This window comes from Geotrypetes seraphini, chromosome 10, assembly GCF_902459505.1.
Source record: "Geotrypetes seraphini chromosome 10, aGeoSer1.1, whole genome shotgun sequence".
NCBI lineage: Eukaryota > Metazoa > Chordata > Amphibia > Gymnophiona > Dermophiidae > Geotrypetes > Geotrypetes seraphini.
The window spans coordinates 124,579,769-124,723,947 of NC_047093.1; the positions used below are offsets into that span (position 1 = coordinate 124,579,769).

The 144,179-nt window shown below is 40.8% G+C and overlaps 1 long non-coding RNA gene across 1 annotated transcript; it reads right to left on the reverse strand.

Moving 5' to 3' along the window:
• Positions 1–459: 459 nt before the first annotated feature.
• Positions 460–91,006, reverse strand: LOC117368509. The gene is made up of 3 exons (XR_004540964.1): positions 90,793–91,006; positions 37,944–38,061; positions 460–533 (listed from the first exon to the last, which is right to left on the reverse strand). It is a non-coding gene; the product is annotated as an uncharacterized LOC117368509 (long non-coding RNA).
• Between the last annotated feature and the right edge of the window lie 53,173 nt (positions 91,007–144,179).

Below are 144,179 nucleotides of genomic sequence, written 5' to 3' on the forward strand. Positions count from 1 at the left end.
AAAATGATTTTGAAATTGGACATGTCTTCGCCATTGAATTTGGACATCTTGAGTGAAACATCCAAAGTCGGACTTAGACGTCCTATCAAAAATAGCCCTCCAGAGGAATAGAACAGGCAGCTTGGAATTTAGGGTCTGATTCTGTAAACAACACTTAAAACGGCAGTGCCAAAAATGTCACTGGTCACCTGTCAATCACACTTTGGTGCCGTTTAAAGAAACTCGGCTAACACCACCTAACAGAAAACTTGGCGCCTGCAACGGAGGCCAGGGTTTTACTGGCCTACATTTCAGATGCTTAAGTTCTTTTGAGAATTGTGCCTAAAATCAACTCTACCCCTGCCCATGCCTACTTTAACCGTTTACAGAATCTGGCCCTTCGTGTGTGCTGCTTGGCAGTGCAGCTTTGCAAAAGGACATGCATATATTGAATCCAGGGACAACATTTAACCCATCCTACCTTTTCAACGGCAAATGGCAAGCGTTCTGGGAAATGTATCCTCTGTATATGATTTCCAGAATTCAAAGCAGTGCTATAAAAAAAAACGAAGACAGGCCCTGAATCAATAAACATTTTGTTTTCCATAGGCACAAAATGGAATAACATTCCAAATGAATCAGGCCCTGGCTCCATGATGGATTGCTATTCATTGAAGGGTTGGCTTGTGTTCCATCTGTAGGAACATGAACTTTTTTTGTTGCTGTTAAACAGAGTTCATTTGCCTCTTTCCCTTATGGTTATTACATACCCTGATGGCTCAATTTCATTTCTCTTATAAAGTACTGCGGTAAATTGCTATAAATAAATGGCTCATCTCTGTATAATTCGGGATACACTTTTCTATTATGGAAGTAAATTAAATTAGCAAAACAACTAGAACAGCATTCTAATGCTTCATGTTATACAAACATCATTTTCTTAAATGGACTGTTGATGATACTTAGAATAACCTTCATTGATTATGACTTGAAAATGGAATTCTCTGAATTGAATGGTTTACGGTGGAGCATATATCATGCAATTAAGTCGTTCCTAGTAGATCATGGACAATAGTGTGTTTTGTAAGAGTTAAAAGATGTAAACCATCACCCCGGGAGCCCACTATATATATATATTTTTTTCTTTTCGAGAAGCGCTGATCCAGTGTTTTAACTAAAAACTTTATTTAGAAAAGTCAGCATGCAAAGCAATTTTCCTGACATTCGACAAAATTGCCCAATCTCTAATCAATGAGGATATGACTCGCCGTAATTTTACTTGTAATGATTTTGTTTTTATGTGTGCATATAAAAAAAAAAGTCAATGATTCTTCTAAAACAAATTGCAGCAATGTTATAAAAAAAGCTGCAAGCATATTTTGGTAGGATATAGACATATGGCATGCAGCAAATTGGAATAAGAACATTGTAAACATGTATTAGGTGCTCAAAGAATTTGATTTACTGTGCATTTTCCATTCTCTGCGACCCATTACTGATTTCCTTCCAATTTTCTTATGGCAGCTAATCACCTAGGTGGAATCGTGACATTGCTGAATTACCCTCACCCTCAACTAGGTACTAATATTTTACATGCATTATGCGGGCAAGTGTTACTCCTGGTGGAATTCTGCCCCCCCAAAAAAAAAAATCAAAATTCTGTGCGCAAACCCCCTCTTTTACGAATGCATTGCATGGGTTTTAGCGCCGACAGCGGCGGTGACTGCTCCGACGCTCATATGAGCGTCAGAGCAGTTCCCGCCGCTGCCAGTGCTAAAACCCGCGCTATGCGTTCGTAAAAGAGGAGGGAAAATTAGCCAATCCTGGAAAATTCTAAAAGTTTGACAACATGTAAACAATATTTTGCTAATTATTATCCAGAATTTCAGTACGATTCAGCATTTTCATTAAATTAGACTAGAGAAAGCAAAGGGCCTTCAAGTTTTTCATCTAGAAGCCCACCTTTGTAAAAGCCCACCCTAGTGAAGTTTGGTTGGCTTGTTTTCAAAGTACTTCACTTTGCCTTTATGTGGTTGAAAAACATTTCTGAAAGCCGACATACACTATTTTAATACATTTAGAAAAAAAAAAAAACAACCCACCTTGTTTCTATCTTTTGTTGTCTGAGCAGTTTATTTTTCCATTCACTTAGGTCCAAGAGTCCCTTTTCTGCTTTTGTTTTGTAATTGCCTTCCCAGGATCACCTGTCCAGTTTACATTTTGTCCCTATCTGTCCTGTCCAGCATCTGTCCCCCAAACTTCTCTCCCGCATCCATCATCTATCTGTCAGAATCACCCCTTTTCAAGCTGTGTGTAACAGTCCTTCTATGCCGCTGTCTTAATGCTCTCTCCCCATCAAGCATTCTTCTCCATGTCTGTCCTTCTCCGTGCTCAGCATTACTTCAGTGTCCCTGTCTCAATGCTCAGTCCCCATCTAGGATCTCTTCTCTCTGTTTGTGTGCCTCTTGGTATGCAGTATATTCCACCCTTGAGCCAGCCTCAATCTCCTACCCCCTCAAGTCTGCATCTCACACTAATCCCTCTCCCTCTCCCTCTGCCCTATCCTCCCAAACCAGAATCTCTCTCTTCTCCCCCAATACCCCCAGCCAGCATCTCACGCTATCCCCCTGAGCCAGCATTTCTCTCCTCAGCCAGCATCTCTCACCTTCTCTCATCCTGCCTCCTAAACCAGCATCGCTCTCCCCATTTGTCCTTAGCCAGCACTCTGTCTTCTTCCTGTCTCCCTAAGTCAACATCTCTCACCCCTGTATTCGCCCTAGTCAGCATCTCTCTTACCCTTGTGCAACCCTAGCTTGCATATCTCTTACCCCTGTACTCCTCCGCCAGTATCTCTCTCACCCCTATATCCCCCAGCCACATTTCTTACCTCTATACCCCTCCGCCAACATCTCTCTCAATCTTGTACCCCCAAACCAGCATCTCTCTCAATCCTGTACCCCCAAGCCAGCATCTTTCCCCTCCAGTCAGCATATTCCTTACCCCTGCCCCCATCCATTCATCATCTCTTTCACCCATGTACCCCCCAGTCAGCATATATTTAACCTCTATGCCCCTCCACCACTCCCTCACCCCTCTCCCTCCAGCCTGCACTTCTCACTTTCTCCCCCATCCCCCCTATCCTTCTTGAACCAGCATTTATCACCTCATCCCTCCCCAGCCAGCATCTCCTACCCTCTCCACTGTGACCAATGACACCGATTCCGCTGGCAACCTGCCGCCAGCTCTGCAGGCTTCCCTCTACAATTGTCCCGCCTGAAGAAAGAGGAAGTGACATCACCGAGGGTGGGAATGCAGTAGAGGGAAGTCTACAGAGCCTGTGCAGGCTTCCCGAAGAGACTGAGAGATTGCTGATTCTGCGTAGAAACAAGTAATTCTATGTGCTTGGGGAATTCTGCACAAATTCTGTATTGCACAGTTGTTCATAATTCTGCCAGGAGTAAAGTCCTTAGAATACTAGAATAAGCACAGGTGTGAGTGTACTTATGTGCATATAACCTAAATGGCTGCCTATGCAGTATTCTGCAAATACTTGTTTAACTTCCATAGTGCATGTTTGCAAGGAGGCATGCTTAAGAGCAAGGTATAGGCTCCCGCTTATACATGTGACTTACAGAATACTGTACCTTATGTATTCTTATTGCATTTAAGTGCTTGCACTTACAGGCCCTGATTCTGCAAAGTGTGCCTAAAGTTAGGCATGGTTTGGGCATCCTTGGTAGATGTAGTTTACAGAATCACGCTGAGCAGCGCTCAGCACTAGTTAGACGTCCTTTACAGAATCGGATTTTGGTGGAAGTTAGACGTCCAACCAATGTATTTAATATTATAATTCTGGCGTTATTAGAATGGCGACTTTATGCTGTTTTTCATTATAATTGTGATATCCTGCTGGCATACTATTTTTCTTTTATATGTTTAATTCTTCTGTCAGAGTGAGTGGGGTTCAAACCAGCAACGTCAGGGTAAAAGGCTCTAGGTTTAACCAGTGTGCTCCAGAGTAAGCTACCAAACTGCATAGTAAATGTAAAACTAGGTCTCATAGGCATTGGAAGGTGGTCTACTTTTGAGCGTGGTTTGGGCGAGTTCTGGGGACAGGGCATAGGCATGCTTTGGACGTTTCCAATGCGATAGGTTTCTGGGTTTTTATTTTTGCTTTATTAAGTTCAAAAGGGGTCAGTGACCCCTTGAAGAATGTGGGGAACTCATGCCTTCATGTCTCCAATGGTCATCTCGTCAACTTGGGCACCTTTTGCTCCTTATTCATTTCTAAAACAGGTCGAGCCTTAAATTTCTAAACGGTGCCCTGGGCATGTGAAATGTTAATTATCGCTGTAAATCATCCAAGTCTTAGGCCTGCCCTGTTCCTGCCTCAAACATGCCCTCTTGAGATTTAGATGAAGAGCCTAGATAAAGATTTCAAAAATGGCAATGTAGACGTTTTGGCAACCCATACGTTCAAACGCCACTTTATGCCATTCTTGGAACGTCTCTGTGTTTTGAAAATGAGCCCTATAGTCACAGGGAAAATTCAGCTCATTTTTTGGGATTTTTCCCTCTCCCTCCCCCCTCCCTATTCCACCTGAACTTACAGCACTGTTATAAATATAATCTGTTATCTTCATCTTATCGTAACTTTACGTTGTTATTTATCCCCAACAGGTCCTGTCGGACATTACCTACTAAAATGTACATATTACATTTTCGCTCAGAAATTCTATTTCTATACTATTGCCTCCTGAGGTCTCTGATCTCTGTATTTCCTCTGAATATCTACTTATTGTATTTCGCTGAATGTCCAGCACTCTTGATTGTAAACCGCCTAGAAGTCGCAAGATTGTGGCGGTATAGAAGAATAAAGTTATTATTATTATTATTATTTCCCAGTTCATTTCAGATCTTATTTATATTAATTAATAGGTTTAAGCACATACTAAATATTTTAGGCTCACTATCAAATGCACAGTAGCTCATGGAAGTAGATAAACCCCATAATCCTTAAAGCTTGTTTTTCATGTCTATTTCTTATTTATATTGGAACTAGTATACACAGAGCCTTTAACCTCATAATGAAAACAGTTTTCTTTCCTCAAACATTAATAATAAACCAATTAGCATGTCTAATTAAATAATCTGTATGTTGCTAAGGTTTCCAAATTGCTAAGTCTGCCTGAGTCTTACAACACTATGCGCAAATGCTTCCATCAAGGTACCTGATGCAAATGAGAAAACCTAGCATGATTCAAACTGGTCCTTAAATACATGGAGTTAACAAGTAGCTTTCTTAAGGGGGCAATTCTATACCTGGGCACCCCCATTTAGGTGTCCCAAGGGTATGTGGTTGAAACTTACCCCCACATTCTGTATATAGCACCATAAGTTGTATGCGCAAATTGGTGTGCATAGCTGATTTGCATGTGCAACTTAATTGTTTAACAAGTCAATCACTACTGCTATCTGGCAATTAACACCTCCTAATTGATGCTAATTGGCATTAATTAGAAGTTACACACACACAAGGCGCCTGCAAATAGTCTCATGGTATTTCCATTAGCAGTACTTGATTCCAGCACAAAGGCTAAGCTCCTGAAACTGGGCACAGTTGAGCTGGACAACTAGGCTGCATCTAGCGCCATGGTTGGACCTGAAAAGGGTCGATTTGAAGAACGCTGCAAACATCTACGGAATTAACCGGAGATAAGTACTGAGAAACTCGCTGCTTTTGAGCAGTAATTCAGACTACACTTCCCCCTCCGCATTCTCAGAGGTTAGGGGCAGAGCCGGCCCGCGAATATGGAAAAAACGGAAATAATATTTGGGCCGGTTCTGCCCTTATCCCCCACTTCCCCCGGCTATTTTTAGCCCTGTGAGCCCCCCCCCCCCTTAACCCTGGTGGTCCAGCGGGTTTTCAGGCAGGAGCGATCTTCCCATGCTCCTGCCCCATGCAGATCGCTCACAGGAAATGGCTCCCTTGAGCTCCCGTAGTCTCTCGAGCCATTTCCTGTGAGCGATCTGCATGGGACAAGAGCGTGGGAAGATAGCTCCTGCCTGAAAACCCACTAGACCACCAGGTAAGGCTTAAGGTGGGGGGAGGGTTAAAGGGCTAAAAAAAAAAAAAAAAAATTAAAATTTATTTTTTGGTCAAAAATTACAAATAACCAAATCTGTAGATATGGAATTTGCGAATATGGAGGGGGAAGTGTAGTTGATAGCATTCCATCTTTGTTTGTGAATACACATTTTTGTAAATTTCATTGTATATGGATTTCACTATATTATTGCATTGCAATTGCACTTATGTACGCCTGTGATGGTGCACCGTGGGGCTTTAGAAATAGCTCCATACAGCCACCAGACCAATTCCCAGCCTGATGTAGAAATGCTGGATGTGAGTGAGCCTGGAGAACCAGTTACCCCAGAGTTGGCTGACCAGGAGGAACCTATGGAGGTGGGTGATATACTTCCTTATGAAGGAGAGCTAGTAGAAGCTATGGAGCTGGCTTAAACGGCTGGGCTTAGTGCGCATATAGTTTCCTTTTGTGTGAATTGCTGCTTAAAGCTGCCCTAACATAAAGCCAAACTGACGAGAGTCATTGGCATAAAGTGATTGCCTACATCACCTTTGTGAACAAGAGTTTTGTTTGGGGATATTTTCTGTTTTTGAACCTTGGGACTAATTAAGTTGTCTGTGCCAGGAGGAACTGTTTTGCTGCTGTTAAGACATAGGATCTGTGATCCTGTGCATGTGTGTGTCCCAGAAGAACTGCTACAACCTGGACTTGGATTCTATGGGATGATTGTTTTTTTTTCTTTTTCCTTTCTGACTAGTTTTGCTCCAAAGCAGGGGTGTCAAAGTCCCTCCTCGCAATCCAGTCGGGTTTTCAGGATTTCCCCAATGAATATGCATGAGATCTATTAGAATACAATGAAAGCAGTGCATGCAAATAGATCTCATGCATATTCATTGGGGAACTCCTGAAAACCCGACTGGATTGCGGCCCTCGAGGAGGGACTTTGACACCCCTGCTCTAAAAGAAAATTTCCAGCTGAGCCATTTTTCTGAATTGAAGTGTATGAAATACTTAACTGTTTTGGACAGGAACTATTAATAGATACATATCAAGTCTGCTAAGAAATGCACTTAAGTATTTATTGATTTTTTGCCTTTTTCTTGTTTTGAGAGAAAGCCTGATACCTACTGCAATCTGGAAACCGGGTGTGGCCCCCTGTACAAACTTCCAAATTACAGCGGCCATCTTGGAGCCCTGCAGCCTCTGAGGACTCTCTCTCCCCATTGAAGAGTTCATCCTTTCCAGCTGCCATCTGAAATTACTGCTGCACATTATTGTTTGTGGTTTTCTCAAACTGACTTATTTCTTGCAAATTGTTTTGCATGCAAAGACTTGTACAATAAATCCTTTTGTTACTTGGAATACAAACCACTTTTCTGTTTTATATTTTTTTGCGTGCTTTTAAAGTGTCTGAGTTGTTTGTGAAGTGGAGTGCTCTTTGGTCCAGACCGGCACCCCCTGTAGGGCTTCAGCCTTATTGCAGAAGTCTGTCATAGGGGAAAACACCCTCCAGGGATTCAAGACAAAGTTAGACAGGTTCCTGCTGAACAAGGACACATGCTGGTAGGGCTAGTCTCAGTTAGGGCGCTGGTCTTTGACTAAAGGGCCGTTGTGTGAGCGGACTGCTGGGCATGATGGACCACTGGTCTGACCCAGGCCAGCAGCGGCAATTCTTATGTTCTTATGTCTATGGTTTTTGTAGTGCCACCTGGTGGAGGGCTGCTGTAAGGTCAGAGCAGACCCTGGCCGGTGACAAGCTGTAAAAATATTCTTAACATAGGAACATGGAACGTATGGAGCATGAATCAAGGAAAATTGGAACTTGTTAAAGATCAAACGGGAAAAAACCCAAACAAAATTGTTTTAATAGGGATCAGCGAACTCAAATGGACAGGACAAGGTCATTTTCAATCAAATGAGCATTGGATCTGCTGCTCTGGTCATGAAACACACAGGAAAAATGGTGCGGCATTCATCTTCAATAATAAGCTTTCAAAGACAGCACTAAAGTACAATATTATCAGTAATAGAGTCATGTCAATCCGTCTACAGGGAAAGATGATCAATGTTACTTTGACCCAAGTATATGCTCGAACGACAGACGAGGAAGATGAGGATTTTTTTTATTGCATATTTACGATGGTTTTATTAGGATATGTTTTTTTTAATTGTACCTTTTAACTGATGTTGTATTTATGTATAGTAGCAGTGTGTTTTGAAATAGTATTTTTACTGAAATGTTTCAGTTAAGAACATAAGAATTGCCGCTGCTGAGTCAGACCAGTGGTCATTCGTGCCCAGCAGTTCGCTCACGCGGCGGCCCTTAGGTCAAAGACCAGTGCCCTAACTGAGACTAGCCCTACCTGCGTATGTTCCAGTTCATCAGGAACTTATCTAACTTTGTCTTGAATCCCTGGAGGGTGTTTCCCCTTATGAAAGACTTCAGAAGAGCGTTCCAGTTTTCCACCACTCTCTGGGTGAAGAAGAACTTCTTTACATTCGTACAGGAATCTATCCCCTTTCAATTTTAGAGTATGCCCTCTCATTCTCCCCACCTTGGAGAGGGTGAACAACCTGTCCTTATCTACTAAGTCTATTCCCCTCAGTACCTTGAATGTTTCAATCATGTCCCCTCTCAATCTCCTCTGCTCGAGGGAGAAGAGGCCCAGTTTCTCTAATCTTTCGCTGTTCGGCAGCTCCTCCAGCCCCTTAACCATCTTAGTCGCTCTTCTCTGGACCCTTTCGAGTAGTACCGTGTCCATCTTCACGTACAGTGACCAGTGCTGGACGCAGTACTCCAGGTGAGGGCGCATCATGGCCCGGTACAGCGGCATGATAACCTTCTCTGATCTGTTGTGAACCGCCTATAACTGTTGGTGGGGCGGTATACATGAAAATAAATTATTATTATTATTAATTCATTGGGATGTAGAGAAGCCCCATCTGCTCTTGGTCATATCTGCTACTGCCTAGGCTGGAAAGTGTTTCAATCTCAAAGAAGTTCAAAAAATCCTTGAGTTGTCTGTTTCATTACTAGGGTGGATGCTGAAGCCAAGGGGTGCTCCTTCATGTCCCCTCTCCTCTTACTCTTTGTACAATAAGCAGAAGTCCAATGCTGTTATACAACCCACTAAGGTAAGAGTGACAAGTGTGTCCATTCAGCACGATGCCATTTTGGAGCCTCTCAACCACTCCCGATTTCCTGTTATTTCATTTCTTATATTTGTTTTATTTTACTATGTAAACTGCTGTGACCTGTTCCCATACTTAACACTACTGCAAACATGAATAAATGATAAATAATAGACAATTCTGATCACTTGCCAAACTGGTGGGAAAAGGAAATGAATCTGTAACCAGGGCCAAAGTGAATTCTAAAATTTAAAAATGTTTAGGGATACCCTAGAAAAACTGAAATTAAATGAATTGAAAAAAAAAAAATGAATAAGAGCATTCTGATCTGATGGATCCATATAATTTCCACATAAATTATAGGGAAGACCTGGCTGGAGGCATCAAATTCAAATGTGTGATGGCTTCAAGGTGGTGGAACTCCCTTCCGAAGGAATTAAAGCTAGAAAAGGACACCGAAAAGTTCAAGAAAGGGATAAAGACCATCCTCTTCACAGAGTACCCTAACTAATAAAGCAACATAGAGGAGATAAATGGCCAGTCCCCATTAGGAACACAACATAGAACATGATACAAGTATTATGTGCGCAAGTAAGTAGGATTAGTATGACAATAGTACATGATACTAGTATTATATGTGTATATACATAGGATGATTGACTATTGTATAAATGTGTCTATATTGAAAACCATCTCAGAAAACACTGTATTGTAACACCTTAACAGAAGCTCATTATTGTAACACCATTACAGAAGCTCATATAAACCGCTCTGAATTGACTCCCCAGTCATTACTAGCGGTGTAGAAGCTTTCAATAAACATGAAGTTATAGGCAAGAACCCATAAGTTCAGTATGAGTAATAGAAATATGTATCTTTAAAAAAAACCTGTTGGTGACCAAAATACTGGAGATGCAAAGATAGGAAAAAGGTTCTTCCTCCGACGGGTTGTTAGTATAAACCATTTGTTGGATACTATTTTTTATCACTTAAAAAAAAAAATTGAGTTCAAGTGAACAACACCGCAGAAAACACGGTGTTCTAGGAGAACACTTCATAATTAGAAGCTTGCATGAGGAATGAACAAAGATGAAGCAATTGAATAATGAACTCAACTGTGTAATATGCAGAGGTAAAAGAGAATTCATTACCTCTGCTTTTGTTTTTTGCATGCTAATTGTACTATTATCATATTGGGTGTACTGAAAGTGCTAATAAAAATAACAACCTACTAGGAGTAATAGAGAAATAAAAGAACAGAATCAATCAAGCTTAGTTGCGAGATTTTATTTAGTGTACCCAAGGCTTTGCTTGACAGACATTAACATTCCAACAGAAAAATCAAGTTGATCCATCTGTATTAGGCAGTGGTCAGTAATCATGAAAGGCAGAAGGCACCATTTGAACCAAATAATTAGGTAGGAAGAGAACTACTTACACCAAATTCACATCACCTAGAGATAGCTGTATTTCTATAACAGAAAAGCAACAGCAAGGCATGGTATCTAAGACTATGACCCAGTTAAGAGAGGCTGGTCGTGTAGTCAGGAAAGCAAAGATGCAAATGGAAGAAGAAAAAATAGCTGACAAGGTAAAACAGGAAGACATGACATTTTTTAGATATATTAGTGATAAGAAGAAGTGCAAAAGTGGCATTGTGAGACTCAAAAGTGACGGGGAGGAATATGTAGAAGCTGATAAAGAAAAGGCCGAATTGCTTAACAAATATTTCTGTTCGGTGTTCACGGCTGAAGCGCCGGGAGCGGGACCACAAAAGACAAACATGAATAGGGATGGAGGAGTAATAGACCCTGATCGATTTTCAGAGGGTTGTATTCCTGAGGAGCTAGCTAAAATAAAGGTACACAAATTGATAGGGACGGATGGTGTACACCCGCGGGTGCTGAAGGAACTTAGGGAAGTTCTGGTAGCTCCACTGACTGACCTTTTCAATGAGTCTCTAGAATCAGGAGTGGTACCGGAGGACTGGAGAAGAGCAGATGTGGACCCTCTCCACAAAAGTGGAAGTAAGGAAGAAGTAGGGAGTTACAAGCCGGTAAGACTAACTCCTGTGGTAAGCAAATTAATGGAAACATTTTTAAAACAGAGAATGGTCAAGTTTCTGGAATCCTGTGGATTACAAGACCAGAAGCAACATGGATTCACTAGAGCAGTAGTCTCAAACCCGTGGCCCAGGGACCACATGAGGCCCACCAGGTACTATTTTGAGGCCCTCGGTATGTTTATCATAATCACAAAAGTAAAATAAATGTTTCTTGATCATATGTTTCTTTAGCTATTATTTTTAAGACTTAGCCAAAAGGAAAGATTTATAAACTATAAAGAGTTTTACCTCATGAAAAATTGTCATTTCTTTAATAAGACATTACCTGTTTTTTTCTGAGGCCTTCCAAGTACCTACAAATCCAGAACGTGGCCCTGCAAAGGATTTGAGTTTGAGCCCACTGCACTAGAGGTAGGTCTTGTCAGACAAATCTGATCAATTTCTTTAACTGGGTGACCAGAGAATTGAATAGAGGATGTGCGCTAGATGTGGTGTATTTAGATTTTAGCAAAGCCTTTGACAGTGTTCCACACAGACATCTAATAAATAAACGGAGTGCCCTCAGGATGGGTCCCAAAGTGGTAGGCTGGATCAAGAACTGGTTGAGTGGAAGGCGACAGAGGGTAGTGATCAATGGAGATCGCTTTGAGGAACGGGATGTTACCAGTGCTATGCCTCGAGGTTCTGTTCTTGGGCCTGTTCTTTTTAACATTTTTATAAATGATATTGCTGAAGTGTTGTCGGGTAAGATTTGCCTCTTTGCAGATGATACCAAAATCTGCAATAGAGTAGACACACCGGATGGTGTGAATAACATAAAGAAAGACCTGGCGAAGCTTGAAGGTCTGAAATTTGGCAGCTAAAATTTAATGCTAAGAAATGCAAGGTCATGCATTTGGCCTGCAAAAACCAGAGGGAACAATACAGTTTAGGAGGTGAAGAACTTATGTGCACGATGGAAGAGCGGAATGGGTGTGATTGTCTGTGATGATCTTAAAGTGGCCAAACAGGTTGAAAAGGTGACGGCGAAAGCTAGAAGGATGCTAGGTTGCATAGGGAAAGGTATGGCCAGTAGGAAAAAGGAGGTTTTGATGCCCCTCTATAAGACTCTGGTGAGGCCTCATTTAGAATATTGTGTGCAATTCTGGAGGCCAAACCTTCAAAAAGATATAAAAAGGATGGAGTCGGTCCAGAGGAAGGCTACTAAAATGGTGCATGGCCTTCGTCATAAGGCATATGGGGACAGACTTAAAGATCTCAATATGTATACGTTAGAGGAAAGGCGGGAGAGGGGAACTATAATAATAATAATAACTTTATTCTTCTATACCGCCATAATTTTGCGACTTCTAGGCGGTTTATGATAGACATTTAAATACCTACATGGCATAAATGCGCAGGAGTCTCTTTCATTTGAAAGGAAGCTCTGGAATGAGAGGGCATAAGATGAAGTTAAGAGGTGATAGGCTCCAGAGTAATCTAAGGAAATACTTTTTTACAGAAAGGGTGGAAGATTCGTGGAACAGTCTCTTGGAAGAAGTGGTGGAGACAGAGACTGTGTCTGAATTCAAGAAGGCCTGGGAAAGGCACTTGGGATTTCTTAAAGAGAGCAAAAGATAATGGTTACTGTGGATTTGCAGACTAGATGGGCCATTTGGCCTTTATCTGCCATCATGTATCTATGTTTCTATCAATTTAACATTAATATACATTCGAGCTTTGTAATTCAACATTCTTTCCCGAAAATAATATAAAGCCCAATAAAGTTACAAACTGATCTAATATTAACACAAATATTGGTTAAATAACCATGGAAGGGATAACTTTGTATATCTTGGTGTGGAAATATACATCTACTGTAAGTCCAACAATTTAAAACTATGCACACATTTTATTGAAAGCTTACAAGGGGGTGCTGAAAAGTTCTCAGCCCAACCAAGAGGAGAATGACATGGATATGGTTCAATCAATGATCTCAAACAATTAGAGACATAATAAAAACTTGAAAACATCCCCAAAAATGCTCAAGTTGGCACTTGAACGTCCAAATGACAATTTTTAAAACTGGTTTTTTTTTTTCTGGATGTTTAGCAGGACTACTTACACCTGGATATCTTTTTTCTCAAAGTACCTATGGCAACAGGAGGACATCCATTGAAACTCAAGGATGGGAAATTTCATGGTGACACCAGGAAGTACTTCTTCACCGAGAGGGTGGTTGATCATAGGAATAGTCTTCCACTGCAGGTAATTCAGGCCAGCAGCACGCTGGGCTTCAAGAGAAAATGGGATAAGCATGTGGGATCACTTCAGGGAAGAATTTAGGGGGTGTGTCATTAGAGTGGGCAGACTTGTTGGGCCGTGGCCCTTTTCTGCCATCATCTTCTATATTTCTATGTTTCTTAGCTACTGTGTGTCCAAAGTTTAATGGGACATGTTAGGAGGCCTGCTAGGGGGGGAGGGGGGGGGCTTAGGGGTGGCTTAAACTTGCAGTGATAATCAAAGTATTCATAGAAGTCCTAGATAGAAATTAGACATTTTCAGCTAGACCTGTTTTAGAAGTATCTAAATGCCACAAAGGTCCCCAAACTTACCAGATGACCACTGGAGGTAAGTCCCTCTAACCACTACATTTATGGTAGAAATTATGAGACTACCAAAACCCTACTCTACTGCCATCTGCAGCCATAAGGGCTATTGGGGTGGTAGACAGGGGGGTATTGTTTATATTTTTTTTTTTGGGGGGGGGGCTCACCCTAAATTATAAGGGGATTATGATGAGATGTACTTGTGACATCTTTTTTGTGAAGTTCACAGCAATGACCACTGGTCTGTTGGGATGTCTATGTGGCCAGTTCATTACAATGCTAGTCCCTCTTACCTCTAAGTGGTGCCTATTTGGATGTTTCTAACTTGGGTGATTTTTTGGTCAAAAATCTGGTATTAATTTAGGTGTCCTGGTGGCCTACACATCCCGGCAATCTAGACATCCAAGTAGACAATTTAAAAAAAAAAAATTATGGATGTATAACTTTCAAAAATGGACATTTTTCTGCTTCCGACTTTGGACGTTTTTCAGGAAACACCCAAAATGGAATTAGACGTCCTTTTCGAAAATGGCCTTCCATGTCAAAAACATAGAATTTAATTTTTGAAAATTGGCACTTAACAAAACAAGAGAACACACTTTTCAGCAACAATATATAGTATAGTGCTCCCTGGAAATTCATTACAATTGATGGCTAGATTGGTAATTGTCAACCCAATTCTTGAGACAGGCCTAGCCTATCAGGTTTCCCAGTATATCCATGATTAATATACATGAGATTCATTTACACGCAATAGGAGCAGCTCATCTGCTTGAGTGTTTTTTTTCTTATTACCTTATCATGCTCCTAAGTTATATGTACTTGCACCCTCACCATTCATATACGGTCTACTACTTAATTTCTGTTAACTGCCTCAAACTTCACAGTGTATCGCGGTATACAAATAAAATTTTGTGCAATGTTATTCAAATCAATCTTATTGTATATTCGTTGCGGATTTTCTTAAAACCTGACCAGCTTGCAAGGACTGGACTAAGCTCTGGTATTCTAAGGCAAGCTTTTATCGTTTGATTAAAACTTACAGCCTTCTTACTTCTATATGTCCTTTAAACATGCTTCCCCATTCACCAAAGTTATAAGAAAAACATGATCTGTGCTGTACATTATGAGAATTCATACACTAACAACGACAGCTCAAAATTAAAGCCCCTTGAGTCGGACTTCCTATTATGACTTTTTTGCTCTGAACCACTGGTCACTATGTTTAAAGCTGGTGATCACATTAATTACTGCTCATCAGCATTAATCATCATGACAGCTCCTGTTAGCCTTGCCTTTTATCTTGTGTCACCTTTTCAGCCCTGTTGTCAAGTGGAGTCTTTTATTGTTCTCTAGGGAGCAATCTTTCCCTATGACCAGATGCAGGAGAAACATGTTTCTCCTCTAATGACTTGAAATCAGGTTTCTTTTTGCATGCTGAATAAAAGGACATTAAAAAGTGCAATTAATATTCTTATTTTAACTGTTTAGATTTGCTTAAAGAGCCCAGCACAGAAATTCTAAACTTCCCGGTTCAGCTACAAATTTGACTTGAATGCAAGCAATATTTGGGTCAATGGCAGGATGGAGCGATTTATAAATTGGTAATTCCAAGTGTTTATATATTTAAATTTATTAGACTCTCAGTATACCACCTTGCACTAATGCCATGTGCTGAGCACCAATTCTGCAATGGTATCTGAGCCGCCATAAGAACTAACACATTGATTCTGGAAGAGATCAAACTGGCTATGTCACTAGAAGTCCAAATAACAAAGTTACGACTGTCTTATTTTGGTCATACAGTCAGAAGAGAAAGATCACTGGAGAAGGACATCATATTTGGAAAGATGGAAGGAACCAGGCAAAGAGGGTGAACTACAATCAGATGGCTGGACTAGCACAAATCTGATTTATTTTTCGATCTGTAGTTCATCAAGAAGCCATTATTGAATTCTAGCATAAACAAACTGGCACACCAAAATGTAGGCATGACCATTTACAGCATGTCAATGGTGCATCTAACCACATGCATCGAGTTATAGAATTGTCTTGAATATGTAATTTTTGAATACCAGAAAATGCGTATTCAGCACTGCTGTACCAATACCAATAGGCAGCTGATCTCAGCATATGTAGAAAGCACTCATCATTGGTACCTATGCTCTTCTAGGAAGGGCAACTAGAAAAGTAATAGTGCTCCTAATGTTCAGCACCCAATACACTCATATATTCTATAAGGGGAATGACCCATGCCACTTCCATTTTGAAATATGCGGGAGACCCACCCACACACATATACCCAACCAAAAAAAAACCCCTTCCCCCCCCTGAGATTACTCCCCGCTCCCTGCAATTACCCAAAGGCCTCTTCCCTAGCAACACAGGTACTTTTATCCCCCCTAACTCTCCTCTCTCCAGTGACATACACTGTCACTCATTTACCATAACTGTAAAATTTATAACTATACTGTAAACTGACGTGGAGGGACATTTCCAACAGCACATCTAAGTCTGAATTTGGATGTTTTATGAAAGACGTCCAGAAAGCCTAGAGAAATGGAAGATTAAGTTTATACCTTCAACAATTTTCTTTCTGTTAGTCCCTGGAGGATAAGTAAACACCAGAAAGTCCAACAGGACAGAGAACCCACAGGTATAAAACAGTACAAAAGGAAGTGGGAACGGGCAATGAACACTCCACTGAAGATCACTGATGTAAAACCAACTTGTCTATTTCATAAAAGGACACAAGCAGAAGCTGTGTACCCGACATAGCACTGTGTTTCGGCGTCTGAGGAACGCCTGCATCAGGGGTCACTGTGGCGTATATGTTCACAGATGAGAGGTCTGGGATAAAACAAAGCTCGGTCCAACTAACATACCAGAGTAACCAAAATCACTGGCCTATTAAGAACAATGCATTTAAACAAACTTTTTCCTTTTGAAAAGCACACTCTCTAGCTCTGGCTGAAGCTCTGTTGGGTAGAGCTGAATTCCTTAACAGGCTGGGAGGAGATAGGCCCGTATACCACAGGCGTTGCTGCCCTCACCCCCAAAGCACAACTCAGAGTAGTACACAAGCTGCTCCAAAACCCCAAAACAAACAAAAAGGCAGCTTCTGCTTTACAGTTCCTTAGGATGGCTGGACACGCCCCACAATGTCCCCAGCACCAACACTCGGGCAGCTTTGAGAAAAAACAAACAAACCACACATCCAAAATGAAAACTCCAGTGAAAATCAACTGCTTGGCTTAACAGCCTACTCACAGTCCATCTGTTGCTCACTAAAGTCAGGCAAAGCATAGTCCTCTTGACTCTCCATAGCATAATCCTCTGGCTGGGCTTCTGTGACTGGCTTAGTGTGACTTTCAGCAAGTTCCTCCATTTCCCAGTCAGCAGGGTCCACGGGGGAACTGCCTTGTACTGGCTCCGGTTCAGCTGGAAGGACTGGCCTCCTTCCCAGTCTACGTTCAGCTGCTTGTTCCAGCTGTTTCCCCTCCTCTCTGTCTGACAAGCTCAGGAAATGGAAGCCTCATCCAGCCATTCCCCCTCCTAGCAGGACAGGCAAGATCTTAAAGGGCCCTGCACTCTGAATGTCAGCCTAAGCTCTGGGCATTCTAAATCTGTGCACCGGCTTTCTAAACTCTTCAGGATGTTTCCTAGACCTGATCACAGGGCTTTTACTGGGGCTTAAAGGATCTTCCTCCCTGTTTCTAGTAGGGCTAGCAGGATTCCTGTCACAGGCCCTCACTACATTTGGCAACTTCGTTGCAGCCGCGGATCATTTTTGAGTTGTGCAGCCCTGACCTAGCGTATGGAATCCGGAAGAGACATAACAGAAATGTGTATTCTCAAAACAGCAAGACATCTATTCTATTTTATTTTTTTTTTAATTACCTATGTAGACATTTTAGTCCTTAGTATATCTATCTTTTTTGGCCATTCTTGAATACATCTACATGAAAACGCACAAAAGCACATTTTTGTATAGGCATTCTTAGCAAACTGTTCAGACAACTAAGCATAGCAGAGGGTCTCTTCTAAGAAGTGCTGTAGTGAATTTCACATTAAAAGTATTGTATTGTGAGCCTTCCAAAACCTACCCAAAACTTATGTACCCACCTGTATACAACACTAGCCCTTATATCTGCACGTGTCATCTTAATGTAGGTACAGTAGGTTTTGGAGCCCTCATCGTACAATAGATGCAAGTTAAAGTGACATCTGTACCTGGGACTTTACTTCTTAGAAGAGCCTCTTTGCTTTCTGGGCTCAAATGTCTGCGTTAACATCTGAAGCTGCTTTGGCTGAGAACTTTTCAACACCCCCTCATAATACAGGCTAGAATTTACTGTTTTTCTAACATCATTTAGATGCTTTTAAAAGAGGTCTAGCTCCAAACATCTAAAAAAAAAAAAAAAAGCCCAGGACCTTTTGTTAAAGGTTTAATTGTGCCTGACGATCGTCCATGTCCTAAGCCTGCCCTAAGCCCATCCAAAACATGGCTCTAACATGCCCCCTTAAGATTTGGAGGCAATGGAGACAAGACAACCAGAAAGATGTCTAGAAAGTTTGTTCTGAGAATGCCCACTTGGACGTTTTGACTAGTAAGATCTCCAAGAGCTGGTTTATGCTGTCTTTTGGACATCTATCTTTTTTGAAAATTAGCCCTTTGGTTAATAAGTCCACCAATGGGGTTTATCAAACACCAGTCCCCCCCTCTCCTAGCAGGTCTGAGCCTTATCAGACTTAGTAATCCCGAATCTATCCCAATCTCTGTGTCCCCATTCCCCAGGGGGGATTACATATACATTTTTCTCATGGATTTTCTTCTTGGATATCTTCAGGGTTTGATAACTTAACCAGTAACAATGAAAAGTTCTTACTTATGCTTGTTTAGTTGGCGATTCATTCCAGGGCAAATGGTGTGCCAATGGTATTTGCTCTGATTCATTAAATTCTAATTATTATCATGCTAAGCACCACTATCCAAGCAGACTCATACCTTAATGCATTGGTATGTCCTTTGAATAAATATATATATAAATTAAATTCATTTCAGGAGATATATATATATATATGTTTCCTGAAATGAATTTCATTAGAGCACTGAAATGAAAATTTATTTATGTGTGAGGGGAGGCTTTCTAATCATTTCCTAAACCTGTATTTTAACTAGAAAATATCATTTTCTCATAGAGACATGGGATGTTGTCAGTTTTATTTTGCGGAAGATAATCCGAAGTGTAATTTAATTTAATATTTTTGGAGAGCGGGAAGGAGTCATTTTTTGTTCATTTGTACTGAAGCCTGGATTTTCCATTTGCTTACCCCAATTCTAGACTTCATTCCTTTCATCTAGCCTGGAATAAATAACCTGAGTTTGTCCGCCAAGCCCCCTTCCTTATCTTGTTTGAAAGCAGACTGAAAACCCACCTTTATGATATAGTCTCCAATCTATAACCCTACTCCCCACTGCCCAACCCAGCCAGCAGATTCACTGTTCTTTTAACTGTATCCATGACATCCTGTTTGTCTGGCTTGTTTGTTTAGATTGTAAGCTCTTTGGAGCAGGTACTGTATTCTTTGCGACTCTGTACAGTGCTGCATAGGTCTGGTAGTGCTATAGAAACCATAGTAGTAGAATTGGCGGCTCAGCATTTAGCTAGCACTGCTCGGCAGCAGTTTGATAAAGGGGAGGGGGTAATTTGTTTTACAGCTCAGTTGAAACTAGTCTCTATAGAGAGTCTCAGGCATGAACCTTTATTCATTTTGAAAAGTCCTAGTGACTCCCCTACGGCAAATGCACCGAAGCCCATTCAATTCCTAGAGGCTTCGGTGCATTTGGCGTGGGAGAATCACTCCTGCGGCTTTGTAACAGGAGCTCTTAGATTTTTACTTATACAGCAGGAAAACATTGGTTCTCCCTGTACTACCTCAGGATCTCACAAGCAGAGCAGTGCTAAAAAGTAGCCTGCACCATCTCCAGCAGGGCTGTGGAGTCGGAGTCGAGGAGTCGGAGTCGGAGGAAATTTCGGGTACCTGGAGTCGGAGTCAGAAGTACAAAAAACTGAGGAGTCGGAGTGGGAACATTTATCTACCGACTCCATTTTTGAACTTGGCATACCAATCACGAGCGATTCTTTCAGCTATAGCACCCACTATATACACAGCACAAATGTTGCGAGCAGCTTCTGCGGCCTTAGAACCTTGATTAAAAGCAAAAAGAAGGTGGTGTCGAAAATGCTCATTTCTCTCAACTTGACATTCCATTTTAACGATCTAAAAAATTAACCAGTGCTGTGGAGTCGGAGTCGGAGTCAGAAGTACAAAAAACTGAGGAGTCGGAGTTGGAACATTTATCTACCGACTCCATTTTTGAACTTAGCAAACCAATCACGAGCGATTCTTTCAGCTATAGAACCCACTATATACACAGCACAAATGTTGCGAGCAGCTTCTGCGGCCTTAGAACCTTGATTAAAAGCAAAAAGAAGGTGGTGTCGAAAATGCTCATTTCTCTCAACTTGACATTCCATTTTAATGATCTGAAAATTAACCAGTGCTGAGGAGTCGGAGGAAATTTTGGGTACCTGGAGTCGGAGTCGGAGTCTGAAGTACAAAAAACTGAGGAGTCGGAGTCAGAACATGTATCTACCGACTCCACAGCCCTGATCTCCAGTGTGGGCTTTTCCTGCCATAGGATCTGAACTTGAGTCCTCCAGTTCCAAGTCTGTTTCTCTAACCATTAGACTGCTTCTCTGCTCTAATTTAAATTTAAAATTTACTCATGCATACTGCACACTATCTAATTTTATTATAGTTCTAAAATATACATTTTAATATCTTAATCCTGACCCAGTGATTTTTCTTCATACGTTCACATTTTTCAAATGCATTCACTTGATTTTTTTTTTTTAATTATTTAATTCAGGATTCTGCTATACAGAAATTAAATCAGTATTTTTCAACCCAGAAGGCACAGTGGTTTGCTAATGTATGCAAACGTGACTATGCATATTCATTAAGGATATATTGTTTAGCTGTGCATCCAGGTTTGTGAAACCCTGTATTAGAATACCCAGGATCATTGCTAGATGAAACAACGTCCCAAGCAAGATTTGGAACGCACAACACCAGGAAGTTGAACATTTACCCTCTGTGAAGGAAAAGGGGAGTTAGGGAAGGGGTAAAACGCGGACCGTCATGGACCTCGCGGATCTAAAACCGCTTATCCTTAGAAATCTGAGGTCCGTGCAATGAAGTCGCTGACGGATCCTAATGCTTTTTCCTCCCTCCCAATCCATCATTGAAATGCAAGCAAGCTGGGTCGCGGGTTTTAAAACCTCCCTGTAATTTGCTAAAGGAGTTTTTGTTGTTGTTCTTTTCTATGGCCTCTCTCCCCATATACATTTGGGTGTCAGGTCAAAAGCGCGCCGGGACAAAGGCGCGCCCAGACAATTGAGCGCAGCGCGCCGTTCTAAATTACTGTTTTTAGCGCTCCGACGGGGGGTTTTGTTGGGGAACCCCCCACTTTACTTAATAGACATTGCGCTGCGTTGTGGGGGCGGTGTGGGGGGTTGTAACCCCCCACATTTTACTGAAAACTTCACTTTTTCCCTGTTTTTACGGAAAAAGTTCAATTTACAGTAAAATGTGGAGGGCTACAACCCCCCAAGCCCCCCATAACGCCGGCGCGATGTCTATTAAGTAAACTGGGGGGGGTTCCCCAACAAAAACCCCCGTCGGAGCCCCTAAAAACTGTAATTTAGAGCGGCACGGCCGCACGCGCTGCGCTCAATTGTCGGCGCGCACTTTTGTCTTTCGCGCCGTTGTCTATGAACCATACATTTAATAGTCCTTCACACCTCAACTACCCGAAGCTGTGCACGGCCCTCATCAGCTCGTCCTATTAAGCAAGGATAACACTAAATTTCATGCAAGTTTAATGGAGTATTTCCCCCACCTTCAGTATGGAGTCTTTATGTAAGTGTTCAGCGCTAAGGGAAAGTACTTCTATGACATTTTAGCTCTGACGGATCTTAATGCTTTTCCCTCCCTATGCGGAGACTAAAAGTGGCACAGATCTCAAGGCAAATGTTTTGCCGCTAGTCTCAGCATAGGGAGGGAAAAGCATTAGGATCCATCAGAGCTAAATTGTCATCGAGGTCTGTCAGAGCCAGAAACGACAAGTGGCACGGACCTCAGATTTTTAAGGACATGCGGTTTTAGATCCGTGAGGTCCGCGTTTTACCCCTTCCCGGGGAGTTACTGATAAATGGTTCGACCACACTACTGTTTGCCGAGTCTACTGGTTTTGCCCTTTCCTGTGTAGTAGTGTGTATTCTGTGGCCTCCCCCGTTTTGGAGCAGGGTGGGCCACTATTGGCATCTTGACACACTCTACTACTACTAATCACTTAAGTTGTGCTGAAAAGCGTACACAGTGCTGTACATTTTGATATTTATAGCCGTCCCTGTTCAGAAGAGCTTACAATCTAACTTGGACAGGCAGACATGACGTGACCTATAGAGTTGGGCGATGCAGAACCCAAGGTGAGAGGACTTAGGAATTGAAAGCACTCTCGAAGAGGTGAACTATTAACTGGGCCTTGAACACTGCCAGAGATGGAGCCCGCCGTAGGGATTTGGGCAGCTTGTTTCAAGGCAGAAGGGACAGAGTCTGGAGTTGGCAGTTGAAGAGAAGGGCGCAGATAGGAGGGACTTACCAGCTGAGTGGAGCACACAGAGGGAGGGGAATAGGGGGAGACAAATGTAGAGAGATAGTGAGGGGCAGCTGAGTGAGTGAATTTGTAGGTCAGTAAGAGTAGAAAGACTACAGAAAATTAAAAAGAATACAAATATTTCCCTACTCTGAAACATGACGGCATATAATAGCCAAATGGCCCATCCAGTCTGCCATCTGCAGGATTCACTGTCCTCTCTCCCTAAGAGATCCTCTTTTGCTTCTGTTGGTTATTTGAATCTTCTCCCATTTTGCCCACTCTGGAGTACCCCTTTGCCCGTCAGGTTTTGCATAAACTACTATGCAAATTTCTTTCATGCATATTCATTCTGGATATCCTGAAAACCTGACGGGCAAGGAGGTACTCCAGGACCAAGTTGAGAAACACTATCTTAGCCAATAAACTGGCCCCGCCTACTCTTCCCAAAAATATTTTAGGTTCTCAGGTTCCTTAAGCCTTTACCTCATGTTCAAGAATTCATTGTTATCCACCAGGAATTCTTAGTCCTTGCCTTGTTCCACACACTTTTATTCTAGTCTCCTACTTCCATTCCTTTGTCTCATTATCGTGTTGCTATTGATGGGGGTAAATGGCAGTAGAGCTCCCCCACTTCTCAGTAAAACTTCTCAATATACAACAAGGGCATTATAAGAAGTTTCTGGATATTTGGGAGCCATTGACAAAATTTTGCAAAGAGTAATTTTTGAATCTGGCCCTTGATCATGTACATCCAGTGTGGGTGGGAGGGGGGGGGGGAAGGCTGGAAAATATTTTTAATTTGAGTGCAATTTTTGAATATGAAGATGGGGGGGTGATATATGTATTTGTCATGGATTACAATTTTGATTGAATTTAGGTGCTTTTATAGTGTAACATGATTGTATAATATTGTTGCACTTATTTTTGGCTTCAAAATAAATAAATATATATTTTTAAAAAAAGTAAAACTCATTGTAACACTAAATTCAAAATAATCAGTTTCTCCAGTTTTGACTTTTCTTATCCTTTATTAACATCAAGCTCACTCTAAATAGTTCCGAGGTTCAAATTAAGCCCCCACCCCCCACTCCACCCATTGTATAACATTATATTTGCGACTTGCCACTGACCTTGCTGAAAATAATTTGTCAGAATGCCAAACGTTCAAGTTGTTTTGTTTCATGTTCTGGTCTCCATTTTGTTTCTCATGTTTTTGGCCTTAATTGTATAAAACAAGAATATTTTTAAAGGTAACTGCTAAACCAGTGCTTGTACAGTATAGTCTCGATTATCCGACCTTTGCTAATCAAACCATCCAGCATATCCAACAGATACCTCCACCTTACCCCCAGTGACTTCATTGCATCACCATTAAGAAATGCACAAGCTTTCTTCCTGGTTTCTGGATTCACCGTGCTGCAAGGAGATGCTTTTCCAGCATGTGCAACAATTTTTGTACCTGGGTTCCTGTTTTAGAGTGAGGGAATCATATTTCCTATGCATTTTTAAGGAGTTACCGTTGTTTTCCATAGTAACTGACATTTTGCTTATCCAACAACAGGTCAGTCCCATTTACGTTGGATAATCGATTCTGCAGTCTCAGTTTTTGATGTGAAATAATCAGCAGATCTACATGTGAAATTAAAATTTCTAATTTAGAAGACAGGGGCATATGAAGTTCAACATGGATAAGTGTAAAGTGATGCGTGTCAGTGACAAAAATCTCATGCACGAATACAGGATGTCTGGGGCGGTACTTCGAGAGACCTCCCAGGAAAGAGACTTGAGAGTTCTGATCGACAAGTCGATGAAGCCGTCCGCACAATGTGCAGTGGCGGCGAGAAGGGCAAACAGAATGCTAGGAATGATAAAGAAGGAGATCACGAACAGATCGGAGAAGGTTATCATGCCGCTGTACCGAGCCTTGGTGCACCCTCACCTGGAGTACTGCATCCAGCACTGGTCGCCGTACTTGAAGGAGAACACGGTACTATGCAAAAGGGTAAAGAGAAGAGTGACTAAAATGGTTTAGGGGCTGGAGGAGTTGCCGTACAGTGAGAGATTGGAGAAACTGGGCCTCTTCTCCCTTGAAAAGAGGAGACAGAGGGGACATGATCGAAATGTTCAAGATACTGAAGGGAATAGACTTAGTAGACAAAGACAGATTGTTCACCCTCTCCAAGGTAGAAAGAACGAGAGGGGATTCTCTAAAGCTGAAAGGGGATAGATTCTGTACAAACGTAAGGAAGTTCTTCTTCACCCAGAGAGTGGTTGACAACTGGAACGCTCTTACAGAATCTGTTATAAGGGAAAACACCCTCCAGGGATTCAAGACAAAGTTGGACAGGTTCCTGCTAAACTGGAACATACGCAGGTGAGGCTGGACTCATTTAGAGCACTGGCCTTTGACCTGAAGGCCACCACGTGAGCGGACTGCTGGGCAGGATGGACCACTGGTCTGACCCAGCAGTGGCAATTCTTATGTTCTTAGGAATCTCTCAGCTTCTCAAAATCATCCATATGTAGAATTGTTCCATTACATAAATTGTTTGCTCTATACTGTCTAGGTAAGATTGAAAATGTTGAAACTATTCAAGGCAGAAATGTTCATATTTTATATTAGAATGTATTTAGTTTTGCTGTGTGAGAGGTTATAATTGACATTTTTGATATGACATCCAAATCTATCTTTTTGTTTTAGAAAGGGCCATTTCTCAGATGTGCTTGTCCTCAGTGCATCTATCTTTTTGACACAAAAAAAAAACCCAAAAAGGGAGACCCAATGATCCACAGTAAAAGCAATCCAAAGATAAAAAGAACAGACTGTGGATATGGATGTTCTGAAAGATGATTTTTATTCGCTCTTCACAATAAAAATACAAAGAAAAGTCTGAATTAGTAATACACGTATGATTGTCCTGACGGACCCTCCACGGTCCGCGTTTTGGCGAGACCGCCTTCCTCAGGGGTCCGGATGATGTAGGGTACAAAGATAATAATATGAGCAAAACAATGTACGCGTCTTTGAGCATAAAACCTAAAAATGACGATTTTATGCGCCGCTCTGCTTGTTTCAAGCCATTTCAGGTTTTATGCTCAAAGGCACGTACTTTGATGATACTTAGCAGGAAGTAACCCATTAAAATAGCTCCTCAATAAGTTATCTTCTGCTGACCACATGATCCCCAGATTTTAAGCAGTACATAACTGCACAGTGTAGCTGAAAATCCAGTGAGACCACTGCAGCACTGCTTCGTCAGGGCACGGTCAGAGTTTATTTGGTTAGCGGTATGTCCTAATTTTATCTGGGCACTAGTCTGAATACTGGATAACTTTTGGAAGCCATGCAAGCCCCAGGTACTCAATGCTGGTGGCTGGATTAGGCCTGGCATTGAATATCCAGATCATGTTCTTCCTTTGGCTTTCAGCACTGTGACAACTGCTGACTGCGATGGGCTGAATATCTGCCCATACCTATCAATAATCCAGAAAGAAAATCACAACCATTTCTTTGTTTCCCTTTCCAAGGATTTTGCTTGTTGTGACAGATGATCACAGCATGTTTTTAAACAGCTTTACCTAATCAAACATAAATTAGCTCTATCAAGATCATTTTCAAAGCCATTTATGTAGGTAAATAATTGATTAATGCTTGCACTTTTCCGTTTGAAAATTGTTGTTATCTCTCTATAAGAGAGTCATTTCAGTCTTTCATAGGACTTGTTCCACGAGAATTCCTAGGAATAATAAAGCTGAGTGTAGACCAGGAGTAACCAAAGTGGTATAAGAACATAACATAAGAACATAAGAAATGCCTTCACCGACTCAGACCTTAGGTCCATCTAGTCCGGCGACCCGCACACGCGGGAGCCAAGCTAGGTGCTCCCTGATGAAGACCCTGCTTTACCCGTATCCCTCAACGTGATTTGCAAGAAGGTGTGCGTCCAACTTGCCCTTGACTCCCAGAATGGTGGTCTCCGTCACAACCTCCTCCGGGAGAGCATTCCAAGCGTCCACCACTCGTTGTGTGAAACAGAACTTCCTGACATTTGTCCTGGACCTGTTGCCCCTCAATTTCAGTCCATGACCTCTTGTCCGAGTCACATTTCACAACGTGAATAACAGCGTTTCTTGCTCTATTTTGTCGAATCCTTTTATTATTTTAAAAGTCTCTACCATATCCCCATATATTACTCACTGTGCCTATGAGGAGTTTTGGCGAGTCTTGAGGAGATGAGCCTGGAAGAAACTGGTGGAGGGGAGATCATTTATCAGTTTCTGGATTTGCTAAACCACCTATTCCGACACCCGGGACTAAGTGTACAATCTAAAAGCATAAGACGGAAAAGAATGGAATGCCAGAGATCAGACAGAAATGATAATTTCATGCGCAAAAAGGCTGCATGCTCAGACTGCTTCCGGGGTGGCAAACCCCCACTCACACAATGTTCTCCATAGGCTTTCTTAAATAATTAAGTTTTCAGTAGTATCATAAATTTTGAGAACAAGAGAGCTCTTCACAAAGAAAAAGTGGGATACTATTCCACTGACCTGTAACTTATCAAGCCTAATGACTACTGTCTGATGTTGCACATCCAAGTTGGCACAAACAAAACTGCTAGGTACCCCTTCAAAAATATCAAAATTGATTTCATGGCTTTTGAAGGGAAGTTAAAGCAGAGAAGTGTGCAGGCAGTGCTCTCATTAATCCTTCATGTCATCCTTCACAGCCTGGAGATGAGTACACTTCTCCCTCCATATTCGCGGTTTCAGCATTCACGGTTTCGATTATTCACGGTTTTTAGCTTGCTGGCTCCTCCCCCCCAAATTACATCAGCTTGCATAAGGAAATCGCTAATTCCAAGCACTTACAGAGAAAATCGCCGATTCCCAGCACTTTCTTCACCGTGTTTTGCCTTTCCTTCAGGAACAGGCCTGGTCTCCCACCATGTTATTCGCGGTTTCACCATATTTACGATGGTTTTCAATAGACAGTTGAAAAACTATACAGCAACTTAAGTACAGAAGAGTGCAGAAAGGAGGGGAAATATAAGGGGGTCAAGGGGTAGTTTGCAGTTAGAGTTTCAGTTGAAGAATATTTATTGGTTGGCCAGCTAAAAACAGATCGATTATTTATGTGGGTCCATCTGGCCTCTCAACATAGCCAGTCAGACAATGAATATTGGCTCTAACTGGTGATGGAACTAGCCGCTAAGCGCTAATATACAGTGGCCATCTCGCATTGAATATTAGCATTTAACCGGTCAGGAACTATTTCTGTCCAATTAAGTAGCACCAACTATTGAGCAGATAGGCCCGAATTCTATATATGGTGCCAATATCAGTGGCCACCTAAAAAGCAGTCACTGATCGCATGTCAATCACGCGACGGAGCTGTATCGAGAACCATGCCTCCATGAAAGATAGGCGCTGGAAATGTAGGCCAGAGTTTTCCAGGCCTACATTTCCAGTACCTATCTTTGCCGTGGATTGCGCCTAATGCCACTTCCGGTGATAGCGATGCCCATAGTGGCATCAGGAACCAGTAGGTGTCTCTGGAGGCGTGATTATGGTGTCTAAGTTTGGTTGCCGTTTATAGAATTTCACCCATAGTGACTAAGGCCCAAATTCTTTAACCAGCGCCTAATGGTAGGCACCTATTTTGGAGGCGCCCAGCTAAATTGAACAAGCCCAATTAAGCTTTCTAATCAGCACTAATTGAAACTTAGGCGCCTATCAAGAAAGAGCGATTCTGTAACAAGGCGCCTCTACAAATTTAGGCAGCCTTAAAAAGATAGGCGCTATGCATGTTAGGCGTGGGCGTGGCTTTGTGTTAGGCGCCTTGTTATAGAATCGCTGCTCTTAAGTGTGCTTAGGCGCTAAAAGGGGCGCTGCCATTTTAGTCGTGCCTAGAGCTGGCTCTATTTATTGGGCTCCTCCAAAATAAGTGCTGCTCCGCCCGATTCACTAAACAGCGCCCAACTGTGCTTGAATTGTGCTGAACGGTGCCTATTATCGAAACATTCAAGGTACTGAAGGGGATAGACTTAGTAGATAAGGACAGGTTGTTCACCCTCTCCAAGGTAGGGAGAACAAGAGAGCACTCTTTAAAGTTGAAAGGGGGATAGATTCCGTACGAACGTAAGGAAGTTCTTCTTCACCCAGAGAGTGGTAGAAATCTGGAACGCTCTTCCGGTGGCTGTTATAGGGGAAACACCCTCCAGGGGCAGATAAAGACAGATTGTTCACCCTCTCCAAGGTAGAGAGAACAAGAGGACACTCTCTAAAGTTGAAAGGGGGATAGATTCCGTACAAGCATAAGGAAGTTCTTCACCCAGAGAGTGGTAGAGAGCTGGAACGCTCTTCCAGAGGCTGTTACAGGGGAAACACCCTCCAGGGGCAGATAAAGACAGATTGTTCACCCTCTCCAAGGTAGGGAGAACGAGAGGGCATGCTTTAAAGTTGAAAGGGGATAGATTCCGTATGAACGTAAGGAAGTTCTTCTTCACCCAGAGAGTGGTAGAAAACTGGAACACTCTTCCGGAGTCTGTCATAGGGGAAAACACCCTTCAGGGATTCAAGACAAAGTTAGACAAGTTTCTGCTGAACAAGAACGTGCGCTGGTAGGGCTAGTCTCAGGGTGCTGGTCTTAGACCAGAGGGCCACCGTGTGAGCGGACTGCTGGGCATGATGGACCACTGTTCTGACCCCGCAGTGGCAATTCTTATGCCTAACTTTTGCCCCTAAATATCACTGCAATATGTATCGCTTCAGGGCATGACTGCATTCTATGTATCTATTCCTAAAGCAGATGCTTCTTAAATGCATTGGAGAGTGATTAAAACTTGCGATCATCAGCACTGCTAAATATTATTGCATGTATTTTTAGAGATAACTGTGAATTGCTCTCATATTTCCTAATAATTTGTAGGTTTACTATTTAGCATGCATAATGTATTCAGATGTAGATGTCTGCACTATTTCATCTTTTTTCTCACCTTATTAGGCTTAAGTGACAATTTAGACTACAAGTGTGTCATCTAAATCAATGATCACATAATTACCATTGCAGTAACTAACCCCGGTTTCCCCTTTCGATGGTTATCCTTGATTTACTGCGCCGTTACATGATATTCAGGAAGAAAGACAAATGATAAAATCTATAGAGGGACAGTGCTATAATGTCCGTCCCAATTTATTCAGGCATCAATTTTCTTTTCAATATACCAATAGTTCTTTCAGTGACAGCTCTGTTGAGTTTATGCCTTTTATTACAAATTGACTCTGCTAGAGAATGAACATTAGGAATTGGAGCCATTAACCAATTTTTTTTTTTTTTCCAACGAAGGGAAAAAAAAATCTTTAATTAAATAAGGTAATACATTCAGTGCTTCATGTGAATAAAATTTCATATATTCTGCATTGTTTTTCCAATAGCATATATTTAACAAAAGTGTGTATGTGGATGTTATCAATATGGGTTGCTGTTATGATATGTTAATTTGACCACAAATCATGCTATTTTAGCAAAGGATTTCATTTCTTAAAATGGGACCCTAGGCTAAAGTAGCATGACTTCTGATAAAACAACCTATCTTAATGGTGACCCAAACTGATAACTTCCCCTCAAAATCTAAAGTGTAGATCTTATATTAGTAACATAGTTGATGACTGCAGATAAAGACCCGAATGGCCCATCTAGTCTGCCCAACCTGATTCAATCTAAAAATTTATTGGGCTTTCTTTTTTTCTTCTTCTTATCTATTTCTGGGCAAGAATCTAAAGCTCTGCCCAGTACTGTTCTTAGGTTCCAGCTACTGAAGTCTCCGTCAGAGCTCACTCCAGTCCATCTACACCCTCCCAGCCATTGAAGCCCTCCCCAGGCCATCCTCCCCCAACGGCCATATACAGACACAGACCGTGCAAGTCTGCCCAGTACTGGCCTTAGTTCTTCAATATTTACTATTATTTTCTGATTCTAGATTCTCTGTGTTCATCCCACGCTTTTTTGAACTCCATCACCGTTTTCCTCTCTTGGGAGCGCATTCCAGGCATCCACCACCCTTTCTGTAAAGAAGAATTTCCTTACATTGCTCTTGAGTCTCCCACCCCTCAACTTCAAATTATGTCCCCTGGTTTTTACCATTTTCCTTTCTCTGGAAAATATTTTGTTCTACGTTAATACCTTTCAAGTATTTGAACATCTGAATCATATCACCCCCCCCCTGTCCCTCCTTTCCTCTAAGGCTTCCAGTCTCTCCTCATACTTGGTACCCCATACCACACCTTTAGCACTTTTTAGGTGCTTTTGCTAAGCCTCTAGTACAGCTTAAGAAGTATTACCCCATGATGTGGTGAAGTATCCCATGATAAGGTGCCTACCAGTGCCTACACGCCAAGTAGGTGTGGTTAGGGGCAGGTTAGGGGTAGAGTTTGGGCATGGATTGATGTAGGTATCAATAGCTGCACTTAGGGTTTTCCCGGACATGTCCTCCTTTTGAGGGGGTCCAGATAGCTTTTTGTCTGGGTTTTGAAAAGCCTCCTCAAATTGGATTGGGCAGGGAGGAACTCTGCGCATGCGCGGACTTCCTCCCTAACCGACGCGATTTGCGGACAAGAGCAGGCAGCGGAGTCAGACAGGAGCAGGCAGCGGGGGTGGGGCTAGGATAGGACTGGGGGGCGGGATTAGGGTGAGGATGGGCGGAGCCTAGGAGGCGGGTCTAGGGGGGGTTCAGATTTTCCAATCGGAAAATCTGACAAGAAACCCTGGCCTGAATAGCAATACGCCTAAGAATTTAACCCTTACCAGCGCTAGGTGTACCCAGGCACCATTCTCTAATGGACATATTAATGCAAGAACAATACAGGGACATGTTGGACATAGTTGCCATGTTATATTTACAGCTAATGAACATTAACTTGCTACGTTAAGCTGCAAAATCTAATGGATTTGAAAAGTGCCCACAGAATATTTAATCTCCTTTTCTTTTTCCAATATTTTTTTTCATTTACTTTAAAATATAATCAAGACTGTATCTATTCAAATCTTTTTTTTTTTTTTTTTTTTTTTACAAAAGTAAAGCATAATTTGTTAAACTGCTGGCATTTAGCAGTGATGAAGTGTAATGAGAATCCAATTATACTGGCAAATATTGCTTTCATTTTAGCACTTTGCACAGCATTTCTGACCTCTTAAGAGTAATGTCGTCAATCAACCACTGCCATCTAAAATGAATCCTGCAAGGTCATAATATATGGAGAATAAAATGTATATTACAATTTCAGAGCAATAGTATAAAAATTTTTTGCCAAGTATGAAAATGACAAATGCATCCTAAACACAAAGATATGCTCTTTAGTGCAGGATAAGATTATAGAACGTCTGAATAGAAGATTATTAGGCATCTAATCATCCAAATTTAGCATTCGGTAGTCAGTGAATTTTCCATGGAAGCAAATGATCTGTATATTCAATGCTAGGCCTAATAGCACTGCGATTGATAGCTCAGTCTGGCCAGCTGCAGGAACTCATCTGATTGACCTTTTGCTGCATTATCTTTATCCAGGCGCTTAGCAGACTAAGGAGCTCATTTAAAAAAAAAATATATATATATATATATTTATTTATATATCCAAAAAGTGGCATAAAGGGGGCAGGTGCAGGAAGGTCCTGCGATAATTGAATTTAAAGTTAACTGCTGATGATGATTCAGGAAAGCAACAGGAACCGAGTAGGGTAGGAGCATGCATCCAAGCAGTGCAAAAATATAGACAGCAGATGTAAATTCTCAGAACTGACATATTTCAATCACTGAATTGAAAATAAAATAATTTTCCTACTTTTGTTGTCTGGTAATTTTATTTTTCTAATCGTCTTTTCCCAGGCTTCACTTTCTTCTGTCTGTGCTCTTAACTGTTTCCAGAACCTTCTGATCCCCATTTGCTGTTTTTCTCTCCTTTACTGTAATTCTCTCCTGGACTGTAATTCAAAATCCCCGGTCTTTGAATCAAACCTACAACTATTTTTGGCATTAACTTTTAAAAACATTCAACTATATTCCATTTTTTTGCTTCCTTCTCTATGTCTACTTTCCATGTCTTCTCCTCCTTTCCATTAATGTGCACCATCTCCTCCCTCTCTCTGTCCTTTCCCTTTTTTCTCCATATTTCTTCCCACAGCCCCCCCCCCCCCCCCCGCACTGCAGTCCTGCACTCTTGGGGCTGTGGGCAGCATGAATGAAATAAAGACACTGGCTTCAGAGGCCCCTGAAGCTTTTCCTCTGCTACATCTTCCTACCACAGAGACAGGAAGCTGTAGCAAAAAGGGAAAGGGATACTAAAGGCAGTGTGTTTACTTCATTCATGCTGCCTACGGCCCAAAGAGTGCAGGAGTTCAGCGCTGGGGGGAAAAAAAGGGCCAGTTCCATATGGGGGGATGACATTCTGCACAGGCTTCGTGGGCAGCCATAGAGGTCTAGGAGGGCCACCTTTGGCTCACGGGCCTTGCAATGAAGATCAATGCCCTAAATATTTTAACAAAAGGTTATCCTAAATTTAACTCCATATCCTATAACTACAAAATGACACTGTTTATTCTTTTTTTCTGGCAGGAGATATCAGAATTTCATTTTCTAAAAACTGTTTGACTTGACGTCAAACTGAGTGGTAGAGGTTTTTTCAGGTGATTAATGTAGTGATAGGTGGCTACATAAACAGCATTGATCAAGCACTCACTAGTTAATAAGACACCGTTTGTCGATAAAATGCACACATTTACAACTCTTACCTTGGTTTAAAAAAATTCCCAAGGAGCCCACTCCATTCACAGCAATCAATTGCTGATGGAGGTGTTGGGAAATAAATTGAAGCATGGCACAAAGCTCATTGAGAACACTGACGTATACAAGAACAGACACTAGATCCTGTCCTTTCTTAAGCACAAGCCTCGATGATCATTTCAAGGGAGCTTATTTCTTCAGATGGCATGAAACAATTGATATAGCCTTTAGTATGTTTTTGTCATGACCAGAAATGGGCTTGTTTTTCGCTTCTTAATATCACACTTGGAGAGAGCAATCAAGTAAGCTATAAAAAGACCCGGAGCCCAAAACATCTGTTCTAGGTTGCTTGATTTGAGAAGAAAAATATACTTTGCAGGTTATGATACCAACATGAGAATTATCTAGAAAGTATGATCCCCAGGTTTAGAGATCACTTAATAACATAGAGGGGCATATCAAAATAAACGTCTAAGTCTGTTTTGGGCCTAAGTTGTCCGAAGTCGGTCCATTTTTGAAAAATACGTCCAACATATTTTTTTCCCCGAAAATCGTCCAACTGTACGTCCAGCCGTCTGATCGCCCAGACCGCTAACTCGTCCATCTTTATACCCCATTTTTGTCCAAAAATTTGTCCAAGTCACAAACGCCTAAAAAAAGACCTTTTGGGTGTAGGAGGGGGCCAGAAAAGTGATGGACTGGACACCCAGACATGGCACCAGAGTAGTGGAGTACCTTAAAGGGTACTGCTGTAAACTTCAGTAAAAGGGTCCCACATAAACATCTCACTACAGCTCCCTTACAGCTCCCAAACACCCCCAGAATCTACTAGACTCACCTATCTACCACCCCAATAGCCCTTATGGCTACAGGAGCCGCTTATATGGCAGTACAAAAGAGTTAGGATGGGGTGGGGGGTGCACATTTTTCACCATGAATGCAGTGATTAGAGTGGCTTATGGGCCTGGGTTCTCCTCTCTATGGTTCACTAATCCACCCCCAAGACCACTTAAGCCATCTCTATGCGGCTCTACTAGGCTTTCCTATGCCAAGCTGCCAGGTGCTGATGTTCTGGAGGCAGATATGTAAAATTGTTATAGGAGGGTCAGTGATCACTGGGGTAGTGTGTGGGGGTCTGTACTTTGTGTCTGCAGTGCTCATCTAGTCACTCTGGATACCTTCTTGTGTCTTAGACCTGGTTTTAGATGGCCTAAGTCACAACGTCTACGTTCCATCTAGGCAGTGTTGTAAAACTTTTGGTTATATATGCAGTACGACTAAGTCTAGGACGGCCCACGTCATGCCCAAATCCCGCCCTCGACACTCCTCCTGACACGCCCCTTTTAGCTCTGGTCGTTCAGCAGCAAAAGTGAAGGCCTAGGTCATTTTTAAATACTTCTAAAACCCGGTTTGATTATAGGCACTTGGACGACTTGTCTTTTAGTTCTTATGGGTGTTGCATCATTTACTGCTCCGGCCCGCACTGTCACACTTAGTAAAAAGGGAGGGGGGTAATTTATAACAATGAAAAAGATAAGCATTAATAATAACAGAATAAAAATACTGTTCAGTAATCCCCCTTTGTTTTGGGGAAACAAAAATTTATTTTCATACACGTGAAACAATAGATCAACATAAGAAGTGTCATGATATTGAAATATATGACCATTTATTATATATATATATGTTCCAGAACAGTTTAGTTAATTGAGAAATGCTGTTTAAAATGGCAAAAAGCATTAAAGTTAAAGCGCCTAACAGCATCTAAATAAAAGGTGCCAGAATCATGCCTACGTAGGAACCATATGGGCTTAGAAGTACTACGGGTGTGGCTAACACTGGAAGTTGCAGTAGGCACCATAAAGGGCCTCTATAGGTACAATTCACAACAAAGCTACCATAGGTACTGGAAATGTAGGCCTGGAAAACCCCGGCCTACATTTCTGGTGCCTATCTTTCCCAGAGGCGTGATGCTCTATACGGTGCCATCACATGATTGGGGATCACTTCATAGGCGGTTGCCGATATCGGTGCCAAATAGAGAATCTTGGCCTTAATCCTCGAAAACAACAGAATACCAACCATAACCAACATTGAAATCAATGCAATCGACTACCCCATACAACCCACACTAAAATTACTAGGAATAACAATTGACAGATGCTGCACCATGCAACCTCAAATCAATGAAACAATACAAAAAATCATTCTCAATCATGAGAAACTTAAGACAAGTGCGGAAATTCTTTGAAAAATCACAATTCCAGCTTATAGTACAGTCCCTAATACTAGGCCTACTAGACTACTGAAATATCCTACTTCCCCTGCCCTGCAACAATAACAAAACAACCACAAACAATCCAAAACACTCACTAAGACTCATATACTCATTGAAGAAACATGACCACATTACAGAAGCATATCTCAAATCGCACTGGCTTCCAATCCCAGCAAGAATACAATTCAAATTCTACTGTCTACTATTTAAGACTTTATACGGAGACAGTCCAAGCTACCTGAACAACAGCCTCATCCACAACACCTCAACCAGACATAGGAAAACTCACATCCCATTCTCATACCCCCCAATTAAGGAAATAAAATGGAAACAACTATATGATGGCCTACTAGCCACTCAAGCAGCCAAACTAGACAACCAAATCGCCAATCTACCGATGGCATCCCTCGACTACAAGATTTTTAGAAAAGAAATAAAGACCATACTCTTCAAGAAAGCCCTGAAAAAAGAAATAACACAGCAAGTTTCAAACACCACGTCTCACTAAAGCCAACTACCCCAAACAAATAACCAAACTCATTTCTTACTCTCTTTGAAAATGTCCAAATCTCTTTTTTGGTAAGATCTTGGTGTAATACTTCCTTGATAATTCTTTTGTAATCCGCCTTGAACTGCAAGGTAATGGCGGAATAGAAATCTCTAATGTAATGTAATGTAAATGCAGTTCCTTAATAGCATTTAGAGAAGATTACCACAACTAACTCAGCACCGGACTGGGTGAAACCTGGCCTAAATCCCATTGCGCAAGTTAGTCTTGGATTCCCCCCTATTGTATAACACTGTACCCAACATTTTAGAATGCCCCGAGCCATCCATGCCTCTCCCGTGGCCACACTCCTTCTTGGTTTGTGTGCTATGGAATTTGGCCACCCAGAGTTATAGAAGCATATGCAATTCCTAATTGAGGCCAATGAACATCAATTATTGGTTGTTAATGACTCATTATTGAATTACACTTTGCACGCATCTTGAATTGGTGCCCAAATTTGGCCACCATATATAGAATTCAGGGTGAGTAGTATTTCTGAGGGCATCCTCCTTATTCACATTAATACTTTTTGGGGACCTTTACAGTCATTTATTTTAAAAAGAAATCTAGTGCTTTATCGTTGATATTGGCTTCTACACGGGCCCCCTTTTTTGATGATATATGGACAATGCCTAGAACACTCAACAAGGCATTATTAAGCAGTTAAGCTTTCAAATATAAAATAAAGCCACATCAATTGCATGTTACAGAGCTACCCAATCATTTTACAACTGGAAATCATGGTAAAATTAAGGTGGATAGAATGGGTCAGTGGGCATTGCAACGTGCCGCACATTTAATTAATAGGACTTCATATACCTTAAACTCTGAGCAAGGCAATTATTATAATAATGCTCCTTGGGTCAGACTATTTAGCAAAGTCATAATCTCCAAAGTCAATACCTCTCCCTAGAGGCAAATTTATACTGGAGTCATTTTGCTTGTGTAGAACACTTTACATTTCATTTCCATTGGTTGCTATACTCTGTAGTGTTGTGCCAAACACAAGCATTAGGTGTAATTGTAACTGAGCATGATGAATGCACTGTATTTTTTTCATTACCGCATTTCCTTTATGTCTACAACCCACAGTTTCTGTTTTATTGATCCTCAGAGGAACCTTTATACCTGTCTGTGCCCTAGCAAAAAAAGCTTACAAAGCACTCATCTTTGTAAAATCAGAAAGGGCACCACTCATCATATTTTGGGAACAATTCAGCACCTAAAATGCCTACCTAAGACAGTTGGTAACCTTTGACATTGCTCTGATCTTGAAGGAGATTTATTTTTTAATGCCTGTGTTTCTCAGGCTGCTGTTACAATGGACAGAATAGCCCCATGTGAAGTAGATGTCTGATAGTCTGGTGATATCAGTATTCCAAATTCTGTGTAAGATGAGAAGTTGCCATTATTGTTATAACACAGGGCCATTCTGACATTTCATTACTGTTAGAGATATGTAATCATTAGGAGCTTCTTCATTGCATTTGTGAAAATCAGTAAGAAATGTTTTAGGCAGGAAATGCATCTTAAAAACATCATAACTGCCACGGTGCTCTAAACTTTGTTGAAAATCCTTAATGCTAAATGCTATTAGTGAAAAGAATTAGAGAATGACAAGGTGACAAAATTCATCACTGTTCCCGTCCCCGCGGGAAATAATCCATCTCAAAAAAACAAGGAACTCAAAATACAAAGCATACTTTGAAAGTAAAAACAAAACAAAAAAAACACCAGCTGTCTCACAGCTACTTACTGTTTTCAGTTAAGTTCCATGAACTCTGCTTGATCCTCTGAAGTAGGGCAGGCTTCCTGGATTTCTATCTCCATAAAATCCTCTGGAACATGGAAGTAAGGAGTAGGGCAACTTTCCTCTATAACAAACATAACATAACATAACATAACATACATAACATAACATACATAACATTACATAACATTACATAACATTACATAACATAACTTTATTCTTCTATACTGCTACAATGAGACGATTTCTAGGCGTTTTACACCGAAGAGAGCTGGACAATCAGCAAAGTACAAAATACAAATACAAAAAGTACAACATATTTCTTAAGAATAGTCAGAGTAGAATTATTGTTATTAATATAACTTCTATTTAGGAAATGAATTTATCAAACAATACAGTCTTAATTTCTTTCCGAAATGCAGAGTAAGATAGCTTGGCTCCACTGATGTAATTACCCAACCAGGACTGCTGCTTACTTGCTTGAAACGAAAAAGTCCTATCCAGAAATGACCTGTATCTACAGCAAGTAATTTTTGGATAGGACAAATAAATTACAATTTCTGACTATCCTTGTAGGACTGTATAGCATGAAATGAGTCAAAAGATAGGTAGGGGCCAATCCCCAAACCAGCTTTAAGCAAATGCAAGAGAATTTAAACATTACTCAAGCCTCCACTGGCAACCAGTACAGCAGTCTATAGTAGGGACTAACATGATCACTTTTCTTCAGCCCAAATATCAGACGGACAGCCGTGTTCTGTACTATTCTCAATTTTCTCAAAATTTTTTAGGTACTCCCAAATAAACGATATTGCAATAATCCAATATAGATAGAACCAATGCCTGCACCCATAATCTAAAAGACAGAGGATCAAAGTATTTTTTGATGGTCTTTAGTTTCCATAATGCAAAAAAACACTTCTTCACCTCTAAATTTGCATGTTCTACCATGGATAAGTGAGTGTCTAATGTGACTCCTAATATTTCTATAGGTTTGGAAATCGGGTGGTCATGACCATTCAAGTGAAGTGATGTTCTATTATTTGATCCTTTGGGCTTGCTAAGAAAACTTTTGTCTTTTCTGTATTTAATTTCAGTTTAAAGTTGATTGTCCATTTGTTCTATCTTCAGTCATGATGTAAGAGATTTGTTCTAAAATTTCATTAGTTATGCGTTTTAAAGGAATTAAAATGGAAATATCATCTGCATATATATAAAAATTAAAATTCAACTTTTGCAGTAAATGTCCTTAGGATGAGATGTAAATATTGAATAGGGTGGGTGATAACGGGGAACCCTGAGGTACCCCCGATGGGTTATTCCAAGAACAAGAGTATTTCCCATCACAAACCACTTGATATGATTTTTTTGTCAGGAAACCCTAAAACCAGTTCCAAACTCTTCCCGAAAGCCCCATTACATCCATTAGAGCATTTCAGTGCTCAAGAGGGAACTGAAATGAAACTGGAACCAGTGAAGGTAACTCATGAAGAAAAGCTCCCACTCTTGTGCAATGTGTGTTTGTATGTGGGGAGGGAGGGGGTCAATAAAATGATTGGCCCCGGGTGTCACATATGCTAGGTACGCCACTGAGCATCCCATACTGAAAAACCTCACAAGCTGCCCATTCAGTTGAGCTAGGTGGGGGCTGACTCAGCACAATGAAATGGTTCGCTCTTTAAGGGCCACACTGAAACATCTCACTGAAATGGCCATGCTATAACGGCTGAACTGAAACGTCCCATTCCATCCCAGGGGTGTGGCAAAGTTGTGATATATACAGTATGTGCACCTTATAAAATAAATTCCAAGGCACCAACTGGCAAACAATCCACAAGTACTATAAGGAAAAAAGTCTTAGGAGTAAACACGCTAATGAGAAAAACAGGAGACTGCATTAACAAATTAATTAGAGCAGTGGTTCCCAACCCTGTCCTGGAGGAACACCAGGCCAATTGGGTTTTCAGGCTAGCCCTAATGAATATGCATGAAGCAAATTTGCATGCCTATCACTTCCATCCTATGCAAATCTCTCTCATGCATATTCATTAGGGCTAGCCTGAAAACCCGATTGGCCTGGTGTTCCTCCAGGACAGGGTTGGGAATCACTGAATTAGAGGAGCGCCTTACATAGGTGTTTCAACTTGCAAAGGCTGTTCCAGAGGCTAAATGTACCTTATGGTGTGGATATTTCATATCACCTCAGGCACTGCAGAACCTCAAATCTTCAGGGGGTGGGGGACAATGTCTGGAACACCATGTTGGCCTAAATGTGGTGGCACTAATTTTAAGGTAGATATACACTTCCCCCTCCATATTCGCGAATTCCGTATCTACGGATTCGCTTATTAGTGATTTTAGACCAGAAATTTTTTTTCATTTTTCGGGCTATTTTTAGCCCTGTAAGCCCCCCCCCTCCCCCCCACACACACACACACTTCAGCCTTACCTGGTGGTCTAGTGGGTTTTCAGGCAGGAGCGATCTTCCCATGCTCCTGCCCTGTACAGATCGCTCACAGGAAATGGCTCGAGAGACTACGGGAGCTCAAGGCAGCCATTTCCTGTGAGCGATCTGCATGGGGCAGGAGCATGGGAAGATCGCTCCTGCCTGAAAACCCACTAGACCACCAGATAAGGCTTAATGGGGGGCTTTTAGGGCTAAAAATAGCCGGGGGATAAGGGCAGAACCGGCTCGAATATTATTCGCGGGCTGGCTCTGCCCCTAACCCCCGCGAATACAGAGGGGGAAGTGTACATATAAGCAGAGTTTGGAAAGAGCATGGGCAGAGCTCACAGTTGCACACATAAGTTATAGAATACTTTTTTTACTCACAGAGCAGACTTCCCAGACAGAAAAGAACTTCCTGGCAGCATTTTAATTAACAGTGTTGCTGAATTGCTGATGCCTTAAACTAGCCACCTAAAATCTTAGGTAGGGCTGTAATTGGAGAATTTCCATAACTGTATTTGCACAAATGCCTTTGTCTAAATAAAAGGAAGCCTTATTTGCCAGGTTTAAATTTCTGTCATGTCTATAAGCAAGAACTGTGAGAAAATACAATTTTTAATGACTTCCATCAACCAGTGATAAAAAAAGCAACTGTGGATTATTTAAATAAAGAATTATATTTAGTAACGAATGAAAATCCATTTGGTTATTCAGGAAGATTGACCTAATGCACTTGTTTAAGCTGAGTGGGAAGAAAATAATTAGATTTTAACAATGGTATTTACACATCAATAAGCAGCCAGAATCTATATTACTTTTGAAGAAGTAAAATTGACATGTCTTTCTATTACTTACACATCTCATTATTTTAACATTTCTGTAGCTTTTTACACCAAAAAGGCTAACACAGCACAGCGTTGAAAGTAAGTTTCCAATGGAAAGTAGCCCACAACAAATATTTTCCTATCAAACTTTACTCATTTGTATGATGTTGGCATCAGTTTCACATACATTTCAAACTTACAGAGACCTTTTCTTTAAAAAAAACAAAAAACATTTTATTTCTTAAGGTACATGCATACTTTATTACTTGTAAATTGTGTATGAAACAGAAATGAGGACAGCAGGGTGAAAAAAATAAATAAAACCATACGAATAATTCTTCCTGAACACATTTTTTGCATCTGTATTTACCGAAGAGGATATATCAGGAGCCAACAGGCTATATGCAGGAAAAGAAGACGGGGAACTGACAGGGTTGATGGTCAGTCTAAAATAATAATAATAATAACAGTTTATATACTGCAGGACCATGAATTTCTATGCGGTTTATAATGATTAAAAGATGGTACAACTTGAGTGGAATAAACAGAGTTAAGAGCTAGTGATTAACAGGTATTGATTAACAGTTATTTTGGAGTAAGAATTATACAGGTCAGCTGCAGATAGGCAGATTGATAGGCTTAAAAATGATAAATCCCCGGGACCAGATGGCATACATCCGAGGGTAATCAAGGAACTGAAAAGATCTATAGCTGAACTGCTTCAACTAATAGCCAATCTGTCGATCAAATCGGGAAGGATTCCGAAAGACTGGAAGGTGGCGAATGTTACGCTGATCTTCAAGAAAGGTTCAAGGAGAGATCCGGGAAACTACAGACCGGTGAGTCTGACCTCGGTACCGGGAAAGATGGTAGAGGCACTGATAAAGGATCTCATCATTGATCACCTTAACGGACACAATCTGATGAGGACCAGCCAGCACGGCTTCAGCAAGGGAAGATCTTGCTTGACGAACTTGTTGCACTTCTTCAAGGGAGTAAACAGGCAGGGAGACCTGGTCGACATTATATATCTGGATTTTAAGAAGGCGTTCAACAAGGTTCCTCATGAACGACGACTTTGAAAAATTGTGAGCCAAAGAATCAAGGGTGAAATACTCACATGGATTAAAAACTGGCTGGCGGATAGGAAACAGAGAATGGGGGTAAATGGATGATACTCGGACTGGAAAAGCATCACAAGTGGAGTGCTGCAGGGTTTGGTGCTTGGACCCATGCTCTTCAACATATTTATAAACGGTGTGGAAATTGGTACAACAAGTGAGATGATTAAATTTGCAGACAACACAAAATTATTCAGAGTAGTGAAGAAGCAGGAGGATTGCGAAGACCTGAAACGTGACAAACACGCTCGAGAAATGGGCCGCAAAATGACAAATGAGGTTCAACGTGGATAAGTGTAAGGTGATGCATGTTGGTAACAAAAATCTTATACACGAATACAGGATGTCCGGTGTGGTACTTGGAGAGACCCCCCCCCCCCCCAGGAAAGAGACTTGGGAGTACTGGTCGATAAGTCAATGAAGTTGTTCGCACAATGCATGGCAGAGGCGAAAAGACTAGGAATGATTAAGAAGGGGATCATGAACAGATCGGAGAAGGTTATCATGCTGCTATACTGGGCCATGATTCGTCCTCACTAGGAATACTGTGTCCAGCACTGGTCGCCGTACATGAAAAAGGACATAGTACTACTCGAAAGGGTCCAGAGAAGAGCTACACAAATGGTTAAGGGACTGGAGGAGTTGCCGTACAGTGAGAGGCTAGAGAAACTGGGCTTCTTCTCCCTTGAAAAGAGGAGATTGAGAGGGGACATGATCGAAACATTCAAGATATTGAAGGGAATTGACTTAGTAGAGAAAGAGAGATTGTTCACCCTCTCCAAGGTAGAGAGAACGAGAGGGGAAAACATCCTTCAGGGATTCAAGACAAAGTTAGACAAGTTCCTGCTGAACTGGAACGCAGGTAGGGCTGGTCTCAGTTAGGGCACTGGTCTTTGATCTGGGGGCCGCCGTGTGAGCGGACTGCTGGGCACGATGGACCACTGGTCTGACCCAGCAGCAACAATTCTTATGTTCTCTATGAAAAAGGCACTTTATAGTATACTATTATAAAACAGGTATTATGTATGCTCTTTTGGCATGTTATGTACATTTAGATAATTTGCTTGCTTCAAAATTCCTGAACAACTATATAAATAGATTATCATTTGTGTTCATAACCAGGGATCCAGAATCTCAATATTTTAAGAAAAGGAAAGCCTGCTTGCATATATAGGCATTATATATCTGTGAAAGGATAGATAGAGCAAGATGAGAAATGTTTTCACTTGACCAACCTATTATAATTATCATAGTGTCATTCTTAGTGTTATAGCAGGTCGATGACAAAGGAAACAAAATCAGAGAAACTGTTAAATATTTGAAACAAATCAATAAGTGCATCAATTATTTACAGACTAGTTGATATATTCTCTTTAATTTTCAAAGGATACGTTGCTCAGTAGATGAAATCAATGTGCTTTAATCAAAGGGAAAATTTCCTGATTGTGGTATGTTGAATATTTATGTTGACACTCAGAAAGACTGGATATTAGTTGACAAAACCTGGTCTATAAGCGGAGCTGGTGTTGGGACATATATAAGACATTCAAAAACAGTATATAACCTATCACTACACAGCTAGAAAGAAAGCACAGCTGCCCTGAAATAGCCAAAAACAAAACAGAAAAACGCCAACAATCAAAAGGAAAAAAGGTGTAGAAAGAGACCTCAGAGCATTAAATCCCATTAACTCAGTCCAGCAGTCTTATCAAGGGATATAATAAGAACATAAGAATTGTCGCTGCAGGGCCAGACCAGTGGTCCATCGTGTCCAGCAGTCTACTCCCACGGCGGCTCTTAGGTCAAAGACCAGTGTCCTAACTGAGACTAGCCTTACCTGCGTACGTTCTGGTCTAGCAGGAACTTGTCTAACATTGTCTTGAATCCCTGGAGGGTGTTTTCCCCTATAACAGCCTCTGGAAGAGCGTTCCAGATTTCAACCACTCTCTGGGTGAAGAAAGAACTTCCTTACGTTCATAAGGAATCTATCCCCTTTCAATTTTAGAGAGTGCCCTCTCGTTCTCTCTACCTTGGAGAGGGTGAACAGTCTGTCTTTATCTACTTTGCCTTGAGTCCCTGGAGGGTGTTTTCCCCTATAACAGCCTCTGGAAGAGCGTTCCAGATTTCAACCACTCTCTGGGTGATGAAGAACTTCCTTACGTTCATAAGGAATCTATCCCCTTTCAATTTTAGAGAGTGCCCTCTCATTCTCCCTACCTTGGAAAGGGTGAACAGCCTGTCCTTATCTACTAAGTCAATTCCCTTCAGTACCTTGAATGTTTTGATCAGGTCCCCTTTCAATCTCCTCTTTTCAAGGGAGAACAGGTCTATGAAAAAAACTCCACAATATCATCAATATATGACATAAAGCAGCAATGCACTTATCTTCACAACTGTGACCTAGGAATCTTCAAAATTGGCTTATGGATTATGGAACAATCTAAGAAGTTGTTCCATAATCCACTATAATAACTGCTCCTCAGCCCAACAGCAGCCCTGTTTTGTGCAAAGCTATTTCAAGGGCTGAGCAGGTTATATCATCCAGTCAGTACTGCAAAAAGAAGAAAAAGAAATCCCAGCAAAAAGGACTCGCCAACATGTAGATTCAACCTCAGAGAAGCAGAGTTTAAATCAGGAACACCTGCGTGTGCTCCTACAACATTTAAAAAGACGATGTGACATCACCACACAAAACAGCGTAATGATGTCATTATCCCAGAAAAATTCAAAACCTGCATCACAAAGGGGAAAAAGAACCCCACAACAAAACTAATGTCCTAATTCAAACTCTTCAAAAAAGAAAATCTTCACAAGCAACAAAAAAACTCCATTTCACTTTCCTTAAAAAAAACCAAAACCCACATATTCCACTCAATGCAGCTGTTTAATCCCAAAGGAACCACCATATTCCATTCATAGATATACTTCTGTTCCAATTGCTACATGCGTTTTCAAAAATTATCCTCCAGACACAGGAATATGGTCCAACACTCAAAAGTGCAGATCCTAAAATTTATGATGGAAAGACAAACAGCGGGACACTAAGGGTGTTGACATCCTCCCCAATGTCAAACAACTCCTATGTTCCACCAGGCTCATTCTGAGTGTTCTTGAGGATTGACCCACATAAAGCAAATGGCACAGACATTCAAATAAGTATACCACTCAAGAGGATACATAATCAATCACATGTTTAGAAAAAATTTCTTGTTCACTTGAAGGATGTCTATATCTGTTAGATTCTACCATGATGGCATACACAGTACAATGCCCACAATTTTTATGTCCATGAATACTCTCATCATCTCGCCTTCAAGTCCAAACAGCAGGCTTACAAAGCAGGTCTTTCAAATTATAGTTACGTGAATTAAAAAAAAACAAAAAAAACCCCCAGATCAATATCCTAAAAGCACTGATGTGTACTCAGAACATATATAAGCAAGGCAATTATCCTAGGACCCCAAACTGCCCAAAGTAGAAGAAAGAAGTTGTTGTTTTTGGTTTTTTTTAAGGATAGTGAGCAGGCTGATTTAATATATTTGAATTATCAATATTTGTTAATCCAACTGTTAAGCCACTTTGACAAATTCAGTGTTTGTCAAATATTTTTCATTAGGCACATATGACCACCAGGAGAACTAACAAATCAATTTTGGAAGAGATCAGATCAGATATGTCACTTGATGCCCACATGATGAAGGTATGACTCTTTTATTTTGGTTACACTGTTAGAAGAGAGATATATCACTGCAGAAAGACATTATGTTTAGGAAGATCAAAGGAACAAGGTGAAGAGGGTGACCTGCAAATAGGTGGCTGGATACATTGACATCTACTATTGGGATGACACTGGAGGACCTCGTCAAACTAGACTTGAGCAACTTCTTTTTGGATCTTTAATTCATCAAGTTGCCAGGACTCAAACTTGAGTCCATGGCAGCTAACATACACATATGTAAAAATTATATTATTTTAAACTGGACCTTGTAGTAATTTTTTTCACACGAGGTATGACTCACTCATGACTCACTGGAATCATCATTGGTCCATGTATAGTGAAGATTCCTTTCTTTATTAATCCCATTAACTCAATTTGTTTCATATATGTTTAAAGATATATAAAATATTTCTCTCTCAATTTAACTTTCTTTCATCTTGACCTTAGCCAACATGGACCACGTTTTGCCTATGCTGCATCAGGGAATGATCCTACAGAAACACATACATTATTAACTAAAATCTCCAACTATACAATAGAATAATGTGCCTTCAAAATGACACTTTACCTTGCATTATGCTGCAGCTTCTCTGCCAGTTACTTTGATCCCTTGGTGGACCCAGCTAAACACTGACCTTTTAAAAATATCACACGGCAATCAGCTACTTAGTTTCACATCAATGAAGATCAATCAACCTTTAAATTCAACCATTCCAGAGTGATGCTGTTTAAAGTGTGTATCCATCTCTGCTCTTTATAATTCAAGAGCGATTCTATAATCACTTCCCTCCTACCTTATCAATAATTATCCATAGTATATCAGTTATTGCATGTTTCTTTTCTAACTAATGGGCCACTAATGGGACAGTTTTGATTTCACAATGTATTTGAGATTTATATTCAGTAAGCCTAAGCTTTAACTGTCTGGCTGATCTCCCTATATAAATCAACTCACAAAGACACAGTTATAACATTTGCAACTTTTGTTATGTCACATGCAGTATGAAATCTAGCCAGAATTGTTTTATGGTCATTAAAAAGGTGCCGATTATCTCCCTCAATAGTACTTTGACACCATTGACAATTGCCGCATTTCCTATGATCCATTATCACTTCAGTACAAGATAAATAATCTATTCTCTTATATGTTAAGATGTTTTCTTATATCTTGCCTCTTAACCACTCCCTCACCTATGTACCTCTTCTTCCCCGGATCTTACTATCCTCATCCTGCACTCCCTTGTAACTGTATATATTCCTTTCTCTCCTCTCTTCATCCTTCCAAAGTATTTTAGATCAATGTAGTCTTGTTAGAATGTTTATTTATTATTTTTCCTCTATCTCTATTTTTCACTTCTTTGTTATTCTCCAGGTACTTTAGTTAGATTGTGAGCCTTCGGGACAGTAAGGAAATTTCTAAGTACCTATCTTACTTTTTAATTTTAATTGATACTGTTACTGGTTACTTTACCCTGGTTAATCTGACTCTGCATCTTCGCTGTAAATGTACAATCTCTTCTCCTGTAAACCGCTCTGAACTGTTTTGTGGTATTGCGGTATACAAAAATAAAGTTATTATTATTATTATTTAAATATGCTATTAAGGGATGTTCTTGAAAACACTGATGTACTGTCAAAATATTTCAATATTATTGTTACTGCTAATGAAATATATATCAAGAATAGAAACATCACAACTATTTTATCATGAGGCACCATTGTAAAATTGAAGAAGGGCTTCACATTGGGAAAACTTAGCCCTATAATATGCTTTTTTAAAATTGGAGAACTTGGATAGCACCTTTTACTATTCCTCTTAATCATTACTTCTGCATGGTGTTCAGTAGAACATATTTACTGAATTAGTAAAAATTAATAGATGGGCAAACTTGGATGCTTCTTTACAATACAAAGTTCTATAAATAACATGACCCTCTCTGACTAATCATCTGACAACTAAAAAGATTAAGGCTTGACCCCATCCTTAATCCCCCAGGGGATGCTGCCCTCTCCCACTCCCATAAGAAGTGAAGCTAAAAGAGGATGCCAGATTGTATGACAGTCAAGGAAACAACAGGGAAAATGATCGGCAAACTTCAAGATAGAAGATCAGAATCAGGAATACTTTCTTCAAACCTTTATTCGTTGTATTCTGATTATATTTTAGACTACAAAGAATAAAGATTTGAAGAAAATATTCCTGATTCTGATCTGCTTTTTTTTTTCCTGTCAGTTCATATGACAGTTACAGGCATTATGGCCATACCCAACAGATTAGTCAGCAACTCTCAGGAGTAGCCTAGAGGTCAGTGTAGTGGATTGTGAGCAAAGGTGATCTAAGGCCAAATCGTATCCTACTAGTACAATTGTGGTGAGCCCTCCAGATCCACCATATTGCCTACTATACCTAAATTCAAGAGACACCTGCAAGGTTGAAGGCGATTTTTTTTTAAAATATCATGTTTATTGAGACAAGAGACAACTGGGCAACAAGAGCCAACAACAAATCCACAAAGCGAACAGGGTATCATACAGTATCAGAAGGTTACAAGATGCAATAAAACAAACGAAATATAGAGGAGATACCACAAGGACTACATCATAGTAGACATGTGAACAGCTCGCACTCCAGCGTCTCCCGTCCAATTTAGTGTGTTTGTGTTTTTGCATGTGTGTATGTTTGGCTGTGTCTTGCCGTGCATGGATGTGTTTCGTAGGTTTGTGTGCGCTGTGTCTTCCTGTGGTAAGCCTGTATGAATCGTTTGGGGATTCTGGTTGTTATCAGTTTTAATTGCCATTGAAAATTAGCGGATAGGCCAAGCCGACAATGTAACAGGTCAATAGTCATTTATTTTTGGTTAAATCATTTTGAATATCAACCAGTTTATGTCTGTTATGACCTACTATATCACTTTTGAAAGGAACACCATCAAAATCAAAAGCAAAGAATATCAGACCTAGTACTTAGAATCACAGACAGCTTCAGAAAGATAGGCAGGTGATGTCCGTTCACAAAAATGACTTTTGGCGCCCTCTCTCATATTGGAATTTGCGATACAATGCATTTTTTGCTCTGCACTCTTGGGAAGCTTGAATTCTATGACTCACTGCCAGGGTATTGAACCTCGTATTCTACACAATGGGCTTTATTCACAAAAGACTTTTGCAATTTGTGCCTCTATAAAAGAAAAAAGAATCTTTATTCAATAATGCCTCTGCTGAGATAATGTTTTAGTTCTTTAACCAGTTTCATACAGCCACTTTCAGCAGGATTCTGTTTATTCCAAAGTCAAATGGTCATACTCTTTTGGTGAGAAGAGCTAAGCATATTTCTTCAAGGACAAAGTAAAAAGGTATCTGAAAAAAAAAAGAAAGAAAGAAAGGTATAAGCCAGCACAGACATCTTAAAACAAGTTTGGGGGTGTGATCGACAAGTTATGATTGGCAAGTCGATGAAGCCGTCTACGCAATGTGCTGCGGCAGCGGCGGCGAAAAGGGCGAACAGAATGCTAGGAATAATAAAGAAGGGGATCACGAACAGATCGGAGAAGGTTATCATGCCACTGTACTGAGCCATGGTGCGCCCTCACCTGGAGTACTACGTCCAGCACTGGTCGCCGTACATGAAGGACACGGTACTACTCGAAAGGGTCCAGAGAAGAGCAACTAAGATGGTTAAGGGGCTGGAGGAGTTGCCATACAGCGAAAGATTAGAGAAACTGGGCCTTTTCTCCCTCGAACAGAGGAGATTGAGAGGGGACATGATCGAAACATTCAAGATAATGAAGGGAATAGACTTAGTAGATAAGGACAGGTTGTTCACCCTCTCCAAGGTAGGGAGAGCAAGAGGGCACTCTCTAAAGTTGAAAGGGGATAGATTCCGTATGAATGTAAGGAAGTTCTTCACCCAGAGAGTGGTAGAAAGCTGGAATGCCCTTCCAGAGGCTGTTATAGGGGAAAACACCCTCCAAGGATTCAAGACAAAGTTAGACAAGTTCCTGTTGAACCAGAACATAAGCAGGTAAGGCTAGTCTCAGGTCACTGGTCTTTGACCAGAGGGTCACCACGTGAGCAGACTGCTTGCCACGATGGACCACTGGTCTGACCCAGCAGCGGCAATTCTATGTTCTTAAGCCCTTTTGAGCACTTAGGGCCATATTCTATAAATGGCATCCCAATTGTAGGCGGTGGTAGGCATCCTACTGCTGTCTAATCAGTCAATTGGGAATGCAATTTTTCTTAAAAAAAAAATTATAACAACTCCGAGGCAGGCCGTTTACACTGTAGGCAGTTGTAGCAGTTGAAAGAATGCCAATTGCCAAATGAAAGGAAATAAATTGAAGGAAAGGGTGAAAAAATAATAGTACTAGTAAAATATTAATACTGGTAGGTAGGTGTCTTTTCAACCAATGATTTTAATCCCTATGGGCTTCGGTGCAGTTGCCGAGCAGCATTCATTAACGCTGCTTAGTAAAAGGGGCCTTTTGACAGGTGAAAAACCGTGTTCACGGTTTTTTGAAATTTGCGGGGGTTCTTTAAATGCAACACCCCAATTTTTTATTTTTTTTGGGGGGGCGGGAACTGTATACATGGGACACATACAAGTGTACACTGTTTTGGTACTGCTTAAATATTTACACATGTAACTCCAGGAGCAATTTTATAAAGACCCTTTTATGTGAGTACATGCAAAACAGAATTGTGTGCATGGAACAATCTATAACATTTTCTACTGCTTTTGAAGCTAAACACAGTCTGTGAAACAATACAATTACTTTTCAGTTGCATAAAATAAGAGTGAATCTAAGACAGCCTTTGTATCCAGAGGGTTCTGAAAGTTGTTCTCAGAATACTTGACATGTGATGGCCAAAGAATCAATTTTCAGAAGTCTAATTCATAGGTCTTTTTTCTAGTCAGAGCCCCCAGACATTTCTTTCAAAAAGGTTCTTACCCAGATACCTGACAACAAAATTATCCATGGATTTTGTCTTTCACGTTCCTGTGAATAAACAAAAAGCACACGTGTATTATACTCTTCTCAAAAATATGTCTCTTTTTGAGATAACTAAAGCTCACATTCTTGGTGTCAGGTCAAAAGCGCGAGCAGATAATTGAGCGCAGCGCGGAGGCGCGCACCGAAGAAAATTACTGTTTTTAGGGCTCCGACGGGGGGTGTGTGTGTGGGGGAACCTCCCCACTTTACTTAATACAAATCGCGCCGCATTGTGGGGGCGTTGTGGGGGGTTTGGGGGGTTGTAACCCCCCAAATTTTACTGAAAACTTTACTTTTCCCCTGTTTTTAGGGAAAAAGTTAAGTTTACAGTAAAATGTGGGGGGTTACAACCCCCCAAACCCCCCCCAACACCGGCGCGATTTGTAGTAAGTAAACTGGGGGTGCTCCCCAACAAAAACCCCCGGAGCCCCTAAAAACAGTAATTTTCTTCGGTGCGCGCCTCCGTCTTGCGCTCAGTTGTTGGCGCGCGCCTTTGACTTCCGCGTTGTTGTCTATGAACCCACATTCTTTCCTTTGAATTTTGCTAGCCTTTGTGAGGAGTGCAGTTTTCAGACAGACCAATTTACCAACATAAATGACTCTTTACCTAATTAAAGGATTTCAAAATTGTCTTCTGTCTGATACACTAGAGTGATTTGAAAAGATTGGTAAAAAAAAAAAAGTTAAACAATGTAGACTCCATCGAAGGCTATATGCGTGCATAGTCTATGGACTAGGGCGCCTTAGAAAAAGAGGGGGTTAGTCCAGCGCGTTGCCAGTTTTTGTTTTTCACATCATAGGAAAAATAGCTTACGCATAAACTGGAAATGCGTTCTTAGACTAGCATGCATGCGTTAGCGTTTAGCGTACGCTAATCAGTTAACACACCTTAGTAAAAGAGGGCCTCAATGGAGATGTTATTTAGGGTTCTTGGTAGAGCTTTTTTACTTTGGGCCGGTGAGGTGAACGTTCCGAAGCTCATTCGACTCCTATGAGCATCGGAGCATTTACCTTGCCAGACTCTGGTAAAAAGCTTTTTTACACTGGTTTGATGAAAAGTCAGTGTTAACTTGCTTTTTGACAAAAACTTTCCAAACCATCAAAAGTTTTGGGAGAAGTTCTATCTTTTCTATATATGAAGTATTTAAGTGTATAACCCCCACCATCACCACACCTTAAACTGAACAGGTGCATCCTGGAGCTTGTACACCGAGAACGTGAAGCTAATCCAGTGGCTCCATTGCTGTGATCACTTTTATTCCCAGAATGTCACTTGAAAGCTTATGCAGTGCAGAGTTTCTTTATGATTTTTATCACTTCAGACTTGCTGGATTTTAACAACCCATTTGCAGTACTTGTCATTATCACCTATCATGTTTTACCTTTGTAAATCACTGTTTTTACGACACACTAAATCAGGAGGTGAAGTTATGGTTTCCAGCTCTGCATAAGTATTACTGTACTCTAGCAGATAATTGAGACAAGCTCTGAAAGAATGTATGATGTCTAAACCAGAAGATTAATTTATCTCAAGCAATGGCTATTTCTGTATATTAATTCTGTGGCTCCAACATGTGAAATCCCAGAAAGCTGTTCAGCCATTGGAACGCTTTCATTCATTTTTACAATCTAATCTTAGTGTTTTCTCCAAACCTGAACTGTAACGATGTGGTGTGATCAAAAAATAAGGTGAATGCTGCTGCCAAGCGCCATCCAATGGAAAGGCAGGATCTTCAATACAGGAAGTGAAGTGTCAAACCTTAAGAGTTAGTGTGTGACAAGTTTCAACTTATTCGGTGCAGCTATGGTTGAAAGAAGGTGCGTTTTATAAAGTGTGCCATAAATCATGGTTCACGAACGCATTAACCTGAAATGTTGTTTCAAACTGAAACACACACATGAAATGTTAAAATTAGTTTAGGCTAATGTTACAGTGGCCATGAACATGGTTTACAAGTGGTTCAAGTGATTTCATAATGGTTGTGAATCGGTTGAAGACGAGGAGAGATCGAGACATCCTTCAACATCAAAAACCCAAGAGAATGTTGAAAGAGTAATCAAAACGATTCAGTCAAACAGGCAATTGACTAATAAGGACATCTCTAAGGATCTCAACATCTCTTATGGTTCTGTTCAAAACATTTTAACAACGGATTTGAACATGAGAAACGGGCAAACGGTTTCATTTTCCATCATGACAACGCTCCGTGTCACTCATCGCTCCGTGTCACTCATCGCTCCGTGTCACTCATCCACCTTATTCACTATAAGAGAGACTTTAAATGGTAAAATAAAACTATTCCCTAAACTGCATTAGCTAAGTAAGCTTAAAAGAATTTTCATAACTCATCAACTCCTTTTACTAAGGCGCGCTTGCCGTTTCAGCGCACTAAACGCTAACGTGTCCATTATATTCTATGGACGCGTTAGCGCGCTCTAAAACGGCTAGGGCCCCTTTTACAAAGCCATGCTAGTGATTCCTGCATGGAAAATGCAATGCACCCCATTTTGCATTTGCCACGCTGAGACTCACTATCGTGACTTTGTTAAAGGGGGTCCTTAACTGACTTGTGAAATTGTATATACAATCTTATTGTTTTTATAGCCATTAACTCTTTACAGTACATCGTAAAATACACCCTTGAAACATAATTTTGAAAACAGACAATAATACATATTGGAAGAGTCAGCCCTTTTTTAATTAAGGTTGCTATAGTTATGTTATGTTAATCAGGTTTTCTATTCCACCTTTACCTATTCAGTTCAAGGTTGGATTATATCACAAGAGGTTGGGTCAGTTGCAATGCACAGGTTGACATGGACAGTCAATATGGTAGCTGGTATAGGTAGATCAGTACAACTATTAATACAATTAGGTTGTAGTTATAAATACGTAGTTACAAGTGGTAGATTATCATTGTATGGCTTGTGTCCCATATATGGTGATTCAGTGTAGGATGGGCTGATGAGGGCATCAATGAGAATGCCACTAACTTGGAATTTGATTGAAATCTACTAGATCAAATGTGCTGCTTAGGTCAAATTGCTGTGCTGTGCTGTGCTGTGACCATGGCTTAGTAGTTCTTTGCACTATGTTACTAGTGTTACGACTACCATCTCAGTTCTGTGATTTTTCTTGAATCCCATTTGTGAAGGGTGAAGGATATTAAAGCATTGCAAATAGCATTCGCGTTGTTCTGTGACATATCCCGCCATCATTTTGATGAGTAGGGGGATGTAAGCTACTGGTTGATAATTGGTCACATCATAGGGATCGAGTTTTGGGTTCTTAGGAATGGGAGTTAAGATAACTCCTCCTCCTGATTTGGGGAAAAGGCTAGTTTTTAGGTTATAGTTGAGCCATTGGGTTATTTTTCCTATGGTTATCAGGGTAGCTGCTTTGTTGAGGTTAGGTGGGCAGGAGTCGAGGCTGCAGTATGCTTTGGAGTATTTTAGGAGAAGCCATTTTGTGCCTTTGAATGTAATCTGAAAATCATTCCAAGATCTGTTTGCTGGAATTTCCATAGGTGGTTTTGTTGCAGTGGGCCTAGCTAGATTGGTGGAGGGCAGCTGGTCTCATGTGGAAATTTGTCAGTGTATAGCTCCTCAGGCTGAAATTTCTACTGAAAATTTAAGTGAAATCTGCATCAAAATTCTCAGAAAGCTACGAAGGGGCATATATCTTAAGAATACTTCATGTCTACCTCACTCTCCCCCCCCCCCCCCCTTTTAGCAAGCTGCACAAGGTAAAATCTGAGCAGCCCATAGGAATGGAATGGATAGTTCGGCATTTAGCTTGTTTTGATTGGCAGCACAGCTTGATAAAGGCGGTGGGGATAGGGGGTTGTTTCCAAATGAGAAGTAATGCAAACCATATTTAATACTTAAGTCAAATTTCCAGAGAGCTTCCACAGGCTCTTTACTGGGATCCTAATTCTCACTGATCTCAGGGGATTAGGATATTTTAGCAAAATTTATGCTCATCTTTCAATATTTTAATTCCCAGAGTTTTGACTCATGCATGCCAAATTTAAGTGCACACGCAAATTACACCTTCATTTTTCTCTCTAAAAAGAAAATCAAACATGAGTACCATCTCTGGATAAAAATCTAACAAAAAATAAACTCTAGCTCCTGCAATTAATGCACAGCAATGCGTTATCTGCGCAACACTGAGTGCATTGTAACTGAAATTACTCGTTGCTTTCAGAACATTATCTCCATTTACTGACATGATGTGCTATCAGCAGCATTAATTATATATCCATTAAATCTGACAGAATTCATTATTATCAAATGGCTTATCATTAGGATGGGCCACAAATCCTATCAAAGTAGCAATTTCACACTTGGACTCTAAAGCATTTTATTCAAAAGTCCTGGCTTTTTGGATTTCATAAGTAATTTATGCTGTATATGTATAACATGCACAGCTATTATTATCTATCATAGAAACTGAAAGAATGATGACACATGTATAGATCCATGGTGAGGCCCCACCTGGAATACTGTGTGCAATTCTGGAGGCCGCATTATCGCAAGGATGTGCTGAGACTGGAGTCGGTGCAAAGAATGGCCACCCGGATGGTCTCGGGACTCAAGGATCTACCATACGAAAAATGGCTTGACAAATTACAGCTATACTCGCTCGAGGAGCGCAGAGAGAGGGGGGACATGATCGAGACGTTCAAGTATCTTACGGGCCGCATCGAGGCGGAGGAAGATATCTTCTTTTTCAAGGGTCCCACGACAACAAGAGGGCATCCGTTGAAAATCAGGGGCGGGAAACTACGAGGTGACACCAGGAAATTATTTTTCACTGAAAGAGTGGTTGATCGCTGGAATAGTCTTCCACTACAGGTGATTGAGGCCAGCAGCGTGCCTGATTTTAAGGCCAAATGGGATCGGCACATGGGATCTATTCACAGGGCAAAGGTAGGGGAGGGACATTAAGGTGGGCAGACTAGATGGGCCGTGGGCCCTTATCTGCCGTCTATTTCTATGTTTCTATGTTTCTATAAAGAAAATAAAGTCTGGCTGGTCTACTCATTCAGATCAACTGCTAAACTCTGATCCTTTAGGAACATGAGAACATAAGATTTGCCATATTAGGCCAGACTAAAGCTCCATCTAGTCAAGTATCCTGTTCCTAACACTAGCCAATCCAGGTCATACATTCCTGACAAAATCCTCCAAGTAGCAAGATTCGATCACCATATAAAAACCTATTCAAAAAACTGAACTTGTAGAGGGGCATTATTGATAAGACGTCTAAGTCTGACTTGGGGGGAGGAAGTGACGTCATCGTGGCTGATGGCAGCCTAGAGCGATAGCTCCGCGGACCCCCGTGCTGATTTCGGCTATCTTCGCGCGATTTCGCGTGCCTGCACTGCCTACTTTCCTCAGCTTGTTTGTGTAGCTGCTTTGCTGCGTCTCGATGGCGACGCGAAAAAAACAAACCGATATAAAAGCGTTTTCTTCACCGATCCCGAATGGGCCTCCTAAGACTGGCTCTAAAATGGCGCCCGACCCGACCGCGGCTGCGGAGGGCTCACATGCTGATGCAACGTTGCCGACTTTACAGCTGGAGATGCGTGGCTGGTTCCAGGAATTGAAATCTGAAATCTCTGCAGTTCGAGCTGATATCCATGCTGTTGTTGCTGAGCTAAAACGTGAGGTGGGTGAAATCGGGAATCGAGTGGGAGAGACAGAAGTTGCAGTAGAGGCACATGGCTCTGAACTGACACAGCTAAGAGACAGGATTGCAGCGCTGGAGGAAAAAGCTGATGTGAGCACCCTAAAGCTGGAAGATCTGGAGAATCGCTCCAGACGGTGCAACCTTCGCTTTCGGGGTGTGCCTGACACTGTTTCTGACTCTCGCTGTATGGAGGTGATTGATCATATATGTATACAGGCACTAGAGTCCGCTGGTTTGCCTGTGGAAGTGGGAAAACCATTGCTGGATAGGGCTCACCGCATCCCTGGCCCTCGTGATGTGAACCGCCCTCGTGATGTTGTGGCCTGTTTCCATCGTTATATGGATAAAGAACATGTGCTTAGGGCGGTAAGGCGTTCTGGGGGAACTGTTAAATGGGAAGAAGCGGACATTGATGTCTATCCCGATGTAGCTCCAGCAACCCTGGCCCGCCGTCGCACATATAGAGACTGTACCCGTATACTGCAGGAGCGCAGTGTTCGATATAGATGGATTTATCCTATCGGACTGGCTTTTACACATGCAGGCAAGAACTACACTGCAATATCTGTGGCGGATGTTCAGTCTCGAATGGTGGAAGCAGGTTTGATGACGGCTTCAGAATTGGCTCCACTTCCTCAGAGGTCACCTATACCCAAATCAGGAAGAGGGTTGGGATGGCAGAGAGTGGCGAGGTCGGCTGTAGCCCGTCGCCCTTTGGAAGCGGCCACGTCCTCATCCATTTGAACATTTGTGCTTGTGAGATGTGTTCCTGAAATTTTGTGCTGTGTATGTTTCTTCTTCTTTTTGCTGAGCGGCTTCTGTCGCGAAGGTTGTTTATAGGGCTTATTCTGGGGGTCCCTTTGTGAACTGTTTCTCTACACTTCCTGTACCGTGGTTACCAGGTGCTTTGGTAGCTGGACCATGTGGGGTACTGTTGGGGGGTTGGGGGGAGGTGGGGTGTTGGTGTTGGGAAGGGCTGTGACCGAGTGCTTTTTTGTATGATTGTATGGAAGTATGTTTGTATATTGTTTTTCTTAGGGTTGCGATTGCAGGGGTTGGTTGATTTGGCTGCTTTGGAACAGGATATTGCTTTGGTGATGAAGTGCTTTTTCTTCTCTAGTATAAATGGATAAACTTACTTTGCTGTCTTATAATGTACATGGTCTGAATTCTCCACAAAAACGACGCTTGTTATTTAAAGAAATGAGCCGCCTGAATAGTGCGGTTGGATTTATTCAGGAGACCCATTTTCAATCTCACTATGAGAAATTGCTTACACACCATAGCTATCCACATGTTTTCCTTTCTTCTAATAAGGTCCGGAAAAAGACCCAGGGGGTGGGTATTTTAATTCATAAACGTGTCCAGGTGGTATTGAGAGAGGTGGTGCGGGATGTTGAGGGTCGCTACATACTGGTCAAGGCTGAGTTGGATGGCACCTTATATAGTTTACTGAATGTCTATGCCCCGAACGTTGGTCAGGGGGCCTTCTTTACGTTGTTGGAACGTGTGCTGTTAGATCATGTAGAAGGTACTCTCCTTGTAGGTGGAGACTTTAATCTTACCTGCTATCCTCAGGAGGATAATTCCAATTCTTCCATCCGATATGCTAGAAGCGACAGAAGGGCTTTTTTGCGCTTCCTGCGTAGGCAGGATTTGATAGATGTGTGGCGTTATTTACACCCAGGCACGCGGGACTACACCTTTTATTCATCGAAACATGATTCATATACTAGAATTGATATGTGGATGCTGCCTCGTGTGGCTCTGCCTCGAGCCCTGGCCTCTAGTATTGAACCCCGGGTGTGGTCAGATCATGCCCCCTTGACTCTGGAGTTACAGGTTGGACAGGTTAGAGGTGGTCGTCGTTTGTGGCGTATGAATGACTCTTTGTTGAAAGATCCCAATACCTTGACACTATTGGAGACTGATGTCAAGGAATTTTTTGTTTTTAACGACGTGGCTGGCATTAATGTTGCGATTCTATGGGAAAGTTTTAAAGCCACCCTTCGGGGTTGTTGTATTTCGAGAGGGTCGTATCGTAACCACTGTCGAGTGGCTCGTAGACTAGAGCTGGTGTCCCGCCTTCGACGCCTGGAGAATGCTCATAAGAGAGCTCCGTCGGTGGCTGGGGGGGTAGCGCTGACGGAGTGCCGGAGGGATTTACAGGAAATTGATTTAGAGGGCATGGCTTGGGCCCTACAGAGACGGAAACAACGGTTTTTCGAATGGGGTGGTAGGGCGGGTCGCTTGTTAGCTGCACAGATCAAGCAAACTCAGGCACAACATTCCATAACTCGGATTCGTAATGAATCGGGACAGCTTAGTGCAGATGACGGGGCCATCCATCAGGCTTTTTTATCCTTCTACCGGACTCTGTACTCTCCGGAAATTGAAGCCACGGAGGGGGAGATAGATGCTTTTCTATCTAACGTCACCTTGCCTTGTTTGGCGGAAGTTGATGCGGAGTGGCTCTCTTCCCCTATTCAACCCGCTGAGGTGGTGGCAGCTATACATCATTTGGCTGCTTCCAAAGCACCGGGTGTTGATGGTTTTTCGCCCCTGTTTTATAAGAAAATGGAGGCCCATATAGTCGCTCCTTTGACTAGATTGTTTAATTCTTTTTTGGAGGGGGATTGTTTGCCGTATTCGTTTCGTCAGGCTGCGGTCTCTCTTCTTCTTAAACCCGGGAGAGATCCCCTCCTTTGTGGGTCTTACCGCCCTATTTCGTTGTTAGGAGTTGATTATAAGCTGTTTACCCGTATTTTGGCAGTCCGGTTGCAACGTTTTTTGCCTTTCCTAGTTCATGGAGATCAGTGTGGTTTTATTTCAGGGAGGCAACCTGGTGATAATATTCGAAGAGTGTTAGATCTTATTGGAGTGGCCCATCAGGATTCCGTTCCAGCTGTCTTGTTATCAGTTGACGCTGAAAAAGCCTTTGATAGGGTCTATTGGCCGTTTATGCTAGCAGCTTTGAAGAAGATGGGCATTTTGGGTGCTTTTCTACATTGGGTGACCTTATTATATGCTGCTCCGGAGGCTTGCTTAAGGGTTAATGGACGATATACTGCTAATTTTATGATTCGTAGAGGAACTAGGCAAGGGTGCCCCTTGTCACCGCTGATTTTCGCGTTGGTTATGGAACCTTTAGCAGCTGCTATCCGTGCGAATGCTGATATTCAAGGGATTGTGGTGGGTGACGAAGAACATAAGATCTTACTGTATGCTGATGATATCTTATTTACCTTGACCCACCCACATCATTCTTTGACGGAGGTGCTTCGTGTTTTGACTATGTTTGGTGTGGTGGCTGGCTTTAAAATTAACATTGAAAAATCTGAATTGCTTAATGTTTCCCTTCCGGACTCGTTGGTAACGGACTTACGTGCTACGTTTTCGTTTCGATGGGCGGCTAAATCCATTAAATACCTCGGTGTGCGTATATCTCGAAGACTTTCTGACCTTTTTGAATTGAATTACCCTCCGTTGCTACGAACTGTGTTTGCTGATCTGGATCGATGGGAGGGATTGAGATTGTCTTGGATGGGTAGGATTAGTGCTTTGCGTATGAATGTGCTGCCTCGTTTTTTGTATCTGTTCTCCTGCCTGCCTCTCTCAATTCCTAAACGGTTCTTGCTTAGGCTACAACGGCGGGCTTTTGCTTATATCTGGACACGTAAACCACCTAGGGTGCGGAGGGAACGTATGTATTGGGACAGGTTACACGGGGGAATGGGTGTCCCTGATTTTTCTACATATTATTATGCATCCCAACTGCAGGGACTGTTTCATTGGGCATATCCCTCCCAGCGTGGGTCTCTCTGGAACAGGCTTTACAACCTGCCTACCCATTGGCAGCAGTGCCCTGGCTGTCTTTTGATATCCTTCGGGATCTGCAGACTGGGACATCTTATGGGATGGAGTGTACTTTGCATGCGTGGAGCCGGGTTCGACGAGCTTGGTTCCCACGTCAGCGCTATTTCTATGCTACCCCCATTAGATTTGCCCCTGATTTCCTGCCCGCTAGAGATACTGTGATTTTTCGGCGCTGGGAAATGGAGGGACTTAGGGTCCTAGGTCAGCTGATAGTGGGTGGACATCTGGTACCCTTTGCTGCCTTGCAATCTATATATGACCTCCCCTCGACGGATTTTTTCGCCTATGTCCAACTTCGAGATTTTATGGTGAAGAGGGTGATCCCTGAGTGGGAAGGGGCAGACTCTGCTTTTCTTCAAGTATTTAGGATGGGATTTGGGGTGGGCCTTATTTCACGTCTTTATAAGGCTCTTTTATACACTAGGCCTCAGGCCCGCACATATGAACATCGTTGGGAACTCTTGCTGGGGAAGGCCTTTGATTATCAACAATGGGACTGCCTTTATGGTACATTGCTAAGAGTCTCTTTAGCATCCCCCTTAGTTGAGCAAGTGTATAAGATGCTATTTCAGTGGTACCTTACGCCGGAAAAGGTGCACCGTTTCTATCACTGTGGAGATGGACACTGCTGGCGTAACTGTGGGTGTCTGGGCACTTTTGGGCATACCTGGTGGGATTGTGTTAAGATTGTACCTTTTTGGAAGATGGTTCAACAACTGATGATTGATGTCTTACACCTACCCATTCTATTGCGTATGGAAATATTTTTACTTAACTATCCTTTGGGGAGTTTGGATGTGGATCAGAATCATTTTGTGGCCCTAGTTGCTACGGCAGCTAGACTCACTGTGGCTACATATTGGAAGCGTGCCTCTTTGCCTTCTCGTACAGAACTGTTACATAAGATTGACCAAATTTACTTGATGTCTAAACTGACTGCTTTAAATAATGATTCCTGTGGAACGTTTCATCGTCAGTGGTCTCGTTATGGCTCCTGGCGGGGTTTTCTTTGAACTATTCTTATTTTCATTTTCATCTTCCTTTGTTTTAGGCCTATATTGTATCACTCGGTGGGGGGGTGGGGGGGATTATGTTATTTCATATGGGCAATGTACTTTTGCTGTTGGCATGCTGCCTGTGTATTGTTTTCATTTTGTTCAATAAAATATTAAATTTAAAAAAAAAAAAAAAAAAAACAAAAAAAAAAAACAATAAGTCTGACTTGGGACATCTCCTGCAAGATGTCCAAAGTTGGGAGGCAGAGAAACAGCCATTTTCAAAACAGGCAAAACCGTTAGACATCCAATTTTTTTTTCTTATCGCCTATTTAGACTTCTTGGCCGTCAAGATGTTTAACTATGTTTGCCATTTTCAACCACAAAATCGTCCAAGTTCAAAACATCTAAATCCAGACCATTTGGACATGGAAGGTGTCAGCATTATACTGGACTGGTCAGAAAGACATGCCAACAGAGCAGTGGGGCACCTTAGAAGGTACTGCTGTGAACTTCACATCTTACCATAACCCCCTTATAATTTATACTACATCTTCCAAAACTCCCCCAAATTCTATACCCACCTGTCTCCCTCCCAAATAGCCCTTAAGGCTGCAGATAGTACCTACTGTATATGGCAGTATACAATATAAGGCTTTTGTGGGGTTTCATGAGCTCACACTTTTCAGCATTAATGGAGTGTTTAGATTGGCTTATCAACCTGGGTCCTCCTCTCTATGGTTCTCAAGCCCACCCACCAGGCTACTTAAGACATCTGTGTATAGCACTGAGTCATATATGTACTTTTTTTCAGATCTTTATGGGGTGGGAGGGGTTTAATGACCACTGGGGGAGTGTGAGTGGGGGGGCATTAAGTAATCCCTCCAGTGGTCATTTAGTCGGATTGGCACTTAGTTGCTTTTAAAACAGGTCTAGTCTTGGATGTCTAAGTTCCATCCTGGACATCTTGGGAAAGGTTTGATTATTACCACAAGATGTCCAAGTGCTAATCCTCAAAGCTTGCCCATATCACGCCTCCAACAACCCCCCTTGAACTTTTCATGCACAGCTGGTAAGAAGCCAAGCAAGACTTCCAGAAGGTTGGCTTTGAAAATTGGAATTTAGACATTTTGGCGAGTAAAACATTCAAGCGCCCATTTATGTCTTTTTTCTATGTCTTAGTGATTTGAAAATGCCCCTGAGTAAGTCTATAAATTGGGGTCTAAATACTAATAAACAGTTCAAATGTGTTAAATATCCAAACTCAATGAGAGGAAAAGCCTCAGATCCCAGTCCAGAACTAAGTTCTCACAAACTTAAAAGTGCATCTTCCTAGGCCTAAAAACTTCCATTCACAAACATGTCACATAACAGAAATCAATTCATTAGGGAAAAGCTAAAACGCTGTCCTAAATTAAGCCACTTATCTTATGCGGGCTCCAACTGAATATCAGGCCAGGGCTCATATAAGTATTTTTTTTCTTTTTTTTAAAGCAATTTCTTGCCCCCTCAATAATGCCTCATCTCTCCTTCCTTCCCTTCCCCCTCAAAGCACAGCCCTATACTCAACCTATCCCAATGTGCACTCCTGAGCCTACTTGTATACCTGGTGGGCTAGGGTGGATCTTCAGGGGCAAGAGTACAGCCCCCTCACTCCTGCCTCTTTGCAGTGGCCTTTCCAAAATAGCTACTTAGACTTCTCACAGCAGCTTACAGTACAGAGTGAGGGAGAGGAAGAAGGGGAGAGGAGAAAGGAGACAATTTGGGGGGCAGGAGGGGGCAAGGAAGATAGTTTAAAAAAAGAGAAAAATACCTATAATGGCCCCAGCCTGTTATTCAGCCAAGGCCTGCATAACTCTTACGTGGCTAAATGATCGTGCCTGACTTTTTAGCAATGGCGTCGGCCATTAAACATATTCTATAAATCATGCCTAAATTTAGACACAGTTTATAGAATAGTGCTAAGCGTATTTTTATTTTCCACCAATTTTTTCTCTTTGCATATATAGAATCTAGGCCTTAATGATTAAGTACTCTGTGCTAGAATTAAAATAATATTTGAGTAACTGTATTTAAAGATAAAATATATGCTTAACTGACTTTATTTTCTTGTTCAGTGGATTCTTCTGAAAAACAGGATTCAGTCACCACTAACGTGTCTCAAAAATGACAATTATTGCACTTATTCATACCTGTAATAAGAAAGACATAGAGGAGAAAGAGAATACAAATTCCTTATCCAAAGATATCATCTTTACTGAAAACATGTCTGCCTCCAATATCAACAATAATCTCTTCATCTGAATTCCTTCCACATTCCTAACAAGTCAAGAAAACAAAGGCTGTGCTCTTGCATACAGAAAGCTTTTCAGTAAAGCATAACTGTTTCATACAAGTATGCCCTAATTATCTTTATTTCTAATTTATTTTTAGATTACCAGTATGACTGGCTGAATCCTGCAATCAATTATCGACTTTAGTTTGTGCACTGGACCATGTGACTTAATTTATCTTATAAATTATTTCAAACTTTGCTCATTTATGCCACTGTCAATGACACATTATTAATATTTTATGTGTTGCTTAAAACAGATGTGTATAGCTAAGTAAAATGCTTGGGAAAGACAATTTTTAAAGGGAAATGTACCATGAACTTTTCCATAGAAAATGTCGTGGCAGACCGGTGTCGTGGGGATACATCATCACCCCTGCCCCTTACTCTACAGGTGCAAAGAATGTACAAAAAAGAGCATGCAGATTTTCGAAATGAAATCCTGGTGCATATTGTAGGGGATTATGTTAATTCCACTCATGGGGTTACCACTTTTTAATTTTTGTTCTCACTTCAGTATTTAGACAATTGAGTGGTGAGGAAAGACTAAAACGGTTCGGGCTCTTCAGCTTGGAAAAGAGACGGCTGAGGGGAGATAGGATTGAAGTCTACAAAATCCCGAGTGGAGTAGAACGGGTACAAGTGGATCGATTTTTCGTTCCGTCAAAAATTACAAAGGCTAGGGGGCACTCGATGAAGTTACAGGGAAATATGTTTAAAACCAATAGGAGGAAATCTTTTTTCACTCAGAGCTCCGAAACGCGTTGCCAGAGAATGTGGTAAAAACGGATAGCGTAGCTGGTTCTAAGAAAGGTTTGGACAAGTTCCTGGAGGAAAAGTCCATAGTCTGTTATTGAGAAAGACATGGGGAAGCCACTACTTGCCCTGTATTGGTAGCATGGAATATTGCTACACCTTGGGTTTTGGCCAGGTACTAGTGACCTGGATTGGCCACTGTGAGAACGGGCTATAGGGCTTGATGGACCATTGGTCTGACCCAGTAAGGCTATTCTTATGTTCAGACTGGATGGACCATTTGGGTCTTTATCTGCCATCATCTACTATGTTACTATGTTAAATGACAAGAAAAGCTCAAATTTAGAAGTCACTTTCCATGGGTAAAATACAGTATATAGTAATGTACTTTTAAAACACTGCTTGCCCTATACACAAGTTCCGAGATCAACTGCTCCATGGAACAACCATTGATGGCATCTACTCCCCTTTTATGTTCTGATGAGATATTTACCCAATCAATATTTGGAGTAATTGAAATCCCAAAAAAGAAAGTGGAATAGCAGCTCAAAAGCAAAAACAATCTAATCTAATCTAAGGCTTGGCTTTATATACCGAATCATCATTCTAGAAAGCTCGACTCGGTTTACAATAGTTAACTTAACAGATAAAAACCATAAGAGACGAAGGCTAAATTTCAGGAAAATTAATTTTCAAAGTGTTTAGCAAATAAAGTGGTTTTAAAAAATTTACAAAAAAATTGAAGCGAACCAGAACTCCTTAAAAGAAACAGAAGATCATTCCAAAGTTGAGAAAACTTAAAAATCAAAAAGATTGACTAAAAATCTTGACTCCTTTAATCTCTTTTCTGGAAGGAAGAGATAATTTAAATTGTTGGCTGCCTCTTGCAAAAGAGAATCTATAAAGATTCCAAGATACAGGAATAAGAGGAGTAAAGATACCATATAGGATTTTTAAAGCAACACAAGCACATTTAAACTGACCTCTAAAATAAACCGGGAGCCAATGGAGACTCTAAAGCAATGGAGTCACATGATCAAATTTACGTTTTCCAAAGATCAATTTCGCAGCAGACAAGATTTTGTGATACTGAGGTAGATAATATAATTGACTGAACTAAAATGGAAAAATGACGGTGATGAAAGAGATGTCTAACCTTCCTCAGCATATGCAGATTAAAAAAGCATTTCTTGACCACAGAGTTAATTTGTTCCTTGAAAGAGAGAGAGGAGTCAAAAAGGACTCCCAAAATCTTAGCAGAAAACTCAATTTGTAGAGAGGATCCAGAAACCAAAACTACAGAATGAGGAAGGCAGTCCAATTTTGGACCTAACCATAGTAATTTGGTTTTAGTTGTGTTAAGCTTCATTCGGATAGGCTGGTCCCAGGCTTGAAGTTTGGAGATACAAAGATAAACTTTAGATACTAGGTCAGTAGTGTCCGGATCTAACAGTATGAAGATATCATCCGCATAAGTGAATAAACTTTCCTAAGTTGACAGATTAAATATGTTAAGGGTGGTCATATAAAGATTGAATAAGATTGGAGAAAGTGGGGAACCCTGAGGAACCCCCACAAGGAGGCAGCCAAGAGTCAGAAATATTACCTTCAAAATTCACTGAATAAGAACGATACAAAAGAAACAAAGCCAAGGGGTCCTTCAGCGTACACAATCACTTGTGTGATTGTTTTGCGCACTTGCAAAACAATCATCGAGACCATTTTATAACCTAATAATTCAACTGTGTGTCTTTCCCCTCAATCGCCCATTTTCTGATCCGGCCATGCAAATTAGTAAAACCCCTTGCAAAATAGCCAAGTAATTGATTCACTTACATTTATTGGTTCGTTTGCATCAGGTTTTACGATCCTAAAACTCAACTGTTGTAGACCTGTTGATAACTGTGTTACTGACAGGTCGGTCTGTTTTTTGACAGGTCTGCTTCGGCTTGGGGTTTTTTTTTTCATGGAAAAATTCCCCACTGCTCGTAACTGCCGTCCCCATATGACCTCCCAACAATTGTGTGCCCCCCGAGCCGCCGTTTCCCTCCTGAACCCCAAAAAGATTGCAGGAGGGAAGCCCATTCCCTCCAGCCACGAAGACTCCCGCCATCCCACCTGCTTCCCCGAAAAAAACGGCAGGAAGAATGTCCACTCCCTCCTGCCACGAAGACTCCTGCCAGCCTACCCGCTTCCGCAAAAAAAACGGCAGGAGGAATGCCCACTCTCCTACCACTGCAGTGCTCCACCCCCTCCCCTCCCCACCCCAGTGTCCATACCTTCTTCTCTTGGGAGCAGGAAGAACTGCAAACACCTCCTGCTTCTGCTTCTCTGCCCAGCCTGTTATGCCACTGGGTCTTAGGCCCCTCCCTGGTGCATCATGTGATGCATGGGGAGGGGGGCCTAAGGCCCTGATTGGCTCAGACGCTTCATGCTCCTCCCTTGGAAAGGGCCAGAGGCATCTGAGCCAATCAGGGACTTCCTTTAATAGGGCAGATGGTACGCGTTTAATTCACGCAGAACATCTGTCCCATTTTTTTAAAAAACAGAAGCCCTGAGAGCAGTAGCAGGAATCTGCTTCTCCTGTCACTACTTTCAGGGATCTGTGCATGCCTCCGTGCAAATCATTTGCGTGCAAACTTGATAGTGAATCAATCACTGTTTGAAAATCGGCCAGATGTTCTGCATGACTTAAACGCGTACCATCTGTCCCATTAAAGGAAGTTTCTGATTGGCTCCGATGCCTCAGGCCCTTCCCAAGGGAGGGGCATGAAACGTCTGAGCCAGGGAATTTAGCTCCAAGTCCTTACTATAGAATAGACTTCTACGGTTACAGAATTCTCTTTTGTGAGTAACCAGCTGAAATCTGTTCTTTCGACTGAAACAGAGAAAACTGATAGATCTTTTGTAATGTTTTTCCTGTTGCTTTATGTGTCTTTCTGATAACTGTTTGACTTTGGATTTCTATTGGTATCAGTTAAATGAAGATTTTAGTGCCTCAGATCAAATTAACCTTGATTTGCCTTGATTTGGACTTAAAGACAAGATAAACAATTTGTTGAAGGATAAACAGTCGTGTTGAAGTTGCATTTTCTTATTGATCTTCTGATCAGTAAACCTGTTCTGGCTGAATCCATGAAAGTCTCGATGTTAGTATAAAATTTAGAAAGCAGCAGATTTATTGTGTTCTAACACAGGGTCCATAAATTGCTGCGTGCACTAACCCCTACCGTCTCCTCTTGAGCAGGGGGTAGTTTTTCAGGTTGCGCGCGCCATGGCGTGCACTAATCCGGTGCGTACGCTTTGTAAAAGGAGATAGTAGATCATAAAATCACTTTTCATCACAATCATTCATGAAAAAAAAGACAAATTTCATTCCCCAAATTTTCAGCATGTAAATTAGCTAAGGTTATTTTGTTACATAAGAACATAAGAAGAGCCATGCTGGGTCAGACCCATGGCCCAGTATCCTGTTTCCACAGTGGCCAATCCAGATCACAAGTACCTGGCAGAAACCCAAATAGTAGAACTATTTCACGCTACCAGTCCCAGGGCAAGCAGTGGCTTCCCTCATGTATATGTTTATTAAAAACTTTCCATACCGCGTAACAGCCTAAAAAAGGATCCAAGCGGTGTTCAATATACTGTATAATACACAATTTTCAGGAAAGGAATGCCATTTAAAAATAGGATAGAAAAGAGTAAAAGCAAAAGTTAATTTTTTTTTTCCTAAAATACAAACAATCGACATCTCCATGATAAAAATTCTAATAGCAATTCCAATAAAAACAAGCAATCAAATCTCAGTAAACCTTAATAAATACATATAGTTTAAAAAAAAATTGCTTTTCCATATCAAAAAATTAATCACTATATAAATCCAGATTACAGTCCCAAACTCAACCAATTTGAGAAAGCCAATTGAAAAAAGTGGGCATTTAGGTGTCTTTTAAAGTTTATGTATGATTCTCCTTTTCTCAAATCTATGGGCAAATTATTCCATAACCGCGGAACTAGATAAAAGAATGGGCAATCTCTAGTTGACGCAAGATGTGCCTTCGAGATATGAGGAACGACTACCCTATTGTCATTCAAAGATCGTAAGACGTCTTGGGGCATAAAATAACACCAGGTTAGAAAGATATGAAGGCTTTAGCTAAAATAATGCTCTATGTATATATAGTGGATCTGCACTATTTCCTCTTTGTACAGCATCTTGTAGCTCTTGAAATATAGACAGCTCCATTATTCTTGTAACTTCTCCTGGAAATGACCAAAATTCTCTCTGTAATAATCCTATACTTATTGTAGTTCCTCCCCATCTGCCCATTTGTCTTCCCTGTTTTAATATGTTTCATTTGTTTTTGTGTAATTTTATTATGTTAACCGCTTAGAAGTTGGATTAAGCGGTCAAACAAATTTTTAATAAACTTGAAACTTAAACTTGAAACTGGCCATAAGAACATAAGAATTGTCACTGCTGGGTCAGATCAGTGCTCCATCATGCCTAGCAGTCTGCTCACGCAGCGGCAGCCCTTAGGTGAAGGACCAATGCCCTGATTGAGTCTAGCTTTACCTGCATACGTTCCGGTTCAGCAGGAACTTGTTTAACCTTGTCTTGAATCCCTGGAGGGTGTTTTCCCATGTAACAGCCTCCGGAAGAGCGTTCCAGATTTCTACCACTCTCTGTGTGAAAAATAACTTCCTTACGTTTGTGCGGAATCTATCCCCTTTTAACTTTAGAGAGTGTTCTCTCGTTCTCTCTACCTTGGAGAGGGTGAACAACCTGCCTTTATCTACTAAGTCTATTCCCTTCATTATCTAGAATGTTTCGATCATGTCCCTCTCAAGTCTCCTCTTTTCAAGGAAGAATAGGCCCAGCTTCTCTAATCTCTCATTGTACGGCAACTCCTCCAGCCAATAGAATAGCACAGCATCTTAGAGGGCATTGCTGTGTACTTTACATAAAGGGTGCCAAATATTCATCTCACCATATACCCCTTATAATTTATGTTGAGCCCTTCCCCCCCAAACCTACTATACCCACCTGTCTACCACCCCAATAGCAATATAGTAGGGTTTTGGTGGGACCATATTTAACACCATAGATGTTGTGGTTAGAGTGCCTTATGGGTCTGGTTCCTCCTCTTTACAGTTCCCTAGTCCACCCATCTGGCTACTCAAGACACCTGTGTGATGCTCTATTAGGATTTTCCATACCAGATGCTGCTGTTCCAGAGACAGGTATGTACTGTTTGCTTCAGATTTTATTGGGGTGGGAGCGGGTCAGTGACTACTGGGGGATTGTGGGGAGGTCATTGCTTAATCTGTTCAATGGTCAATTTGAGTACATTTTGGGCACTTAGATGCTTCCAAATGAGATCTAGCCCAAAATGTCTAAGCTCCATCCAGGGAAAAGGTAGATTATCCCTGCAAGACGCCCACAGCCCGCCCAAAGCTTGCCCATAACACGCCTCCTAACCTCCCCCTTTGAAATTTGGATGAACAGCAGAGAAAACGGATGTCCAAGCAATTAGGACAACCAAGTGACGACTTAGGTAGATTTATGGCCACTTTATTTTTTGATTGATATGATAGGTGCCATCGACTTGTATTCAAGTCCTAGTGACTTGATGAATATCATCAAAATTCCATGGTGGAATACAAAAGTAGATTGTCAGGCCTTTCTTCTGTGCAGTATCATCATACGTGATCCTCCACCTCCAACACTGCCCATTTGCTGCTGCTCAGATGGGCGATACATCATTAGTCTGACATCTCCACTGAAACCTGTCTGCCTTGGGGGGCTTTTCAGATGCGAGCAAGCCAGAGTAGCACATGTACCATGACTGGATATTTTTTTGATTATGCCCCTATAAATCTGTCTTGGGAGCAGTTTTGAAGCCCCAAACAACATCTTCTGGTTTTCTTCACCAAACTTGCCAACTTTGCTCTCAGTATGTCTTTGGAGGATACTTTTAAGAACAGTAAATCCTTCTTTTTCTATTTCACTCAAAGGAAAATTGGACCTCTTTTTCAAAGCTAGTTGGTAGACTGGATCATCACAGTATATGCTAATATATATTTTAGTTTTACTTCAGAAAATAGCTTAGTGGTTGCTAGGCAACAGCTATCTCATAAAAGAACATTTAGATAAAACTGATAGATCTCGGCCCCCCACTCCCGAGGCTTTATTTATTTAATGAGAGTGTGTATGTGTGTTTTTGTTTTTTTTAATTTCTTGAATATCAAACTTAGAACATGATTTTTTCTTTGTATCTTAAATTCATTGACAGAATCTAATTATGTGTAATTATTCTGTGTCTATATGCAGCATATCTGTTTGAGATTTCCTAGTACAGTTCTTTGCCCATTCAGCGATGGGTGCAGGTGCAGAAGGATAGGGAGTCCTATTGATTCTACGAGCTCAGGCTTCTATTGTGCGTGCAGTAAGCAAAGCACTTTTTACAGAAAGATGAATGATAAAAAAGGGCCAAACTCATAAACCCTCCTGAGTCTGTGATCCTGTTAAACCAGCAAGCACATTTGCATGATAGCCCACCAGTTGAGTCAATTGTGGGTGGCCATGGCAACCTCTGGGAAATTTACAAGAAGCTGCACACTGACAGCACCAGAGTTGGCACAGTATAAGAAAGGTTTTGTCCTACCCATCAATATTTTTTCTACTAGACACACATTACAGTGAACTGGGGTTTAGGACACTATTCTTTGTCAAGAAGATGCAAGCAATGTGATTAACCAACACTAGTTTCAAGTTTCAAGTTTATTTACATTTGATATATCGCTTATAAAAATATCTAAGCGATGTACAATTAAAAACCAGCAGATTGTGGCATTACATGTAATTTCACTTAAGTTAGACAATTTGACAAAACAATGTGGACAAACATGATTGGGTAGGAAGGAAGGGGAAAGTTACAATTGCATTATTTGTTAGAATTTACATAGAATGGGTAATACAATAGGTATGATTATAATGAAGCAAGAGAAAAGAAAATTAAAGACATGTAAGAATATAAAATAAATCATTTCATAAATCAAATGCATCTTGAAATAGGTAGGTTTTTAACAATTTTTTAAAAGAAATAAGATCTTTTTCATTTTTAATAAAATTTGGTAGGGAGTTCCACAAGGATGGAACAACCACTGAAAACATATCTTTGCGTCTAGTGCCGATTATTCTTAATGAAGGAACTGAAAGCTGATTAGATAAAGATGATCTTAAGGATCGAGGAGGATTATATGGAACTAACATTTTAGAAATGAATAGGGGTTCATTTGAGATTAATGTTTTGAAAACTAGAAATAATGTTTTAAAAGTGATTCGGTGAGAAATTGGAAGCCAGTGAGATTTGATGAGTAGTGGGGTAACATGGTCGTATTTTTTAGCTTTGTGAATTAATTTGATTGCGGTATTTTGTATAATTTGGAGTCTTCTTCTTTCTTTCTGAGATATGTTTATTAGAAGAGAATTGCAGTAATCTAATTTTGAAATAATTAACGAATGAACCAAAATGTTAATAGATTTGGGATCTAAGAAAGTAGAAATAGAGCGTAGAAGCCGGAGTCTGTAGAAACAAGATCTAACTGTTTCGCTGATGTGATTATGAAATGAGAGATCTGTGTCAATTATTACTCCTAGAATTTTCATATGAGAGACAGATTCAAGAGGAGAATCGTTTAGAAAGAATGGAGCTTTTAAAGTTATGTTACTTTTCCATGTAAAAAGCATAGTTTTTGTTTTTTGAACATTTAAGGATAGTTTATTATTGTTTAACCAGTTTTTTATTTGTTCTAGTTTGCCGTTGATGATTTTTATTTCATCTGCAATTTCAGGGTTAAGAGGGTGCATGAGTTGAATGTCATCTGCATAGGAGAAAGCTGTGAAACCCAGTGATTGTGCAATAGTAATAAGAGGGGATAAAAAGATATTAAATAAAAGAGGGGAAAGAATAGACCCTTGTGGTACTCCGTATGGTAATGTAAAGTTTTCAGAGTAAGCATCATTGAATTTGACTTTAGAAGTACGATCTGAAAGAAAGGAAGTCAACCAATCAAGGGTTTGTCCTTCTATACCTATTGATTGCATACGGTTAAGCAGGAGTTCGTGATCAATTGTATCAAACGCCGCCGATAAATCCAAAGAGAAGAGCGCAACAGATTTGTGATTATCGAGATAATAATGAATATTTGTTACTAGGCCGATCATAGAATGTTCCGTACTGTGATGTTTTCGGAAACCTGTTTGGTTCGGATGTAGTGCGTTTGTGGATTCAATGAAATCAGTCAGCTGTTCGAAGACTAGTTTTTCAGTGAGCTTCATTAGGAAAGGTAAATTGGAAATAGGACGGTAATTGGATATGTCATCTTGGGTTATTTTCATGTTTTTCCTGATTGGAGTAATAATAGAGGTTTTCCACGAAATAGGAACAGTGACAGAAGCAAAACTCTTTTGTATTAGGGAGAGAATGAAAGGACCGACAGTATGAAAAAATTTCTTTAGATAGTACGGTGGGAAAGGTTCTAAGGAAGAGCCTTTTAAATTAATTGATTTAAGATGTCTTTCTAGATCTTCTAATGTTGGTATTCTAAGGTTTGAACATTTGGCTACTGGGATAAAAATATTTGTATTTTGATTTTCTGGTTCAGGTGAAGTTGTTGCGTTATTATTTATTTTGAAATTTTGTCTAATCTTTTCGATCTTATTGCAAAAATAATCCACTAGGTCTTGGGCTGTTGGGATTGGTGTTTGATTTGATATATTCCTTTTTTTGTAAGGGTTTATTGATTTAAGAATGTTAAATAGGGCCGCGGTACTTTTTGATTTTTGTATCTTGTTATTATAATAAGATTTTTTTGCCTGTATAATTTTGTCTTTATAATAAGTAGCATTGTCTTTAAATCTTTGAAGGTTGATGGAAGTTTTAGATGATCGCCATTTCCTTTCTGAGGTGCGGAGATGTGTTTTTATTTGAGATAATTCCTTAGAATACCATGGATTTCTAGATTTACGAATAGATATTGTTTTTGTGATTGCTGGTGCTTTACTATTTACAATTGATTCTAAAGTCGAATTCCAATATTGAAGTTGTTCCTCAATGCTATTGAATTTTTGAGTGTTTATGGAAGGGTTGAAATATGGTATGATGTCAGAGATTTCTAGTTTGGAAAAGTCTCTGTATGAGACTGTTTTATTTTCAGAATGAGTATTTAGGGTAAAAGGTTCTTTAAGATAAAAATTAATAGAAATAAAATTGTGATCTGACCATGGGACTGCAACTATGTTTGGGACTGAGTTGGAAATCAATTGATTTGTAGGTAACAGGATCATATCTAAGATATGTTGAGCTTGATGTGTGGGTTCATGAATTAATGTGTTCAGATTTAAGTCTTTGAAGAGGTTTAATGTGTCAGAAGTATTTGGGTTATTACAGTTATCAAAATGAATATTGAAATCTCCCAATATGATTGGGCATTTGGCAGTTGAGCAGAAATCAAAAAGTAAATTATGGAGTAATGTTAATTTAGAATATTCAATTGGAGGTGGAATGTATAATAAGAGAAGATCAATTTTTATTTTCAGGTTAATTTTGATATGAAGAAATTCAATTGTAGAGTTATTAATGGATTGGTCTTGAGGATTAATTAGGTTATTTTGGAATATTATAGCTAAACCTCCACCTTTCCAATTATGACGGTGGTTCCATATAAAATCATAGTTAGAGGGGCAACAAAAAGAAAGATAGGCTTCCTCACCTTCGGAAAGCCAGGTTTCAGTAATGCATAGGATGTGTAAATTATGTTGGAGGATGGAGTCTTTTATAAGATGGTATTTAGTTTTCAGGGATCTAGAGTTGATTAAGCCTAATCTTAGATTTAATGGTTTTGAGGTATTGTAAATTTGAAGTGGTAATGAAGAATTTGATTCTGAATTGTTTAGTGGAAAGTTAGTAGTGGTTATTGATTTTAACGTACTAGATGTTAATCTTTGACGTCTGTAAGGGGAGGGTCTGTTATTTAATTGAACAGGAATGATTTGTTGTTGCATATCATTGATTAAATTTATATGAATAACTGTAATGAAAAAAGATGATAGAAAGAAGAGTGATACTAACCAGATGTAAATCGCTCGATTGAATTTGGAAGTTGAGGGCATCGAACAAGTGGTGGAAAGGTAATTGATAGAGGCGTCCTCGGGGTGCGACCGAAGGAGCGAACAAAGGAGCAGGTTCTGTGAGTTGTAGTGCAGTAGTCAAAGCGTGCGCCGCAAAGGAACCTATTTTATAGCACATGCGCTGACCTGCTTAGGGGAGGAGTCCGGCGGGCCGCCGCTTCGCGTCGGCAGAGGAGATGAAAGCAGAAAGACTACAAAGTAGAATGAACACAGAGATTAACTTATCAGGTAAAAAAAAATCAATAAAAAGTTAAGACATTAAAATCTTCATGCAGCCAGTTGGTGAAGTGACCTGCTTAGGGGAGGAGTCCGGCGGCAGAGGAGATGAAGGCAGAAAGACTGCTTAGGGGAGGAGTCCGGCCATGTGCCTCAGGCCGCGCCCCCAGGTGGGACCTAAGGCTCCAGGGCCTATTCTGATTGGCCCACGCGCCTTAGGCCCCACCAGTAGACGGAGCTTTAGGACGGATGGGCCAATCCGGCCTCATTCCTTCGTTGGCTGCCTGCCGGACAGGCGGGTTTGGCTCCCGTCTGTCCGGCCAACTACCAAAGGTACGGGGAAGGGGGGTGGTGGGGGTCGCGGGTCGGCTGGGGGGGCGGTCGGAGGTTCTTGGGGGGGGGGCGGTCGTTGGGGGGGGGAGGGGGGTTTGCGTCGAGGGCAGGAGGGCCTGGGATCCCTCCTGCCCGTAATGTAGTGCGGGGTGGGGGTAGGGGGTCGCCGTGGCCAGGAGGGTTTGGGCTCCCTCCTGGCCCGATATTGTTGGGGAGTCGGCGGTCCTTCGGGGTGGGGGTGCGAGTGGTCCTGCCGGGGGGGGGGATGTATCGGACGTCGGGGGGGGCATCAGGCTTTCAGGATGGGGACAGACCTTCAAGGGGGGACAGGACTTCAAGGGGGGACAGTGCACGGAAAGTCAGGGCAGTGCACGGAAGTCAGGGGGGGTGAACGGAGAGTCGGGACAGCGCACGGAAAGTCAGGGCGGGCGAAAGGAGCGTCGGGCACCATGCGCGGTATACCCGTGAGCGCGGTATACAAAAGTTTTTGTACATATCATCGTGATTTCTGCGCGCTATACCCGTGTGCGCGTTTTACACGGGTGCGCGTTATATCCGCGAAAATACGGTAGATGTTGAAAAGGATAGGAGGTAGTGGAGAGCCTTGCGGGACTCCACAATTCGGTTTCCAGGGGGAGGATGAGGTGCCATTCATGTTAACAATGTAAGAACGAGAGCGGAGGAATTTAGAGAATTTAGAGAATTTCGTATGAATTGTTTATCTGCTGAATGTTGAGCATTATTTGTTGTGAACCGCCTTGAATCATTCGTGGTCTGGCGGTATATAAGAATAAATTATTATTATTATCTATACATTCAAGGAGGTGTTGAAAAGTTGTCAGCCTTGGACTGGAAGCCCTTAAACAGTGCCTCATCTCTGTTTGGGCTGAGGCATCATTATCTTCTTGTTTGGGCTATCTATATAAAAAAAGAAATGATTTGATACAGCAGTTGGGAATGTTAACAGAGACACATTAATACTTGGTAATATTTAATACTTGACTTTAATGGACCCCCCCCAAAAAAAAATAAAATACACCAAAATGTTTTTTGTCGTGCCAATTCTTATGAAATTTACCCTCCCTCCCCCGCAACTCCCAGGTGACCTCGGCTCAGCTAATGTTATATCACACCAGATGAATCTGGTGTTCTTCTTTACCGTGGCTTAGCAAAGAGGGCCTAAATGTGAGCGAGATTACTTTAAATGTTATACAGGTAGTCGTCGACTTACGACCGCAATTGGTTCCGACTGCTAGGTCGTATGTGGATCAGGACGTAAGTCGGCCTATGTTAAATGAAGACAAGAATATTAGACTGGGTAATGATATTTTATGCAATCTGTTAAGAACATTTTCTTTCTTCGGAGAGCGGAAGTCGCGTCATAAAGTCGAACAGTCGTAACTTGGGTAGGAAGCAAATAGTGAGATTGTAGTAATGCCAAACGATTTTATTTATTAATTAAAATTTTTTTTATTATTATTTACTTACTATTGTAGAAAGCCAAAATTATCATTATAGTTGCAAATTATATGCTTTGTGTTATACATTTTTTGATAATTATGTCAAGTATTGGTACCAACTGACTGTTTAACTTTGCTAATATAGGCAGATACTTTGAACAATTCTGCTTGGTTTCTACAGACAAAAAAAAAACACACACACAATTTCTTGATTGCCCTTCCCCGTTTGATGCAACTTACCGCTGGACCGACTCAGCTCAAGGCCACATTACCATAAAGATGTGCTTCGAGCTGAGTCGGTCTAGCAGATGGCCACTAGGATGGTCTCCGGACTCAAGGGTCTCTCATATGAAGAAAGACTGGGCAAATTGCAGCTCTATACCCTAGAGGAGCGCAGGGAAAGGGGTGACATGATTGAGACTTTTAAGTACGTCACAGGTCGTGTCGAGGTGGAAAATGACATATTCTTTCCCAAGGGACCCTCGGTCACAAGGGGGCACCCGCTCAAACTCAGAGGAGGGAAATTTAGTGGTGACACCAGGAAGTATTTTCTTCGCAGAAAGGGTGTTAGATCACTGGAACAAACGTCCGGTGCAGGTAATCAAGGCCACCAGCGTGCTCGACTTTAAGAAGAAATGGGACATCCATGTGGGGGATCCCTATGAGGGTCGAGTTAAGGAACTAGGTCATTAGCACTCAGACTTAACGAGGTGGGTCAGTAGAGTGGGCAGACCTGATGGGCTGTGGCCCTTTTCTGCCGTCATCTTTCTATGTTTCTATACACTGCCCATTTGCAAGTTTATTCCCACTGAAAATGTAACTCATCTTGTGTCATGAATTCTGCATTAATCACTATCCCACGTAACAACTTCTTGAATAGACTGAATACCTATTTAATGCTTTGGAGTATAGTTGGAGGGGGAGGGGTTCATTGCACAGTTTCCACATAACAGTCTTTCATGAGGGAATTATTGCAGAATACAAAATGTTCCTGCATCCTAATTATCTGCTAGTTTTATCCTGAAGTAGCAGAAAATTACCTGATGCATGCAAGTTAATTCCAGACATGATAATTACTTAAAAAAAAAAGTGGGTTCTTAACGCCTGATCCAAATCTTTTCATGATCACTTTCTGGTTTGTAAGGCTTGTCTCTATAATTGCCTCTAAAATTAACTTTACAGTTCACTCAGTGATTGGTATCAATTATATTAAGAGAACAGAGGAATCATTGCAGGATCAGTTTTATAATACATTGTTAATGCAGAAGTTAATGTGTATTTAATTAAAAAGGTAAAAACTTGGTAATAAATGTTACATACATGTAAACCTTGATTTATATTGATGGACATACATTTGATTTTGGCTAAAATATGTGGGCATATTTTGAACCATTTAGGATGATTTAACGCCTTTGATGGTGGCTTTGATTGTAGCTATCATGCAGTCTTTGTGAATTTACATGATATCAGATGCAATTAATTGCTCGGACAGAATTGAGAAAACAAATTGCATATCAGCTTTTCTGTGGTCAGTGTTTTTGTTTTCTTGTTTGTTTGGGTTTTTTTTTTTTAATGTGAACTAGTGTCAAATATGCCAGAGGCTATATATTGACATACTAATTAGGAATATATAAACTAGCAGAGACTGATTTGAATTGAGTTTGTGAGGGACCTTGTTTCATCGGTTTTTAATTTTGTAATTCCACTTGGATTTTTGCAGCTTAATTTAATGGTAACATCCAGTAGGAGTTAGCTTAGACTTTGCTTGACATACCAGATAAGAAAGAAACAGGAAGATTTCTCATGATATTTCAAAGTGATTAGAGGCCTAATGTTAATGATTTCTATAGCGCTACCAGACGTACACAACACTGTACAGAGTCCGAAAGAATAAGAAGACAGTCCCTGCTCCAATGAGCTTACAATCTAAACAGACAAGACAGACATAAGAACATAAGAACATAAGAAACGCCTTCACTGGATCAGACCGAGGTCCATCTAGTCCGGTGCTCCGCACACGCGGCGGCCCTTCTAGGTACTCCTTTTTGGAGACCCGACTTTACCGTATCCCTCAATATGATATGCAAGAAGGTGTGCATCCAACTTGCGCTTGAATCCCAGTACCGTAGTCATGGATACAGTCATGGATGTCATGGATACAGTTAAGGGGAATGGAGACTTGGCGGACAAACTTGGGTAATTTATTCCAGACATAGGAGGCAGCTAGATGAAAGGAACGGTCTGGAATTGGCAGTGGAGAAGGGTATAGCTGAAAGCGGCTTATCTGAGGAACGGAGTTCTCTGGGAGGTGTATAAGGAGAGAGAAGAGAAGAGAGATATGGAGAGGCAGCAGAATGAGCACACTTGTAGGTCAGCAATAGGAGTTGGAATTGTATGTGAAGGCGGATAGGGAGCCAGTGAAGTGATTTAAGCAGAAGGGTGACATGAGTGCAGTGAGGTTGGTTGAAGATGAGGCGTGCAGCAGAGTTTTGTACAGATTGCAGAGGGGGAGAAGTAGATTGTAGTGATCTAAGCGTGAGGTTACGAGAGTGTGGACAAAGGTCCGGGTAGAGTGCTCAGAGAGGAAGGGGCAAATTTTGCTAATATTGTAGATTTGTGCTAACCTGACCAAAATAGTTAGAAAATATTCTTGAGCAGAAATAAGGGGTTATTTTAGGAGCCCTAGTTATGATTTCCATATGGAAGCATTTAAAAGTTTCAAGTTTATTTCATATTTCATAAAATTGCTTTTTTCAAATATTACAAAGCGATGTACAATGAATAATTTTCAAACGAGGGAGACATACAATGTAGGGATAGACAGACGTATACTTCAAGGGGAAATCATGGAGAATGACAATTTAATATAGGAATTACAGCATACCGGACTCTAGTGCAGTTAACAGCCTGCCAACTAGAGTGTCAGAAACAGGAAATACACAGACTTTTATGCCTTTTTCACTAAGCATACGCAAACTAATATATGCAAAAAGTACAATTTTAATTTGTTACTTCTATAACTTTTCTACAATTATTATTGGTCCTAAGCCAGCACTTATGATAGGTTCAGGGGTACAACTTATAGTCCTATAGGAAACTAGCTCATTTCTCTGCTTATCTAAATCTTACAGCTCTAAATGTTACATGTACAGAAGGGCAGGGTACATCATGGCTCAAACTCTTATCTATTCAGCTTACAATGTGGTAAGGTAGGGACATACATTTTAGGCAGATGAGGTCAGTAGATTGTACACTGTTTTCAGCTATGTAGGCCAGAGCAATATTTTTAAACAATAGTTAACCATTTCATGACCCTACAATAGTAATGCAACTTCACTCATTGGTAATGTTAACTTTGGGCTCCTTTTACTAAGGTGCGCTGGTGTTTTTAGCGCACACAGGAAATTACCGTACGCTACACGGCTAGAACTAACACCAGATCATTGCTGGCGTTAAGGTCTAGTGCGCTATTCCGCGCATTAAAGCCCTAACGCAGCTTAGTAAAATGAGCCGTTTATCTCCTGACTATACTTTGTATTATTTGAGATGAGGTTCCGATTAAATTTGGATCAATTAAATAACATCTAGACCGAATCCATTGAACTAGCTAGTTACTATCTTCCTGTTTAGATTGTAAGCTCTTTTGAGCAGGGACTATTTTCTTACTCTTTGTGACTCTCTACAGCACTGTGTGGATCTGGTATAGAAATAATTAATAGTAGTAGTGATATCAAAACAAAGAAATCCCATAAGAAACAAATAAACGCAAGAGGAGGGACGGAACAGTTCACATCAACTGTGAATTAGTTCATAAAATGTTTTTATTAATGTATAAAGCCTTACATTATGGATTAATTCACGGGTGCCACAATTCTGTTATTGTTTTTGTTCTTCTTTTCAAATAAAGCTCTAGCTGTGCCTTTTTTTTTGGAGTATGGAACGGATCCCGTGATTATTATCCTGGACACCCTCAAATGTTATCTGGAAAGTGTAAATGCATTAAACTTACTGCACTAAGAGCAGAGAAAATGACAAGGCACTCTTAATGGTAGAGCATCCTTTCGTAGTATTGTTAAAAGGTTCTGGAAGAGCTGAACTGAGTATATATTGTATCACACTTGTGTTCCTCTTTTGTGAGGTTATAATAAGGAAGGCATCTATTGTTTCTTTGGTAAAATATTAAATGACAGACAGAGGAACATAGAGATCTGTTTCTAAATAGCCTTTATTTTTCTTTTCTATTGATTTTATATACACTTGGGGCTCCTTTTACTAAGGAGCTATGCTTTTTAGCGTTTGCTAAACATGCACTAAAATGCTTAGCGCACCTTAGTAAAACAGGTGGTTACTTTTTTTTTTTTTTTTTAAAGGTTTATCTTCTTAAATATATGTGAAATATTCCCCCTAGAATTTAAGGGCTCCTTTTATCAAAGTGCGGTAGGCGGTTAACGCGTGGAATACCGCGCGTTCATCCGCCTGCCGCGGTGGTCGCTAATGCCTCCATTGACGAGGCGTTAGGTTTTAGGCTTGCCGCGGGGGTTAGCGCGTGATGAAATGTCCGACGCGCTAACCCCCGTAGCACGCCTTGATAAAAGGAGCCCTAAGTCTTCAGAACCTCAATTGATAAAAATGTTTGCAAAGGGACTATTTTCATACTGACCACATTTTCGTGAACTCAATTACATTCAGCAGAAAGATTCAATTTTCTGTGTCTTGCTAATAAAAGGACAGTGCATGTCCATGTTGGGAGCCATATAATCCTGCTCATCTAACATTTATTGCTTTGTGTACTGCAATTAGGGGAGTGTGTGGCGCAGTGGTTAAAGCTACAGCCTCCACACCCTGAGGTTGTGGGTTCAAACCCCTGCTGCTCCTTGTGACCTTGGGTAAGTCACTTAATCCCCCCATCACCCCTGGTACATTAGATAGATTGTGAGCCTGCCAGAACAGACAGGGAAAACTGCTTGAGTACCTGAATAAGTACATGTAAACCGTTCTGAACTCCCCTGGGAGAATGGTATATAAAATTGAATAAATACAATAAAAAAAATTAAAACAATAAATGATATCAGTGTGGATTACAATCATGGAAACAGAGTGAGATAGATGACAGGAGCCTATGGAAGACTTTTACAGGTCGGGAGACCTATTCCTGCATTTTGCTGGAGTTGCTGAAGTCAAGGGCTTGTACAAACTGGTTTCAGTTCAGATGCTGAGATGCTAATGTGTGGCATGCGAGTGTGTAGATTTCTTGCTGTGAAGTTTCTCAAGGACACCAACAAGTGCTGGAAAGACAATGAGCTATTTGACAGTGCTGAAAGCAAAATGCAAGTCAGCAGAACACTCCATCCAGGAACCTAAGAACTAATAAAATGATGCCAGGCTAATGCACTGATACTGATGTACCCGTGTGAAGAATGGAAACTTCAAGAAGAAGAAAGTTCCAGAAGCTATGCCTTTCTAGGGCCCCCAGGGAAGAATGGAGGCGTGGGCTAGGAGAGGGTTCGATAGGCAGCTGGTCTGCTCCAATAGGGTGATACATATTAATAGCCAAGGGAATGGTCTAAGACAAAGATACTTTCTGTATAAAACCCCCATGCTTTGGCAGAGTTTCTTTAGAGAAGCTGCGAAATACTTACAGAAATATGCTGGCAATGTTTGTATGAGGTTTTTTTTCCTCTCCATTGTATATGTCCAAACTGATTTATTTCTGATTTGACAAATGCTGCTATAATACTTATTACTAGAATAAAAAGTTATTTGCTTTGGAATATACAATATAATCTTGTGGGTTTTATTTTTGGTTTTTTTCTTTCACGACGGATCCCCAGTGAGGTAAAGTACACATTTGTATGAAGATTGGGAGCATCAGCATTAATATGGAGCAAATGAACTCTTCACCATGATCCCCCCTCCCCCATCCCCTCATTATCTGACCCTTTCACTTCAGGATGGTAGGCACTAGAGATTTTTCAGTAGGAAGCAGGAAGGTGTGGCCTGGAAATAAGAAAAATGTCAAATGTTAATTGCCCCTTAACACAGGTTTTATGGCAATAAAGTGCATTATAGTGCCCTGATGCATCTTAGAGATCAGACTCCACGGGTAACCCTTGAGGGGAGGAATGTTGGCTTAGTGCCTAACCCTCAGTAAGCCTGGTTCTAAGAGGTTTTAGAGGCTCAGCATTAAAAATAGTTTTCACAGCAACCTGTGAACTAGTGTCTGCCTCAAGGCGGAGCTTTTTGATTTATAGGCTCTTCAGCCAACCAGGAACAATGCATTGCTTTGGTAGGATTTTTGTGTTCTTTCTTTATTCTTCCAGGTGTAAGTACTTCTGCAACCACAATATGGCTGAGAAACATCTTGTCACTAAAGATGCTGCTCTGGTTACAGCTTCTGTCTCTGTGCAGACAGAAAATGCTACACAAGTAGAGGGAGTGGTTCCATGTGCAAGCTGTCTTCAGCTTGAATCTTTCATAAAGGAAGTAAAGGGACCGAGAAAGAGATGGCAAGACTGAGAAGCATCTGTGAGAATGAGAGGTACATCAATGACATCATTCATGAGGCATCAAAGATTTCCAGCAGTGGAGAAAAAGAGGCTGTGCTAAGGGGAAACAGCTGGACTTAAGATTATGGAACCCTGCAAGACTGGTACTGTGATTCCACCCGCCCTTAAACTGAAGAACTGGTATGCTGCCCTGGAAGAAGAGGAGATGAGGGCATCCCAGGAAGAGGAAGGACCAAAGCTTGAAATCCCCCAAATTACTGGATCTGTGACCACTAGGAGGCTTAAGGTAGTGGTGATTCCCTTCTGAGAGGTACAGAAGTGTCCATCTACAGAGCAGACATGATGTCACTGGAGGCATGCTGTCTGCCTGGTGCCAAAATCCAAGATGTTAAAGAGAGCTTACTGAGACTCATTAAGCTTGATGACTATTATTTTATGCTGCTCATCCATGTTGACACTAATGATACTCCCAGGTACCTCTGTGAATGTATCAAAAGTGACTTTGTGGCTCTTGGAGATAAGGTGAAGCAGTCAGGTATGCAGGTGGTATTCTCGCCCATCCTCCATGTTGAGGGTAAAGGCCAGGGCAAAGAAGCTTGCATTCTGTAGATGAATGCATGGTGTTGAATGTGTTTTGGCTTCCTGGACCATGAGATGATTTTCCAAGGGCAGCTGAGCAGGGATGGTGTGCATCTATCAAAGAAGCAAAGAAGTTTCTTTGGCAGCAGGCTGGCTAATCTACTGAAGAGGGCTTTAAACTAAAAGGGTTGGGATAGAGTGATCAAAGCCCCTGGGTGAGTATAAGCCCTTAGGTAAATAAATCGCCTAATACCTCTACACAGATGGGAAAAGGGGGCAATGTCTGGAAAGCAGTGTATACTAATGCTCGAAGTATGGGAAACAAGATTCTGAATCTAGAAGCAGTGATAGAAGAAGATGAGTTGGATATAGTAGTGATCGAGATATGGTTCTTGGAGAACCATGACTAGTATGTAGTTATACCGGTCTATAATCTGTTCAGGAAAGACAGGGTAAGAGTAGCGTTATATGTTAAAGATCATATTAAAGTCACACAATTGCAGGATCAGCAGGGCAAGGAAGAGGCACTGTTGATCAATTTGGAAAGAGGGAATTATAAATACAATATATTTACATTGGTGTGATATACATGCCTCCTTCACAGATGGAAAAAGTGGACAGCGATTTAACAGTAGAAATTCAGAATATATCTAAAAAAGGGGAAGATTTACTAATAGGTGATTTTTAACATGCCGGACGTTGATTGAGGTTGATTGGATTCTCTACAAGGAGAACTGTTCCAGCAGTTGGAAATGGAACCCACCTGGGATGGGGACATACTGGACTTGGTGCTTACAAAAGGGGAAAGTGTTTCTGATGTTACAGTGGTTGATCATCTGGCATCTAGTGATCACTGCATGGTACGGTTTAATATTAAAATGGTTATAGAGAGGGCTCATTCAAAAACTAACTTTGTTCGGTTGGGGTATTACATGATGGAATATCATGTCCAATGTATTTATTTACTTCAGTATTTATTCTGTCCTTGTTTAAATTGGGCTGTTTTAGTTTCTTCTTCTTCCTAGCTATTTCTGGGCAAGAATCCAAAGCTCTGGCCGTTACTGCTCTTAGGTTTCAGCTACTGAAGTCTCCGTCAAAGCTCACTCAGCCATTGAAGCCCTCCCCAGTCTATCCTCAACCAAACGGCCATATACAGACCAGACAGTGCAAGTCTGCCCAGTACTGGCCTTAGTTCTTCAATATTTACTATTATTTTCTGATTCTAGATCCTCTGTGTTCATCCCATTCTTTTTTGAACTCCGTCACCATTTTCCTCTCCACCACTTCTCTCGGGAACGCATTCCAGGCATCTACCACCCTCTCCGTGAAGAAGAATTTCCTTACATTGCTCTTGAGTCTCCCACCCCTCAGCCTCAAATTATATACAGTGGTAAATGTCCTACCGCTGTCTGGCAGCCAATCGGGAAGCACATTTATTAATTTTAAACTCTGAGGCAGGCCCCTACACTGTAGGCATTTGTCATGGATGCCTAGGGACAGTTAAGCTCACCCAAGGCTGGGCGTGGGCATGGTTTCACCAGGAAGTGGTCTTGGGTGTGCTTAAGTGGTCCTAGGCATCTCCCTGCACCCGCAACAAACGCCTACAATATAGATGGCCTACCTCAGGGTTGTTTTGGTTTTTTTTTAATAAACATGCATGGTTACAATCACAACATTAAAAGCATTTGTTAATGTGCATTTTGGGTTCAAGGTATGTAAATGAGCCTTAATATGTCAGGCATAATTTTACATAGATACAAAATTTGAATTTTTTTTGAACTATCCTACTCTGAAATAATTGGGCCTGACAAACAGTCCCAAGACTGATAATGCAAACAACTATCTTTGGAATATAAAAAATTTCAGGGTAATTGGAGGAGAAGTAGGACACTATTTAATTGTCTGGAGACAACTGATCAAGCCGATAGAATGTGAACTATGCTCATGAATGCAAGTCACTTCATTTAGAGATTCAGCTGAACAATAAATAAGGAAGCATATTCATTATAGCTGAATAAATTATTCATACCTGATTGATAATGTGTCTTCCATTGTCATCTTTCCATAATTCTTTTTTTTTTTTAAATGTCTCCCATCCAGCAAGACTGTGGTCTACCATTATCCCGTTGCTTTCTTTGAATTCTGTCACCTGTTTAACTGAGACATCAGTATGCAAGAATCCAGTGCTGACAGGAAAGTCAGTTTAATCAGGTCTCATGAGAATTATTTTCTGTCCAATATTATGCCAACAAATCTAAACATTTGGAAACTCAGGCTTTTTAGAAGATCCTAGAGTAAATCTCTTACTGTCGCTTTACACAGGACAAAAAAATAAAAAACAACCTTTGGAATTTTTTCTGCCCCAGGGTGCAGAGTTGCTAATAAAATGGTTAGCTATTAAAGCAAGCTGCTTTGGATAAGATGGTTCCTATGATAAAAACATCTCAAAGTTAATTTGCTATGTTATTTTAATTGTATGAGAAAAACTTTCACAGTTTACTGATCATTACTCGTAATCCACACAATTCAGCCTAATTATAATGCAAAAAAAAAAAAAATCTATCTTGTTTGAGATTCTATGTTGACATGGTAATGGCGGAATAGAAATCACTAATTTAATGGAATTATTGCTTCATTCAATCTATAATAAACATAATTTGAAAAGTTATTAAGATTTATAAAATATAGTAAAACCTTGGTTTAGGAGCATAATTCTCCGAGGGGGAGTGCCGGTTTAAGGGGGGGGGGCTTGGCGAGCGGGGGGGAGCAGCGCTGCTGGCCTCGGGGGTGGGAACGTATCAAAGCAAGTTTCCATTATTTCCTATGGGGAAACTCACTTTGATATACGAGTATTTTGGTTTACGGGCATGCTTCTGGAACGAATTATGCTCATAAACCAAGATACCAGCGTATAGTAAATAAGTATCTGAAGTATTTTCAATTTTTATGACCTCAGTGGCTTCACTCCAGCATCATGTTTCATGTAAAGCTGGAGTTATACCGTAGCCAGCTTCCTCATCGGTCATTGCTTAGCTATCTTGAGATAAATAAATTAATTAATTTTGATGAACTCTTAAAAGCCCAACGTGACTCATCTTATATAGAGAACTTGGGGCTCCAACATTCACGCAAATTTACACAGAATCTCCCTCTCAAAATGGAAAGCCCATGTCTTGCATAAGTTTATTTTGCACCTCCTTTTAAAGCAGGTCTAGGTTACTCACATGCAAGTAAGCACAAGGATTTTAAAATGAACTCCATTTATATATTTTCCCAAACTGATCAAATCCACAGGTATAAATATATGCACTGTTCAAAGCCATATACTTTTACCCAGCATGGAGGGATTAAATGCCCTTTTTTATATGGATAAACATTTATTTAATCATGTAAACCTGGTAAATATTACCTTCAATATAGTATTGATCTGTTCAGGAGGTATTTTTCTTGCCCTGATCTGACAGTTTAATGTGTATGTCATAATTCTATCCATAAGCCGAAAAGAACACGTGCTGGCCTTGAGCAATTCAATCAGTGCTAGAATAAAAATCGGTGTTTAATTTATAGGACACACACTTTTAAGATTGTTTACAGAAGTCATGTCAGGTGTGAAGGAATTATATTTTAATGATAGCCGTGTACAGTCATCTGCTTGATTGATAAAGTAGACTTTCAGTTTTATTATACAGAAGGCAAGTGTCAAAATGGAAGAAACACAAATCTGGATCATACATTAGTAAATGAATACTTTATCTGGTGTACGACTGTTTACTTCCTAATATTTAGCCTGCAGGAGGCATCCCGGCTACCTCCCATGGACCACGACGATCCTGGATATTCAATTCTGGGACCATATCCAGCCCCAGCAGTGACTATCAGGACAAAGTTTGGTAACTTGCACCGAGCCAGCCAAGCTGGTTTTGATCAGCTGGCCGGCTAAGGCTAACAGCCACAGATAGGCCCGCTTTTTAGGTGGGTCTATCTAGCCCAGGGATCTCAAAGTCCCTCCTTGAGGGCCGCAATCCAGTCGGGTTTTCAGGATTTCCCCATTGAAAGCAGCGCATGCACATAGATCTCATGCATATTCATTGTGGAAATCCGGAAAACCCGACTGGATTGCGGCCCTCAAGGAGGGACTTTGAGACCCCTGATCTAGCCGCATGCATGAGATAAAGAAAAAAAAAAATATTAAATTGATTTAAGCTTGAAGAGTTTGATATTATTGAAACTATACAGAAGAGATAGAGTAGGGCAGAAAGGTGGAGGTATTGCCCTATATGTTCAGGAAGGAGTAGAATCTGTTGGAGAGGCTACGACAGAAAGGAAAGAGAAGCTGGAGTCCCTCTGGATCAAGATTCCTAAACACAAAAATTGGCCTTTACTATCGGCCCCCAGGACAGACGGAGGAAACAGACTCAGAAATGATAGAGGAAATTAAACAAGAATGTAAGACAGGCAATGTAATAATCATAGGAGACTTCAATTTCCCGGGGATAGACTGGAACCTGGGAACCTCCAACTGCGGCAAGGAGGCCAAACTCCTGGAGGCGCTAGGGGATTGCTTCCTGGATCAAATAGTAAGAGAGCCAACAAGAGGAAACGCCACCTTGGACTTGGTCCTAAATGGCCTTAAGGGACCGACAAAAGAAGTAGAAGTCACAGGTCATCGTACACTTTTTTTGCGTTTGACGTCTCTGATTGGGGGGTGCGTGAATGGTGTCTGGGTTCTCCTTTGCCAGGTTGCAGTAGTTCGGATAAGGCGGTTGTTCAGGTAGGCTGGACTGTCTCCACTCATGGCTTTAAATAATAGGCAGTAAAATTCGAATTGTATTAGGAGCCAGTGTGAGTCGAGGAATGCGGTGGTGATGTGGTCGTATTCTTCAGCGAATAGATCAGTGTCAGGGCTGTGTTTTGTACTGTTTGTAGTTGTTTTATCATGACTGCGGGGCAGGGGAGATAGAGGATGTTGCAGTAGTCTAGTAGTCCTAGGACTAGGGATTGGACCATGAGCTGATTGATCTGGTCAACTTATTAGGCAGACTGGAAGGACCATGAGGGTCCTTTTCTGCCTTCGTTCACTATGTTACTGTGTTGATATACCCCCAATCAAAATAGCAAAAATAACAAAAATTAAGAAATAGAACATTATAACAATAGACACATATAGAATAAATTAACTCTAGATGTATATTAAGGGATAATATTCAGTGGAGAAAATATTAAGCCTGTGATGGTCTGCATTTTTCTTTAAACACGGACAATCATAGGGTTTTCTATATCTGGATACCTGGCACTGAATATCTGAGATCATTAGTCATCAGAAGTTATCTGCATACCATCATTATTCAACTATTTTTTTGACCTAACATTACATTACATTACATTACATTACGGATTTCTATTCCGCCTGTGCCTTGCGGTTCTAGGCGGATTACAATATAGAAATTATCTGGGCAGTTCCAGTAGAATTACATTTCAGGATAAGGGTAAGTTACAGGAACAGTAAGGATTATGTTACTTCAATTTCACAGAAGATAATACATATCACAGAAGATAATACATATCACAGAAGGTAATACATGTCAACTGAATCAAGTTAAATCGGGTGTAGTGTAAGAGAGTTACAGTACATTCTGGATCACAGACAAAGAGATACTATAGGTGGGTGTTTCCAAAGGCGTTGATTGGGGACTCATTGGGTGGTGGTTAGAGTGATGGGAGATATTTTTTGAACAGTAGTGTTTTTATTTCTTTACGGAACTCTTATGTCTGTTGTTTTGGTCAGAAGTTTTGAGATGTCAGAGTCGATTTTAGCTGCCTGTGTCCCCAGAAGGTTGTCGTAACGCCCAGATAGTTATCCAGGTACCGATGATGAATGTCAGCTGTACTCGGATAACTTCTAGTTCGACCTTAGCTTTGTCCCCAGCAGTATACAAGTAGGCCCTGATTCTGCAAAGTGTGTCCCGATTGTAGGCAGCTGTAGGCATCCTACAGCTGTCTAATCAGCCAATCGGGAGGCACGTTTTCTATAAAAAATACTCCTCAGGCAGGCCGCCTATATTGAAGGCGCCTCCAGGAGCCTAGTGAGGCCCGAAAGCCCGCCTAAGGCTAGGCGATAGCCTTAGGCAAACCTAGGCAGCTCTACATGTCTCCCTAGTAGAGTGGGAGACGCTTACCATGTAGGCCTACATGGTAAGTAGACACGTCCACTATACTTAATCGCAGCAAGGGATCTCCCTGCCGTGATTAGTATAGCAGCCGTGGCTATGGCCGCCAGTCTCCCTTCTTCCCCTCCCCCGCCGATCATGGCAGGAGGATGCCCAACCCCTCCTACCCAGAGTCTTCTGACTGCAGAGCTCAGGGCAGAAGGGATCTCCTCCCACAGTGACCGTTGGTTGTGGTCCCTCCCCACAGGTCCCACAATCCAGCCAAAAAGAAAGAAAAATACCAAAAGACTACTGCCAGTGCTGTGCACAGTTTCTTTTCCAAAGACAGCTGCAAAAACTTTCACATTGCATTAAAGCACTATAGTAAATTTTCCCAAACTTGGGTTTACTTGGACAGCCAGCCCCATTTACTTCTTTATCCAGCTTTCAAACAGTTTCAAATTCTAAGTTTGCTATATGGCAAAATTTCAGCATGACCTTAGTTCAAACAAAGTCAGTTTCCATTTCACACAGGTCAGTTCCAGCACTTCTTTCACTAAAGTCCGTGACTTCCTCAGGGTCTAAATACTCATCATTCTCAATATCCTCAATCAGAAAATCTTCCAACAGTTCAGTATCAAAAGGATTAGTTCTGACCTGTGTGTTTTGTTGAGGTAGGCTGCTTCATGTCCTAGGAACTGGTGGTCTTCCCTCGATACTCTGTCTCCTCTCCAGCTTAGATTGGTTCAGTGGCTGCCTCCTTTCTAGGCACTGCTGCTGGTCCTTATTTTAATCTCAACAAGTAACGAATACATCTGATACAATTGCTCGGTTATGCAGACCATATTATCTGCCACAGACTGTTGTCACTCTGACTTGCCTAGTAATTAAAAATAATAATAATAAGAAGAAAATTAATTAGTTGGTAGGCACCTAAAATACCAGCACCTAACATAGACACCTACTGGTGCTTAACTCAATCCACAACCACTTCTATCTTTTCCTGTTTATTCAGGGACATCTCATACTCATGCTCTACAGCAGTGGTTCCCAACCCTGTCCTGGAGGACCACCAGGCCAATCGGGTTTTCAGGATAGCCCTAATGGATATGCAAGGAGCAGATTTGCATGCCTGTCACTTCCATTATATGCAAATCTCTCTCATGAATATTCATTAGGGCTAGCCTGAAAACCCGATTGGCCTGGGGGTCCTCCAGGACAGGGTTGGGAACCAATGCTCTACAGGATTTGGACGATAGAAAATGCTGAATATCAGAGTAAGTTCCGGGGAGCTTGTCCTTTACACCTCCATTCAATAAGGCTTTCAAGTGCTTCCCCCTCAAAAACATGGTAGTCGACTTTGATAACTGCCTCCCAAAGGGATTTTCTGTCTAACCTAATGTGGCTATTCTTATGTTCACATGTTCTAAAAAGAAAGTGAACCAGTGGTTTGGAAAAAAGGGGAGCAAGAGAGGAGGGGGAGTGATAGAGTCCTTAGTCTCTATTTGGTTAGGATCTAATCTGATGCAAGAAGGTGGTAGATTATGGGTCAGAAAGGGATAGGTGACATTATGAACAAGGAAAGTCAAAAGACTTCTCCGAATTTCACTGGGTATCAGCTAGCTATACTACTAAATTTGTGTGCGAGGTCTACTAGAGTTCATGCAAACTAATGAATGCTTTCAAGCACAGCATTAATGAGGTATATCAACTAGAATTAATTTCACAAAATATTAAAGTCCACACATCTGATACAATTGCTTGGTTATGCAGACCATATTATCTGCCACAGACTGTTGTCACTCTGACTTGCCTAGTAATTAAAAATAATAATAATAAGAAGAAGAAAATTAATTAGTTGGTAGGCACCTAAAATACCAGCACCTAACATAGACACCTACTGGTTCTTAACTCAATCCACAACCACTTCTATCTTTTCCTGTTTATTCAGGGACATCTCATACTCATGCTCTACAGCAGTGGTTCCCAACCCTGTCCTGGAGGACCACCAGGCCAATCGGGTTTTCAGGATAGCCCTAATGGATATGCAAGGAGCAGATTTGCATGCCTGTCACTTCCATTATATGCAAATCTCTCTCATGAATATTCATTAGGGCTAGCCTGAAAACCCGATTGGCCTGGGGGTCCTCCAGGACAGGGTTGGGAACCAATGCTCTACAGGATTTGGACGATAGAAAATGCTGAATATCAGAGTAAGTTCCGGGGAGCTTGTCCTTTACACTTCCATTCAATAAGGCTTTCAAGTGCTTCCCCCTCAAAAACATGGTAGTCGACTTTGATAACTGCCTCCCAAAGGGATTTTCTGTCTAACCTAATGTGGCTATTCTTATGTTCACATGTTCTAAAAAGAAAGTGAACCAGTGGTTTGGAAAAAAGGGGAGCAAGAGAGGAGGGGGAGTGATAGAGTCCTTAGTCTCTATTTGGTTAGGATCTAATCTGATGCAAGAAGGTGGTAGATTATGGGTCAGAAAGGGATAGGTGACATTATGAACAAGGAAAGTCAAAAGACTTCTCCGAATTTCACTGGGTATCAGCTAGCTATACTACTAAATTTGTGTGCGAGGTCTACTAGAGTTTATGCAAACTAATGAATGCTTTCAAGCACAGCATTAATGAGGTATATCAACTAGAATTAATTTCACAAAATATTAAAGTCCACACAAAGCAAGAAGAAAAATATCGTACAAAGAAGAAGAAAAGTCAATCAAAATACAGTGGGAACACATCGGGCAAATCTTTATTGTGAACACAGGATGCATGCCAATTCCAGCAAGTCATTAAATCAAAGCTGCATCACCACAGGGCAAACATCCAAAACCTGTATCATGCCTTAAGCCCTTTTGTCCATGACAGTATACCACAAATGAAGTGGAGCATATTTGGTCACTTCCCTATAGTCCTATAAATTGGTGTTATGTGACTTTGATTCAGTTACCAGCTGGAAGTAGAATATATCCTTAGGCTAGTCTTCTGGCTTCTTTGAAATGTAGACAGCACCATGACTGATGACAAATGCCTTATTTCGGCTTTTGCTGCTTTGGGATAAAAATAAGGCAATGGGTTTTTGTTCAATTTTGCATTCAGGTTATACAATATACATAATTATTTCTACTAATCGGTTCCTTAGTGGGATATGTGTAGTTAGTTTTGCTGGATGATATTCAAAGGTGCTTATGTGGTTGGCAGGTGCTACTAACTGGATAACTGGATAAACCCTGGGAATGAAACTTGTGATGATACTCTAGATCAGGGGTAGGCAATTCCAGTCCTTGAGAGCCAGAGCCAGGTTTTCAAGATCTCCACAATGAATATGTTTGAGATGGATTTGCATGCACTGCTTCCTTGAGATGCAAATCTATCTCATGCATATTTATTGTGGAGATCCTGAAAACCTGACCTGGCTCTGGCTCTCGAGGACCGGAATTGCCCCACCCCTACTCTAGATTATTTGAAGGGAACAGTAGCAAAATTGAATATCTGGGCTCAAATGATTTTTTTTTTTTTAAATTGCCTATGACTTGATTGTGATATGGGGTGTGACAAGATGGCGGCGGTGAGTGAGTCGCAGTGAAGCGGCGCAGGAAGATCGGGACGATTGAGGGACGTTTGCAGGAGCATTTTTCTTTTACCTTTTTCTTGAGAGCAATGCCGCCAAAAAGGAAAGGGGTGTTGAGGGCCGTTTCCTCGCCGGCCCTCTCTTCGACACCCATGCAGCAAGCTATCCAGCAAACGGTGGACTGCTTCTTTACGACTCAATCGACGGCAACCCGAGCTATCGGAGGAGGTGACCCGGTTTTGGGAGAAGGCGGTGGAGAGCTTTTCTCCCTTTTGGGGAGTGAAATATCTTTGTCCCCTCCGGATCCTTTCGTCCCCGGTTGTCCTGCTACAGCCGGGATTCAGCAGCGGGAGAACCATGACCCCGGAAGGGAAACCATGGGGCTGCCCGGTGAGGGCGCTGGACCGGAAAGAGCAAGTGCAGGGAAGCTGAAAGAACTAACAACCAGCATATCTACACCAACATCAACGGAGGCTTCCTTGGGAGATATCTGGGTGCTTCTACAACGTATGGAGGCTTCTATGGCTAAAAATACTGAGGAGGTAACAAATATTAACTTTAAGATTGATACTTTAACTAAAACTATTGACTCAGTTAAATTGGATTTCTCAAGCCAAAACAAATAGATACAGGAAGATATACAACAGCTTCAAATGTTTAAAACAGCAATAATTAAAGATAATTCCTCTATACATAGGAAATTAGAGCAATTTGAAAATCATAATAGGAGATTGAATCTTCGTATATTGAATTTCCCAATTTCACCTGGTATTCCGCCTATTGATTTCTTTAAAAGATATTTGATTGGAAATTTGGGAATTTCTCCTGAAAATATTCCTCCTTTAAATAAGATTTATTATTTGCCAAACAAAAAAATTCCTCTGGAAAAAAATGTTGGACAAGAGAAAAATAATGGACAAGAGGAACAGATTGACTTTGCCAATGTTACTGCTCTTTTGGAACAAACTTTGAATCCAGATACTGCAAGAACTACGCTTCTAACATCTTTTGTTTTTGAGCAAGATTTAAATATGATCTTAAGATTATATTTTAAAAATTCTCAAAAATTATTTGGGGCACAACGTATTTGGATTTACCCAGATGTTTCTAAAGTGACTCAGGAGCGAAGGAAAGAATTTCTTTCCCTACGACAAGAAAATCTTAAATTGGGTGCTACATTTCTTCTAGCCTACCCCTGTAAATGTTTGGTAAGGTACTTGGGAGTCAAATGTGTTTTCTTTTCTTCAGAACATTTAAAGGAGTTTCTAAGAGTTAAAAAGATTACTAAGAGTTAAAGGATTACCAAGGTATGATGTAGAAAGGAATAAAAATAAAATTGGAGGGTAGCCATGCCTCACTAAGCCTTTTCCTTAAAATTAAATTCTTTAATTTTATGTCTCCAATATTATATGATTATCACACCCCATTTTTAGTGGTCTAAGGAAGGGATAAAATGTTGTATTTTCAAATTTGAATTGTTTTGTTCAAATCTGATATATCATTTTGGTGAAATCTGTTTTCTTTCTCTGTATTTCATGGAACAAGATTACGCTTGTGAATTGTTGTTTAAAAATTTAAATAAAGAATTAAAATATAAATTGCCTATGACTTACTTCCCCCCCAAATCGAATTAACACTTATTCAGATGAATCACATAAAATACAGGATACCACTAAGATTCTTGGAGCTATATTAGACTCCAATCTCACTTCTGAACTTCAGATTAACGCCTTAGTGATTTTTTTAAATTAATTTTGAGTGAGACTTTTAAGGATGATACAAGCAGTTCTAATGTTGCTCAAGCTGGTCTGCTTTCCAATCTAGATTATTGCAATTTCCTTTATTGTGGATTAACTGAGAAGATATAAAGGAGATTGCAATCATTATAAAATATAGCCACCAGATTTACTGTTCGGTCTAGCAGGTTTGAAAGAATTACTCCCTTGCTGATTGAACTTCACTGCTTACCGGTGGGGAAAAAAAGTACCGTTTTTAAGATGGTGTGTGTGAACTATAAGGCTATTTTTGGCCTTAATTCTTCCAGTTCAGTTTGTGTGTTGAAGATTCTAAATACATTTGTTATTGCTAGCAATATGCATCATAAGTTAAAATTTGCTTTATGCATTATGAGTTAAAATTTCTGCACTTCTTTGAGTCTTCTTTTGCAAATCAGGGTCCCATGATTTGGAACCGTTTCTCTTTTCAATTAAAGCAGCTTGATTTATACTATTGTTTTCACAAAATCCTGAAAAAAACATTTTTAGACGAGGTTGATTAATTGTACTGTTTTTATTATGATTTTAGTCTGTGTAATTCCCTGGGATGAGGCTGATTGTTTTTGTAAACCACTTGGAGGTGCATAATAAAAAAAATGTCTAAGTCTCCTTTTAGCCTAAGCCCCTAAACCAGGGGTGTCCAATGTCGGTCCTCGAGGGCTGCAATCCAGTCGGGTTTTCAGGATTTCCCCAATGAATATGTATGAGATCTATTAGCATATAATGAAAGCAGTGCATGCAAATAGATCTCATGCATATTCATTGGGGAAATCCTGAAAACCCGACTGGATTGCGGCCCTCGAGGACTGACATTGGACACCCCTGCCCTAAATACTGAAAGTAGCAACAGGGAAAATGTCCATTCTCAAAAATGTCCAAAATGAGGGTTTTTTTTTGAGAATGGCCTACCTCTACGTTCAGCAGTTTAATCACCCAGACCACCACTACGTTTAACCTTAGAACATATTATCAACCAAAAAATTGCCCCCAAGTCCCAAATGCCCAAAATAAGACCTTTTAGGCGAAGGAGGGGCTAGTCCTCTGCGGCAGCCGCGATCAGCTCAGTGGCCTATTGGGAACGTATACCTGTTTTGGTCAAAATGTATAAGTTCCGACTGGGCAACCTTGTTAAAGTCTTGGTTATACTTGCTGTATGACTAAGTCTAGGTCGGCCCACCTCCTGCCATTTCCACTCCTCTAAAAATGCCTCTTTTCGCTCTAGCCATTTAGAGGCAGGGTAAATGCCTAAGATGGTTTTAGATACATCTAAAACCAGTTTTGATTATTGGTACTTAGACGATCTGTCTTTTCAATCGTCCAAATACCGATTTAGGCCACTTTTTGAACATTTTTTTTATTATTATTATGAGCCCCATAGAATTCTAGTTGAAATTTGCAGGTTATAAGAAACAAAACAAAATAGAATAGCAGGATAATTCAATTGCAACTTAATACTCCATCTAACCTCCTCACAATTAACGTTCTTGAATGGAGATTATTTGGTTAGTAGCAAGATTGTTCACATTTGTATGAAATCTAATTTTTAATTTCTGGGTCACTCTACATTACATTTAGGAGTTACAACAATGAAACATAAAGTAAGCAGTATACTATGAGGTAGTTACCAGAGATAGGAGATGTAATAATCATTCAAAAGAAGGGAACATTGAGCTGTCATTAGAATTGCAGTACAGCAGTTTAAAGTACAGTACATTTGAGTTACATATAAGTAGATTGGTGTAATTATGTTATGTAGAGTTTGGAGAAGGAGCTCTTGCGATTTCTAGATGGGTGAAATATGCAGTAGAAGAGCATACTCTTTAAGTATTTTACACCTTTGGGAGAGGGAAGGATCAATTGAAATGTTACGTTTTCTGGCTGATATTGACCAGGAGTTGATGAAGAGGTTTATAAGTGGCTCTGTTGAGTTTGCACATAGGATGTAAAAAAGTACACATGATAGTTTGAAGGTGATGTGACTCTTTAATAAAAATGATTTACCCCCCAAAAAATAGGTAGCCTTGAAGTCTACTATAGTAAGGTATGGTTGAATCATATTTTTTTCAGTTGTAGTTTGTGCACGAAGGTAGAGTTAATGCCATCTTAGAGAGAGTTACAGTAGTCTAGTTGGGATAGCACAACCATTTATGAAAGTACGGTAAATTGATGATTATGGAAGAAGAATACGATTAGTCTTAGTTGCCACATTCTATAACAGGTTTTGGGTGGTTGTTTGTTTTTCCAAAGGTTGGAGATTTGAGGTTCATAAGATAGAGCAGAGTTGAATATAAGAACCTTAGAGGTTTTGTTTATAGTGTTTATAGAGAGGATCCTGAGGGTAATGTAATAGTTGTAGGAACTGTTTGTGAAGTGTTATGAAACCATAGGACTTTGGTTTTTGTGGTGTTTAATATGAGCTTATTGACTGTAGCCCACGTATGGATTTTGTCTATGCCACTGGATATTTATCAAGAGACAATGTGGCCCAAATTCTGTAACCGGTGCCTAATGTTAGGCACCTGTTTCAGAGGCGCCCATCTACATAGGCGCCTATCTAAATCGAGTAACAAGCTCAATTAAGCTTTTTAATCAGCAATAACTGAAACTTAGGCGCCAATCAAGAAAGAGCAATTCTGCAACAAGGCGCCTCTAAAAATTTATTGCAGAATCGCTGCTCTTAAGCGTGCTTAACCACTCAACTAGGCGCCTATCTTTTAGTTGTGCCTAGAGCTAGCCTATTTCTTGGGCGCCTCCAAAATAGGTTCTGCTCAGCATGATTCATTAAACAGCACCCAATTTTACTTGAATCATGCTGAACAGTGCCTAATTAGGCGCCTAACTTTTGGGCACTTTTTATAGAATTTGCCCTTATGCGCATTGTGTTTGATTGGGATGAGTAGGAGAATGTCATCTGCCTAAGATAGCAAGCATTCACTGTTGTTGAAATTAATGCGACTCAAGTAACTCATGTAGAGGTTGTATAGTATTGGGAAGTGTGATAGTCCTTGAGGAACGCTGAAGAATGCTATCCAGCTTCTGGATATTGTTCCTTCTGTCCAGATGAGGCATTTCCTATTCTGTAGGAAATCTTTGAACCAGCTTAGAACAGTGCCCTCGATGCCTATTTCATTTAGTTTGGTTAGAAGTAGATGGTGGTTGACTGGAGTCAAAGGCAGCTGATATATCAAATTGGAATAGAGCTGCCTAGTGTCCCATGCTTAAGGTTTGTTTGATTTTGGTAGATAAGGTTAATAGAAGAAGTTCTGTGCTATGCTGTGAATGAAACTCGAACTCTGAAGGATGGAGGTAGGATCATTTTTTGTTATATAGAGAGTTATTTGCAGACATGCACATCTAGAAGTTTAGTAAGTATAGGGATGCTGGCAACGAGTCTAATTTGAAGGATTTGAGAGATCTGTGTTTTGGGTCTTGGGAATAGGGGTGAGAGCAATATGACCCATTTGAGATGGTATTTGGCCATCCTGTATTAGGTTGTTTGGGAGATTGGTCAGCAAGGATATGATGTGATCTGGGATGTCTGCTAATTAACGAGTAGGGAATTTGTTAAATATGTTGCTGTGAATGGATAGTTTTGTTTTGTTAGCTGGGAGGCTGTGTCAGATGTTGTTAGAGGCTTGAAGGTATTCCAAATTTGGTCAGCCATACAGGGGTCTATCATCCTTGGGTGTAGTGTGTATTCTGATGTTAGAGTGACGGCTGTCTTATCAACCTCAGTTTGTACATTTTTGATCTTAGGGGCTGATTCTATAAATGGGCATCCCAAATGTAGGTGGCAGTAAATGTCCTACCACCATCTGGCAGCCAATCGGAATGCACTTTTTTAGAAAAAAAAACTAGGCGAGGAAGGTTGCCTACAATGTCATGGGTCTACAGAGACACAGAGGGACACTTAAGCTCGCCCATGGCTGGACATATGTGTGGTTTCACCTGGAAGTTGGAGCATTGGTGGTGTTAGGCAGAAGGGAATGGATATCCCTCCTGCCACGCAGATGTGGGTGTTGAGGGGGTCCTCTTCTGCTGCTGGCTCAGCTGATCATGGCAGGGGTATTTTCTCCTGATTAGCTGAACCAGCAAGACTCCCCAAAGTCATGGTTGTGGGGAGTTCATGGCTCAGCTGATTGAGGATTCCTTTGCTGCGATCAGCTGATGGAAAGGAATCTCTCAGCCACCTATCTTTGAGATCAGACTAAGGCGTGATTCTCTCATCAGTCACATAGGTGCCAGTTAGAGAATCAGGGGGTAAGATATCTTTTCTTTAAGAGACATGATTCTGTATAGGACGCCGGTGCATGATTCTCAGCCGCTTCTTAGACAGCTGCCGAGACTGGTGTCCTATGCAGAATCAGCTCCTTAGTGTTTAGTGATCTAGCAATTTTGGGGACTTTGAGCTTTACTTCCTCCTCTCCCTGGGATGGTCTCATCTCCTCTACTTCCAGGACTACATATTGGCTCTTCAATTCAAGGACAGGTGGAATCATGATATCAGTCCTGCAGGGTCATGTGATCTGATTCAAATTATCATCTTTCATCACAACTTCTTCTTTCCCATTGATAAAAATATTTGATAACTCATGAAGCATTTCATCCGTGTATTTATCATTTTCGCAAATAGAAAAATGAAGACAGACCTCATGGCCTATCTAATCTGTCTATCCATGCAATGAACTATCCCTTCCTCTTCCTTAGAGATCCAATGTACTTTTCCCAAGCTTCCTTGAATTCAGATATACTTTGGGCCAGATTCTGCAAATGGTGCCATAATCGGCAGCCACCTCCAAAAATGTCTCCAATCGCATGTCGATCATGCTACAACTCTATTTGTAAAATTGTGGGTCCTGTTAAAGGTACCAACCAGTAATGAAGACCTTTAAAACCCTGGCCTACATTACTGGCGCCTACCTTTGATGGAGGATCAGCCTAATAGTGTCATTTCTGGTCTAAACCACTTCTACTTTGACCTTAAGCACTGCTAGGTGCTTTCTATAGATGCGATTCCAGCGCTCTTTTTTGTAAGCGGTCATAGGTGCCTACTCTGATTCTTATATGAGCCAAGTATAGGATAATGATGCCATTGTGACATCACTGATGTGATTGGCTGTTAGGCACTGGTGGGATGAGGCGTTATGGCATCACAATATCTGCTCTGGATACCAGAGACTGTAATATCTCAACCTCAGTCTTCTATACCAGCATTCTTCAATGCAAGGCTTGAGGGTCATCGGCTTGACCCATTCATACTCTGATTCTTCCCTCTCTCCTTAAAGAATGACATGGGAATGGTTTGTGCATAAACAATTTGAATGCCTTTGGCACTGACAATAAAACAATGGAACTATCCAATGGTGATAGAAATTGTACTAAAAGATCAAATGCCAGACATGACTAGCAATGGATGGAGATAACTCATTGGAGCAATAAAGGAGTGGGGGGGGGGGGGAAGGACGGCCGTCTTGCAACAAAAGTCACAAAGTAGACAAAGATGAAATTCAATACTTTATTGGTCTTGAAAAGGGCAGCACAACCAGAACCCGACATGGAACTGTGATTTAAGAGACCGTGTCAGGGGTCATGCAATTTTTGCACAATAAGCTACAGCTGAATTGAAGTCAAAGATGTGTGAAGTCTCTGCGGCTATGACAGCAGTAGGTAGGACTGTAAATATGCAGTTGAATGACAACATTCTGATTGATTGCCTTGCCAAAACGTTCAGCTCCGAAGCGGACCTGGCAACAGCACTGACCGCTTTAGAATCATCAAATTCAGAAGCATTACAACCTTTGAATTTCCAGAACAGTTCAGAGACATTAGTCTTTTCACTCCGGACCTGGTGGGAAGCAATTGATTATAGTGAATTGCAACGAACTGCTAGATGGACTTTCATGAGTAAAAACTACGATTGGCAGATGGCACATTTAAGGTCATGCTGTCCATCTTTTTTTTTAACATCTATACCATAAATTTTGAACTTGTTCAGCGCATAACCCATACAGTTTATACTGCTTAACAAAAACAAAAAAACTCATAACCAATTTATATGTGACTGAATCTTTGCTGAACTTACGAGATTTATTCCAGGTACTAATTTTGCTGGATTTTGAAGTATTGCGATACATGTTTTCTGCAGTGCTTTCCCTCACTGTACCATAATGGACTGATTTTTTTTTTTTCACCTGCCTCAAATTTGATTCATATGATGCATGAACATGGAATTCAAAGTGTTTAAAAAATAAATAATGAGATTTATTCAGCAGTTTGTTTTTATTATCTCTGGCAATGATGCCTGAAAATGACATCCAAGAAGCATTTGAAATATTAGTCAATAGCATACCCCATCATGACAAGATGGCTGAATTTCTGTCATACTTTGAACACACTATATATAGACTTAAAGCCTCCTGTTTTCATAGACCTTAAAGACAGTTCCTCACAGCCCTCAGCTGCACACAATTACTACTGGCGCCTGGACCTAATTTCAACTTTATATCTGATCGAGAAACAATCCAGCACTGAATCAAAATCTCTTCTCCTATGCCAAAGCCTGCTAACAGAAAAAAAGAAACACCGTTATTTTTTACCTACTCTCCCAACCAGAACTATAGAATTAAAGCCTCTTGTTTTTACAGACCTTAAAGATCGTTCCTCACAGTGCTCAGCTGTAGGCAATTTCTACTGGTGCCTTGACTTAATTTCAACTTTATATCTGATTGAGAAGCAATTTGAAAAGCCTGAATCAAAAGCTCTTCTCCTGTGCCAAAATCCATTAAAAGAAAACAAAACAAAAAAAAACACCTTTATTTTCTTATCTAGTCTCCAAACCAGAACTATAGACTTGAAATCACTCATGAACACCCACAACACCTACCCAGTCTTCTATAGTGAAACAACCAAAATGAGTTGGTATCTCATAACAATTCTGTCTACTGCACCAAATGAACCAAATTCTAGATGAGATAACACTCAGAACACACAATCCCATCATGGAGTCATCCTATGATAAACTGCGTTGACCACATACAATGGGTAATCCCAATGCTGGTTGGATCACATAGATACCAAAAACCACGCTATAACATAACAATCAGCTTATATACCGCAGGATCGTGAAGCGCTATATGGTTTACAAAAGATAAAATGTACAATTAAATGAACAAAATTAATTACCCAGATACTTGGCGAGCGGATATGTTTTTAAATGCGTCCTAAATTCTAAGTAATTACTAGAAGTCACAATCAATCGATCTAAATCCTTACCCCATAAAGCTGCCTGATAGGACAGCCAAAACTGGACAACCTAATAAGAATCCAAGCCACATACACTAATGAAGTCATGCTCACCTCAATCCCATATGGCTATGTTAACATGAGATCAGTGGTCAACAAGATAGAAATTATAAAAGATCTGCTTGATGAATTAAAACCCAGTTTTCTATTCCTAACTGAAACATGGATATCAATGCAAGATGGCCCCGGATTACAACTACTCTATCACCTATCAAATCACTTACCTATCAAGAACTTGTTACAAGGGTGGCAGTTCGGCGATACTGCTCGAATCATCTTTTCACATCAAAATCATGGAATCTATAACTCTCACCTTACTAGAATTACTAATGGTAAAAATAAACACTCCATTTACTGTCACAGTTCTCGGACATTATTTCAAGAATCATGGTAGAATATGAGGCCACTTTCATCATAGGAAACCTTAATCTCCATCTAAACTCTACCTCAAAATCACAAACCCTGAAATTCCTCAACTTCTTAAATGAGCTAGACCTCAAACCCTTGTTCCACACTCCACGCATAAAAAGGACATTCATTAGATCTAGTTGCCTCATAAACTTCAAGAAAAAACACAAGCTACCTAGAATTTAATTCCTTATCCAAAGTACCTTGGACAGACTTCCTACTCCTGAAATTCACCATATTCTGGAAAGAAATATCAATAACCAACCCAACCCCCTAGGTAACCTCTTATTATAGAAACAAAATGCTCCCTGAACCATACTGGAATAAAATATATAACTCATTACTATTTTGCCCTGTCTTTGACCATACTGGAATAAAATAGATAACTCATTACTATCCTGCCCCATCTCTAACCAAGACTTCCTGGACCATTGGAAAACAATCAATTAACAAATCCTAAACAAACTAGCCCTGTTCAAATGCAGCAAAATAATCCAAAGGTCATTAGAGAAGTGGCTTGACTTGGCACTCATGTCCCTATAAAGAACTTCTAGTATATATATTATCTAAATATTCCCATATACTTAAGAGAAAGTGTATAACACTAATAATTCAACTATACTTAGGAAGAGACCTCAGTAACGGAGCCCACGCACAGTCGTTTTTCATAGACCGAAATTTCAACGTGGTTGTATGCTCCTTTGCTCCAATCATCGGTCTCCTTCCCCCGTGTACTCTACCCTATATTCTAACTATCTTATGAATAGAGTATCATTATTTATTCTTAATATTTATTTTTAACAGTGAAATATCCTAATAATTTTACTTTAAAAATAATCGTAATTCATCTAATATAAGTCAGGTATACCAGGAAAGAGGTATACCAGTGCAATTCAGGAGACAGAAGCCAGAATTTCCCACAAGAAACAAGGAGAAAATCTCAGTGGCTTGGTATACGTGAGAAACAGCCCTGAAGCAGTAGACAAACATTTAAGTCTACGAAACGCTGGCCACGTTGGTATCATAAGATATACGAGCTCTACTAAAAAATGAAAACTAAAAGTTAAAAAATGAAAGCTAAGTACTTTTTTCAAAAATATTACAGACTAATATCGAATGTTTAACAACAATTTGAAATTAGAAGTGTATGAATGATGTCAGTTTGGTCTCTAATGAGTGAGTGTAGACACCTGACTTATATTAGATGAATTACGATTATTTTTAAAGTAAAATTATTAGGATATTTCACTGTTAAAAATAAATATTAAGAATAAATAATGATACTCTATTCATAAGATAGTTAGAATATAGGGTAGAGTACACGGGGGAAGGAGACCGATGATTGGAGCAAAGGAGCATACAACCACGTTGAAATTTCGGTCTATGAAAAACGACTGTGCGTGGGCTCCGTTACTGAGGTCTCTTCCTAAGTATAGTTGAATTATTAGTGTTATACACTTTCTCTTAAGTATATGGGAATATTTAGATAATATATATACTAGTGGTTTTTTCCCATTGGGGGACTCTACTATAGTGTAGCCTATAAAGAACTTGCCAACATGCCTGGAAAACAAAACCAAGTGGTACCAGAAAATCCTAGAATATAAATCATTGACATGAAAGAAGAAAGAGTACTTCTCTAAACAGATCAGTACAAAAGCAAGCTTAAAATCAACAAACTGTTCTCAATATTGTACAACCTAACTGACATGAGCAAGATCGCAAATGTTGACAACCCCTCTGTTAGCTGATCATTTTCAAACAAAGATTCAATCCGCATGAGACCAGCTACCCCCCCCCCCCCATAAATCTAGCTAAATCCACTGCAACAAAACCCCTTATGGAGATATCAGCAGACAGATCTTGAAATGACTTTGAAGAAATTACATTCAAAGACACAAAATGGCTCCTCCTAAAATACTCCAAAGCATACTGCTGCCCGCCTTACCTGATCAAAGCAGCCGCCCAATGGCTCAACTATCACCTAAAAACTCTCCTTCTTCACAAATCAGGAGGACAAATTATCTTAACACCCATCACCAGGAGCCCAAAACTAAGCCGTTCTGATATGACCAATTATTGACCAGTAGCTTCCATCTCCGTATTTATCAAAATGATATAGGGATATGTCAGAGAACAACTCAAATGCTACTTACAACCTTGTAATGTTCTTCACTCTTCACAATCAGGATTCAGGAAAAATCTCAGAACTGAGACATTGTTCACGGCATTAGTAACATACGGCAAAGAACTACTAAGAAAGAGTTACAGCTCGATCATAATCCAATTTGATCTAAGCAGTGCATTTGACCTAGTAGACTTTGATAAAAAATTAATTTCTGTATTGATAGTTTTTTCTAAACCAACACAGAGATACAAGTACATTATAAGCAGTTGTAACATAACTCTTTGAAACAAGGCTTCCATTCTCAGCAACAGAAAGTACAAGATCTCACCGAACCCAACATTATGAAGCAAGTCCCCGAGTTTCACACCAAGTAATATACGTTTATCCACTTTGTCAAAAACAGTCCCAGTCTGTGATGCTTTATAGCTGTCAACTTAGATATAAAAAAAAACATAATTCATTTTTTTGCACCACCTGTGCCTGAGATGGAGTTAAGACTTGGTACAATGATGCTGCCAGCACCAAACGAACTGCTATGACAATAGTCGCTATTATTTTATAAAACTTAGATGGTACACCAGTAGGTTTCTTATTCAATAAGGCATACCCCATATTTTCACCATAATCACCCCACATATATCTGACAGTAAAGAAAAGGTCATGTCCCAAAATGAACATACCTAGGGACACATCCGCCATATGTGTTCAAAGGACCCTTGAGCTCCACATTGTCTCCAGCAGATATCAGAGATGTTAGGATTAATCTTGTGAAGCCTCAATGGGGTATAATACCACTGGTACAGGAGTTTATAGACATTTTCCACCATATTACTTGCAATGGAAACTTTAAGAAAAGAGTGCAATAGAGTTTTCCACTGCGCCGCTGTAAACGTTTGCTGTTATATAGTCTCCCATGGGGCACAATATTGTGCCGGTGGCTGATCATGATACATCAACAGTTGATACAATCTAGAGATGCAGCCCTTCCCGCTGGACTCTGCCCATACTCGATCCCATGCGCTATTGTCACCGAGGAGGTCCGACCCCACCTTTCGCTGAATGAAATCTATTACTTGATTGCTTAAGTTAGGCATCACTAAAAGCCTTAACCACAGAAGCTTAGCAATGCCTAATTCGAATTTGCCTGCAATTGTTTTTAATTGGATTAATTGGCATGCTAATTGACCATGCCATTAAAAAATAGTTTTTAAAGACCCAAATTAATTAGGGTTGCACGGCTACCGGCGCTTCACAACACCTACCTGAAAAGTAGGCATGGTTAGGAGCAGGGAATAGATGACTGTGTTAAGTGCCAGTAAATTAGGCCAGGAAAATCCTGGCCTAATATACTGGTACCTACCACAAGGATGCCTAGCGATGCCTAAGCATGCCCAAGCACCACTAAGTGCGATTCTATAAGCAGCATCTAGCTGCTGATTGATAACTGTGCTGACATAAAAGTTAGACATGATTAGGTGCTGTTTATAGAATCAGGCTTTTAGGCCCAGATTCTATAACTGGCGCCATTGTGGCTGCTGACCGCGTGTCAATCAAAAGATTCTAGTTAATCAATGCTATTTTTGTTTTATATCAATTCAGGGTATAGTTAAAACTAGGTTTTCTAGAAGGTAGTTCTGGGTACAATTGAATAAGGGTTTACATACAAGGACGTTTTGGAATATAAGCAGAGAGAAGATACAAGGATAGAGGCATACGTGTGACAATGTTAAGTTGTTTCTGTGTAGACATTGGGTTTTAGGATAAATGTGTATTTGATTCATCATGTCAGAATACATAACTCCGGCAAATGTAGGCACCAGAAATATAGGTCAGGGTTTCCCAGGCCTACATTTCTGGTGCCTCCTTTTGACTTGGTCTAAGTCAAAATGTATAAGTTCCATCTGGAAACCTGTCAAACCTTTTTGGTTATGACTGCCAGACGACTAAGTCTAGGTCAGCCCCACCTCCCGCCCTTTCCACTCTTCCAAAAATGCCCCTTTTAACTCTAGGCTTTCAGAGGCAGGGTAAAGGCCTAAGCTGGTTTTAGATACGTCTAAAACCAGCTTTGATTATCGGTACTTGGACGATCTGTCTTTTTGATCGTCCAAGTACCGACTTAGGCCACTTTCTGTACGTATTTTTTAACTTATTATGAGCCCCTTAGCATACAGTAAATTTTAAAAAATATATAAAACCTAGTTATTAGTAAGATTTTTTTTTTAATCTATTACATCTCGAGGCTCCTTTTGATGGATGAACTTTCCATTAATATAATGGTGTGTGTAATTAAAGCTAAGCCACTGTGACTGTAAAAAAATAAATAAATAGGGATAATAATCTGTAATTGTTTATTGCTTAAAACTACCTGAGGGTCCAAGTTTCCTCTAATTACAGAGACTTTTAACAAGGGCCTCATCCAAGCAAAATTAGCTGCATCTGAAATCACATAGGAGAGAAGGGAATAAAAGTGAATTCTAAACACAGCAACTGCTTGCTTTTGTTCCGATACCTAATTTTGGGCTTCTTTTACTAAACTGCAGAAGAGCTTTCTTACCGTGGACTGACGAGGTAAATGCTCCGACGCTTATTCTATTCCTTTGAGTGTCGGAGTGTTTACCTCTCCAATCTGAGGTAAGAAGCTCTACCGTGATTTTGCAAAACCCAGCTTGGTTTTTTTGTTGTTGTTGTTGTTGTTCTAAGCAAAATTTACCTGATTGTAAATTTAAGGCTCCTTTTACAAAGTCAGGGTTGTGGCTACTGCTGTGATAATAATAATAATAATAACTTTATTTTTCTATACCGCCATAGTCATAAGAACATAAGCAATGCCTCTGCTGGGTCAGACCCGAGGTCCATCGTGCCCAGCAGTCCGCTCACGCGGTGGCCCAACAGGTCCAGGATCTGTGCAGTAATCTTCTATCTATACCACTCTATCCCCTTTTCCAGTAGGAATTTGTCTAATCCTTTCTTGAACCCCAGTACCGTACTCTGCCCAATTACGTCCTCTGGAAGCGCATTCCAGGTGTCCACCACATGTTGGGTAAAAAAGAACTTCCTAGTATTTGTTTTGAATCTGTCTCCTATCAACTTTTCCGAGTGCCCTCTTGTTCTTTTATTATTCGAAAGTTTGAAGAATCTGTCCCTCTCTACTCTCTCTATGCCCTTCATGATCTTATAAGTCTCTATCATATCCCCTCTAAGTCTCCTCTTCTCCAGGGAAAAGAGACCCAGCTTCTCCAATCTCTCAGCATATGACAGGTTTTCCATACCTTTTATCAGACGTGTCGCTCTCCTCTGAACCCTCTCGACTAACGCCATATCCTTCTTAAGGTACGGCGACCAATATTGGACGCAGTACTCCAAATGCGGGCGCACCATTGCCCGATACAACGGCAGGATAACCTCTTTCGTTCTGACTTCTAGGCGGTTCACATAGAAAGAAGGCTGGACAATCGGCGAATTACAAAATGCAAGAAGAAGGATGTTATATAGTAAATTGGAGAAGCATGAATATATGAGAGAAGAAAGATGTTACATAATACATTGGGGTTGAAAGGGCTAATTCCTGAGAGAGGTCACTTTGATGTCCATAGGGATTGAACAGGAGTCAGAGCATTTGCTGCATGGCAGCCGCTACCATGGCTTTGTAAAAGGGGGTGTTTGAAATGTGTTTTCCATAAGTCATTGGAAATCTGTTTTAAAATATTGGAGGTTACATTTTATTATGTTCATTTATGCAGCTGAAACAAATGTAGGGACCTTTTTACTAAAGTGCATTACTGCACTAACTGGTTAGCGGACAGATAGCATGGGAGCCAAGTGTGCATGCAATAGTTTGATAAAATGGCAATGTGCCAATACAATTAAATACCATGAACCACACAGATATTAATCAAACTATCTTATTTAGAATGCTGAAAAGTGCTCAGAAAAAAAAGTTAACGAGAGACCAAGCTGGAGTCATGCTCCAACATAGCTCTCTCCTTTTTCAAAGCACTCAGAAACTTCTTATTATTCATAATGTGTGCTCAATGTGTCAAATAAAAAAAAAAAAAGCCAAACACATTTCAACTTGTCTGTGCATGTCTCAGCCAATTTTTTTTGCAGGTTGTACACGCAAAAAAAGCACAAAATTGGATTTTGACATACACAGATAAACTTTCGAATAATAAAAGAACAAGAGGGCATTCGGAAAAACTGAAAGGGGACAGATTCAAAACAAATGCTAGGAAGTTCTTCTTTACCCAACATGTGGTGGACACTTGGAATGCGCTTCCAGAGAGCGTAATAGGGCAGAGTACGGTACTGGGGTTCAAGAAAGGATTGGACAATTTCCTGCTGGAAAAGGGGATAGAGGGGTACAGATAGAGGATTACTGCACAGGTCCTGGAACTGTTGGGCCGCCGCGTGAGCGGACTGCTGGGCACGATGGACCTCAGGTCTGACCCAGCGGAGGCATTGCTTATGTTCTTAGTTGAGATTTCTTTAAAAAAAAAAATAAAATATACATCGCTCGATGGAGGCTGCCCCATCTTTGTTGGTTGGGCTGAGAACTTTTCAGCTGCCCTTCGTAACATAAGACTCAACAATAACGTAAAACATTTTTAAAAAATCAAAAGCTATGGCCCCAGCCTGTGCTAACCTTGAATATTGGCCATACATTTTTTTAAAGTGCACTAATGAAGCAAGTGCATCCCTACCTCTGAAATTATCAAGGCAAATTGTTTGAATATCAACCCCATTTATAAAGTAATATGCAAGTGACAATATGAGACTCAACCTTAATGTATTTCCTGGAAGAAGATGAGAACAATTTTTAACAATATAGTCCTTGCCACAGCCGCAATCAGAACATAAGTTTCCACACCTTCCTGATTCAATTCAGCATTGCTCTAACATAGGCATTTGCAAGCCCTTACATCTTTCGAATGCAAGCTAAATACCTCAAATTACACTTGTGGCGTGACCAGCTGTAGCTTCATTGACAACACATTACAACTACCCCCAGCAATCCCAACACATACAATTAATAGTTGCACTGAATTAATTTCACTTCTTAACTTCCCCATGGTAAGGGACTCATGCACTGACCCTAAATATCAACAGTTAATGGTCCGTAGTAGCACAGAACCATGTTCCCACCCCAGGTCCATGGTGGTACCACACATGAACCATTCCACTACTCCACCCCTTCCTCATTTCCCATACATTAACCTCAGGATCACCCAATACGCGGTACATAAATTTCCCCCCCCCCAAAACTGCTGTGACAAAAACCTAACCCCTCCCCTATAATAAGATCCCCCCAAACAATCAATGGAACAACCCGATTAAGGCCCCCTTTTATCAAGCAAAGTTGGGTTTTTTAAAAAAAAATTGCCGATCGCTGCAGTTAAAGATCTGACGCTCATAGGAATTCTATGAGGGTCTGAACTTTCACCGCAGCAGCTGGCGATAAAAACCCTAATGTGGCTTGATAAAAAGAGAGCCTAAAACAGGTGGTTGGGAGGGATGGAAAGCGCTTCCCAAGCTCTCCACAAGCTAAGCCTACTAAAATCCCACTGCCCTACTTCAACAAACTCCCTCGTCCATCCCCACCTCATCCCTCACTATCAACCCAAGCAATCAATCAGATACCGGAGCTCCTGTTGCTAACCTCACACCAGCCCTCACCAGGATCAGTTGACCCCTTAACCCCCTGCTAGGTGGTTCAGCCATGTTATCATACCCAAGGTGTAATTCTGATAGCAATTCCATGAACGTTGGAGCTGTTACCGCGTCGGCCAACGCTATGAACAAAGGAGGGGGCAAATGAGAACCCTGGCGCAGGTACAGCACAAGTTGAGAGCAAGTTTTACACTGCAGTCTCATCGTAGACATATAAACTTTCCGCCGACATCGTCTGATAATAAGCTGTGAATTTTAATCTTGGTTTCATGCTGGGGATGTCTAAGCAAAAGGAACTCGTAAACACTTGAGGCCTTTATTGTATTTATTAATGAGATGCAAGCATGAGAAAAGCAGAATGTCAGTAGTTCCCCTGCCAACAAAATAATGATTAAAATATGCACCCTGGCAATGCTTCTTAAATATAACACTTTTTACTTTGTCTGACATGGGGAGAAACACATTTTTTAATCCAATTCTGTGCTTTTTTTTTTAATGTTTTTTAGTTCCATGATTTGTCCGACAAATTTATAATCACTTAAAAATATATGCTGTACAGCTTAACAGATGCATTAAGGGGCTGATTCTATAAATGGAGCCTAAATTGGCCGGTGTCTAAAAAAAATGGTGCCGGCCATGTGTCAATCACAGCTCGCTATGTAAAAACGTAGGCACCTGAAATGTAGGCGCCATTTTGGAAAATCGCACTTAGCAGCGCCTTAAAAAATACCCACTTAGGCATTAGGCGATGCTAAGCACCATGCAATAGGCATCTATCTTTTTTTTTTTTTAAGTTCAATAAGATTTTACCTCAAGAAGGACATGGCGGCACTTGAGAGAGTCCAGAGAAGAGCAACTAAGCTAATAAAGTTGTATGGAGGACCTCTCATACACTGACAGACTGAAGAAGCTGGGGCTTTTCTCCCTGGAAAAGCGGAGACTTAGAGGAGACATGATAGAAACCTTCAAGATCATGAAGGGCATAGAAAAAGTGGACAGGGGACAGATTTTTTGAATTATAGGGAATCACAAGTACAAGGGGGCACTCAGAAAAATTGAAAGGGGAGAAGTTTAGAACAAACGCCAGGAAGTTCTTTTTCACCCATAGGGTGGTTGGATACATGGAACGCGCTGCCGGAAGATGTGATTAACAGGAGCACGCTACAGGGCTTCAAAGAAGGTTTGGATAGGTACCTGGAGGACAAAGGGATTGAGGGGTATAGATAGGAGTAGAGGTAGGTTATAGGGATAGGATTAGAGGATTAGTGGCAGTTACAAAGTTAGTCAGGGGCACTGCTCAGGCAATTAGGCCTGATGGGCCGCCGCGGGAGCGGACCGCTGGGCAGGATGGACCTCTGGTCTGCCCCAGCGGAGGCAATTTCTTATGTTCTTATGTTTTATAGAATCAGATAGGTGCCTATCGTCCAATTTTTTTTAAACCAATTATTGAGGCTAGTAAGAGTATTTTGCCAATTAACCTTCCCTTTTATGAAGCCACGTTAGGATTTTTTATCATGGCAGTGTTAGCTCCATCACTCATAGAATCTACAGTGTTAAAGGTCAGCCACGATCTCTTCATCATCCGGCTTGCCCCTACACCTCCCACTGAATGGTTGATGTCAGCTCTCGCGGGACTCACGAAACTCGCGAGAATTCATGTCAGTTACTCAGCAAGCGGTGGCGGGAGCAGGCCGGATGACGAAGAGATCGCGGCTGCCTTGCACTGCTAGAGATTTGCCGTCCAAGGGGCTCCGAAAAAGGTACCAGGGGTTGGGGGGATGATTAAAAATTTTTATATAGGCCACTCCATATAACTAGGCCACGCCCCATACACGGGTTTGTAAAACCCATGTATAGGCTGTGGCCTATATATGGGGAAATACAGTAGGTGCTGCTAGCTGTGATTCTGTAAATGGCACCTAAGTGTGATTGAATCAGCCCCTTTATGTGCCAGATTCTATTTTATAATAATAATAATAGCTTTATCTATATCCCGTCATACCTTTCAGTTCAAGATGGTTTACAACAAGAGAGGCTGCAGGAATGCAGCAAAGTTACATCAAGAGCATGAAGTAGGAGGAAACAAACAGGCATATAACGTAATTATATGTAACAGGAGGTAGGAGCACGCAAGTAGATGTAGAGGAAATCGTTTGGGGAAGTTTAAACAAATTTGTCAAATAAATGGGTTTTCTGTGATCTTCTGAATGATTGGTATGATGATGAGTTAAGGAGTAAGTCACTTAGAGTATTGTTCAAGATTCCTGCTTGGAAGGAAAGTGTCTTGTCGAGGAATCTTTTGGATTGGCCTCCTTTGGGAGTCGGAAAGGCAAATAATAATGTTCTGCGTGAGAAGCGGAGATTGTCTTGGAGAATAGTGTTTCAGAAGGTAGGTGGGTGTAGTGCCGAGTAGGGTTTCGAAGCATAGGCAACCAAATTTGATTAATCAATGTATGATTTTGAAAGAGTATATGGATGAATTATCTTCCTGTCTCAGTTTCTTTGACATGTACATTGCATACATGTCTAAATCCTGATTTGACACTGCCAGGATATATACATCAGTGCTCAATAAACAACGGCTCTCTTATTCAATAATAACAACTGGACTAGAAAAAAAAAAGTACTGTCTAATATATAACATAGAAACATAGAAAAAAGCAGCAGAAAAGGGCTATAGCCCACCAAGTCTGCCCATTCCAAGTATCCCCTCCCCTGAATTTACTCCCTTAAAATAGAAACATAGAAAAAAGCAGCAGAAAAGGGCTAAGTCTTTTAATTTTATAGGCCTCAGTAGTGCAGCCCAGAAACCAACAGGGAGTATAGGCACTCACTTCTTCATTGGTCTCTAAAATATTTAGCTATTTTCTTATTTTATTACCCAATTATAAAAATGGGGAATAAAATAAGTATCTTCTCCATGTATCTTCTCTAGGACATGGTCGAAACATTCAAGATATTGAAGGGAATTGACTTAGTAGAGAAAGAGAGACTCCAAGATGAAGAGAACGAAAGGGCACTCGCTAAAGTTAGAAGGGAAAAGATTCCGTACAAACGTAAGGAAGTTCTTCATCACGCAAGAGAGTGGTAGAAACCTGGAATGCTCTTCTGGAGACTGTTATAGGGGAAAACACCCTTCAGGGATTCAAGATAAGGTTGGATAAGTTCCTACTGGAACAGAACATACGCAAGTAAGGCTAGATTCAAATGGGGCACTGGTCTTTGACCTAAGGGCCGCCACGTGAGCAGACTGCTGGGCACGATGGACCACTGGTCTGACCAAGCAGCAGCAATTCTTATGTTCTTATGTCAAAAAGACGAGCGGGTTAAATAAGGGGACGATTCCTTGAGAAAGCCTGATGGCGAACATGTTGGAAGGTGTCCCCGCCTTTATAATGCTCAGTGAATTTAAGCTAAATGTTTGAATGAAGAAAATGTCATGAAAGTCTGCATGAAAGAGTTTTATAAGGGGGGAATAAAATAAGAAAATAAGAACCTATTTTAGAGACCAATGAAGTGAGTGCCTATACTCCCAGTGATAAGTTGGTTTCTGGGCTGCACTACTGAGGTCTATAAAATATTGGACATTTTTTTTCTAGTGGTTCAAGGATATATAGATCTACATAAATCTCAGAAACATATACATGGGAAGGCAGTGTGATCTGGGCATGTTTGCGATAGGACTAGGATGCATGTCTGTGTCCCTAAAAAATGGACAGTAGAATCCACACTCGCTTCCCAGGGTGACTAGGTTTCAGAAAATAGCCTTTTTTTGTGTGTGCAGCGCTCCATGGGAGAGATTAGGGGAAGTCACCTCCTTAATTCCTCAGTATTTCTTGGTCTCTTTAAAAGTTATACAATTCAGACTCCTCTTACTGACTTATAAATGCATTCCCTCACTTATGTTCCCCCACACAAGCTCCGCTCAGCTGGTAAGTCCCTCCTATCTTTGCCCTTCTCCTCCTCTGCCAACTCCAGACTCTGTCTCTTCTGTCTTGCCGCGTCATTTGCTAGGAACAAACTTCCCAATTCCCTATGACGGGCTCCGTCTCTGGCAGTCTTCAAGTTCAAGTTAAAAAGCCCACCTCTTCGAGACTAGTTCTAACTCCTCTCACCTTGGGTTCTACATCCCCAACCATATATGTCATCTCTGTCTGTCCAAGTTAGATTGTAAACTCTTCTGAGCAGGGACCGTCTATTAAATGTCATATGTACAGTGTTGTGCAAACCTTTCAGTGCTTTAAAAGTGATAAGCAGTAGTAGTAGTATACTTTGCAACAACATTGGAACAAAAAAGTGAATGTTTCTACAATGGCTAATATGCACTTGAATGTGCTGGCATATAAACATGTATATTTTGAAATGTTTCTGTTCCTGGGTTGTTTATGTTTCTAAAAAAGGATGCTCTTTCCACGTGGAACTGGCACATAAATGTTAGCAGATTCTATTCTAAAATACTAGCAGAATTTAAAATGTTTGGACTTGAGTGTCTCCATTCCAATTTGGTGAGAATAAAAGCAGTCGAGCTCCTTAGGGAGTAGATTCGGTATATAAAATGAAGATTAGATGAGCAGTACTGCAAATTCAAATTTGCACAACCTTTCTAAGTATGTTTGCAGAACTGCACTCCATATGGTCCCGGTTACAAATGCATCTTAATCATCAGTAGACCTAAACATCCAGATAGGGGGTAATTCTCTATAGATCACTTAAATATAGGCAGCAGATCGATGCACATTAGGTGCAAATTCTAATCCGGGAGTTGCATATGAAATTGCCATTATGGAATTCTAGAGTAAGTCCACATTTACATGCCTAATTTTAAGCATGATCATTTACATTATCTCAATGGTTGGCATAAAAGCTCATGCCTAACTGGAGGCACTAAGGTGTGTTTGAGGACTAAGTCCACCCTGTGATCCTGTGCATCGTTTAGAATTACTCCACCATCATGGGAAGTGATGGACGCTTTGAAACTTACGCTAGCGGTGAATCAGTCTGAGGAGGTACAGATAGCTGCTGGAACTCAGGAGCCTTCTGGTACAATTTTGTCATGCCTTGAAACCCTCAAATGGCCCTCTGGCACCTCCCAATACTTCATCAGCATCATGGTGATCCCTAGATGTCAAGGAAAAAAATGTGGACTGGGTCAGAAGAGAAAATTGAGTGGTGGAAGCCGGTGGCGGTTCCAAATTTAACTCCTTCAGAGATACTGTAATGACTTTCATTAAATCTACCTGCTTAAAAGGTAGTGCCCACTTATGATCCAGAATCCTCTAAACCGGAAGATTCATTTTGCGGGAGTAAAGGAATTGGTCCTGATCACTAGTCATCCCAGTCCTTTTCCAACTAGACCTCTGGGTCTTATGGAATACTTTTCCGTGATGGACCAGTGTTCTGTAGGACACACTTCCAGAGTGTATACACAACCCTTTATATTTCAAATAGGTTCCAAATATTAAACTCAAATCCCTGAACTGGATCTCCTGAGGACCTCAGCAGGGACATTTATTGTCTCCTCATGGATTCTGAGGCATCTGTGCATTTTGTTTCTCTGATGACGCTAAGTCGCAATTTGAGAGCCTTAGGAAGGATTTTTGCCCCAAAATTCAACTCCAAGACTCTAGGAGGACTAGAGGGGGCTACTCCCAGTTCTCCTGCCCCTACCTCACATGCCCTGCAGTAAGTGACACATGGTCGCTCTTGAGCCGGCCATCCAGCACAAAACTGGCATGATATAGGGTAGAAAGGCCTGGACAGTGCATATAGATCAATTATTTATTTTTTGCTGTTGTTGTTTAAATTATTGATTTTATAAAAACATCTTACAGAAAGTGTAACAGGTTATACATCAATAAGATTCTTGAAAAGCACTTATATACTATACATGAATACAAAATAAACAATCCCCTCCCCCCTCTGGATTTGTATGTAGAATATGAAATCTTTAATATGGCAAAGGCAAATTGGTGTGCCTCTCAGATGATATAAATTGGCTTCATCTGTAGATCACATGACATATTCCAGCTCGTCGATTGGAGATAAGTCGACTGTGGATCCTCTGGTCTCTCTTGAGCGAAAAAATTGTTCTTCCTCATGAAAAAGCCATCAGTGAAACATGAAATCGTGTAGGCGAAGAGAGAGAATTGTGAAGATCTAGGATTGCTGGTTGCTGAATTTTGGATTGTTTCACTTTGGGAGATATAGATACAAACTTTTTGTTTTTCACGTTTAATTTTTTCACCTGGAAACTTTTTTGTTTGGTTTTTCACATTGATTTTTTTCACTTGGGAACTTCAGCCAAGGCTCATTACGGTATCATTTTACTGAACCTATCCAAGGAGATACTCAATGTTTTCAGTGGTTTGAGGTAAATACTTTTCTTTTCTCCTTGTTTGATCACCATTGGTGTTGCATTAAAACTATTTACCCCCAGCCTTGAGTCGGTTGGGAGGGATCAGGTGCTTTGATGTTTCAATATACCGCTGCCTGCCTGGCTGATGTATGTCATACATAAGAATATAAGAATTGCCACTGCTGGGTCAGATCAGTGGTCCATCGTGCCCAGCCAGTTCGCTCTTGCGGCAGCCCTTAGGTCAAAGACCAGTGCCGTAACTGAGTCTAGCCTTACCTGCGTACGTTCTGGTCTAGCAGGAACTTGTTTAACTTTGTCTTGAATCCCTGGAGGGTGCTTTCCCCTATAACAGCCTCCGGAAGAGCGTTCCAAATTTTTACCACTCTCTGGGTGAAGAAGAACTTCCTTACGTTTATACGGAGTCTATTCCCTTTTAACTTTAGAGAGTGCCCTCTCGTTCTCTCTACCTTGGAGAGGGTGAACAACCTGCCTTTATCTACTAAGTCAATTCCCTTCATTATCTTGAACGTTTCAATCATGTCCCCTCTGTCTCCTCTTTTCAAGGGAGAATAGGCCCAGTTTTACTAATCTCTCACTGTACGGCAACTCCTCCAACCCCTTAACCATTTTAGTCACTCTTCTCTGTGTCCTTCTTCAAGTACAGTGAGCAGTGCTGGACGCAGTATTCCAAGTGGGGGCGTACCATAGCCCAGTATAGCGGCATGATAATGTTCTCCGATCTGTTTGTGATCCCCTTCTTAATCATTCCAAGCATTCTGTTTGCCTTTTTCGCCACTTCTGCGCAACGCGTGGAGAGCTTCATCGACTTGTCGACCAGTATGCCCAAGTCTCTTTCCTGGGGGGTCTCTCCGAGTATCGCACCGGACATCCTGTGTTCGTGTATAAGATTTTTGTTACCGACATGCATCACCTTACACTTATCCACGTTAAACCTCATTTGCCATGTCACGGCCCATTTCTCGAGCGTGTTTATGTCACGTTGCAGGTCTTCGCAGTCCTTCTGCATCTTCACTACTCTGAATAACTGAGTACTTTACACACATTTTATTTAAATGTACTGATGTGTTTTAGATCTGGTGAGATTTTTCTTTGAGCTTATTCATGTTTTGAAAAATCTAAAAATATTACTTTTAGTGCTTCTCCTGTTATTTGGATATTTTCTATATTGGGCTCTGTTCTTTATCATATGTGGGCATAGCCATGGTCACACATAGCTTACAGAATAGTAATGTCTGGAAGTGCTGCAAGACAGACACAAACACTTATGCCTTCCATTGACATGGCTCAAGTGATCGTAGCTACATAATATCATGTATCTTTCTTCCTATTCTCGTATTCTGTAATGGCATATACCCTTAAACTTGCTGTTATAGAACGCTGCTTCTGATGCTCAAGAGGAACCTATGGTTATCAGACTTTAAGCCCTACGTGGCTTTATATAATATAGCTTGGACGTGTGTGTCTGCGGCTCGTTTGGTTAATATTTTTGATAGTCCAGTTATTCTGCACAGCGTCGTGAAACTTGAGTGTTTGCCAAGCCTGTGTTTACTTATGAGTATTATTACTGTGGCCAATATACCTTTTTGATATTTTTGCTCATTTCTTGATGCCAGGTTTGGCGCCCTTTGCAGAATTGCCTCCAAGGACACCTTTATAAATGATTCAAAGGCGAGAAGTTATCGACACGGGCTATTGCTAAGCTGTCTTCGTTTACTGTTAACTCCAGTAACTAGGCCCGATTGCATAAATAGAACCTGTGCCAAAAGAACAAATTACTGATAAAATGGCCCATCTTAACGTTGATAACTTTGTCACAAAAGCCCGCTGCGGGCCACCTGTGGCCAATCTCATAACTGTCGCATGTCTCTCAGTTTGAACAAAGAGCTCCTTATAGAGTTGCATTGTCTTCAAATGCTTTCCGAGTTAAATACAAATTGCTCTTCTTAGTTGATCAAGTACTGTTTTAGTCTTCGCATTATCTGAAATTGCTGGTACAAGTGTATCATCCATCATGTTCTCTGCGATCTGAGAATGCCTATTTGCTTACTGTTCCTCTTGTGCAATCATTTCCCTTTGAAGACATGGAACGTATTTTTTTATTATTGCACCAAGAGAGTGGAATCAGTTGCCAATTACCATAAGGCTTTTGAAAGATACTTTAGCATTTAAGAAAGCTTTAAAATGCCTTTTGTTTAAGACAGCGTAAAGGGGCTACATTTGTACAGGACCTCATTTTCAGGTTACTTCCCCTAACTGGACCATTTTGGGGGGGAGTTTATTTTCCTGCGTACTTTTATACAGTTTGTGTATTCTCTTTGTATTTTTAATTGTGTGTGTTTTTTTGCATCCCATCTTGGGTAAACGCAGGCTATAGGTAATAAACCTATAATACCAAACTGTAGCGAAAGTTATAAAGTAGCTTTTCACTATACATAAGAATAGACTTATTGGGTCAGACCAATGGTCCATCTAGCATGTCATGGAGGCCAATCCAAGCCACAAATACCTGGTAAAAACCCAAATAGTAGAAACATTCCATGCCACCGATCCAGGGCAAACAGTGGCTTCTCCCATGTCTGTCTCAACAGCAGTTTATGGACTTTTCCTCCAGGAACTTGTCCAAACCTTTTTTTTTTTTTTTAACAGCTACATTAACCACTCTTGCCATATCCTCTGGCAATGCATTCCAGAGCTTAACTCTCCTCTGAGTGAAAAAATATTTCCTCCTGTTGGTTTTAAAATTATCACTCTAACTTCGAGTGTCCCCTAGACTTTGTAATTTTTGAAGGAGTGAAAAATCCATCCACTTGTACCCGTTCTACCCCCCCCCCCTTCAGGATTTTGTAGACTTCAATCGTATCTCCCCTCAGCTGTCTCTATTCCAAGCTGAAGAACCCTAATCTCGTTAGTCTTTCCTCATATGAGAGGAGTTCCATCCCCTTTATCATCTTGGCCGCTTTTCTTGCCTTTGCTCAAGGTCTACTGATATTTAATTTCCTTAAGAATCTCTACCTAGAACAATATTTCTTGTAACATTACACCTTAAAGTCGGTAGGCCAAATTTCTTGTTTCAAACACATCTCCTACTCGTATTTTTTAAAATCCCATTCTCATTAAAATGCAATGAAGAGCAAATGCATTTACATGTTACCAAGGCTACCTTACTTTTTGTTCCAAACTAACTTCATCATAACTAATGAACATTTGCAATGAATTATTAATTCTGCTCCAGCAAAATATGTCTTGCTTAGAAATGATCTGAGAATATAAATAATGGAACTATGTACAGACAAATAGTGTACTGTCAGACACAGTTGTCAGTTTTCCTATTTTTATAAAGGAAGGAAAAAAAAAAACAAAAAACCCGATGGATAATAAAATATATTTTGCTGTTTTTCTCTCAAATCTTGGCAGCTCCAAGCAGAGCTGGCACCTGCTGTTTCTACTGCAAGAACTAGATGGCTCATTTAATAAGGATTACTGAAAATGCCAAATTAGCTTTTTAGAGACTAATGGGAAATTTTGCTTGCATATTCTGTTTTTATAAGGGTAGGAGGTGTAATTAAATTGCCTTATATAGAAAGAATCCTTAAGTTTTATTATATTCTATAGTCTATTCCAGTATTTCAAAGAGATGCAGAGCAAACATTAATACAAAGCTTCCTGCCCAAGTTATTTTTAGATATGTTTACCTGGAATTCATTGACACGCCAAGGAGAAGCCATATGCATAATATTAATCGAATACAGAAAAATACAAGTATAAAGAATGGGAAAAAGTGGCTAAACTAATTTGTATGTTTCCATATCAAAATGTTTCGGTGCAGATTTTAAATTCAGTATATCAGCACTGGCATATTTTGGCCTTTCATGAACTGTTTCAAAAGCCCCTTTTATATCCCATAGCAAGATTGTTGATGAACTGGGTTACTTAGATGATATGGCTACAGAAAGACTGAAGTAGGATATTACTGCTTGTGGCACTGTGCTTAGAGACAATTAATTTTAAAAGACGCCAAATGGATGCATCTGGTGGAAGGGAGAAATTTTAGAACCAATAAAATCTGTGCTTCTGATTTTGTTCAATCTGATCATCTGTTCTTACTCATTAATATACCATATATATTTGAATATAAACCGAGATTTTAGGGCCAAAAATGGGGATCTTGGTTTATTATTCAAGTCTATGCCTGATTACTTGTGTAACCAGTTTTAAAAAAGATTAACATTGAAATCTACCTGCGGGTCTGGCTATGGGGGTTGGAGTTGCCTGTCAGGGGGCAGGCCCGACCTGTGAAGCAGCAAGCTGATTCTTCGCGGCCGCGGCAATCATCCATGCTGTTTGCTACTTCCTGTTTTTGAGGGGTGGGATCAAGAACAGCAGACCCTATAGTGTTGTAAGCAAGATAGAATGCCCCACGGCTTCTATCTTCATTATTACCATCCAGTTTAGCGGGACCAATGCTGAAGGCAGGACTGATGGTAGCTGAGTGCTGGAAGGGTAAAAGGTGATAGGGAGAGATCTTGGATGGAGGTAGAGAGAGAGTTGAGCTGTTGGAGGTAAGGGGAGACTATATGCTGGATAGAGGAGGCAAGAGAGGAGATACAGGCTAGAAGAGTAAAAAGAAAGGGGGAAGAGAGAATGAGAAAATGGGGGAGAGGGGGCTGGGTGCAGATCCTGGCAGGGCAGGGCACTTGACTATTAAGTCCCCGTCTTATATTTGAATCAACCATTTTCCTCTTTTTGAGGGGAAAAATGGGGGTCTCGACTTATATTCAAGTCTATATGGTACATTATATTCATTACATGCAAAGTTGTGTTTATGTGAATATTTCTGGGGAGGGGGGTCCATAGCTTTCATCAGATTCTTAAAGGGGTCCGTGACTCAAAAAAAAGTTAAGAACCACTATGTTGCAGATAAACTGGCCTTCTGACTTTTGCAATACATTTTTTTTCAGGTTTCTTTGGGCTGGTTTAATCTGTATTTCAACTAGTGTTCAAATATACTGATGTTTCCGTACCCACTGAGTTTCTTAAAATAAAGTGACTTGCACGCTATTTGGATAAATAATTTCAGCATAACTTATCACAAAGCCTTGAAAGAAAAGAAAAAAAAAAATACAATTACCAACTGAGAAACTGCATGCTGCATTCGACACTGGAACAAACATTTCATTAGGCTTTGGACCAACATGGAGAGCATCATGGCTGCTGTTTGTTCTATGGCACAGCGTGAAGTTGAGTTAATCAGAAAGAGAATAAAACATCTCGAGTTGAAGCGGTATTGACTTCAGCTTATGTCCTCTAATTATAGCTATATCAGGAAAAGGCTGAGCGATCACTAAACCACTTTGGACGGTGAAACAACACAGAAGCAGCATGTTCCCTTCTATTGAGCGTCTAGCCCAGTGGTTAATAATGATCGTAAAGACAATCACCTTTCAAAAGAACAATAATCAAAATGAAAACATGAAAAATTAATCCGTTTTCCTATTTACAATAGAAATGTGTATTCCACTTTGGGTTGTTGGGGTTTTTGTTTTTTTTTTCTACATTTCGTATTTCAGGGGATTTCCAAGGTTTCATAGCTTCATATTTTTATTTTCAGTTTCAGTTTCAGCTTTTGGTATTTGCAGATAATAACTGCAATCTGTAATTACCACACACAATTTAAATATAGCATTTGTTAAAAATGAAAGCAAAATTAATGAAAATTAATTTAAAGGGTTCCTTTTACTAAACTATCCCCATGCACTAAGGACATCTTTACCATGGCTGTGAAAACCCCTTTTATTTCATTTCTGACCATGTGCTAACATTGCCATTAGAAGCCAGTACTGTATTTCCCTGCATATAGGCTGCAGAAAAGGGCGGCCTATATTTAAAAACCAGAAGATAAACCGCCCCATGGTATTAGCCACAGCTTAACTTCCGGTACCTCCCCTGCCTTTTAAAATCTCCACCCCTGGTACCTTTTTCTAAGCCCCCTGGATGGCGAATATCCAGCAATGCAGGGCAGCCGCTATCTCTTTAGCATCCGGCCTGCCCCCACCCGCTGAATGCAACCCCTCTTATATCCTGCCAAATACATTTATTGCCATCAGGTAGTGCGTGACAAGTACAAATATCAGAATTATCAGGCTATAACAATGATAAATAGATAAATATTCTTTTGATCAAACAAAGTACAAAGGTTCTTTTGTTGTTTTCTTCCAAGAGTTTCTGTTTAGATCAGGGGTGTCCAACCTTTTGGCTTCCCTGGGCCGCATTGGCTGAAAAAAATGTTTCTGGGGCCGCACAAACGCTCCAGCAAGACGGTAAACACCCGGGGGCAGCCGAGGAAAACACTGCATCGCCCTCGACCGGGGCCGCACAAAATACTTCATGGGGCCGCAGGTTGGACACCCCTGGTTTAGATCATTGCATAATTAGTGTTACTGTAGAATACTTTTTGCCTACAGAAAAGTCCTGGTCTGTATAGGAATGCAACAGGAGGCTTTGTGTTAAAAGCACTTATTGACACGCTAGACATCAAACAGCATTTCAGACAAGAGTGTGCCATTTCAAAGTCTAGTGGGAATTGATTCATGCCAGTAGAATTCTTCGAGACCAAGTTGCATGTCAAATTCTTAAATACATGCATAGAGAGAAACATGTCTAATAACCGTCATTCATTGTGACAGCATAGATTTAGCCCTCATGCCCACCCGAAATATAGTCAACAATGTTTTCACACTGCATGTGAAAATAAAACAAATGCTCTTTAAAATTGTAATATATGGAGGATATTAAGAAGCATGTGAGTTCATATAGGGGTCAAATTAATGTTACATTACATTAGTGATTTCTATTCCGCCATTACCTTGCGGTTCAAGGCGGATTACATCCAAACTAAAACAAAATTACATTCAAAATTTGAAGGAATAGAATAAGCGATGACATAGAATTTTTAAGGTAATATACGTTGGGTAAAGAGTTACCAAAGGGAAGTGGAGGTCTTTAGGAGATAAGAATAGGGTGAAATTATGGGTTTTAGATAACGTTTGGTAGATAGAAGAGTATTAGAGAGATCTAAGGGTAAATAGAGTGTTGGATATTGGGTTGGGATTGGTTGTGCTGGATAGGTTTTATGTGTTTTTCAAAGAGTATGGTTTTAATGTCTCTCCTGAAGGCTTTGTAGTCTGTAGTCGAAGATAACAGAGTGGTGATTTGTCTGTCCAGTTTAGCTTCTTTGGCAGTTAGGTTGCACTAATGTTGTACTTGAGTCATCAATCCCTTTGACTTATGAAGTCATAATATGTGGAACACTACTACATGTTAAACCCCCCTATAGACCGTTATAAATGCTGGCTTTTCTTAATTATGATGGGAATAGCCATACAGATGATAACACGTAATTGGAAGAACTACCGTATTTTCACTCATATATCGCGCACCCGTGTAAACGTGCACACAGGTATATCGCGCGGGGAACACAAATTTATGAAATAAAATGTTAATATAGCGTGCACACGCGTATACCGCGCATGCTAAAACCTCCTCCCGCCTACTCCGAACCGGCATCCTCCCCCCAGCTCGCGTCACCCCCCTCCCCCTCTGATCCGAGATAATCTGATCCGGCATTCCCCCTGAGAACCGGCATCCCCCCCTCCCCGCTCGCGTCACCCCCCCTCCCCCGCGATCCTACATCCCCCCCAGCACCGCAAATACAACTCTTACCCGATCAGGCACCGGCACCAGCACCAATGCACAGCATGTGCCAGTTCCAGTGTCCGAAGATCCTCCCTCATTTGTTTGGGCTGGGCCGGGCGGTGCGAGAGAGATCCTCCTTCTTCCTCTGCCGGGTTGGACTAGGCTTTGAGCATTTGCGCATGCTCAAAGCCTTCTGGTCTCGCTCCCAGGGCTCACAAAAAGATGATTTGGGGGTCACTTAAGTCACAATCTTACAGCCTCTCTTGAGCTTGGGCATAGGCCAGAGCCAGAAAGATCTGGTAGTCCAAAGGATTCATAATGCCAGGTCTCAATTGCCCCAATCAGTCTCTTGCCCAAATGCAGTTTGAAAGAAATCAAGCCAGAAACCAACAACTCTTAATTTAATTTGATTTTCAAAAGGCATTTGACAAAGTACCTCATGAAAGGCTTCTGAGCAAATTAGAGAGTCATGAAATAGGAGGTAATGTCCTATTATGGATTAAGAACTGGTTAAAAGACAGAAACCAGCTTTAAATGGTCAATATTCTCAATGGAGAAGGGTAAATAGTGGGGGCTCCAGGGTATGTGCTGGGACAGCTGCTTTTTAACAATGATCTAGAGATGGGAATAACTAGTGAGATAATTCCATTTACTGATGACACAAAGTTGTTAAATTGCAAGAGAATTTTGAAAGATTGCATGAGGACCTTGTGAGACTGGGCATCAAAATGGCAGATGACGTTTAATGTGGACAAGTGCAAAGTGATGCATGTGGGAAAGAGGAACCCGAACTATAGCTATGTGATGCTGGGTTCCACATTAGACGTCACTGCCCATTTTGTGTCTTATTATGTGCAAGTCTTTGTCTACTCGATTGTTTTTTAAATATATTTTTATAAATTGCTTAGACATTTTTTGTATTGATTTGTGATATATCAAGTAGTAAATGGAATTAGATATGAAACAGCTACAAGCCATGTGGCCAGAGTGCACCTCATTTCCTGTTTCTGATTGGGGCAGGTTCCTAAATTTATAAAGAAGACGGCGATGTCACAGTTGTGGAAACTGGGCAAACTAGGACCTTGAAACCAATTAAGCTGACTGCATTGTCATATTATAGCAAGTTGAGATGGTAAGAGCCCCTGAAGGAGTTATGTACTGATGAAACTCAAAGTCAAGTGGGTGAGTGACAGCATTTAATCCTTGCAGCTGGCATTGTGTGGCCCATTTTGATTTAAACAAGTACAGCTGCTAGAGTTGATTTTATTTGTGCATTTTTATTCTGAGGTCCACTTAGGTTAGTTTGCATGAATGTTTCAGCTGGTGAAGTGCTATTTCCGTCACTTGTAGGAAATATATATTTATGGGGTGGGGGTTCATCTTATTTCATAGCATCTTATGAATTATATTGAATGTGCTCATTCCAATAGCATGGTCCAAACAACAAAATCAATGTTGATATTCTACAATATTTTATTTATTTCACACACTTGAGCCACATGCCTTATGTTTCTTTCAAATGTTCTAATTAACCCTCCCTCCCTTTTACTAAACCGCAAATGCGGTTATTAGCGCAGGGAGATGCACTGCTCCCGATGCTCATAGAGTTCCTATGAACGTTGGGAGCCGCGCAGAACATTCAGCTAATAACCACTATCACAGAAAATGGGGGGCGGCGGGGGGGGGGGGGGGGTTTAAATGCATTAACTTTTTTTAACCTGTGAAAATTGGAATTCCTGAAAAAGGCTTTCATATTGTTTTTGTGGCTATAATGAGATTTTAGCAGTGCTATTAGAGAGAAAAAAAAAGCTCCATCAGTCAGTGATTGACAGTGTCAAGAAAGACTATGATGAGTTACCTAAAGTGATGTCATTCTACACCACCTCTTCAAGTTCTAATCAAGCATATCATCAACTGAAATGCTAAATGAATTTGCGATACGGCATTTCCTGACAGATACCTCTTTAAGTCTTGCCTTTACTGGTTTCAATGAAAAAGAATACAGTAGTATCTTATCTCTGCTTTAAGGGAAATCTAATATCCTGTATATTTTTCTTGCTGTTAAATTCAGGATATATGGACTTGTGGCTCGATTTTAAATAGTTTTCAAAACAAAATCCCTCACCCGTGAAAAATCTTATTGTCGCTAAAACTAACTAAAATACTTTTAGATATCAGTTATCAATATTCATGTGCTCATAGATGAATGCCTTGGTTTGCGAGCATAATTCGTTCCAGAAGCATGCTCATCATCCAAAGTGTTTGTATATCAAAGCAAATTTCCCCATAGGAAGTAATGGAAACTCGGACGATTCGTTCTTTCCCCCTCCCCCCCGATCACATCCCTTCTTCTCGCTGTCTTCTTGTGGTCCAACACTTCTCCCACTCCCTGTTTTGGCATTTCTATTTCTACCTCTTCTCCCCTCTCCAACTAGATCCAGCATTTGTACTTCCCCCTCCGCGGTTCCCCTTCAAGCCTGCCTTTAGCTACCTCCCTCCAGCATCCCCTCGGCCAAGCTCCGCCCCCTTTTGATTCCACTTCCTGTTTCCAGCGGAGCTGGATGCGGCATAGGCAAAGCGGTGGTGCCGGGTTAATAAGTGCTGTTTGCCGGTGTCTGTGAAGTAAAGGTTTGAGGCCAGTACCTGGGGTGGGGTGGCGGCAGCTCGGTTTGGGGAGCGACGCGCACGTACACGCTCATTTATCGAGTCAATGCTAGTTTTGGGAGTCAAATTTGCTGGAGCGTTTTGCTTGTCTTGCGTTACTCGCAAACCAAGGTTTGACTAATGTGACCCATTTTTAGATCGTCTGTCCCGTTGTCCCCACACACAGCTTCAGGATGCCGAAATGTCCCGTTTTCAGAAAGAGCGTCCCGAAGCTGTGTGTGAGCATATCGGGACAGGCAATCGCGGAGCCCGGGATGTCTCCCTGCTTCCCCAACGCCGACGCAGCAACAGATCAGGTGCATGCAACGACTGCACAAGCTTCCCCCCTCCCCCCCAACGTCAATTCTGATAGAACTCAAGCGTTGGGAGCAGCGCGAGCCATTCAACGTGGCTCTCTCTGCGCTAAAAACCTCTAGCGTGGTTTCATAGAAGAGGGGGTTAGAGAATTTGGAGTATACTTCTGTCGGCAGCTAGAGAAAGTGGCAAATGTCTGAAGGGACTCGGCCAGAGTTAATTCAAGCTGCAGATATTGGATTTTATACGCACTGAGAAGTTGGTGTGACCTACAGAGTGAATCTCCTTTATTGACTTTTTTTTTTTTTTTCTTTTTTCATCTGCCTTCCGGAGTTAAGAAATGATCTGGTCTATGCATATAATCTTCCCAGCCCTACTTTACTCTCCTGGTCATAAACACACACAGATGCACACAATGCCAAAATTTCTACTTCTGCCACATCCATGGGCATAGTTTGACAGTTTAATTTAAGCTCCAAAGGGTATCATTTCCATACATACACATTCATTATGGTCACACACAAACTAAGGGCCCTTTTAGAAAGCCACAGTAGTGATGCTGCCACAGTAAATGCATTGAATCCCATAGGAATTGAATGGGTTTCGGTGTATTTACCACGCAGAATTGCTACTGTAGCTTTGTAAAAGGGGACCTAGAACATTAAATATGAAGACAGCATATTAAAAGAGCAGAGATTTGAAAAAAAAAAATAAATGAGCCAGCACCATGGAGCATTTCTTTCATTATGCCCTCTCTCACATTCATATAAATTAGCAAAGGGAAAGCGTGCGTTCCCTCTTCCCCCTTCCTTAACTTTGAAACTAACCACCTCCCCATTTTTCCTCCAAATCCCAGCTCTTTCTCCTTTCCTCTCTCCTTACCATCACTTCACCATACCATGCACATTGAAAAACAAACAAAACATAGCAGCTCCCCAACCCCAAACAGGTAAAACATTTCTCCTGGGACCATCCAGAGGAAGCACTTAGAAACATGATGGCAGATAAAAGGCTAAATGGTCCATCTACAGCAGGGGTGTCCAACCTGCGGCCCCGGTCGAGGGCGATGCAGTGATTTCCTCTGCTGCCCCTGGGTGTTTACTGTCTTGCCAGCTCCCTCCTCTGTCTTGCTGCAGCGTTTGCGCAGCCCCAGAAAATTTTTTTTTGGCCAATGCGGCCCAGGGAAGCCAAAAAGTTGGACACCCCTGATCTACAGTAACCATTATCTCTTCCTCTCTCTTAGAGATCCCACGTGACTATCCCAGGCTTTCTTGAAATCAGAAACAGTCTCTGTCTCCACCACCTCTGCCGGGAGACTGTTCCACACATCTACCACAATTTTTGTAAAAAAAAGTATTTCCTTAGATTTTTCTTCCAGTTTATGAATTATTTTAAATTTTATTCCATTATTTTTACCCCTATTGTTTTTATTTTATTAACTGAATTCTATTGTTTAATGGTTCCTCCCTTTTATTCCTTTTTACCTATTACTTTAATTCATTTAGATATCATTTAAATAGATAGTGCTCCTATCAGTAAAGTTAGGAATTTCTATGAAATATTCTCTCCTCTCCACTCCTTACTAACCTCTTCTAACCCCTTCCTCTGTAGTAATAATAATAATAATTTATTTTTATATACTGCCTAACCAGCAGTTCATAGTGGTTCACACAATAGGTACTCAGCATACAATAACATCATATATTATAAAATTCTAAGTGACTAATACAAGCATTAAAACTAATGAATAAGGGAAAGCACAATATAAACTAAAATAAGTATAAATAAAAAGACTAAAAGTACATTATAGCTACATGATAATATGAAAATCAATCATGTATATTATATTGTTTAAATAAGTGGGTTTTAAGATCTTTTCAAAATTGATAGCAAGTAAGAAATGGAGAAACAAGAAGATTCAAACATGAATTCATTAATCCTGCTTGGAATGCTAAGGTCCTATCCAAAATTTTTTTGTAACGACATACATTTGCTGAAGGAAAATAAAACCAACCAGATCTACGAATATTTTTCTTAGAAATAAAAAAGCTAAAATGGATTGAGCCATTCGGGTTTTACTTCCATTGAAAGCAATGGAAGTAAAACCTAGATGTCTCAATCTGTCCCTCCTTTTTCTGAAGCCAAATGGTAACCCTAAGTATAATATTCCTTTATGAGGACAATACAGAATCTGTTTTCTCCTCAGCAGACCCAAATTTATTCTGGTTTCTACTCTGTCTTCCTGGTTCACTAGAAAGTGTGTGTGTGTGTGGGGGGGGGGGGGGGGGGGGGGGGGGGGGGGGGGGGGGGGGGGGGGGGGGAGGGGAGGGGAGGAAGGCCTTAGACAGGTGCATTAGTAGATAGGTAATGACTCAGGAGGGTGCTTAGGGGCCTTAGTGGAGACCAGCCAACTGGGTAAGGGAAGCACAAGGAACTTTTTTTTTTTTTTTTAGATCAAGCGGACATATAAAATTGCCTAGCAATATTTTCAGTACATGTAAAGTAGGAACTCAGACATATAGGGAGGTAATTTTATAAAGTTATTTTAGATCATATGGGAGCTTACACTTTTAACTGTAAGGTGGTAACAGTGGCTGAGCCAACTCGGCAAAGCATGTACAGTATAGTGGGGGGTGAAGGGGGAATGTTAGGGAGCTGTAATTGAATAAGGTGGCATTGTAAATTTAGAATGGGAGTGGTGGGTTGGGGTGCTAAGGCCAAGGGATTGGGTGATTAGAAGAGTGGGAGGTTTGGATTGGAAGGAAAGTTGTGGTTTGGGATGAGTGAAATTGGTGGTTCTTTTGTCATTCTGAGATGGGGGGCCGTGTGGGAGGATGTTGGTGGGTAGGTTTCAGAATTGCTCCCTTCCCGCCCTCCCTATTTGTTGGGGATGTTTGTTGGGCAGGTTGGGGTAGGGTTGGTCGCAGCTTGTGGTGGGAATTTGGAATATGGGGGTGAACTGTGGAACAGTGTGGCTTATGAAGTTATGCGTTTATATGTGCTTATTTTGCTCATATGCGAAACCGCCTTGGGTGGCGGCATGACTCAGCGACACCGCGAGTCTTGCTGGGCCAACTGGGGCATTGGTGGAATGTGATAAATTTTGCGAGCTAGGCTAATTTGACACTGAATAGTTCCAGGTGTATGTGGTTGTGCCCGACTTTTCATATGTTCTCGTGTCTCAGCCTTGGATTAACAAATGATTTGTTCATCAGTGCATTACTACATCTCAGTGACCCCTGATGCAGGTGACCTGTGTCGCCGAAACACAGGACTGTGTCAGGTCCACAGCTGATGTTCGTCCATCTGTTTTGGAATAAACAAAGATTGTTTTTACAATTTTTTGCTCTTGGTGTGCTCTTAGTCCGATCCCACTTTGCTTTGTTTGTTCTTGGACCCGTGGGTTCTTGTCCTGTTGGCCTTTTGGTGTTTGTCTAATGCTTTGCCATTATTGAAGTTATTGTGTTTTCTTATTAAGTTTGAATGGTATGGATTAGTTGTGCGAATGCCAGTGTTATTACTTTTTATTTATTGGGATTTAGATGTGATATTTTGTGCAATATATGCACAAAAAAATAATCCTGATAAAACTGCAGAATTACTTTACACATTGCCAGAGTCACGGTCTGAGCACAGTACATGCACTGATTATAAAATGAGCCAATCATGTGTGTACGTCTGTAGTTGCACATGGGGTTTACGCCTCATTTTGAGCAGGTGTAATGTCTGCTCTTACAATGTAGAGGTAGAGTCTGCTGGATTTATATTAGTATTCCAGCAAGGGCAAATAAGCACCCACAGTGCTGGTCAAATTATTTTGGATTTTATAACATACATTGTTTTTATTGAAAAGGACTCATATTCCATTGCAAAATAGGGAAAAGTGTAAAATTTAACAACAAAGCATGCTTAATACATTAGGATTAAATTTTTACAATTGTTAGAGCATTTCTCTTTTTATTTTGTATAATGTGGATATCAGTCAGTGTAATGTCCATCCACCTTTATTGTTGCCTTTATACGTTAAGATTGTACAGAATATAAATGTTGTGACCATCATGATAACCCAACAAAAAGTAATCATTATATGTATTAAGCAATAGGTTCTAAATTACTTTATCGTTTGGGCTGTCTCTGCCCCTCATCCGAGGGTACAGGGGCCTGGGATAGGTACGTGGGAGCTCTCAGAGAGAGAAAGAGATAATGGTCACTGCAGATGGGCCATTTGACCTTTATCTGCCCCTCATGTTTCCAGGTTTCTAAATTATGCACACTTGCATAGACCCCATGTTCATCGCTGCCTCTATCTTACTTAGAAATAAACCCTGCAGTTCTACCTATGTTAGTTTTGGAACATCCTATAAAAATATTGTAAGTTCCTACAATCCTAAACCATACTTCCTTTGAGGGGCTAACTTTAAAAGACTCTTGTTCACAGATTTAAATGTTGGAAAAACCACGGGAGAGCAATGGCCATGAGGAATTAGGCTGAGTTGCTGTAATGACTTTAATCCCGGATATAGCAGACTATAAAGTGATGTTAGTTTTGGGTCAAATAATGGAGAATGCAGACAATAACGAAAGATTGAGATTTCAGAAGCTTGCTGAATGCAGCCTCTAAGACTAAGTTATAACAGTCTCTGCAGCACACTCGCGGAATGAAAATTAACGGTAAGACTGGTATTTTGAAGAAGAAATGAGCTGGCCCAGAAACCAGAGCAGCTTTCCTAGCAAACTACAATGATGCATCTATAAAACATGAAGAGGTAATGAATAGAAAGCGGTAGTGAAGAAGAAAGCATCGAGAAACCTTATTCTTTGCTAGAGTATTCATACTAGGATCGACACATATAGTAAAGAGACCGGCTCTGCAAAAACATTTTCCTTTGAAGTGGCACAGAATCATTTTTGCTCTTATTGTACTGGCACGATGGGTCAGAACAGTGGAACAATTAATACATCATAAGAAAGCAGCCTGCAAAATAAACACGAACCGCTTTTAAGAAGCGATCCCCATTCCTGGTGTTTTATCCTCCCCCCCCCTTCCCTTTAATTAATTTGTTTTTAATGATGTAATTATTAACTTTCCCCTCAAGCTCATGTTTGTATTTGTAATTTGTATTTGTATTCTATTTAATGTTCACATCCCCCCCCCAAAAAAAAAAAAAAAAAAAATTATTTTAACCTTTAATTTTTAGCATTGTAAACCGGCACGTGCACGTCAATGGTCAGTATATTAAAATTAATTAAACTTGAAACTTGATAGAGGTAAAAAAGACAACCCAAAACCAAAACAGTTCTCTTATAAGACATTAACATTCTTTGGTTCAATCTGAATCTCTTAAGAGTTTCTTCTTAGAAAAAATTTAGTTGTGAAGATACTTTTTAGGAGATTCTTCCTACAAACATGAAAAGTAAATAAAATATTTCCAATAAAGAAGTTAAATTCTTTCATGTTTAGAGAAAGGCAAATAAATGCTAATTTATGTCATTGAGAAGGTAATGTCAACCATTTGTCTTAGCATTAAATCACTGTAATGATTTTTTTTTTTTAATGGATTAGAAGCATGAAGGATGAGGGAAGGGTATTTAGATTTATGTACCTCTAAATCACACTCCAGAGAGGTGACCAGAAATGTCTTATCTGGTAGACGGCACAGCCAAAAATTGTTGTACACTTCCTCCTCCGTATTTGCGGAGATAGGGGATCAGCATGGCCGCGAATATAGGAAAACCGCGAATAACTTTACTTATGTCATTTGCGGTTTTTCTGTAAAAAGCCCGAAAAAAAGACACAAAACTGCGAATAACCTTGCCTGTTCCTATAAAGAAAGTGCCGCAATTTTCTCTGAGAGGATCGATTCTCTCTGTGCATCGCTGGGAGGATCAATTTTCTCTGTGCGTCACTGGGAACAGCGACTCCCTGTGATGTAAATTTGGGGGAGGAGCCTGCACACAAAAAAAACGTGAATAATCAAAACCGCAGACAACAAAGCCACGAATACGGAGGGGGAAGTGTACTATTAGCTTCCCATATCATTTACCTGATTTTTCATTTTATATGATTTTGTTGTTGTTTATAGTCATAAATAGTGTGCCTATTGCAAAAATAATTTGATAAACGGATGACAATACAAATTTATCATATGGTAACAATTTATTAGGGACATCAAAAGCTGAAAACCTGTGATGGAATCCGTAGGACCGTTGGATAATCAAGGAGTAAAAGATGCACTCAGGGAGGATAAGGCCATAGTGAAGAGAATGAATGAATTATTTGTTTATGTCTTTACGGATGATGATGTAAGAAATCTACTTGAACCGGAAATGGTTTTTAAGGGTGATAAGGCAGAGGAATTGAAAGAAATCTCAGTGAACCTGGAAGACATACTATGCCAAATTGACAAGTTAAAGAGTGATAAATCACCTGGACCAGATGGTATACATCACAGGGTACTGAAATAGCTCAAACATAAAATTTCTATTACTTAAATTGTCTTTAGTACCTGAAGATTGGAAGGTGGCCAATGTCACACCAATTTTTTAAAATGGTTCCAGAAGAGATCCAGGGAATTACAGATCTGTAAGCCTGACCTCAGTGCCAGGCAAAATAGTGGAGACAATTATAAAAAATAAAATTGTGGAACATATAGACAAACATGATTTACTGAGACAGTCAGCATTGGTTCAGCCAAGGGAGGTCTTGCCTCACTAATTTGCTTGACTTTTTTGAAGGTGTGAATTAACATGTGGATAAAGGTGAGCTAGTTGATGTAATGTATCTAGATTTCCAGACAGCATTTGACAAAGTTCCTCATTAGAGGCTCCTGAGAAAATTAAAGAGTCATGGGATAGGAGGCAATGTTAAATTGTGGATTAAGAATTGGTTATCAGACAAAAAACAAAGGGTAGGGTTAAATGGCCATTTTTCTCAATGGAGGAGGATAAATAGTAGTGTGTTGCAGGGATCTATACTGGGACTGCTGTTATTTAACATATTTATAAATGATATGGAAATTGGAACTATGAGTGAGGTGATTAAATTTGCAGATGACACTAAACTGTTCAAAGTTGTTAAAATGCATGCGGACTGTTAAATACTGCTGGAAGACCTTAGAAAATTGGAAGACTGGGCGTTGAAATGGCAGATGAAATTTAATGTGGACAAATTCAAAGTGATGCACTGTATATTGGGAAGAATAATCTAAATCGTAGTTACCAGATGTTAGGGTCCACCTTGGAGGGGGGGGGAGGGTGTCAGTGCTCATGAAAAAGAACTGGGTGTCATCTTGAATAATATGCTGAAACCTTCCACCCAATGTGTGTCAATGACCAAGAAAAGTATTGCTCAATGGTGCGACCTGACCTTTCCTATCTTGGGGGGGGGGGGGGGGGGGGGAAGAGGGGAGAGGTATGTGACAGGAGGAAGCATAGGCAATACATGCACTTCAATGTTGCTGGAAACAAAACAAGACAATCCAAATAGCACCAATAGGTTCCCCAAAGGAAATGTAGCAGCAAAACAATAAAAAGATTGTGGAACAGAAGATCGGATGTACCAGTTTGTAGTTTAATAAGCGTCCAAATAACTTAAAAACAATCCACAAAGGGTGTATACAATCACAAGTGACCCACAGGATAGAAACCAAATAATGTATACAATAAAAAATGACCCAACACAGGTCATGTTTCAGCAAAATAAAAATGCCTTCCTCAGGGGTCTTATAGGGTCCTTGGCTGTCTTAAATATAAAAACATATAAGTCCCAAACAATTGAAGTACTTAATAGCAGCACTGTTCACAAGACTACAAACTGGCACAGCCAGTCTTCTCTTCACTATTGCTGGCCATAAATATGCTACGGTAGACTGGGGAGTGGTTTTAGGGAGAGAGGTAAATTGCTATGCCACAGGTGGAGGGTCAAATGCCAGATCTGGGGTGCAGAGAAGATGCAGAGAGCTACAGGGTAAAAGTGGAAGGGAGTTTTGGAAGGCTTGCCTATCTTAACTGTGTATCTACTGGGACATGCCCGGCATTTTTAGAAACAGAGAAAACATAGAAACACGATGACAGCATAAATGCTCTTAATTATGTACAGAGACCACAATCTTTCTGCACTTTCAATTCAGAGGGGGGAAAACAATGAGGGACTGAGGAGGAGACCTCTTGCATCCCTTCTGTGAAGGGCTGCCCTAAACAAGTATTTTTTAAAAAACCCAACTAAATGTATGCACCTGGATATTGATATATTTAGTCACCAATGTTCATTCAAGTTTTGTTGGACTTTGACGACTCGCTTATTTAGTTTTACTAAGCGAGATCCAAAAATGGAGAATACACATGTAAATCTTGGTTCTGACCAAGTTCCACTTCAACTATGCCCTGTTGTCATCTGCAGACTTACATGTGTAAATACCAGTTCCCTACAATCAGGTTTTCTACATGCTTCCAAGATAGACATGTCAACGCTCATATTTACGCATGTAAATTATAAATAGGGCTGTAATCAGCACATACGTAGGTGGACTGTGTCAGTGCATACTGTGAATTTGTTACCATATAAATAGTCATGGAATTTGTCTACAACAGCCCAACAACTGGTGAGCTGGATACTTCTTTTCAGGTTCAGATCATTTTTGGCTGGCAAAAGCAACAGGACTCAAACTTTCTGGATACTCCTGGTACAATACTGCAACTAACCCTTCCTGGCTAGCATCTCTATGCAGAACGTAGGGCAGTTGACTGTCAGTGAAAGCCAACACTGGAGCAGTTGTCAAACAGTGGATAAGATTCTCAAATGCCTCTTTACACTACTGTGTCCATCTGGATTCAAAAGGCTCTGACGGTTTAAAGTATGGTAGCCCCAACCTTTGGGTTTTATCTCTTCCTCTCTTTTCAGGTGGGTAACCTTTCATGAGCCCAGTCAGCAGATGTACTATTGCTGAATAATTTTTTATGAACCTTCTGTATTAACCATAGAATCCTAAGAATGATCTTAGGGCTTTCAAATCAGTAGGTCTGTCCCAAGTGGCAACTGTTGAAATCTTGCCTGGATCCATAGCAATAACTCTTTCAGACACAATGTTTCTGAGGATTTAAAGGCATCTAAACAGTGTGATAAGGTGGTGGCTGCAGCCAGAAGGATGCTAGGCTGTATAGAAAGAGGAGTAACCAGCAGAAGAAGGGAGGTGTTGATGCCTCTGTATAGATCGTTGGTGAGGCCGCACTTGGGAGTATTGTGTTCAGTGTTGGAGGCCGCATCTGGCGAAGGATATAAAAATTCTTGAAGCAGTCCAGAGGAAGTCGACGAAAATGGTAAGAGATTTAAATCAAAAGAAGTATGAGAAGAGACTGGAAGACCTAAATATGTATACTCTGGAAGAGAGGAGGGACAGGAGATATGATACAGATGTTTAAATACTTGAAAAGCATTAATATAGAACCAAATCTTTTCCAGAGAAGAAAAAATGGTAAAACTAGAAGGCATAATTTGAGGTTACAGGGAGGAAGACTTAGGAGCAATGTTAGGAAATTCTTCTTCACGGAGAGGGTGGTAGATGCCTGGAATGCCCTCCTGAGAGAAGTGGTGGAGGGGAAAATGGTAATGGAATTCAAAAGTGTGGGATAAAAAATAGAGGATCTCTAATTAGAAAATGAAGGATGTAAAGTAAAGAACTAAGGCCGGTATTGGACAGACCTGCACGGTCTGTGTTCCATATATGGTGATTCGGTGTAGGATGGATTGAGGTGGGCATCAATATGAACTCCACTAATGTGGAACAGGAGGATGTTATTGGCCAGACTTTACAGTAGATGTCCTGCAAACAACGGGATGGTTGGATAAGATGGAGTGGGCTTGGACGGCAACTTCAGCATTTGGAACCTAGGACAATACCAGACTTTACAGTCTATGGCCCAGAAATATCAAAGAAGAGACAAGTTAATCTAATCATGTATTTTGTAATAAGTATAACTTATGGGCAGACTGGATGGACTGTTCAGGTCATTATCTGCCATCATTTACTATGTTATTATGTAATGTGTCCCACATACTTCATTTGAGGCAAGGAGAGCTGGCATCTGTCTAATGACAGCTTGAGCCCCTGTGCCTCCCGCCTGTCAAGGGTCTTCATCAGTCTCACCTCGTGTTCTTCCAAATACAATGAGGACATTGAGGTAAACCAACACTTCCAAGAGATTCATGTCTCCAATCATCTTCTCAATAAGTCTTGGGAAGCTATTCAGAGCTCTTGTGATCCCTTGAGGTATCCGTTTGAATTGGTTAAACCCCAATGAGCAAATGAAAGCTGTCTTCTCTTTATCACTCTCCTTCATAGGTATCTGGTAGTACCCACTCCTCAAATCTAAAACTGAGAACCACTTGCTACCCATCAGACAGTCCAAAACATCATCTATTCTTGGTAATATATACTGGTCTGGTATGTTCAATGTTGGTAGTCTATACACATGCATAATGACCCATTCTTCTTCGTAGCCACCACTATAGATGAGGCATTTGGACTCAGGGACTCTTTGATGATTCCAGCATCCAATAGCTCTTGCAAGTGTTTTCTAACATCTTCTATGTCTTCTGATGTCAACTGTCTTGCTCTCTCCCGGAAGGGGCATGGATCATGCAGAGGTATGGGATGTTCTACTTCTTTGGCCAAACCTACATCCCACTCATTGCTCCTGTTTAAAAGTAGCTGTATCAATCTATCCTTCTAATATGGAGGAAGAGGAGAATCCCCCAAATTGAACAAGGATGGATCAGTTTTTGATGTTGAGAACAGCCTGCAGTGATGGATTCCACACTATATATACATGAGCTATTTGTGATCCTTTTTGTAAAGTGATCTTTTTAATGGATTCATTTCATACCCACACCTACATTTCATTTGTTTTCAGATCAGAGATGGGTGATATGCCTTATTATACTAATAATCCTCCAGGCAAAGTGCTTCAAGTGGATCTTCTATCATCAATGGTTGCTTCTTCATCTTTGAAGTAAGCTCAGTAAGAGAGGTTACTGTTCCAGGCAGTAACTTTAATAGCTTGGGGGAAGTATACCAAACAGGCCCAAATCTTCTTCATGGGTCTGAGAGTGTTGCTGTCCTGCTTTAACATAAGCCTCTTGGAGTAGTGGATGGATAGTTAACACATTGACATAATCAGGACCCACCATCTCTTGGAACTTTTGGCCAATCTCCCGAACAGTTTAGCATTAGTACCAATGATGATTGGAGTGTTGTCAAGAGATTACCCATGTTTGGTTTCAAACTCACGTGGAGTGAAACTGAAACAATTTGGATATAATTATTACTTTTTTTGAAATACGACCATAGAGAGTTGGATATTAGGTTCCAAATTTGCATTTAGACTCCTGATGCAGGCCTTCTAGGCCAAAACATGTATGCATCAAGTCTTTATTTGGATGAATAAAAAATCATAGCACTTTGTGGTCGCCTTTTCTTTGACGTCTCATTCCATATCATTGAAACAAAAAACGTCAAGCAAAGTGTGGAATAACTTGTAAGTTTCATGGCTCCACATCGTTCTCTGCATGGTTAGAACATTTCAGTGGCCCCTTGCAGGTATCAGTATATTAGGCCAGGGTTTTCTTGCCCTATAATTCCAGCATCAAAGGTAGATACCTACCTAACTTCCTGCCCTGCTGCGGAATCTGTGCTCCCTCCAATTATTCCGTAAGCATCTGAAAACTTGATTATTCTCAAAAATGTAAATCTCTCTACCCTCTTTATAATCACAAATTCTTATTATGTTTTCCCTTCCTTATTTTAAAGTTCCTGTAAACCTTGCCGAGCTCTGTTTTTATGGAGAGGATGCGGTATATAAACTTAAGGTTTAGTTTACTAGCATCTAACTTGATCTGTCTCCAAACTGTATCCCTAATCATGCTTACTTTTTGGACAGATGCCTCGGTATATACCCCTAAACTGAAGTGCCTACCAAGTAAGACGCCTACCTGCTAATTAATATTTTTTAAAATCAGTTTTAATGGTGCTTTCAATTATCAGCGCCAATTAACCAATTTAAAAAACTTAAGTTAGGTGCCTACATTAGTGTCATGCATTGTGACAATTTTTAAAAGAAAAAAGTTTGAAACTAACTGAACAAAATGTCAAGCCAGCAAAACGAGTCCCAAATAAACCATTTTTTTTCTAAGCATCTCTTCTCTTTTCCATTCAAAATATCCACAAGCATGTAATAGCCTAACAACCAGAGTCAATATCCTTTAGTCTTGCTTGAACATAATACTTAAGAAGTTAATGATACTAGCATATAATAGGACTGAAATGTGCTTGTTTCAATTCTGTTAAACTATAAGATATTTTACAAAAGAAGCAGCTAACACACATTTTATCAGCAGTCAGGTCAGTGAATAAGGCTATTTCCAGGGGATTAGTACTTTGAATTCCAGCAAGACTCATGGTTTATTTTCTCTGTGCTTGCTTTCTTGTTAAATTATTTCCTTGTTTGAAGTAAAAATCTCTAGACAGAGGTACAGTGGTACCTCGGTTTACGAGTGCACCAGTTTGCGAGTGTTTTGCAAGACGAGCAAAACATTCGCAAAATCAGCGCCCTCCCCCCCGCGATCCGGCACCCCCCTGCCATCGGGCACCCCCCCCCCCGCCGCGACCTGAGGTCTCCCCAACCCACTCGAACCCTCTTCTTACTTTGATGTAGCCTCCGCAGCGGCACCGGCACCAGCATGTCCTGTGCGTGGTGCCGGTGCCTGAAGATCTGCTTCCTGTGCTGGGCCTTGAGCATGTGCGCATGCTCAAGGCCTGAGAGTTCACGTCGAACGTGAACTCACACGTCGAACGTGCCTTAATCTTACAGAGACGCGGCAGAGCAAATCAGGGCAGTAGGCGGCCGCGAAGCAGCGTGTTTAGAGTGCTGCGGCCGCTGCTAGAGGCGGGAGGTTTGTCGGGACCGCGGGAAGGGAAGAGGGGGGGCGGCAAGGCAGTACGGGTGGCGGCCAGACCACGTGAAGGGGGGGTGTCGGACGGGGGTTCACGTGCGACGGGGAGGGGTGCGCCGCCGCCGATGATCTGCCTTACACGGAAAGAACCCTAAGCGCGCATGCGCACTCTTGCCGGCCACAGCGTGACAGTTCCCTCTTTCTTGGAATTCCTCAAACCCTAATACCACCAGATCCTCCCACAAATTAAAACTATCCTTCCCCTCACTAAAAGGCATTTCCCACACAGGAAAGCTAGGGACCTCCCTCCACTTCAAAATCACTGAGCTCTGGAACAACCTTACCTCCCCTCTTCGGAACTTGAGCTCTCTCCAAGTTTTCCGCAAACATCTGAAAACCTGGCTTTTCTCAAAAAATGTAAGTCTCCCTCCAACTTAGGAATCAAGGAAACTCTTATATCTTGGCATCCCAAGTCCTCTAAATTTTCTTCACACTTCTACCTCTAACCCTCTGTTGTAGTTCCTTCCTATTTCTCCTACTGTAAACCGCGTCGAGCTCTACGAACGTGGAGATGATGCGGTATACAAACCTAAGGATTAGATTAGATTAGTTCAGGGATCAGGGAACATAGCGGTAAGAGGGCGCATGCGCACTTAGCGTTTTATTATATAGGATGCCCCTTTGCATCCACAAGCCTTGTAGTGATTTTTTCCTTTAAAAATAGATACGGGATGTGTACATAATAAAAACTCATGCCTATGTTGCAACATGAGCTATAGAAGACTGCTTTGAAATGACTATTTGAGAGACCGAGTTCACTTCTGTCCTCTGACTGATCTCTTCTTGCTTTTCTCCCACATATCACTGCTCACGAAGCTGATTGCCTTGTAACACTACAGATCGCATTTGAGGAAGATTAACATATCTCTCAACTTCGTACATGGTCTTGCATTTCATGCGATTCAGGTTGGCAAATGTGAATGTAATGGCTCTTTTGGTTTGGGTAGGCTCTTGGATAATATTTCACGCTCTTCTAATCCATCTTTTTAAATAAACAACAAAAGGAAAACATCAAACTAGCATCAGTCCTTGACAGCTGATTACAATAATAATCAATCTACAAGAGCTAGACAATAAGTTACCACTGCCAGTGTCACCACATTATATAATTATTATTAAACTAGAATGGGCTTTATGATGAGGAAAGTTACAAATCCGTAAAGAATGTTCCCCAGAATAGCATATTTGTTTTGTGCATATGTTTTTGTGAAACTTGAAAAACGGTCTCGCGTATTCCATTTCAAAAATTATTACCCAGTTCTCTCATGTAATATTCTTGAATAATCGTGCCGGCTCCTAGGCTTCGGACAACTTTTACTTGGTTAAGCTACCATATATTCTAACATTTGTCTCTCGCACTGCGTCCGTCACAGACACACCTCCATTCAACACCACCACCGCCAATAAAATATCAAACCAATTAATACGGATAAACATAGGTTAGTTCCCAGCTTTATCAACCCTTTCAACCAAATAATTACAAGTAAAAATTCCAATTTGATTTATATTTTTTCCAGATCGACCTTGGTAACAACCTAGGTAACGGTCCAAATCCAACAAGTTTAAATGTTCAATATTCAGGCAAATTTTTGCACACACACCCCCTTCCCCATGAGACTTGTGGTATTGCCCGGCCTCATCAATACCTGTGACAGTATCGCATGTATATATATCACATAATTAATACTTTTATACACACTATCCACATTGTTGGCCACCTGAAAGAAACCCTTTCCCACCCAAAGCTGTGACTCCTCCCACCCATAAAACACCCCAATACACTATATTACTCTCCCAACCCATCCATTCAAATATCCCACTAACCCCTACTCCTAGTCCCCCTCCACACACACACACAACATATACCCCAAAAAACGAGAGAAAAAAATGGGTGGGATAGCTTTCACCAAACACCCCACTATTACCCTAAAACCCATATAGCCTAACACCTCTCCCATCATCCAACAAATACAATTCTTTTCCTTACAGCATTCACTTCCCTCTCATCATCCACCAATCAAGAGTCTCCTCTCTGCTACCAATCACCATCTGTCCTTCCTCATAGCAACAAACATATACAGTGGTTCCTTGGTTTGTGAGCATAATTTGTTCCAGAAGCATGCTCGTAATCCAAAGAGCTCGTATATCAAAGCAAAGTTCTATATATGGCACCTAAAAACGTATTTATTTATTTAAAAATTTATATACCGCATACAACTATGCGGTTTCTATATGACAAACATAGAATCTTGTTTCCCTCCTATTATCATGTATAACATAGACATATCAAAACAACATCGTTATTCATCCCTGTTACAATAGGGATAGAGCACAATTCGATCAGTTCAGACGTACATACAAGCTTTAAATCGTACTTCGATGTCAGAAAAATTCTAGAAGGCAACCGCCCCCTCCCCCACCACTACTGAGCATTATTCTATAAATGGCACACGCTCAGTGGTGGAGGGGGAGGGGGGGCGGTTGCGCTAATTTTTTTTAGTTGCCATAGATAGAATCTAGTCCTATATGTGAACACATGTTCCACTTTCCTAGTGCGGTTTATAGAGTAGCACTTACTCCTAGGAACTGCGCCATCCATTTGTACCAACTGAAACACGGTAGAAATCCTCGCACTTAATTTAGGTACAGATCCCCCTTATTCTTTAACTATGGGCGTAAATCCCAAAAATTCCCTCGATCTGCCCATGGCCTTCCCATTTCCATACTCCCTTTTTAACTCGCACATAAAAATTTAGGCGCAAATCCCACATCTAAATGTACTGTGCATGTATAACTTTCAATGAAAGCTAATTAGCACCAGTAAATGCTTGTCATCGGTGCTAATTGGCTTTGTTCAGTTAAATTGCACGCACAAATTGGGCATGTGCCCAAGTTTGTGAGTGTAATTTTTAGGGCTTTTTATGGAATTTGAGGGACAGTGCAGTGATTGTACATATGCACACACAGTAACATATCTTCCTTACTATATTGCCTTAATATCCTGGGAGTTTAAAGCTGTTCACAGTGTAAGTCTTGTATACTCTTAAATGTGCACTACAAAGAGACCCACGGAAGAGCTGATTACCTCACACTGCGACATTCTTTCAGTCAGCGATGCAATATTTTAAAGTAAGCAGCAGAGGGCAGCAATTCAG